Consider the following 144,179-nt stretch of genomic DNA (forward strand, 5'->3'; position numbering starts at 1 on the left):
AAATGACGACCCATCTTAAGATCCTTGATGGAGGAGCGGAGGTTCTTGGCCAAAATCTCCAGGTAGGCCGTGCTATCCATCTTCCCATGGATGAGGACCAGATGGCCAGGCCCCTTGGCTGAGAAACAGCCCCACAGCATGATGCTGCCACCACCATGCTTGACTGTAGGGATGGTATTCTTGGGGCCGGTTTGGCAGTAGGTCAGTAATGGTATGGGGTGGCATTCCTTTGGAGGACTGCACAGCCCTCCATGAGTTTGCCAGAGGTAGCCTGACTGCCATTAGGTACCAAGATGAGATCCTCAGACCCCTTGTGAAACCATATGCTGGTTCAGTTGGCCCTGTGTTCGACCTAATGCAAGACAATGCCAGATTTTATGTGGCTGGAGTGTGTCAGCAGTTCCTGCAAGATGGAGGCATTGAAGCTATGGACTGGCCCGTCTGTTCCCCAGACCTGAATCAGATTGAACACATCTGGGACATCATGTCTCACACCTTCCACCAACGTCAGGTTGCACCACAGACTGTCCAGGAGTTGGCGGATGCTTTAGTCCAGGTCTGGGAGGAGATCCCTGATGAGACCATCTGCCGCCTCATCAGGAGCATGCCCAGGCAACACACACACACACACACAACTGAACATCATTTCCTTGTATTGAGGCATTTCCAGTGAAGTTGTATCAGCCTGTAATTTGATTTTCCACTTTGATTTAGAGTATCATTCCAAATCCAGACCTCCATTAGATAGTCATTTTGATTTAAATTGATAATTTTTATGTTTTATTGTTCTCAGCACATTCTACTATGTAATGTATAAAGATTTACAACTAGAATATTTCATTCAGTGATATCTAGGATGTGGGATTTTAGTGTTCCCTTTATTTTTTTGAGCAGTGTATATATATATGATTAGTCCCTCCCTACTCCCCTGCAGTCACTGCCCGGCGCCCGCTCCATACTCCCCTCCAGTCACTGCAAACACGGGGTCAATACCGGCGGTAACAGACTGCGTTATGGCGCGGGTAATGCACTCCGTTACCGCTGCTATTAACCCTGTGTGTCGAGACCGCGAAGTCTTCTGAGTAATTTCGCAATGCATCCTGGGAACGGAAGATGGCGGCAGCCACGCGCGCATTGCCAGGATTACGCTGGATCCCTGCGGGTGAGTATATAACTATTTTTTTTTATTATTATTTTTTTAACAGGGATATGGTGCCCACACTGCTAAATGCTATGAGGGCTGTGTTATATACCACGTGGCTGCTAGATACTGCATGGGCTGTGCTATATAGTTTGTGGGCAATGTTAGATACTACATGGCTGCTGTATACTGCGTGGGCTGCCATATACTGCGTGGGCTGCTATATACTGCGTGGGCTGCATTATACTGCGTGGGCTGCTATATATAGTTATATGCAAAATGTTTGGGCACCCCTATTAATCTTAACCTTAACGTTTTATAAAAATTGTTTTTTTTTGCAACAGCTATTTTAGTTTCATATATCTAATAACTGTTGCAAAAATAACAGCCTCTAGTCGCTTCCTGTAGCTTTTAATGAGTTCCTGGATCCTTGATGAAGGTATTTTTGACCATTCCTCTTTACAAAACAATTCCAGTTCAGTTAAGTTTGATGGTCGCCGAGCATGGACAGCCCTCTTCAAATGATCTCACAGATGTTCAATGATATTCAGGTCTGGGGACTGGGATGGCCATTCCAGAACAGTGTAATTGTTCCTCTGCATGAATGCCTGAGTAGATTTGGAGCGGTGTTTTGGATTATTGTCTTGCTGAAAGATCCATCCCCTGCGTAACTTCAACTTTGTCACTGAATCATGAATATTATTGTCAAGAATCTGCTGATACTGAGAGGAATCCATGCATCCCTCAACTTTAACAAGATTCCCGGTGCCAGCATTGGCCACACAGCCCCAAAGCATGATGGAACCTCCACCAAATTTTACTGTGGGTAGCAAGTGTTTTTCTTGGAATGCTGTGTTTTTTTGCCGCCATGCATAACGCCTTTTTGTATGACCAAACAACTAAATCTTGGTTTCATCAGTCCACAGGACCTTCTTCCAAAAATAAATTGGCTTCTCCAAATGTGCTTTTGCATACCTCAGCCGACTCTGTTTGTGGTGTGCTTGCAGAAATGGCTTCTTTTGCATCACTCTCCCATACAGCTTCTCCTTGTGCAAAGTACGGGGTATAGTTCACCAATGCACAGTGACACCATCTGCAGCAAGTTGATGCTGCAGCTCTCTGGAGGTGGTCTGAGGATTGTCCTTGATTGATCTCACCATTCTTCTTCTCTGCCTTTCTGATGTTTTTCTTGGCCTGCCACTTCTGGCCTTAACAAGAACTGTACCTGTGTTCTTCCATTTCCTTACTATGTTCCTCAAAGTGGAAATTGACAGGTTAAATCTCTGAGACAGCTTTTTGGATCCTTCCCCTGAACAACTATGTTGAATAATCTTTGTTTTCAGATCATTTGACAGTTGTTTTGAGGAGCTCATGATGCCACTCTTCAGAGGAGATTCAAACAGGAGAACAACTTGCAAGTGGCCACTTTAAGTAGCTTTTCTCATGATTGCATACACCTGGCTATGAGGTTCAAAGATCAATGAGGTGACAAAACCAAAAAAAGTGCTTTAGTAAGTCAGTAAAAAGTAGGTAGGAGTATTTAAAACAAGAAAATGATAAGGGTGCCCATACTTATGCACCTGTCAAATTTTGCTTGAATGCAGAATGCACATTTTCTGTTAGTACAATAAACCTCATTTCAAGGCAGAAACATTACTGTGTCCAACAGTTATTAGATATATGAAACTGAAATAGCTGTTGCAAAAAAAACAATTTTTATAAAACATTAAGGTTAAGATTAATAGGGGTGCCCAAACTATATATATAGCACAGGTCACGTAGTATTTGTCTGCTATATACTACATGGCTCCTATATACTACCTGGCCTGTGCTATATACTGTGTGGCTGCTATATACATACATACATACATACATATTCTAGAATACCCGATGCGTTAGAATCGGGCCACCATCTAGTATATATACAGTATATATATATATATATATATATATATATATATACACTCACCGGCCACTTTATTAGGTACACCATGCTAGTAACGGGTTGGACCCCCTTTTGCCTTCAGAACTGCCTCAATTCTTCGTGGCATAGATTCAACAAGGTGCTGGAAGCATTCCTCAGAGATTTTGGTCCATATTGACATGATGGCATCACACAGTTGCCGCGGATTTGTCGGCTGCACATCCCAAAGATGCTCCATACAAGGCAGGATGGATCCATGCTTTCATGTTGTTTACGCCAAATTCTGACCCTACCATCCGAATGTCGCAGCAGAAATCGAGACTCATCAGACCAAGCAACGTTTTTCCAATCTTCTACTGTCCAATTTCGATGAGCTTGTACAAATTGTAGCCTCAGTTTCCTGTTCTTAGCTGAAAGGAGTGGTACCCGGTGTGGTCTTCAGCTGCTGTAGCCCATCTGCCTCAAAGTTCGACGCACTGTGCATTCAGAGATGCTCTTAGGCCTACCTTGGTTGTAACGGGTGGCGATTTGAGCCACTGTTGCCTTTCTATCAGCTCGAACCAGTCTGCCCATTCTCCTCTGACCTCTGGCATCAACAAGGCATTTCCGTCCACAGAACTGCCGCTCACTGGATTTTTTTTCTTTTTCGGACCATTCTCTGTAAACCCTAGAGATGGTTGTGTGTGAAAATCCCAGTAGATCAGCAGTTTCTGAAATACTCAGACCAGCCCTTCTGGCACCAACAACCATGCCACGTTCAAAGGCACTCAAATCACCTTTCTTCCCCATACTGATGCTCGGTTTGAACTGCAGGAGATTGTCTTGACCATGTCTACATGCCTAAATGCACTGAGTTGCCGCCATGTGATTGGCTGATTAGAAATTAAGTGTTATCAAGAAGTTGGACAGGTGTACCTAATAAAGTGGCCGGTGAGTGTATATATATATATATACTAGGTGTTTCCAGCCAGCTAACGCTCGGCACGCTCATTGCTGTCTAATTAACGCTGCTGGTGATTAAACTAAAGTAAATAATGACAACATTCAATAGCGCTTACGAAGGTGGTAAATTAATGTGTGGTAATGTGTGGGGACGGAGCCTCGTGTAGAATGTGTGAGGACGGAACCTTGTGTGGTAATGTGTGAGGACGGAGCCTCGTGTGGTAATGTGTGAGGACGGAGCCTCGTGTGGTAATGTGTGAGGACGGAGCCTCGTGTGGTAATGTGTGAGGACGGAGCCTTGTGTGGTAATGTGGGGGGATGGAGCCTCTTACGGTAATGTGGTGGGGGGATTATGTGTGGTAATGTGGTGGAGGGCGGGATTATTTGTGGTGACGTGGTGGTGGGGCGGGATTTTGTGTGGTAATGTGGTGGGGGGCGGGATTATGTGTGGTAATGTGGTGGGGGGGCGGGATTATGTGTGGTAATGTGTGGGGACGGAGCCTTGTGTGGTAATGTGAGGGTACGGAGCCTCGTGTGGTAATGTGTGGGGACGGAGCCTTGTGTGGTAATGTGTGGGGATGGAGCCTCATGTGGTAATGTGTGAGGATGGAGCCTCGTGTGGTAATGTGTGAGTACGGAGCCTCGTGTGGTAATGTGTGGGGACGGAGCCTCATGTGGTAATGTGTGAGGATGGAGCCTCGTGTGGTAATGTGTGAGTACGGAGCCTCATGTGGTAATGTGTGGGGACGGAGCCTTGTGTGGTAATGTGTGGGGACGGAGCCTCATGTGGTAATGTGTGAGGATGGAGCCTCGTGTGGTAATGTGTGAGGATGGAGCCTCGTGTGGTAATGTGTGAGTATGGAGCCTCGTGTGGTAATGTGTGGGGACGGAGCCTTGTGTGGTAATGTGTGGGGACGGAGCCTCATGTGGTAATGTGTGAGGATGGAGCCTCATGTGGTAATGTGTGAGGATGGAGCCTCGTGTGGTAATGTGTGAGTATGGAGCCTCGTGTGGTAATGTGTGGGGACGGAGCCTTGTGTGGTAATGTGTGGGGACGGAGCCTCATGTGGTAATGTGTGAGGATGGAGCCTCGTGTGGTAATGTGTGAGTACGGAGCCTCGTGTGGTAATGTGGGGGGACGGAGCCTCGTGTGGTAATGTGGTGGGGATTATGTGTGGTAATGCAGTGGGGGCATGATTATGTGTGGTGGTGGGGGCCGGAATATGTGTGGTAATGTGGTGGGGGGGCGGGATTATGTGTGGCAATGTGGTGGGAGGTGGGATTATCTGTGGTAATGTGGTGGAGGGCAAGATTATGTGTGGTGATGTGGTGGGGGGTGGGATTATTGTGGTAATGTGGTGGGGGGCAGGATTATGTGTAGTGATGTTGTGGGGGGCGGGATTATGTGTGGTGATGTGGTGGGGCGGGATAATATGTGGTGATGTAGTGGGGGGGCAGGATTATGTGTGGTGATGTGGTGAGGGGACGGGATTATGTGTAATGATGTGGTGGGGGGGCGGGATTATGTGTGGTAATCGGGTGGGGGGCGAGATTATGTGTGGAGATGTGTTGGGGGAGCGGGATTATGTGTGGTGATGTGGTGGGGGGTGGGATTATGTGTGGCAATGTGGTGGGGGGGCGAAATTACCAGTGGTAATGTGGTGGGGTGTGGGATTATGTGTAGTAATGTGGTGGAGGGGCGGGATTATGTTTGGTGATGTGGTGGGGGGGCGGGATTATGTGTGGTAATGTGGTGGGGGCGGGATTATTTGTGGTAATGTGGTGGGGGCGAGATTATGTGTGGTAATGTGGTGGGGGGGCGTTATTATCTGAGGTAATGTGGTGGGGGTGGGATTATCTGAGGTAATGTGGTGGATAGGCGGGATTATGTGTTGTGATGTGGTGGGGGGGCAGGATTATGTGTGGTAATGTGTTGGGGGTGGGATTGTGTGGAGATGTGTTGGGGGGCGGGATTATGTGTAGTAATGTGGTGGGGTGTGGGATTATGTTTGGTGATGTGGTGGGGGGGCGGGATTATGTGTAGTAATGTGGTGAGGGGGCGGGATTATGTGTGGTAATGTGGTGGGGGCGGGATTATGTGTGGTAATGTGGTAGGGGGCAGGATTATCTGTGGTAACGTGGTGTGGGATTATGTGTTGTAATGTGGTGGGGGGCGGGATTGTGTATGGTGATGTGGTGGGGGGACGGGATTATCTGTGGTAATGTGATGGGGGGCGGGATTATGTGTGGTGATGTGGTGGGGGGTGGGATTATGTGTGGTAATGTGGTGGGGGGCGGGATTATGTGTGGTAATTTTATGTGTGTTAATGGGGTGGGGGGCGGGATTATGTGTGGTGATGTGTTGGGGGGCAGGATTATGTGTGGTGATGTGTTGGGGGGCAGGATTATGTGTGGTAATGTGGTGGGGGGATTACGTGTGGTAATGTGGTGGGGGCAAGATTATGTGTGGTAATGTGATGGGGGGCATTATTATCTGTGGTAATGTGGTGTGGGGGTGGGATTATGTGTGGTAATGTTGGGGGGGTGGGATTATGCGTGGTGATGTGGTAAGGGGCGGGATTATCTGTGGTAATGTGGTGGGGGGCGGGATTATGTGTGGTAATGTGGTGGGGGCAGGATTATGTGTGGTAATGTGCTGGGGGGCGGGATTATGTGTAGTGATGTGGTGGGGGGCGGGATTATGTGTGGTGATGTGGTGGGGGGTGGGATTATGTGTGGTGATGTAGTGGGGGGGCAAAATTATGTGTGGTGATGTGGTGAGGGCACGGGATTATGTGCGGTGATGTGGTGGGGGGCGGGATTATGTGTGGTAATGGGGTGGGGGGGCGAGATTATGTGTGGTGATGTGTTGGGGATGCGGGATTATGTGTGGTGATGTGGTGGGGGGGCGGGATTATGTGTGGTAATGTGGTGGGGGGTGGTATTGTGTGTGGCAATGTGGTGGGGGGCGAAATTACCTGTGGTAATGTGGTGGGGGGGTGGGATTATGTGTAGTAATGTGGTGGAGGGGCGGGATTATGTGTGATGTGGTGAGGGGGCGGGATTATGTGTGGTAATGTGGTGGGGGGGCGGTATTATTTGTGGTAATGTGGTGGGGGGCGGGATTATGTTTGGTGATGTGTTGGGGGGCAGGATTATGTGTGGTGATGTGTTGGGGGAGCAGGATTATGTGTGGTAATGTGGTGGGGGTGGGGATTATGTGTGGTAATGTGGTGGGGGGCAAGATTATGTGTGGTAATGTGATGGGGGGCGTTATCTGTGGTAATGTGGTGTGGGGGCGGGATTATGTGTGGTAATGCTGGGGGGATGGGATTATGTGTGGTGATGTGGTGGAATTATCTGTGGTAATGTGGTGGGGGGTGGGACTATGTGTGGTAATGTGGTGGGGGCAGGATTGTGTAGTGATGTGGTGGGGGCAGGATTATGTGTGGTGATGTGGTGGGGGTGGGATTATGTGTGGTGATGTAGTGGGGGGGCGGAATTATGTGTGGTGATGTGGTGAGGGGACGGGATTACGTGTGGTGATGTGGTGGGGGTGCGGGATTATGTGTGGTGATGTGGTGGGGGGGCAGGATTATGTGTGGTAATGTGGTGGGGGGCGGGATTATGTGTGGCAATGTGGTGGGGGGGCGAAATTACCTGTGGTAATGTGGTGGGGGGCGGTATTATGTGTGGTAATGTGTTGGGGGGCGGGATTATGTGTGGTGATGTGGTGAGGGGGCGGGATTATGAGTGGTAATGTGGTGGGGGCAGGATTATGTGTGGTAATGTGGTGGGGTGGGATTATCTGTGGTAATGTGGTGGGGGGTGGGATTATGTGTGGTGATGTGGTGGGGGGCGGGATTATGTGTGGTAATGTGGTGGGGGGCGGGATTATGTGTGGTAATTTTGTGTGTTAATGGGGTGTGGGCGGGATTATGTGTGGTGATGTGTGGGGGGCAGGATTATGTGTGGTGATGTGTTGGGGGGCAGGATTATGTGTGGTAATGGGGTGGGGGGATTATGTGTGGTAATGGGGTGGGGGGCGGGATTATGTGTGTTGATGTGTTGGGGGCAGGATTGTTTGTGGTGATGTGTTGGGGGGGCGAGATTATGTGTGGTAATGTGGTGGGGGGCAAGATTATGTGTGGTAATGTGATGGGGAGCGTTATCTGTGGTAATGTGGTTTGGGGGCGGGATTATGTGTGGTAATGTGGTGGGGGGGCGAAATTACCTGTGGTAATGTGGTGGGGGGTGGGATTATGTGTAGTAATGTGGTGGAGGGGCGGGATTATATGTGGTGATGTGTTGGTCTGGATTATGTGTGGTGATGTAGTGGGGGCGGTATTATGTGTGGTAATGTGTTGGGGGGCGGGATTATGTGTGGTGATGTGGTGAGGGGGCGGGATTATGAGTGGTAATGTGGTGGGGGCAGGATTATGTGTGGTAATGTGGTGGGGTGGGATTATCTGTGGTAATGTGGTGGGGGGTGGGATTATGTGTGGTGATGTGGTGGGGGGCGGGATTATGTGTGGTAATGTGGTGGGGGGCGGGATTATGTGTGGTAATTTTGTGTGTTAATGGGGTGTGGGCGGGATTATGTGTGGTGATGTGTGGGGGGCAGGATTATGTGTGGTGATGTGTTGGGGGGCGGGATTATGTGTGGTAATGGGGTGGGGGGATTATGTGTGGTAATGGGGTGGGGGGTGGGATTATGTGTGTTGATGTGTTGGGGGCAGGATTGTTTGTGGTGATGTGTTGGGGGGGCGAGATTATGTGTGGTAATGTGGTGGGGGGCAAGATTATGTGTGGTAATGTGATGGGGAGCGTTATCTGTGGTAATGTGGTTTGGGGGCGGGATTATGTGTGGTAATGTTGGGGGGTGGGATTATCTGTGGTAATGTGGTGGGGGTGGGATTATGTGTGGTAATGTGGTGGGGGTGGGATTATGTGTGGTAATGTAGTGAGGGGCAGGATTATGTGTGGTGACGTGTTGGGGGGGCGAGATTATGTGTGGTGGTGTGTTGGGGGGGCGAGATTATGTGTTGTGATGTGTTGGGGGGGCGATATTATGTGTGGTGATTAGTGTTGAGCGATACCGTCCGATACTTGAAAGTATCGGTATCTGAAAGTATCGGCCGATACCGGCAAAGTATCGGATCTAATCCGATACCGATACCAGATACCAATACAAGTCAATGGGACTCAAGTATCGGACGGTATCCCTCATGGTTCCCAGGGTCTGAAGGAGAGGAAACTCTCCTTCAGGCACTGGGAACCATATTAATGTGTAAAAGAAAGAATTAAAATAAAAAATATTGCTATACTCACCTCTCCGACGCAGCCTGGACCTCACCGAGGGAACCGGCAGCGTTGTTTGCTTAAAATGCGCGCTTTTCCTTCCTCCCGTGACGTCACGGCTTGTGATTGATCGCGTGCCACCCATGTGGCCGCGACGCGACCAATCACAGTAAGCCGTGACGTAATTTTCAGGTCCTGAATGCTGAATTCTAGGCATTCGAGATTTTAAAATTACGTTCCGGCTTGTGATTGGTCGCGTCGCGGTCACATGGGCGACGCGACCAATCACAAGCCGTGACGTCACGGGAGGCAGGAAACGCGCGCATTTTAAAATTACGTCCCGGCTTGTGATAGGTTGCGTGCCGCCCATGTGACCGCGACGCGACCAATCACAAGCCGGAACGTAATTTTAAAATCCTGAATGCCTAGAATTCGGCATTCAGGACCTGAAAATTACGTCACGGCTTGCTGTGATTGGTCGCGTCGCGGCCACATGGGCGGCACGCAACCAATCACAAGCCGGGACGTAATTTTAAAATGCGCGCGTTTCCTGCCTCCCGTGACGTCACGGCTTGTGATTGGTCGCGTCGCCCATGTGACCGCGACGCGACCAATCACAAGCCGGAACGTAATTTTAAAATCCTGAATGCCTAGAATTCGGCATTCAGGACCTGAAAATTACGTCACGGCTTGCTGTGATTGGTCGCGTCGCGGCCACATGGGCGGCACGCGACCAATCACAAGCCGTGACGTCACGGGAGGAAGGAATAGCGCGCATTTTAAGCAAACAACGCTGCCGGTTCCCTCGGTGAGGTCCAGGCTGCGTCGGAGAGGTGAGTATAGCAATATTTTTTATTTTAATTCTTTCTTTTACACATTAATGTTGTTTCAATACCGATACCCGATACCACAAAAGTATCGGATCTCGGTATCGGAATTCCGATACCCGCAAGTATCGGCCGATACCTGATACTTGCGGTATCGGAATGCTCAACACTACTGGTGATGTGTTGGGGGGGCGGGATTATGTGTGGTGATGTGGTGGGGGGCAGGATTATGTGTGTTGATGTGGGGGGGCGGGATTATGTGTGTTGATGTGTTGGGGGCAGGATTATGCATGGTAATGTGGTGGGGGCAGGATTATCTGTGGTAATGTGGTGGGGGGCGGGATTATGTGTGGTAATGTGGTGGGGGGGCGGGATTATGTGTGGCAATGTGGTGGGGGGATGGATTATCTGTGGTAATATGGTGGGGGGCGGGATTATGTGTGGTAATGTGGTGGGGGGGCAGAATTATGTGTGGCAATGTGGTGGGGGGCGGGATTATGTGTAGTAATGGGGTGGGTGGGCGAGATTATGTGTAGTGATGTGTTGGGGGTGGGATTATGTGTGGTGATGTGGTGGGGGCGGGATTATGTGTGGTGATGTGTTGAGGAGAGGGATTATGTGTGGTGATGTGGTGGGGGGGCGGGATTATGTGTGGTAATGTGGTGGGGGGGCGGGATTATGTGTAGTAATGGGGTGGGTGGGCGAGATTATGTGTAGTGATGTGTTGGGGGCGGGATTATGTGTGGTGACGTGGTGGGGGCGGGATTATGTGTGGTGATGTGGTGGGGAGCGGGATTATCTGTGGTAATGTGGTGGGGGTGGGATTATGTGTGGTAATGTGGTGGGGGCGCGGGATTATGTGTGGTAATGTGGTGGGGGCGGGAAAATGTGTGGTGATATGGTGGGGGGGCGGCATTGTGTGGTAATGTCGTGGGGGCGGGATTATCTGTGGTGATGTGGTGGGTGGGCGGGATTATGTGTGATGTGGTGGGCAGGCGGAATTGTATGTGGTGATGTGCGGATTGTGTGTGGTAATGTGGTGGGGGGCGGGATTGTGTGTGGTAATGTGGTTATGCGGAATTGTGTGTGGTAATGTGGTGGCGGGGCAGGATTGTGTGAGGTAATGTGGTGGGGGGGCGGGATTGTGTGGTAATGTGGTGGGGGCGGGATTATCTGTGGTGATGTGGTGGGCGGGCGGGATTATGTGTGATGTGGTGGGCGGGCGGAATTATGTGTGGTGATGTGCGGATTGTGTGTGGTAATGTGGTGGGGGGCGGGATTGTGTGTGGTAATGTGGTGGGGGGCGGGATTGTGTGTATTAATGTGGTGGGGGGCGGGATTGTGTGTGGTAATGTGGTTGGGCGGGATTGTGTGTGTTAATGTGGTGGCAGGGCAGGATTGTGTGTGGTAATGTGGTGGGAGATGGGATTGTGTGTAGTAATGTGGTGGGGGCGGGATTATGTGTGGTAATGTGGTGGGGGGTGGGATTGTGTGTGGTAATGTGGTGGGGGGCGGGATTGTGTGTGGTAATGTGGGGGGGCAGGATTGTGTGTGGTAATGTGGTGGGTGGCGGGATTGTGTGTGGTAATGGCGTGGGGGGCTGGATTGTGTGTGGTAATGGGGTGGGGGGGCAGGATTGTATGTAGTAATGTGGTGGGGGCGGGATTGTGTGTGGTAATGGGGTGGGGGGCGGGATTGTGTGTGGTAATGGGGTGGGGGGGCGGTATTGTGTGTGGTAATGGGGTGGGGACGCGGGATTGTGTGTGGTAATGGGGTGGGGGGCGGGATTGTGTGGTAATGGGGTGGGGGGGCGGGATTGTGTGTGGTAATGTTTGTGTGTGGTAATGGGGTGGGGGGTGGGATTGTGTGTGGTAATGGGGTGGGGGGGGCGGGATTGTGTGTGGTAATGGGGTGGGAGGGTGGGATTGTGTGTGGTAATGGGGTGGGGGGGCGGGAATGTGTGTGGGAATGTGTGTGGTAATGGGGTGGGGGGGCGGGATTGTGTGTGGTAATGGGGTGGGATTGTGTGTGGTAATGGGGTGGGGGGGCGGGATTGTGTGTGGTAATGTGGTGGGGGCGGGATTGTGTGTGGTAATGGGGTGGGGGGATTGTGTGTGGTAATGGGGTGGGGGCGGGATTGTTTGGTGATTAGTGGGGGGCAGGATTGTGTGTGGTAAAGTGGTGGGGGCGGGATTGTGTGTGGTAATGTGGTGGGGGATGGGATTGTGTGTGGTAATGGGGTGGGGGGCAGGATTGTGTGTGGTGATGTCGTGAGGGGGCGGGATTGTGTGTGGTGATGTGGTGAGGGGGCGGGATTATGAGTGGTAATGTGGTGGGGGGGCAGGATTATGTGTGGTAATGTGGTGGGTGGTTGGATTATCTGTGGTAATGTGGTGGGGGTGGGATTATGTGTAGTAATGTGGGGGGGCTGGGATTATGTGTGCTGATGTGGTGGGGGGCGGCATTATCTGTGGTAATGTGGTGGGGGTGCGGGATTATGTGTGGTAATTTGATGTGTGTTAATGGGGTGGGGGGTGGGATTATGTGTGGTGATGTGTTGGGGGGCAGGATTATGTGTGGTGATGTGTTGGGGGGGCGGGATTATGTGTGGTAATGTGCTGGGGGGCGGGATTATGTGTGGTAATGTGGTGGGGGGCGTTATTTTCTGTGGTAATGTGGTGTGGGGGCAGGATTATGTGTGGTAATGTTGGGGGGTGGGATTATGTGTGGTGATGTGGTGGGGGGCGGGATTATCTGTGGTAATGTGGTGGGGGGCGGGATTATGTGTGGTAATGTGGTGGGGGGCAGGATTATGTGTGGTAATGTGGTGGGGGTGGGATTATGTGTGGTAATGTGTTGGGGGGTGGGATTATGTGTAGTGATGTGGTGGGGGGCAAGATTATGTGTGGTGATGTGGTGGGGGGCGAGATTATGTGTGGTGATTAGTGTTGAGCATTCCGATGCTGCAAGTATCGGGTATCGGCCGATACTTGCTGTATCGGAATTTCCGATACCGAGATCCGATATTTTTGTAATATCGGATATCGGTATCGAAACAACATTAATGTAAAAAGGTGTAAAAGAAAGAATTAAAATAAAAAAAATCGCTATACTCACCTCTCCGACGCAGCCGGGACCTCAGCGAAGGAACCGGCAGCGTTGTTTGTTTAAAATTCGCGCTTTTACTTGCTTACGTGAATTCCCGGCTTCTGATTGGTCAGGGCGGCCATGTTGCCGGGACGCGGACCAATCACAGCAAGCCGTGACGAAATTACGTCACGGCTTGCTGTGATTGGTCCGCGTCCCGGCAACATGGCCGCCATTAACCAATCACAAGCCGTGACGTCACGGGAGGCTGGACACGCGCTTATTTTGAAAAGCGCGCGTGTCCAGCCTCCCGTGACGTCACGGCTTGTGATTGGTCACGGCGCCATATTGCCGGGATGCGGACCAATCACAGCAAGCCGTGACGAAATTACGTCACGGCTTGCTGTGATTGGTCCGCGTCCCAGGAACATGGCCGCCATTAACCAATCACAAGCCGTGACGTCACGGGAGGCTGGACACGCGCTTATTTTGAAAAGCGCGCGTGTCCAGCCTCCCGTGACGTCACGGCTTGTGATTGGTCACGGCGCCATATTGCCGGGACGCGGACCAATCACAGCAAGCCGTGACGTAATTTCGTCACGGCTTGCTGTGATTGGTCCGAGTCCCGGCAACATGGCCGCCCTGACCAATCAGAAGCCGGGAATTCACGTAAGCAAGTAAAAGCGCGAATTTTAAAGAAACAACGCTGCCGCTTACAATCGCCGAGGTCCCGGCTGCGTCGGACAGGTGAGTATAGCGATATTTTTTATTTTAATTCTTTATTTTACACATTTATATGGTTCCCAGGGCCTGAAGGAGAGTTTCCTCTCCTTCAGACCCTGGGAACCATCAGGAATACCGTCCGATACCTGAGTCCCATTGACTTGTATTGGTATCGGGTATCGGTATCGGATTGGATCCGATATTTTGCCGGTATCGGCCGATACTTTCCGATACCGATACTTTCAAGAATCGGACGGTATCGCTCAACACTAGTGGTGATGTGTTGGGGGGGCGGGATTATGTGTGGTGATGTGGTGTGGGGCGGGATTATGTGTGGTGATGTGTTGGGGGGGCGGGACTATGTTTGGTGGGAGGCGGAATTATGTGTAGTAATGTGGTGGGGGGCAGGATTATCTGTGGTAATGTGATGGGGAGGCGGGATTATGCATGGTAATGTGGTGGGGGGGCAAGATTATGTGTGACAATGTGGTGGGGGGCAGGATTATCTGTGGTATTGTGGTGGGGGCAGGATTATGTGTGGTAATGTGGTGGGGGAGCGAGATTATGTGTGGTAATGTGGTGGGAGGGCGGGATTATCTGTGGTAATGTGGTGGGGGGCGGGATTATGTGTGGTAATGTGGTGGGGGGGCGGGATTATGTCTGGTGATGTGGTGGGGGGCGGGATTGTGTGGTAATGTGGTGGGGGGCGGGATTATCTGTGGTGATGTGGTGGGCGGGCGGGATTATGTGTGGTGATGTGCGGATTGTGTGTGGTAATGTGGTGGGGGGCGGGATTGTGTGTGGTAATGTGGTGGGGGGCGGGATTGTGTGTAGTAATGTGGTGAGGGCGGGATTGTGTGTGGTAATGTGGTGGTGGGGCGCGATTGTGTGTGGTAATGTGGTGGTGGGGCGGGATTGCGTGTGGTAATGTGGTGGGGGGCGGGATTGTGTGTGGTAATGTGGTGGGAGGTGGGATTGTGTGTAGTGATGTGGTGGGGGCGGGATTATGTGTGGTAATGTGGTGGGGGGGCGGGTGTCAGGACTCTGAACATTTTTTACCTTTTGTGCATTACTGCCCTTTTTCAAGAAAGCGTCTTTGGTCTCATGTGCACTGAGTCTCCTGCTATAAAACTCCACCCCAGCCTTCAGTCTGTGCTAGAGTATTCTGCCTTGCATCCAGCTCCTGACCTCTGATTACTCCCTGGCTATACACCTGCTCCTGTGAACCTGTGTGGTGATCCTGCTACTCTGCTCTGAGTTCCTGCTGCATACACAAGTCTCCAGTAATCCTCCTTCATCTGCTGTTCGTGTTTTCGTCCATCTGCATTTGCTGGTCATGTAAGCTGTTGCTGCTTTGCAATAACCTGAGACTATTAACCAGGCCTCCCTGGTTGAGCTAAGATATGATTTGAACTGCCTAATAAGCATATCTATCTGTGCCTGGACTAAGACAAGGATTTATTCGTGTCAAGTATCCTCAAGAATAACTGTGCTTCATAGACTTTCTGCTTGAATGCATTTTCCTCTGAAGTTTCCTAAAGACTACTAAGCTGCGTTTATTATTTGCACCAAGTGTTGTGGACTTGAGTTGCTCTCTGCACCTGTTTGAATCACTGTGTGATAATATAGACTTTACCACTTATAAAACTGTGTCCTGTAGTTGTCTTGTTCCAGAGTCTCCTGAGTTATCCCCTATAATTATTGCAGGATACTCTAGCCTAAAAAAAAGGAGACTGCTGGAACAATGACTGCAGAAAGCAAATTAGAGCAGGTGATTTCCATAATTAGATCACTGCAGAAAGATGTGGAAGGTCTGCAAAAGAAGTTTGGAAGCTTTGAACACAATCAACAAGTGTTTGGACAAACTTTGCATGACTTGAGCAACCGTATGGCAGCCCAGGAAAACAAACTTGCTGGCATAGAGTCCCAGTATGGACGGGCTTTTCAGGACATAAGCACGCAAATAGCTGCACAAGTGACTTTACCCTCTGGGCAACCGCCACCAGCTGGCCCACCTAAGTTGCCCCCATTCAGATTTAATGGTGATCGCGACAAATTTCGTGGCTTTGTGAATCAATGTATGCTATATTTTGATGTGCATGCTGACCGTTTTCTTACTGATAGTTCCAAAGTATTGTGTGTAATAATGCTACTGACCTCACGGGCGCTCGCCCGGGCGAATCCGATGTTTGAGTCTCGTGACCCACGGTTAAATGACTTGGATGATTTCTTGGCTGCTATGGCATTAATGTTTGATGACCCTAATTGCCGTGTAATCGCTGAATCTGCTTTGTTGTCTTTACGCCAGGCTAAATGTTCTGTTATTGAGTATGCCACTGAATTCAGGAGATTGGCGGCAGATACCAATTGGGACAGTTATGCGCAATTGCCTATTTTTAAAAGGGGTCTAGTATTGTAAAAGATGAACTAGCCCGCTCTGAGTCACCACAAGAGCTAGAGATTTATACAGCATTGTGTGCGCATAGACATTCGCCTTACTGAGCGTAGGCAGGAGAAATTTGCTGCATATAACCGTGTTTCTAACTTTTCCCTTCCTTCCAAAGAGCCTGCAGGTAAAACCTCTCGGGAGGTGGAGGAGGTGCCCATGCAAATTGATTCCGTTCAGAGGCACGAGATCAATGAGCGCCGGGAGCATCGCCTGCGTGAAAGTCTATGTTTCTACTGCGGCCAGTCTGACCACTTCTTGATCAATTGTCCTAAGTGTCCTAGACGGCCTAACAAGGTGCTAGCAGCAGTAGCGGAGTATGACAACTGTGATGATGAATCTGACATCTCTGAATGTAGCCTGCCTTTAAACGCTGTATTACATTCACTTTCTATGACTTCACCCCCCAAGGAGCTGAAGGAAAAGAACTCTCACTGTTCTCTCCCTATTAAGATCCTGTGTTCTGGACAATGGATTTCCAGTTCAGCTATGATTGACTCTAGTGCAGGTGGCAATTTCATGGATATTGCATTTGCCAAGGAACATGGTATTAAAATTCAGCAAAGAGCCTCTCCAATTACCATGGAAACAGTGGATGGGTCACCTTTAATCTCTGGGCCTGTGGATCAGGAGACCGTACCCCTTGAAATTTTGTTGGAGCCTAAGCATCAGGAGCAACTTTCTTTCTTGCTAATTTCTTCTAATTTTCCTGTGATTTTAGGCATTCCTTGGTTGCGTTCTCAGTACCCAATTATCAACTCAGAGACCAAGGAGATTATCTTCCCAACAAGGAGCAACTCAGCGTTAACAAAAGCTGTCCCTGAGTCCACGGCTACGGAACATGTACAGGTATTTTCTTTACCTTCAGCATATAGAGTTCTCTGACATCTGTGACAAGAAGAATGCAGATCAGCTTCCTCCACACAGGCATTATGACTGTCCCATTGAGCTGCTTCCTGGGGCAGCCATTCCTTTTGGTAACATATACCCTTTGGTGGCACCTGAGCTTCAAGCCTTAAAAGAGTATATTGATGAAAATCTGGCCAAAGGCTTAATACGTCCTTCTTCCTCACCAGCAGGGGCACCTATCTTTTTTGTAAAGAAGAAGGATCGGACTCTGAGACCCTGTGTTGACTATCGAGAACTCAATAAGGTAACCGTACGAAACCGTTACCCTTTGCCTGATTCCCGAATTACTGGAAAGAGTCCGCCATGCTAAGGTGTTCTCTAAACTGGATCTTCGTGGGGCTTATAATTTAATGCGTATTCGTCCAGGGGATGAGTGAAGACAGCATTCAGATGCCGGTATGGACACTTTGAATCTCTTGTGATGCCCTTCGGGCTTTGTAACGCCCCTGCAACTTTTTAACACCTTGCTAATGACATTTTCAGAGATTTGTTGGACCAGTCTGTAGTGATCTATTTGGACGATGTACTAATCTTTTCTGACTCTCTACAGGAACACGAAGAACATGTCAAAACTGTTTTAAGACGTCTGAAAGAGAGCCATCTGTATATTAAGCCAGAGAAATGCGAGTTCCATCGTTCTGAGATACAGTTCTTAGGTTATATCATCTCTCCCCAGGTGCTGAGCATGGAATCTGGTAAGATTCAAGCTATTCTTGACTGGCTGGTACCCAAGAACGTTAAGGAGGTCCAACGTTTTATTGGTTTTGCAAATTTCTACAGACGCTTCATTCGAAATTTTTCTGATATTGTCCGTCCCAATACTTCCTTGACAAAGAAGGAAAAGCCCTTTAAGTGGTCATCACAGGCTCAAGAAGCTTTTGATCGGCTTAAAGTCTGTTTCACATCAGCACCGCTGTTGATACACCTAGATCCAACACTTCCTTTCATTGTGGAGGTGGAGGCTTCTGATAATGCTTTTGGGGCTATTCTCTCCCAAAGAACTGGAGAGAAGGGTCTGCTACATCCTTGTGCTTTCTTTCCCCGTAGACTAACCTCAGCAGAGAAGAATTACAACATGGGGGACAAGGAATTGCTGGCTATTATTGCGGCTTTCAAGGAATGGAGGCATAATCTGCAAGGAGCTGCACAAAAGATCATAGTGCTAACTGACCATTGCAATCTAGAGTTCCTTAGATCCGCTAGATGTCTTTCTCGTCAGGCTCGTTGGAACTTATTTTTAAATCAATTTAACTTTGTTATCTCGTACCATCCAGGTTCTCGTAATGGGAAGGCTGATGCTTTATCCCGAATCCATGCTGTGGATTCCGTACCTGGAGCCCCGTCCAAGACCATTCTATCTGATGCCAATTTCATCGGAGTTATCTACGATCAGGACTTGTGGAAGGAGTGCAGGGAGGCCTATGAAGGTGATGTATTTCTGGCCAACCCACCTGTGGATATTAATCTTGTCATCCGTCTGCAGATCCTCAAGTTGGTACATGACTCCAAGTTGGCTGGTCACAGGGGGTACAGAAGACACAAGAGTTCCTGAGCCGATTCTTCTGGTGGCCAACTTGAAGGATACCAAGGACTATGTTCTCTCTTGCGAGGTATGTGCCCATTACAAGACTCCTCATGTGGCACCTACGGGTCTTCTACAACCATTACCTGTTCCGTCCTGCCCTTGGGGGTCTATATCAATGGACTTTATTGTGGAGCTGCCTACATCGGGAGGCATGAATACGATCATGGTGGTAGTTGAACGCCTGACTAAAGCTGCTCTTTTTGTTCCGTGCACCGGCCTCCCCTCAGCTAAAGATACAGTGAACTTGGTTATACAGAATGTCTTTCGGTTGCACGGGGTTGCGGATGAGATCATCTCTGACCGTGAAGTACAGTTCACTTCAAGATTCTGGAAGGGGTTTTGCTCTGCACTCAATATTAATGTCTGTCTCTCTTCTGCTTACCATCCCCAGACAAATGGTCAGACTGAGCGTACCAACCAGACGCTGGAACAATATCTAAGATGTTATGTCAGCCATCTCCAGGATGATTGGTTGGAGTTGTTGCCGTTAGCCGAATTTTCATATAATAATTCTCAGAGTGTCTCCACTAAATTTACACCTTTCTTTGCCCATCTGGGTTATCATCCGTGTATTTTACCTAGGTCTCCAATTAATTCTCCGGTTCTGGCAGTGGAGGAAAGGCTGACTGCGATGATACAGAATCTGGAGGTTCTGAAGGAATCCCTGACCACAGCTCAAGAACGTTATAAGAGATCGGCTGATAGATTCCGTAAACCTGCACCCATGTTCAAGGTAGGAGATTCCGTGTGGTTAGCATCTAAGAATCTGAAGTTAAACGTTCCTTCACAAAAACTTGGACAGAAATTCATTGGCCCTTTTAAGATCAACAGTATTGTGAGCTCTGTGGCCTGCCGGCTGAAGCTGCCTAGGACAATGAAGGTACACCCAGTTTTTCATGTATCTTTACTAAAGCCTGTATCTCCTAATACCTTCCAGGGACGTGTTGTGCCACCTCCGCAGCCTGTGGTGATTGATGGGCAAGAACAATTCATGGTGGAGGAAATTATTGATTCCAGGATTCGCAGGAATCGGCTCCAATATCTGATAAGATGGCAGGGATATCCCCCTGAGGAAGACTCTTGGGAAACTGGAAAACATCAATGCCCAACAGAAGATTTCTCATTTTCATCAGAGATTCCCTGAGAAACTAGGTCCAGGATCGTCCTGAGGTCGCTTCTAAGGAGGGAGTAATGTCAGGACTCTGAACATTTTTTACCTTTTGTGCATTACTGCCCTTTTTCAAGATGGCGTCTTTGGTCTCATGTGCACTGTGTCTCCTGCTATAAAACTCCACCTCAGCCTTCAGTCTGTGCTAGAGTATTCTGCCTAGCATCCAGCTCCTGACCTCTGATTACTCCCTGGCTATACACCTGCTCCTGTGAAGCTGTGTGGTGATCCTGCTACTCTGCTCTGAGTTCCTGCTGCATACACAAGTTTCCAGCAATCCTCCTTCATCTGCTGTTCGTGTTTACGTCCATCTGCATTTGCTGGTCATGTAAGCTGTTGCTGCTTTGCAATAACCTGAGACTATTAACCAGGCCTCCCTGGTTGAGCTAAGATATGATTTGAACTGCCTAATAGGCATATTTATCTGTGCCTGGACTAAGACAAGGATTTATTCGTGTCAAGTATCCTCAAGAATAACTGTGCTTCATAGACTTTCTGCTTGATTGCATATTCCTCTGAAGTTTCCTATAGACTGCTAAGCTGCGTTTATTATTTGCACCAAGTGTTGTGGACTTGAGTTTCTCTCTGCACCTGTTTGAATCACCGTGTTATAATATAGACTTTACCACTTATAAAACTGTGTCCTGTAGTTGTCTTGTGCCACGCAGAGTCTCCTGAGTTATCCGCTATAATTATTACAGCGGGATTGTGTGTGGTAATGTGGTGGGGGGCGGGATTGTGTGTGGTAATGTGGTGGGAGGGCAGGATTGTGTGTGTTAATGGGGTGGGGGGGTAGGATTGTGTGTGGTAATGGGGTGGGGGAGCGGGATTGTGTGTGGTAATGGGGTGGGGGGGCGGGATTGTGTGTGGTAATGGGGTGGGGGGGCGGGATTGTGTGTGGTAATGGGGTGGGGGGGCGGGATTGTGTGGTAATGGAGTGGGGGGGCGGGATTGTGTGTGGTAATGGGGTGGGGGGGCGGGATTGTGTGTGGTAATGGGGTGGGGGGGCGGGATTGTGTGTGATGTGGTGGGGGGCGGGATTGTGTGTGGTGATGTGGTGGGGGCGGGATTGTTTGTGGTAATGGAGTGAATTTTCTTGTGTCTACCGTGCGCAGTGTCATCAAGTAGTTTAAAGCCCATGGCACTGTGGCTAACCTCCCTAGATGTGGACGGAAAAGAAAAATTGACAAGAGATTTCAACGCAAGATTATGCGGATGTTGGATAAAGAACCTCGACTAACATCCAAACAAGTTCAAGCTGCCCTGCAGTCCGAGGGTACAACAGTGTCAACCCGTACTATCCGTCGGCATCTGAACGAAAAGGGACTGTATGGTAGGAGACTCAGGAAGACCCCACTTCTTACCCCGAGACATGAAAAAGCCAGGATGGAGTTTGCCAAAACTTACGTGAAAAAGCCTAAAACGTTTTGGAAGAATGTTCTCTGGTCAGATGAGACAAAAGTAGAGCTTTTTGGGCAAAGGCATCAACATAGAGTTTACAGGAGAAAAAAGAGGCATTCAAAGAAAAGAACAAGGTCCCTAGTCAAACATGGCAGAGGTTCCCTGATGTTGTGGGGTTGCTTTGCGGCCTCTGGCACTGGACTGCTTGACCGTGTGCATGGCATTATGAAGTCTGAAGAATACCAACAAATTTTGCAGCATAATGTAGGGCCCAGTGTGAGAAAGCTGGGTCTCCCTCAGAGGTCATGGGTCTTCCAGCAGGACAATGACCCAAAACACACTTCAAAAAGCACAAGAAAATGGTTTGAGAGAACACACTGGAGACTTCTAAGGTGGCCAGCAATGAGTCCAGACCTGAATCCCATAGAACACCTGTGGAGAGATCTAAAAATGGCAGTTTGGAGAAGGCAGCCCTCAAATATCAGGGACCTGGAGCAGTTTGCCAAAGAAGAATGGTCTAAAATTCCAGCAGAGCATTGTAAGAAACTCATTGATGGTTACCGGAAGCGGTTGGTCACAGTTATTTTGGCTAAAGGTTGTGAAACCAAGAATTAGGCTGAGGGTGCCAATACTTTTGTCTGGCCCATTTTTGGAGTTTTGTGTGAAATGATCAATGTTTTGCTTTTTGCTTCATTCTCATTTGTGTTTTTTCATTTAAGACAAATTAAATGAAGATAATAATACCAAAGAATTTGTGATTGCAATCATTTTCAGGAAGAAACTGAGTTTTATCTGACAGAATTGCAGGGGTGTCAATACTTTTGGCCACAACTGTATATATACACTGTGGCATAAGGCCTTCATACGCCTCTGCTTGCATTCTAGGGAGCACAAGCAGCGCCCCCTAGCTGTAATTGGGTCACTACCTCACAATATACATAGACAAAATAGAACACAGCAGCACATGTGCATGAATCTAGGCCATGTGAAAACACAGAAAAACATTCAATATAGTTAATTTTTTTTACAAAACATACAGTAATAGATGAAAATGAAGGTTCTTAGCCCATACATTGGCCAATTCATGTATGCCCATGAACCACGGCAAGGTGACCTCCCTCTGAAGGGTCCTACTCTACTGTACTTGTCACTTTTAGGCCACCAGCCTACAACTATGGACAAAACATGTCACTCTCGGACTAAGCCTACAATTTATGGGCAGTTAGAGCTGATTACAGCCAACTGCAAGGTCAATGGTAGGAGTGCAAGATCAGTCTGGAGGCACCCAGCAACTAAGTAACATTAAAATTGCGTATGCGCTCCTCCTGTACAAAGATGGCGGTCAGTAAATCATTTGGCTGATCACGGCAGCGGCATGTTCGTGACGGTGTTCTGCTGGTGGTACCGCGCAAGAGGCTGCATACGGCGTATACAGTGTGTGTATGTAGTGCGTGCAGCATATACAGTGTGTGTCTGTGGTGCATACGGCATATACAGCGTGTGTTTGTGTGTGTATGTGATGCGACGGAGTTCCGCTGGTGGTACCGTGCAAGAGGCTGGTAACACCAGCAGTTTCCATATTGAGACACCCACTTGGTGTGTCCCAATATGGAGGACGGTTAACTTCCGCCGCTTGGAAATCTGGGATCTGGATGGAACAGGATGTGAAGACATTACAAGGTAAGTATATATTAAGATACCATTAAGTAAAATATGGTGTGGTATAGTGTGATGGTCTGCGGCTGTTTTGCTGTTTTTGTACCTGGAAAACTTACTGTGCTAAATGGAATGATGAATTCTGCTGTCTACAAAACAATCCTGAAGGAAAATGTCCGGACATCTGTTCGTGACCTCAAGCTGATGTGCACTTGGGTTATACAGCAAGACAATGATCCAAACACACCAACAAGTCCACCTCTGAATGGCTTAAGAAAAACAAAATTAAGACCTTGGAGTGGCCTAGTCAAAGTCCTGACCTTAATCCGATTGAGATGCTGTGGAATGACCTTAAAAAGGGGGTTTGTGCTTGGAAACCTTCCAATGTTGCTGACTTAGAACAATTCTGCAAATATGAGTGGACCAAAATTCATCCAGAGCATTGTAAGAGACTCATTGTCAGTTATCACAAATGCTTGATTGCAGTTGTTGCCGATAAGGGTTAAATTTAGGGGGCAATCACTTTGTCACACAGGGCCCTGTAGGTTTGGATTTCTTTTTCCCTTAATAAAAAAAGACCTTCATTTCAAAATGGATTTTTGTGTTTGTTATCTTTGTCTAGTATTTAAATTTGTCTCTTGAGCTGAAACATTTAACTGTGACATAAATGCAAAGGAATAGGAAACCAGGAGGGGGCAAACAATTTTTCACACAGCTGTGTGTATTATATATATATATATATATATATATATATATATATATATATATATATATATATATATATATATATATATATATATATATATACACATACAGCACAGACCAAAAGTTTGGACACACCTCATTTAAACATTTTTCTGTATTTTCATGACTATGAAAATTGTAAATTCACACTGAAGGCATCAAAACTGTGAATTAACACATGTGGGGTTATATACTTAACAAAAAAGTGTGAATCAGCTGAAAATATGTCTTATATTCTAGGTTCTTCAAAGTAGCCACCTTTTGCGTTGATGACTGCTTTGCACTCTCTTGGCATTCTCTTAATGAGCTTCAAGAGGTAGTCAACGGAAATGGTCTTTCAACAATCTTGAAGGAGTTCCCAGAGATGCTTAGCACTTGTTTGCCTTTTTACCTTCACTCTGCGGTCCAGCTCACCCCAAACCATCTCAATCAGGTTCAGGTCTGGTGACTGTGGAGGTCAGGTCATCTGGCGTAGCACCCCATCACTCTCCTTCTTTGTCAAATAGCCCTTACACAGCCTGGAGGTGTGTTTGGGGTCATTGACCTGTTGAAAAATAAATGATGGTCCAACTAAACGCAAACCGGATGGAATAGTATGCCGCTGCAAGATGCTGTGGTAGCCATGCTGGTTCAGTATGCCTTCAATTTTGAATAAATCCCCAACAGTGTCACCAGCAAAGCACCCCCACACCATCACACCTCCTCCTCTATTCTTCATGGTGGGAACCAGGCATGTAGAGTCCATCCGTTCAACTTTTCTGCGTCGCACAAAGACACGGTGGTTGGAACCAAAGATCTCAAATTTGGACTCATCAGACAAAAACACAGATTTCCACTGGTCTAATGTCCATTCCTTGTGTTCTTTAGCCCAAACAAGTCTCTTCTGCTTGTTGCCGGTCCTTAGCAGTGGTTTCCCAGCAGCTATTTTACCATGAAGGCCTGCTGCACAAAGTCTCCTCTTAACAGTTGTTGTAGAGATGTTGTAGAGATGTGTCTGCTGCTAGAACTCTGTGTGGCATTGACCTGGTCTATAATCTGAGCTGCTGTTAACCTGCGATTTCTGAGGCTGGTGACTCGGATAAACTTATCCTCAGAAACAGAGGGGACTCTTGGTCTTCCTATCCTGGGGCGGTCCTCATGTGAGCCAGTTTCTTTGTTGCTTGATGGTTTTTGCAACTGCACTTGGGGACACTTTCAAAGTTTTCCCAATTTTTCTTAAAGTAATGATTGCCACTCGTTTTTCTTAATTAGCCGCTTTTTTCTTGTCATAATACAAATTCTAACAGTCTATTCAGTAGGACTATCAGCTGTGTATCCACCAGTCTTCTGCTCAACACAACTGATGGTCCCAACCCCATTTTAAGGCAAGAAATCCCACTTATTAAACCTGACGGGGCACACCTGTGAAGTGAAAACCATTTCCGGTGACTACCTTTTGAAGCTCCTCAAGAGAATGCCAAGAGTGTGCAAAAGGGGGCTACTTTGAAGAACCTAGAATATAAGACTTATTTTCAGTTGTTTCACACTTTTTTGTATATATATATATATATATATATATATATATATATATATATATATATATATATATACATACATATATCTATATATATATAATTGTCTAAGGGGTACTTCGGTCTTTCTGTCGGCAACTTCCGTCACGGAAATCCTGCGTCGCTGATTGGTCGCGCCAGCTGCCTGTCATGGCTGCCGCGACCAATCAGCGACAGCCACAGTCCGATTAGTCCCTCCCTACTCCCCTGCAGTCAGTGCCCGGCGCCCGCTCCATACTCCCCGCAGTCACCGCTCACACAGGGTTAATGCCAGCGGTAACGGACCGCGTTATGCCGCGGGTAACTCACTCCGTTACCGCCGCTATTAACCCTGTGTGACCAAGTATTTACTATTGATGCTGCCTATGCGTCAATAGTAAAAACATCTAATGTTAAAAAAAATAAAAATTCATTATATACTCACCTTCTGCCACCTTTCCCGCTCCTTGCAACGTTCCGGTGCCAAGGATGGTATGCCAGAAGGACCTTCCATGACGTCACGGTCATGTAACCGCGACGTCATCACAGGCCCTGCGCGCCTGTGTGAGTAGGACCTGCCGTGACGTCATGGTCATGTGACCGCGACGTCATCGCAGGCCCTACGCGAGAAGGACCTGTCATGTCACGGTCATGTGACCGCGACGTCATCACACCCTGGGACCGGAAGCTGCAGCCTGCACCGAACACAGGCGACAGAACTACAAGTGGCCCCTCGGAAGGTGTTTATTTTTTAACCTGTGACATACATGGCTGGGCAATATACTACGTAGCTAGTCAATATACTCCCTGACTGGGCAATATACTACGTGGCTCTGTGCTGTATACTACGTGGCTGGGCAATATACTACATGGCTGGGCAATATACTATGTGGCTCTGTGCTGTATACTACGCAACTGGGCAATATACTACGTGGCTCTGTGCTGTATACTACGTGGCTGGGCAATATACTACGTGGCTGTTCTGTATATTATGTCGCTGGGCAATATACTACGTCGCTGTCCAACATACTACGTGGCTCTGTGCTGTATACTACGTAACTGGGCAATATACTACGTGGCTGTTCTGTATATTATGTCGCTGGGCAATATACTACGTCGCTGTCCAACATACTACGTGGCTCTGTGCTGTATACTACGTGGCTGGGCAATATACTACATGGCTGGGCAATATACTATGTGGCTCTGTGCTGTATACTACGCAACTGGGCAATATACTACGTGGCTCTGTGCTGTATACTACGTGGCTGGGCAATATACTACGTGGCTGTTCTGTATATTATGTCGCTGGGCAATATACTACGTCGCTGTCCAACATACTACGTGGCTCTGTGCTGTATACTACGTAACTGGGCAATATACTACGTAACTGGGCAATATACTACGTGGCTGGGCAATATACTACGTGGCTGGGCAATATACTATGTCACTGGGCAATATACTACGTGGCTGGGCAATATACTACGTGGCTGGGCAATATACTACGTCACTGGGCAATATACTACGTGGGCTGTGCAATATACTACGTGGACATGCATATTCTAGAATACCCGATGCGTCAGAATTGGGCCACCATCGTGTGTGTGTGTGTGTGTGTGTGTGTGTGTGTGTGTGTGTGTGTGTGTGTGTGTGTGTGTGTGTGTGTATGTATGTATGTATGTATGTATATATATATATATATATATATATATATATATATATATACACTCACCGGCCACTTTATTAGGTACACCATGCTAGTAACGGGTTGGACCCCCTTTTGCCTTCAGAACTGCCTCAATTCTTCGTGGCATAGATTCAACAAGGTGCTGGAAGCATTCCTCAGAGATTTTGGTCCATATTGACATGATGGCATCACACAGTTGCCGCAGATTTGTCGGCTGCACATCCCAAAGATGCTCCATACAAGGCAGGATGGATCCATGCTTTCATGTTGTTTATGCCAAATTCTGACCCTACCATCCGAATGTCGCAGCAGAAATCGAGACTCATCAGACCAAGCAACGTTTTTCCAATCTTCTACTGTCCAATTTCGATGAGCTTGTACAAATTGTAGCCTCAGTTTCCTGTTCTTAGCTGAAAGGAGTGGTACCCGGTGTGGTCTTCTGCTGCTGTAGCCCATCTGCCTCAAAGTTCGACGCACTGTGCGTTCAGAGATGCTCTTAGGCCTACCTTGGTTGTAACGGGTGGCGATTTGAGTCACTGTTGCCTTTCTATCAGCTCGAACCAGTCTGCCCATTCTCCTCTGACCTCTGGCATCAACAAGGCATTTCCGCCCACAGAACTGCCGCTCACTGGATTTTTTTTCTTTTTCGGACCATTCTCTGTAAACCCTAGAGATGGTTGTGCGTGAAAATCCCAGTAGATCAGCAGTTTCTGAAATACTCAGACCAGCCCTTCTGGCACCAACAACCATGCCACGTTCAAAGGCACTCAAATCACCTTTCTTCCCCATACTGATGCTCGGTTTGAACTGCAGGAGATTGTCTTGACCATGTCTACATGCCTAAATGCACTGAGTTGCCGCCATGTGATTGGCTGATTAGAAATTAAGTGTTAACAAGAAGTTGGACAGGTGTACCTAATGAAGTGGCCGGTGAGTGTATATATATACACACACAGTACAGACCAAAAGTTTGGACACACCTCCTTATTTAAAGATTTTTCTGTATATTCATCACTATGAAAATTGTAAATTCACACTGAAGGCATCAAAACTATGAATTAACACATGTGGAATTATATACTTAACAAAAAAGTGTGAAACAACTGAAAATATGTCTTATATGCTAGGTTCTTCAATGTAGATGCCATAGTTTTGATGCCTGTGTCCAAACTTTAGGCCTGTACTGTATATATAGTGTGTATATATACATATATATATATAGATATATGTATGTATATATGTGTGTGTGTGTGTGTGTGTGTGTGTGTGTGTGTGTGTGTGTGTGTGTGTGTGTGTGTGTGTGTGTGTGTGTGTACATACACATATACAACAGGTGAAATAAGTATTGAAGACGTCACCAATTTTCTAAGTAAATATATTTCTAAAAGTGCCCGTGACATGAAATTCTCAGCAGATGTCGGCAATACACTATGCAATCCACAAAGGCAAACTCATGAATCCATAGATCCATAAATTAAGTAATTTGTTGATGACAGCTTCAAGATGCCTCCTGTATGGAGAAATTAGTCTCATGCATTGCTCAGGTGTGATTTTGGCCCATTCTTTCAAACATTCTTCACAACCTGAAAGTTCCGTGGGCTCTTTATATGAATGCTGAGATTTTGATTATTCCATACAGGTCCTTCTCAAAAAATTAGCATATAGTGTTAAATTTCATTATTTACCATAATGTAATGATTACAATTAAACTTTCATATATTAGAGATTCATTATCCACCAACTGAAATTTGTCAGGTCTTTTATTGTTTTAATACTGATGATTTTGGCATACAACTCCTGATAACCCAAAAAACCTGTCTCAATAAATTAGCATATTTCACCCGTCCAATCAAATAAAAGTGTTTTTTAATAACAAACAAAAAAACCATCAAATAATAATGTTCAGTTATGCACTCAATACTTGGTTGGGAATCCTTTGGCAGAAATGACTGCTTCAATGCGGCGTGGCATGGAGGCAATCAGCCTGTGACACTGCTGAGATGTTATGGAGGCCCAGGATGCTTCAATAGCGGCCTTAAGCTCATCCAGAGTGTTGGGTCTTGCGTCTCTCAACTTTCTCTTCACAATATCCCACAGATTCTCTATGGGGTTCAGGTCAGGAGAGTTGGCAGGCCAATTGAGCACAGTAATACCATGGTCAGTAAACCATTTACCAGTGGTTTTGGCACTGTGAGCAGGTGCCAGGTCGTGCTGAAAAATGAAATCTTCATCTCCATAAAGCATTTCAGCCGATGGAAGCATGAAGTGCTCCAAAATCTCCTGATAGCTAGCTGCATTGACCCTGCCCTTGATGAAACACAGTGGACCAACACCAGCAGCTGACATGGCACCCCACACCATCACTGACTGTGGGTACTTGACACTGGACTTCAGGCATTTTGGCATTTCCTTCTCCCCAGTCTTCCTCCAGACTCTGGCACCTTGATTTCCGAATGACATGCAAAATTTGCTTTCATCAGAAAAAAGTACTTGGGACCACTTAGCAACAGTCCAGTGCTGCTTCTCTGTAGCCCAGGTCAGGCGCTTCTGCTGCTGTTTATGGTTCAAAAGTGGCTTTACCTGGGGAATGCGGCACCTGTAGCCCATTTCCTGCACACCAGACTCAGTCCACTGCTTCCTCAGGTTCCCCAAGGTCTGGAATCGGTCCTTCTCCACAATCTTCCTCAGGGTCCGGTCACCTCTTCTCGTTGTACAGCGTTTTCTGCCACATTGTTTCCTTCCAACAGACTTACCATTGAGGTGCCTTGATACAGCACTCTGGGAACAGCCTATTTGTTGAGAAATTTCTTTCTGGGTCTTACCCTCTTGCTTGAGGGTGTCAATGATGGCCTTCTTGACATCTGTCAGGTCGCTAGTCTTACCCATGATGGGGGTTTTGAGTATTGAACCAGGCAGGGAGTTTTTAAAAGCCTCAGGTATCTTTTGCATGTGTTTAGAGTTAATTAGTTGATTCAGAAGATTAGGGTAATAGGTCGTTTAGAGAACCTTTTCTTGATATGCTAATTTATTGAGACAGGTTTTTTGGGTTATCAGGAGTTGTATGCCAAAATCATCAGTATTAAAACAATAAAAGACCTGACAAATTTCAGTTGGTGGATAATGAATCTATAATATATGAAAGTTTAATTGTAATCATTACATTATGGTAAATAATGAAATTTAACACTATATGCTAATTTTTTGAGAAGGACCTGTACATTTTCTATTGGATTCAGGTCAGCTGATTGGCTGGGCCATTCTAGCAGCTTTATTTTCTTTCTCTGAAACCAATTGAGAGTTTTCTTCGCTGTGGGTTTGGGATCATTGTCTTGCTGAAATGTCCACCCTCATTTCATCATCATTCTGGTTGGTGGAAAAAGATTTATATCAAGAATGTCTTATTTGTCTGATTTGTCCATTCATCCTTCCTTCAAGTATGTAAAGTTTGTCCTTACCATATGCTGAAAAACAGCAGCACAACCATGATGTTCCCACCTCCAAATTTGACTGTTGGCATGGTGTTTTAACATGGTGTGTAGTATGCAGTATTTCACAGACTTGTCTAAATGTAAACTATAAACACACTTGAACATGTTTTTTGTTCAGCAATTAAGTCTTGCGTGGTGAGCATGCATACAGATGTGGAGGTTGAGTTCATTACTTCTAGTTTTCTTTGAAACAATTTTACCTGCTGAGTCCAGGTCTTTCTGTAGCTTCCTACTGGTGGTCCTTGACAACTCTTCTTATACTTCTTTTTACTCCTGTGTCTGAAATCTTGCGGGGAGCACCTGTTCATGGTGAAATTATGTTCTTTCGGCTTCTGGATTATCTCCCCAACAGTGCTCACTGGAACCTTCAGTAGTATATAAATTCTTCTTTCAACGCCATCTGTACATTTTCCAGCGATAAAGCTGTTACGGAATTGAGGCAGCTGGATGGTTTTATCCATCAGGAGATGTTTCTTGAGTAATGCGACAACTTTTTATAGGCCATCAGATGAACCAGCTAATATTATTTTTCACTAAGTGGCAGGATTGCTTTCTAATTACTGATCGATGTCAGATGGTGTCATGGCATTCCATGGCTTTTTGCATCTCTCTTGCTTCATGTGTTCAAAACTTTTTCCTTTTCTTGTTATTACATACAACTTATTGACCTGCGGGTTTTCCCTCCCAGTCACTGTAAAGCCATAGCCATCTGGGTAGTGGTATTACTGTGATTGGCTTGCCGCATTAACTCATCAGAGGTTATAAAAAGGAACAGTGCCACCATGATTGGCACTCTGACGCCATTACACAGCTTAGGGACAGTTCTAAATGTAAATAGAGAGTAATTGACCATCTGGTCACCTGGCACCTATGGATATGTTTGACGAAAGCCAGGATTGGGACATGCCGGTCACCTGGCTCCATGGAGATGTTCAGAGAAGCTAGGTTGTGACCCTAAGGTCAACTGGCCTTGTACCTGAATGGACTATTACTTCCTACACTTGTAGTTACCTTCTGTGTGCATGCCACAGACAAGGTAGTCGACCCTCAAGGCTCTGAAAAAACAGCTGCTATTATCCCGGCGAGTCAGCATTAATCAAGGAAACTTGGTTTCCAGAGACTTAGCAATTAAAAAATGTGTAAGGCGTGTAGTAAAGGATGGAGAAGTGGAAGTTCTGATTATGTTGCAAGCAGATGCAGAGGACGTGGGGCAGGTGCGACTATGCCTCTTGCTGGAGAACAAGAAACACACCTATCAATAACACAATGCTTTCTGTCCTTCAATCATGATTGCCAGCACTACCCAGTCTTCCACAAGGTCAAATCTCACCATTCAAGAGTCTGAATCCCTTAATCCTTACGCTGATCTTCCTTCCACCCACCATGTCGAGTTCCAGGAGACCAGTGATCCCAACTCTAGGATATTCCAAGAAGCTCCTTACATCATTTCTTAATTGTGGCCTTTGACCTTCCATATTCCAAGAGGCACTGGAGGACATGCTGTTTAGTCATGCACAAAACTTAAAGCAGCCATGGTCACAAGAAGAGGACAGTGGGAAATGACAAATTTTGCCTAAGGAGGTAGATGATGAGACACAGTTGCCAATTAGAAATGTTAATTCGCCCAGTCAGGAGGACCAGGGTGCAGTGGTGGAAGACGAGGTGGTGGTTCACGAAGTCACGGACCCAACCTGAGAAGCTGCCATGCAAAGGGAGGACAGCAGTGCTGAGTGTGGGATCAGCAGCACCGAAACAGCCAGGGAGAGACAGAGGTGACCAAAGTGAGAAGGTGGGCAACTATTCCACAGAACACTGACACTTGCAAATTTCTACGTCAAAGAGTTAGGTGTTCCCCAGTCTGAGACTTGAGTAAAGAGAGTTCTGAGATAAAAAAAAAAATGGTCATTTGCAACCTGTGCCATGCCAAGATCAGCAGGAGCTTGATCACTAACAGCCTAATCACCACCAGCATGATCAGGCAAATATATATGCACCCAAGTTGGTGGGCCAAAGGCCTGGGTCCACACTTAGTGCCATGTTATGATCCGGTGACCTTGGAGCCGCATGAAAACTTTCTCTGGAGTCGGTGGAACCTGTACTGACCGCAAATCCTGAACTAACACCGCAACCGTAGCCGTGGGGTGTGCCTAACAAACCCTAGACACCTCGACACAGCCAGAGGACTAAATACCCCTATAGATGGAAATAGGAATGCTATCTTGCCTCAGAGCAGACCCCCAAAGGATAGGCAGCCCCCCACGAATAATGACTGAGTAGGAGAAGAATAGACACACGCAGGTAGAAAACAGGTAGCAAAAGAGGCCACTCTAGCTAAATAGGAAAGGATAGGACAGATTACTAGGCGGTCAGTATTAAAACCTTTCCAAAAATATCCACAACAGATAATACAAAAAGTTCCACAATCTAACTAAAGACATGGAATGTATATCTGCCACTCCAGAGAATCCAGCAAGACTGAGAAAATACTGACACAATCTAAGCTGGACAAGAAAACACAAAGAATAGCACTGAATTGTGAAGCACACAGCATGTGTGCCACAGGAAAAAAAAAGACACTTATCTTTGCTGATTTGGCAGAAAGACAGGAGGAACCAGGCAGAGGTCCAACACCTCCCAACAACAATTGACAACTGGCAAGGACTAATGAATCCTGCACACCTAAATACCCCAGTCAGAACTGCAATCAGCAGACACACCTGACCAGGACTGCAACCCAGGGACAACTGCATTACCACCTACTACCACCGGAGGGAACCCAAAAGCAGAATTCACAACAGTGCCAGCAGGTGACACTACTGCCTCTTCCCCTGTGATAGGTGCTTGCCAATCACCTGTCCATGAAACTGGTGCAGATGCCTTCCATCCTGCACCTTTCCTTGTACATTCTGAGGCACCATCATCAGGCACTTCCAAATCACTGCCCCAGCACAGCATTCAGCTGTCCCTACCCCAGGCCTTGGAATAAAAAAGAAAGTTCCCAGTCATCCACCCACAGGCCCAAATGCTAAACAGGCACATTTCCAGACTACTTGCCAATGAAATGTTACAGTTTAGACTTGTGGACACGGAGGATTTCTGTTGACTCATGGCGGCAGCTGTCCCCTGCTGCCACTATTTCTCCCACTGTGGCATCCCAGCCTTGTACCAGCACGTGTCCAGGAACATCACCCGGGCCCTTCCAACGCAGTTACTGGGATGGTCCACTTAACAATTTAACGTGGACAAGCAATTGTGGCCTGGAACAATAGATTTTCCTGATGGCACACTGAGTGAACCTTGTGGAGGATGGGCAGAGTTAGACTCTGGCACGGCACATGTGCTACCGACGCCAAGGATTGATAGCCCTACTTATATCAGGGTTTCCTCCACCTTGTACACCAGATCCTGCTCCCCCCTCATCCTCCATCTCTGATTTGTCATCTCAGAGCACGTCGTCCACATCACCCGGATGCTCAGCAGCACTGCCTCAGTGAAGCGGCAACAGGCTCGGTAGAAGTTAATTAGTGTAATAGACAAACAGTACACTGCGACAGAGTTGTTGAAAGGAATAACAGACCAGACATATTTGTGGCTATCGCCGCTGAACATACAACCATGCATGGTCATGTGTGATAATGCCCATAATCTGGTGGCGGAGGTGAAGCTTGGCAAGCTCACACATGTACCATGCTTGTCCACATGCTCAACTTAGTGGTCCCTAAAAACCTACCCAGATTTACCAGAGCTTCTTGTCAACGTAAAATGCAAAAGCAAGTAAGCTATAGCTGCCACCGCTCGGTAAGTGCCAGTTCACTGACTGGTGTGCAACATCACCACGAGCTGGAACTCCACACTGCACATGCTGGCAAGGCTTTGTGAGCAGCAGAGAGCAGGTGTCAAATACCAGCTCCAACCTGCCTGTCGGCATTCTGGTCAGCCTCTGCCATAATAACAGAAGAGTGGGCAAGGATGCCTGACATTTGTGCTGCTCTCCAAGACTTTGGGGACTCCACAAAGATAGTGAGCGGCGACGACACCATAATCAGAGAAACGACCATGCTTCTGTAACTTAAAATTGTTGCTCACAATTAGAGATGAAGCTTTGCATGCAAACCAGGTAGAGATGGATGAAGACATAAGCAAAGAAATACTACTCAGCCTCATTTGATCTGCTTATCTCAAACTCATCTTATCACCTATTGGAATTAATTTATGTTCTTAGAGACGTTTGGATCTATGCCATTGGAAAAATTGCCTGGAATCCCCTTGCACGTTGTCCACACTTAATTGCCCTTTAATATGCCCATGTTAAATATGGCCGCTGATGCTTTTAAATGCGATAGGGGCTGTCCCTATGGTGCCAATTCTCACCCCGGAAGGTGTCCTAATGGAGCGACAACCCCTGCAAAAATTATGGAATCAGCGGCCTTGAAGGATGTTCATTCAGTTGTTTAATTTTGTAGAAAAAAAAGCAGATCACAGACATGGCACAAAACTAGAGTCATTTTAAATGGCAACGTTCTGGCTTTTCGAAACACTAAAAGAAATCAAGAACAAAAAAGGTGGTAGTCAGTAATGGTTACTTTTTTTTAAACAAGTGCAGCGCCCCCAGACGCAGGGCCGTGGGGTACTCGGTACCGGGCCTCTCTGTCTCAGTTCCGGGGTTGTCACAGTGGCTAGACCCCGTCCATGACCCTGCTAAGGGGCGTCCAATGAAAGTTGTAAGTGGTGGTGCGCGGTGCAGGTTGCGATGAATAACGAGGACACAGGGTTGCAGTCTCTTTACCTCTCTACTGAAGGCTTCAGGATCCTCAATCCAGAGCACTGTTAAGCGGGCTGGCTGAGTCCGGGCGGTCCGAAGGCACATCCAGAGTTCCCTTTGCAGGTGGAAATCGGTGCCTACCAACTAGCACTTGTGTGTTGTAGTCTTTCCCTGCTGAGCACCACGGGACAGTCCTCACAACTGTTGTGTCTGTTTCTGATGTTCCCTCACAACTGATTCTGATGTTCTTCTCCGTCCCCCAGATGATATGGATAGGACACACCCGTATGACGGGAAGGCCTGGAGTTCTTCCGGGACCCTAGCGTCGCCCCTCTCCCACAGTTGCCCCCTATGTCGTCTTAGGTGATTTTGGTGAGACAGCCAACCTAAAATCAACTGTCCTGCCTCTGCTTGAAGTATTGCTTGGAGCCTAATACTTCCTCGGCGTTCCGGCCACCGGCTACGCGCCTCAATAGGATGTTGCCTCGATCTTATAGCACGACTCCTACTGGTGTTATCTCCTTTTTGCCTTGATCTCGTTTCTCACTCTCCACAATAAACCTTGCTTCTTGTCCTTTCTTGAGATACCGCCGCGATGTAGTGCAGGCGCGGTTCCTTAACGTTCTTTCCTGTTTGCTAGGCCTCTGTCAGGATCCCACCCCTGACAGGGACCCCCCTGAATCTTCCCCTGCAACACCCTCTGCCACAGGATGTTGCCTGGTTACAACCCAGTCAGCTTCTCCCTTAACTTCCTATCCAACCCCCAGTTTTACCAGATTGTGAGGAGTGGCCTAATACATAGCGCCCTTAGCTCCCCCTGGAGGCCAGACTATGAAGTGTGTTGGTGTCTGATACCTGGTCAGGTGAACTCCTTCAGTGCCATCAGACGTACCATCACTCCCCTTAGCGGCGGAGCGATGTTACTGCAATGACCAGATCTCTGGGGCACTGCACAAGCATAGGGAAAACATTATGGAGTCACTCAATTCTGAGGAAAAAATTATGGAATCGCCATGTAAATTTTCATACCCCAAAACACCTGCATCAAATTAGATCTGCTCGTTAGTTTTTTTCTATTTTTGTGTTTGAAAAAGAAACACTGTTCATTTTCTGACAGAGCTAAATATTATCGTTGAGGACCAGAATAAATTAATGGTGATGGGGTATTTGGGGACTATCTGCACACTCTCTGCATGGTGCTTCAAAATGTTAGTGCAATATATGAAGTTGCTTGAGGCTGGGCAGAACAGATAGATACAAGGAAGGCAGAGCAGAAAGAAGGGAATTGACTAAGCACTTAGAATCAAGTGAATAATAGCAAAGGTGCAGAATGAAGGATGCTAATAAAATGCTAATTTGATGATGAAATATACAACTGAATAAAGTTCATTCTGCACCTTTGCCATTATCATTCATTTAATTCTAAGTGTTATGATTGAACTTTAGCCTGACATGGGCCTGATTTGAATTTTTTTTTGCTGATAAAAATTCTCCAGTATCTTTTATAAAAGACGGTTTAAAGAGTGGTCTTAATAGTCAGTCAATATATTGAGACAGGCTGTCAGAGAACAGATTCCTGACACTATTGGGTGACTCAGGGAGGGTTGACAGACTTATGAATTTTTGGGATAATGTACCAAGCGTGTTTTTTGGGGAGAAAATTGAGTAATTTTTCTTTTTATTGAAATAATGCCTTTATTAGTATTTAGAGATGGGTGAACCCGAACAATAGAGTTTGGGGTCCATACCGGACACCGGGTGTCCTTTTGCATACCTCAAACACAGACTTGTCCTACAAGTCTGTATTACTCTTCGGGTCTGGCAGCCAAAAAAGCTTGTTGAAAGGCAATCAACAAGCTTTACTGTGTGCGCACATCGGGCTCAAATCAGTCATATCAAATATTGGCATGGCTGTGATTGGCCGGCATAATGTAAAAATAACCCCAAACTGAGAGGTCTATTTTGAATAGCCAGTGTAGGCAAAACCGACAGCTGAGGGCTGCAGCCCCCAGCTTTATCTTTGCTGTTTAGCAAAAATGGAAGGGTTCCAAAACTTTTTTTTCTAATAAATAGAGAAAAAAAAAAAAAAGAAATCCGGCATGAAGTCACCTCCCATTTTTGACAACCAGTTAAGCTAAAGCAGACAGCTGGGGACTAGTATGCTCAGACTGGGAAGAGGACAAGGATATTGGGCCTCCCCAGCCTAAAAATAGCAGCCTGCAGCAGACCCAGAAAAAGCACACCCATTAGGTGCGCCAATTCTGGCACTGTGCCTGGCTCTTCCCACTTGCCCTGGTGTGGGGGTAATAGTTGTGGGGTTGATGTCAGCTGTTATTTTGGCTGCTGCTATAAAGTCCAGGGGTTAGTAATGGAGAGGCTTCTACAAGATACCCCCCATTATTAATCCCATAGTCCAATGTTATAAAGACAAACACAGGAGTAAAGCGGTTTATTTGAACTAAAAACTTCCAGAACCTTTTATCCATTTATTCCACTAAAATAAAAAAAAAAAAAAGCAAAAAGTTATACTCACCAGTAATCCATTAATGCCCATGCCCCACGACGATCTGGATGGTATGGTGTAATCAGTAATATGACCTCTCACAACATCAGCCAGGAGACACTGAGCTGAGCATGAGAACATGGCTGCAGTGAAACTGGCGGTGACGTTAAGGTTACAAACGGTCACACTTTATTTTTGTGGAATAAATGGGTAAAAGATGATCAGGAAGGTTTAATTTCAATTAAAGGACTGTGTTTAATTTAAATAAACAAGGACTCTGTGGTTTTAGTATATTTGATTATGGGGTTAGTAATGGAAGTGTCTTATAGAAGCCTCTCCATTGCTAACACCTGGGCTTGATGTCAGTGGCTAAAAAACAGCTGACATCAAGCCCACAACTATTACCCAAATTGCCACAGCACCAGGGTGAGTGGGAAGAGGGAGGCTAAGCGCCACAATTGGCACACCTTATGGACGTGCCATTTCTGGGGTGGCTGAGAGCTGATGTTTTTCGTCTGGAAGGGGGCCAATATCCATGGCACATTCGTAGGCTATTAACCCCTTCATGACCATAGCTTTTTTCAGTTTTGCGTTTTTGCTTTTCGCTCCCCTTCTGCCCAGTGACAACTTTATTTTTCCATCAATATGGCTTATTTTTTGCAGGACGAGTTGTACTTTTGAGTGACACCATTGGTTTTACCATGTCGTGTACTAGAAAACGAGAAAAATTTCCAAGTGCGGTGAAATTGCAAAAAAGTGCAATCCCACACTTGTTTTTTGCTTGGCTTTTTTGCTAGGTTCACTAAATGCTAAAACGGACCTGCCATTATGACTCTCCAGGTCATTACAAGTTCATAGACACCAAACATGGCTAGGTTCTTTTTAGCTAAGTGGTGAAAAAAAATTCCAAACTAAGCTAAAAAAATAGCGCAATTTTCCGCTATTCTTAGCGTCCCCAATTGTTGTGATCTGGGGTCGGGTGAGGGCTTATTTTTGTGTACTCAGCTGACGGTTTTAATAAAACCATTTTGGTGCGGATACGTTCTTTTTATCACCCATTATTGCATTTTACTGCCATGTCGTGGCCACCAAAAAACCCGTAATTCTGGAGTTTTTAATTTTTTTCCCACTGCGCCGTTTAGCAATCAGGTTAATTTTTTTTTTTTATTGATCGGGCGATTCTGAAAGCAGCAATACCAAATATGTATAGGTTTAATTTTTTTTATTGTTTTATTTTGAATTGAGCGAAAGGGGGGTGATTTAAACTAATATTTTTTTTCATATTTTTTAAAACTTTTTTTTTTTTTTTTTTTTTTACTTTTGCCGTGCTTCAATAGCCTTCATGGGAGGCTAGAAGCTGGCACAACTCAATCGGCTCTGCTACATAGGAGCGATGCATAGTTCCTATGTAGCTGTATTACTGAATTGCTATGGGCGGCGACCACACGTGACAGGGGTCCCTTGCGCGCATTTCCGGCCCGATGGCCGGAAGCGCTTGTTAAATGCCGCTGTCAGAGATTGACAGCGCCATTTAACTAGTTAATAGCGGCGGGTAGATCGCGATTCCTACTGCCGCTATTGTAGGTACATGTCAGCTGTACAAAACTGCCGGAGCCCGCATCAAAGGAAGATATGCTGTAGTACTAGTACGGCAGAGGTCGGGAAGGAGCTAATCTCAGCTTGCAGCGGTCATATTAACCTTTGCTGGTTTGCAACTATAGGGGGGACCCTGAATCATATATAATATAATAAACAGTATAGGCTAATCAAACAGCTGGGAGCTGATATTACTGGGAATCTTTATGGCTATTGGCCCCTTGCCAGATCATCATCATCAGCCCCCAGCCCTTGGATTTCCATTAGAAGGTTATGAAAAAATTAAGGGGGGACACCATGCAGTTTTCATTTTTCTTTTTATTAACAAGTACAGTAAAATACACATCCAAGGTAACCTTAGTTGACAGCCTTCAGGTGTTCCAGCAGCTGCAAACTCCTTTAAGTGCCCCTCAAAGTTTCCCATGAGGTTTTCAGGTGTCGAAGCTGCTGGGAGACTCAGGCTGTGAACTCTGGTAACCTTTAAGGTTACCAGGCACCACTTACTATAGACTCTGCGCACTGTGCAATGAATGCATTGCTCCTGCAGGAAATGCCCTTTGACTGGCCGGCGATAGCGACTTTCCTGACGATAAGATGTGACGTGATTAATGGATGATACGAATGAGCCGGGTGTTACCTCCGATTGAGTGGCGGCTGACATTTTTCCAGTGCTTTTTAACACTGCGCAAGGTGTACATGGCGAAAAAATTAGTCTCAACTTTATAGATTCTCGATCATCTTTTAACCTAGCGTCCATAATATTACATAGCAGTTTCTTAGGGTTTGTTTTTATGAAGTTCATTGTACGGTATAAATGAGACCAAAACGGATTACAGAACGAATCCATCTGCCTTATTATAGTGAAAGCCTGTTGGAGGATCATTGTTATTTCAAGGGGAAAACAAGCATTCTCCAAACAAGCAAAGCCAACATTTATCTTTACCATTTGGTGATGGAAAAACGTATACAACATCTATATAATTGTCTACGGGGTACTTCCGTCTGTTTGACTGTTTGTCGTGGAAATCCCGAGTCACTGATTGGTCGTGGCTGGCTGGCCGCGACAGGCAAAGTCCGGTTGCGAATTGGCCCCTCCCTACTCTCCTCCAGTCAGTGGCCACATAGGAATTTAGCAGTCCGTTAAACGGACTGCGTTACACCGCGGCATAATGCAGTCTGTTAACGCTACTCTGTGTGACCAACTTTTTACTATTGATGAAATTATTGAAATAATATATTTTCACCTTCCACGCCAGCCTTTCCCGCTCCTCGCAACGCTCCGGTCCCAAGAATGCATTGCGGCAATGACCGGAGATGACGTAACAGTCTCGCGAGACCGCTAGATCATCACGTGTTATTGCCGCAAAGCATCACTGGGGACAGAGTGTCGCCAAGAGCATCGCTAAAGGCCTGGGTTGGATCCGGGGGCCGCCGGAAGGAGAGTATATAAATATTTTTTATTTTAATTGTTTTTTTTAACAGGGGTATGGAGCCCACATTGCTATATACTGCATGGGCTGTCTCATACTGCGTGGGCTGTCTCATACTGCGTGGGCTGTGTTATATACTGCGCGGGCTGTGTTATATACTACGTGGCTGTGCAATATACTACGTGGGCTATGCTATATACATGGGCTGTGCTATATCCTATGTGGCTATGCAATATACTACGTGGAATTCTTCATAAATAAACTACATACATATTTTAGAATACCCGATGCGTCAGAATCGGGCTACCATCTAGTCGATAATAAAGAGGCAAAAACAACAAAAATGTATACAGAAAAATTGCATGTTGTACAAAGTTATTTATTTACAATCTTAATACACTGTGCATTATTTTACTATAGTGGACACAATTTACAGTTTATAGTAATTTCTTAAATATAGCTGATAATCAAAATAAAATAAAGATCAGAAAATAAAAAGATTTAGTCACTTTTCAGCAAACCACAAGTCAATAATTAAACCTTTCGTTAAAAATACCAACTTTATACAAAAGAAGCTTTGATAGAAAATGGAGACTTCTCAGCCTAAACATAAAAAGTCCTAAAAATCTGTTTACATCTCACTATAGAAATATTGATACCACTTTACTCAAGTAATTTGCATACAAACATTACCTTTACAATACATTGCAGATTTCAGCAATTGCAATAACATTTTGAATCTAAATTGAAAAATAATATTAAAAAAAGAAATATATATTTTTAACTCTGGAAAGGTGGCCATATAATAACTTTTCACTAACTAGACTCTCCAGGATTAGGAGGAGCAGGGGGTGGAGGCGGGGGTGGTGGTGGTGGAGGCGGCAGATTGTACAAGTGCAAATTTTGCATATAAGAATAATGCAAGTTTTGGCCGGGCCAATTCATATCAGGAGGAGGTGGCGGTGGTTGCAAATATGCTTGCATATTACTGTAATGTCCAAAGAAGTTTGGCATATGGGCATGATAACCATTATTTGGCAGTGCCATAGTATATTCTTGAGTATTTGCATTATGATACGTATATGACGGCTGAATCATATCCTGTCCTGGAAACCCTGAAGGGTAATATGCTTGTTGATAGTGTTGTCCATATGCATTTTCTTGTGAATGTGAACCCCGCCCTTGAGAGAATCGAGGTGCAGAACCATTCCTTGCATAATTTCTTGGAAATGTCTGAGCACCAGAGAACTGATTTGAGACCTGGGCACTTGTTGCTTTAAAGGAAATAAGAAACAAAAGTTAAAAACAAACATTGTATAGCATTGCCTGCCTCATTACATAGGCATTTTATCTCATAGCCTACAGCGCATTTACAAATGCAAGGAAAGTAAATGGAGGCATTCAGACTTCTCTTTTTTCCCACAACAGCGCATCCAAAAGCACTTGAGCATTGCACAAGCCTAAAATAATACAGCAAATTATTTTAATTTATGTGCTAGGAGGAGCCATGAAGACAGCAATAGTAGCTTGACAAATTAAAAACCCAGGGTAACCCAAGAGTCCTCCACACCTGTAAAACACGTATTGTCTCCCTGTACTGCATGTGATGAAATCCATAGCTTTCCTCCTTAGTATTTCTTGTATAGTGTCGATTATGAATGTAACACAGTCAGAAGAAATAATCCACTTACATGGCTTCTTCTGATCACATTTTTGCTTTTTTTTTCCTGAGTTCTGGGCTTTTTTCTTCTGTTTTGCATCCCGTTCCTTCTCATCATCACTGTATTCTACAACCTTTAGATAAAAATTAATACGTTTAATGAAAACAAGAAGTCCTTACAGTTGAAAGGGGGGGATATTTTGTTTTTTGTGTTGAGGATGTATCCTTAGACTAGGTAATTAACACAAAAAGGTAAGGGCCCAACACCAGATATCCCCAGTGTTTTGCTCTGTGCATCATTTACATTCGGCTGCCACCAAATTGGTGGGGGTGACGCATGTTAGACGCCCGCCTACGTATAACAATGACATATCCCATCATGCCTGCTGGACTTGGTTATGGCTACTGAATCCTCAATATTACTTAGTTGGAATTGGATAGATCAGGGCTGTGGAGTCTGTGCCCATTTTGGTGGATGAGTGAAAAAAAAAAAAAACTATACAAACTCACCCCTCAATCTGGGACATTACAGCAGTGTGCAGCTCGATGCTGCAATAATCAGCCAGTCTCCCGAAAATAGCTGTTTCTCTGTAGACAAGAGTGGTGTGGCCACACACCTTTTTTTTTTTCAGATTGGCTGTTACTCACAGGGTGGAGCTGCACACTGCTGTGTGACATTGTCTCAAACCGGTGGGGGAGCAGTGAGGAGCAGCTCCTGTCAAACTGATTTATAAGTTTTATAACAAAAGTGCAATGGGCATCTCCTCTTTATAGATTATGAGGGAAGGGACAGGTAAAAAAAAAACAAAAAAACGTTTTAATCTCCCCGGAGAACCCTTTTAAGTGATTAAGACAGATTATAAATGAATATTTTCTCACAAAACTACATAAAAGCAATCTACTCCGCTTTCCCTACTCTTAAAATGGTGCCTGCAGATTCACTTCATGGTGACTAGTGATGAGCGAGTGTACTCATTGCTCGGGTGTCCTCCAAGAATTTATGACTGCTCGGAGATTTAGTTTTCATTGCGGCAGCTGAATGATTTACAGCTACTGGCCAGGCTAGTAGCTGTAAATAATTCAGCTGCCATGATGAAAACTAAGTCTCTGAGCAGTCAAATACTCGGAGGTCACCCGAGCGTGCTCTGGAAAACCGAGCGTTTATGAAACGAGCAGGACAACCTCTGCAAGGACTTTGTATGTTCTCGTGTTTACATGGGTTTCCGTAGGGTACTCTAGGTTCTTCTCACAATCCAAAGGCATACTAATAGGGGATTTAGATTGTGACCCCTTAATAAAAACAGTGATTACAATGTCTGTAAAGAGCTGTAGACTGTGATAGTGCGCATAAAGAAATAAAATAATAAAATAAAAAAAACTCTGGCAAGTGTCCAGGGTTGCAGAGCGGCATTGGAAGAAAACACATTCGCAAGAGGACCTCACTGCATTCAAAACAGGCAACACTCGCTTTTAAATCTGCTCTCACCTCTGCTAAACAGGCCTACTTCACAACCCTCGTATCTTCCCTGTCCTACAACCCCAAACAGTTATTCAAAACCCCCCACTGCTCCCTCATCTCTGCTGAGGACTTTGCCACACACTATAACCCCTTCACGACATACACCTTACTAGTACGGCGCATGTCGTGTCTCCCCCTTTGATGTGGGCTCCGGCAGTGAGCCCACATCAAAGTCGTGACATGTACGGCTGACATGTGCGCGCAATAGCGGCGGGTGAAATCGTGATTCACCCTCCGCTATTAACCTGTTAAATGCCGCTGTCAAACGCTGACAGGAGCATTTAACTACAGCTTCCGGACGCGGCCGGAAATGAGCGCATTGCCGACCCCCGTCACATGATCGGGGGTCGGCAATGCGTCAGGATGGTAACCATAGAGGTCCTTGAGACCTCTATGGTTACTGATGCCGGCCTGCTGTGAGTGCCCCCCTGTGGTTGGCGCTCATAGCAAGCCTGCATTTCAGCTACATAGCAGCGATCTGATGATCGCTGCTATGTAGCAGAGCTGATCGAGTGGTGCCAGCTTCTAGCCTCCTATGGAGGCTATTGAAGCATGGCAAAAGTTTTTTAAAAAAATGTTTTTAAAAATAAAAAAACATAAAAGTTTAAATCACCCCCCTTTCGCTCCATCCAAAATAAACAATACAAAAAAAAACCCCTACACATATTTGGTATCACCGCGTTCAGAATCGCCCAATCAATAAAAAATAAAAAAAAGCATTAACCTGATCGCTAAACAGCGTAGCGTGAAAAAAAATTCTAAACACCAGAAATACTTTTTTTTTTGGTCGCCGTGACATTGCATTAAAATGCAATAACGGGCGATCAAAAAAATGTATCTGCACAAAAGTGGTATCATTAAAAATGTCAGCTTGGCAACTGACCCCAGATCATGAAAAATGGAGATGCTACAGGTATTGGAAAATGGCGCTTTTTTTTTTTTAGCAAAGTTTTGAATTTTTTTTCACCACTTAAGATAAAAAAATTACCTGGACATGTTAGGTGTCTATGAACTCGTAATGACCTGGAGAATAATAATATCAGGTCAGTTTTAGCATTTCGTGAACCTAGCAAAAAAGCCAAACAAAAAACAACTGTGGGATTGCACTTTTTTTTGCAATTTCACCACACTTGGAATTTTTTTCCTGTTTTCTAGTACAAGACATGGTAAAACCAATGGAGTCATTCAAAAGTACAACTTGTCCTACAAAAAATAAGCCCTCACATGACCATACTGATGGAAAAATAAAAAAAAGTTATGGCTCTGGGAAGGAGGGGAGCGAAAAACTAACGCGCAAAAACGAAAAAGGGCCGCGGCGTGAAGGGGTTAATAAGAAGATCGACCAAACAAGGGAAGTCTTCATTGTTCAACCACCACAACCCCTTTGTATACCAGACCAATGCAGAAACCCCATAACCTCCCTATCCAACATCACTGAAGTGGAGCTTAGTTGTCTCCCCTCCAAATCGCATCTCACCACCTGTGCACTCGACCCCATCCCATCCCTCCTCCTCCCCCCCAACTTCACTACCACACTTATCCCATACCTAACACTTCTTCAACACCTATCACTAACTTCTGGTACCTTCCCTTCTGCTTTCAAACATGCCACAATCACACCTATCCATAAAAAGCCAACCCTCGATCCAACTGCTATGTCCAGCTATCGCCCAATATCGCTGCTCCCATTCGCTTCCAAACTCCTGGAGCAGCACGTCCACGCTGAACTTTCCTCCCACCTCTCATCTAACTTGTTGTTCGACAATCTACAATCTGGTTTCTGCCCCATCACTCAACTGAGACAGCCCTGACCAAAATTACTAATGACCTACTTACAGCCAAAGCTAACAGACAATACTCTGTCGAAAGCAGAGGACAGGTCTAGAAGGAGGAATACACAGTTGACCACTGCTTCCTACTATAGATCCTCTCCTCTTGGCATCAAAGACCTCACCCTATCCTGGAGCTCTTCATACCTTTCCAACCACACATTCAGCGTCTCCCACTCCCACACTACCTCCTCATCACACCCTCTCTCTGTTGGAGTCCCCCAAGGCTGTTCTAGGACCCCTACTCTTCTCAATCTATACACTTGGCCTGGGACAACTCAGTCTCATGGATTCCAGTACAACCTTTATACTGATGACACTCAGATCTACCTTTCTGGCCCAGACGTCATCTCCCTGCTGTCCAGAATCCCGGAGTGTCTATCAGCCATATCCTCCTTCTCCTCTTGCTTCCTCAAACTCAATGTGGACAAATCTGAACTCATCTTTCCTCCATCTCATAGATCTTCCTTACCTGTCCTATCTATCGCAATTAACAACGTCAGACTTTCCCCCGTACCAGAAGTCCGCTGCCTCGGAGTAACCCAGGACTCTGCCCTGTCCTTCAAACCGCACATCCAAGCACTTTCCACCTCCTGTTACCTCCAGCTCAAAAATGTCTCCAGAATCCGTCCATTCCTGTACCGTCAATCTACTAAAATTCTTGCGTGCCCTCATCATCTCCTGCCTTTATTACTGCAACATCCTTTTCTGTGGCCTCCCTGCTAACACCCTTGCACCTCTCCAGTCCATCCTTAACTCTGCTGTCCGACTAATTCATCTCTCTCCTCGCTACTCCTCCATTTCCCCCCTCTGCAAATCTCTTCACTGGCTCCCCCATTCCCTCAGCGTATTCAGTTCAAATTACTAATACTGACCTACAAAGCCATCCATAACCTGTCTCCTCCATATATCTTTGAACTAATCTTCCGATATCTTCTCTCACGTAATCTCTGGTCCTCCCAAGCCCTCCTTCTCTCCTCCACACTTATTCACTGCTCACCCAACCGCCTCCAAGACTTCTCCCGAATATCCCCCATCCTCTGGAATTGTTTGCCCCACCACATCCGACTATCAACCACATTCAGATCCTTCAGATGGAACCTGAAAACCCACAGCTTCACTGACCCTGCTGCCTCCTCACCACTACCGAACCTACCGCCTCACCAACTCCGGAGCTCCTGCAACCCTCAACCTATTGTCTCCATCCCCACCATCCTGTAGAATGTAAGCCCGCAAGGGCAGGGTCCTCGCCCCTCTGTATCAGTCTGTCATTGTTAGTTTGCTTACTGTAAGTGATATCTGTAATTTGTATGTAACCCCTTCTCATGTACAGCACCATGGAGTCAATGGTGCTATATAAATAAATAATTGAAACAGAAACAGTGACACTACATATCATCAGATTTAATCCTAATAAAATGCTTACTTCTGCTGGTGGCTCTTGATCATTTGTCCATGAAGCATCAGAACCTTTTTCTCTATAAACAGAAAATATAGGTTAGAAAACAATGTAAAATAAATATTCTGCAAAAGATAACATCTTTAAATTTTTTCTTCATTTTGGTGTCTGGTATTAAAGGCTACTAGTCAACTTCTCTTGGTCTTATTATAGATTACTATCTTTACTCTATAAAAGTTATGAAACTTTATTGGTATAAACCGATGCCACTTAAACTAGTAAGCAATCCACCAATTGAGGAGTAAATCCTAGCTTGCATGAGAAAGGTATGATATGATTGAATGGTAGATAAAAGATCCCATCTAGGGATCCAGATCACATTTTGATTGCACTATACTGTTTGCTGTACATTTAAATTGCTAGACTGCTGCAAACAGAACAAGGCAGATATTGATATATACATAGCATATTTATAATATAACGCTGGGAGCGTCACTCTGTCCGAAGCCTTTATAGATTGCGCAAGCGCCGGCGCAGTCTGGACCCCACAGAGTGACGCTCCCAGGAGATCGCGGTATGCTTAAGAGCTGAACGCACACCGCGATCTCCAACGGAGAAGCAGGGACGAGCCAGGAGGCGGAGGGTGAGTATATTTACCTGTCCCGTTCCACTGCTGCACGCTGCTCCATCCTCCACCTGCGACGTTCAGTTCAGAGGGCGCGATGACGCGCTTAATACGCGCCGCCCTCTGACTGAACAGTCACAGCCAGAGGACCCCGGAAGCGCGGTGCGGCGCACAGCAGTGGAACGGGGGCAGGTAAATATAGCAAGTGCCGGGGGCCTGAGCTAGCGGCGACTCCGCCACCTGACCCCCACAGCGCGCCGGTGTCCCCGCCTGCTCAGGCACTCAGCACAGCCGCCCGCACTCAGCACAGCCGCCCGCACTCAGCACAGCCGCCCGCACTCAGCACAGCCGCCCGCACTCAGCACAGCCGCCCGCACTCAGCACAGCCGCCCGCACTCAGCACAGCCGCCCGCACTCAGCACAGCCGCCCGCACTCAGCACAGCCGCCCGCACTCAGCACAGCCGCCCGCACTCAGCACAGCCGGAGAGAAAGATGAGAGCAACATATGGCAGAATGGAAACAGGAACAGGCAGAATGGGTGCAGCACATTACAACAGAATGGGGGCGCAGGATGGGAGCAGCACATGACAGAATGGGGGAGCAGGATGGGAGCAGCACATGACAGAATGGGGGCGCACACGCATGAAAGGATGGGGGTGTAGGATGGAGCAGCATATCACAGGATGGGGCGCAGGATGGGAGCACATGACAGGATGGAGACGCAGGATGGAGCAGCACATAATAGGATGGGGGCGCAGGATGGGAGCACATGACAGGATGGGGATGCAGGATGGAGCACCACAAGACAGTATGGGGGCGCAGGATGGAGCAGCACATGACAGAATGGGAGAGCAAGATGGGAGCAGCACATACCAGGATGGAGACCATATACCAATATAAATGCTCGCCACCCGGGCGTAGAAAGGGTTCAATAGCTAATATAGTATATAAGGCTACTTTCACACTAGCGTCGTGTGACGTACGCCGCAATGCGTCGTTTTGGAGAAAAAACGCATCCTGCAAAGTTGCCCGCAGGATGCATTTTTTTCTCCATAGACTTGCATTAGCGAGGCATGGCCACACGTCGCATCCGTCGTGCGACGGCTGCGTCGTGTTTTGGCGGACTGTCGGCACAAAAAAACGTTCCATATAAAGTTTTTTTGTGTGTCGCGTCCGCCATTTTTGACCGCGCATGCGCGGCCGAAACTCCGCCCCCTCCTCCCCAGACATTACAATGGGGCAGTGGATGCGTTGAAAAACTGCATCCACTGCCCCCATTGTGCATTTATTTCACAAAGTGTGACGGCCCCGTACCGACGCTACTGTGAAAGTAGCCTAACACAGACAGCATCTGCCACAAGCTCAGTAGAGTTGGCTGGTAGTGGGGGACTCAATTATTAGGGGAACAGATAGGGCAATCTGTCACAAAGACAGGGATCGTCGGACGGTGTGCTGCCTACCTGGCGCTCGAGTCCGACACATCGCTGATCGGGTGGACAGATTACTGGGAGGGGCTGGTGAGGACCCAGCGGTCATGGTGCACATTGGCACAAATGACAAAGTTAGAGGTAGGTGGAAGGTCCTTAAAGATGATTTCAGGGAATTAGGCTGCAAGCTGAAAGCAAGGACCTCCAACGTGGTATTTTCCGAAATACTGCCTGTACCACGTGCCACGCCAGAGAGGCAACGGGAGATTAGGGAGGTTAATAAGTGGCTCAAGAATTGGTGTAGGAAGGAGGGGTTTGGGTTCCTGCAGAACTGGGCCGACTTCTCAGTTGGCTACAGGCTCTACGCTAGGGACGGGCTGCACCTCAATGGGGAAGGGGCAGCTGTGCTGGGGGAGAAAATGGTTAGAAGGTTGGAGGAGTGTTTAAACTAGGGATTGGGGGGGGAGGGTATTCATTTTATAGGAGGGGAAGATAGTGCAGATAGAGACCTGGGCACAAATGAGGAAGTTGGGGGTGGCGGTGGCATGGGGGGTGGGGTTAGAACAGTTAGTAATTTAAGAAAGAATAGAGGTACAGAGAGTAACATCAAGTGCATGTATACTAATGCCAGAAGCCTCGCCAACAAAATGGATGAATTAGAACTAATGTTGTTGGAGCATAATTATGACATGGTGGGGATATCTGAGACGTGGCTGGATGAGAGCCATGACTGGGCTGTTAACTTGCAGGGCTATAGCCTGTTCAGAAATGACCGTACAGATAAGCGAGGGGGAGGGGTGTGTCTATATGTAAAATCTTCCTTAAAACCCATCCTGCGTGATAATATAGGTGAATTTAATGAAAATGTAGAGTCCCTGTGGGTGGAGATAAGGGGAGGGGGAAAAAATAATAAATTACTGATAGGGGTTTGTTATAAATCTCCAAAACTAATGGAAGCAATGGAGAATATCCTCGTAAAGCAAATAGATGAAGCTGTGACTCAAGGAGAAGTCATTATTATGGGGGACTTCAACTACCCTGAAATAGATTGGGGAACAGAAACCTGCAGTTCCAGCAAAGGTAATCGGTTTTTGACAACTATGAGAGACAATTACCTTTCACAACTGGTTCAGGACCCAACAAGGAGGGGGGCACTGCTAGACCTAATATTAACCAACAGGCCAGACCGCATATCAAATATAAGGGTTGGGGGTCACTTGGGGAATAGTGATCACAAAATAATAAGTTTTCATGTAACCTTTAATAAGATGGGTAGTAGGGGGGTGACAAGGACACTAAACGTCAGGAGGGCAAATTTCCAACGGATGAGAGAGGATCTTGGTGCAATTAACTGGGACGATATCCTGAGACACAAAAATACACAAAGAAAATGGGAGACATTTATTAGCATCCTGGATAGGACCTGTGCACAGTATATACCGTATGGGAATAAACATACTAGAAATAGGAGGAAACCAATATGGCTAAATAGAGCTGTAAGGGGCGCAATAAGGGACAAAAAGAAAGCATTTAGAGAATTAAAGGAAGTAGGTAGTGAGGAGGCATTAAATAAATACAGAAAATTAAATAAATTCTGTAAAAAGCAAATCAAGGCAGCAAAGATTGAGACAGAGAGACTCATTGCCAGAGAGAGTAAAAATAATCCCAAAATATTCTTTAACTATATAAATAGTAAGAAACTAAAAAATGACAGTGTTGGCCCCCTTAAAAATAGTCTGGGTGAAATGGTGGATGAGGATGAGGAAAAAGCCAATATGCTAATTGACTTTTTTTCATCAGTATTTACAAAAGAAAATCCCATGGCAGACAAAATGACTAGTGATAAAAATTCCCCATTAAATGTCACCTGCTTAACCCAGCAGGAAGTACAGCGGCGTCTAAAAATAACTAAAATTGACAAATCTCCGGGCCCGGATGGGATACACCCCCGAGTACTGCAGGAACTAAGTACAGTCATTGATAGACCATTATTTTTAATCTTTAAAGACTCCATAATAACAGGGTCTGTACCACAGGACTGGCGTATAGCAAATGTGGTGCCAATATTCAAAAAAGGGGCAAAAACTGAACTCGGTAATTATAGGCCAGTAAGCTTAACCTCTACTGTGGGTAAAATCCTGGAGGGCATTCTAAGGGATGCTATGCTGGAGTATCTGAAGAGGAATAACCTCATGACCCAGTATCAGCACGGGTTTACTAGGGACCGTTCATGTCAGACTAATTTGATCAGCTTCTATGAAGAGGTAAGTTCCGGACTGGACCAAGGGAACCCAGTGGACGTAGTATATATGGACTTTTCCAAAGCTTTTGATACGGTGCCACACAAAAGGTTGTTACATAAAATGAGAGTAATGGGGATAGGGGAAAATATGTGTAAGTGGGTTGAGAGCTGGCTCAGGGATAGGAAACAAAGGGTGGTTATTAATGGAGCACACTCGGACTGGGTCACGGTTAGCAGTGGGGTACCACAGGGGTCAGTATTGGGCCCTCTTCTTTTTAACATATTTATTAATGACCTTGTAGGGGGCATTCAGAGTAGAATTTCAATATTTGCAGATGACACTAAACTCTGCAGGGTAATCAATACAGGGGATGACAATTTTATATTACAGGATGATTTATGTAAACTAGAAGCTTGGGCTGATAAATGGCAAATGAGCTTTAATGGGGATAAATGTAAGGTCATGCACTTGGGTAGAAGTAATAAGATGTATAACTATGTGCTTAATTCTAAAACTCTGGGCAAAACCGTCAATGAAAAAGACCTGGGTGTATGGGTGGATGACAAACTCATATTCAGTGGCCAGTGTCAGGCAGCTGCTACAAAGGCAAATAAAATAATGGGATGTATTAAAAGAGGCATAGATGCTCATGAGGAGAACATAATTTTACCTCTATACAAGTCACTAGTTCGACCACACTTAGAATACTGTGCACAGTTCTGGTCTCCGGTGTATAAGAAAGACATAGCTGAACTGGAGCGGGTGCAGAGAAGAGCGACCAAGGTTATTAGAGGACTGGGGGGTCTGCAATACCAAGATAGGTTATTACACTTGGGGCTATTTAGTTTGGAAAAACGAAGACTAAGGGGTGATCTTATTTTAATGTATAAATATATGAGGGGACAGTACAAAGACCTTTCTGATGATCTTTTTAATCATAGACCTGAGACAGGGACAAGGGGGCATCCTCTACGTCTGGAGGAAAGAAGGTTTAAAGGGAACCTGTCACCACGTTTTTGGAAGATGGGATAAAAATAGCGTTAAATAGGGGCAGAGGTGGGCGTTACATTAGAGTGTTTGTTATGCGTTTATTACCCACCTAAGTTGCCGAAATACCTTTGCAAAGTCTCAGTTTTCGCCTGTCAATCAGGCTAGTCTGGTCAGATGGGCGTTGTCTTCCCCCAGATCTTGTTTAGTTTTCCGTTGGTGGCGTAGTGGTGTGCGCATGCCCAAGGTCCCGAATCCTCTGCCAGGGGATTTCAAAGAGCGCGGTGTCCGTTATTACATTGGTGATCGGTGGGCGCGGCCATCTTCCTTTGGCCGCGCGTGCGCAGAAGCGGCGCTCTGCTTGCCGCGGCGCTCTGCTGGCCGCGGCTTCAGGAAAATGGCCGCCGCGATATCCATCTGCGCACGCGCGGCATCCCGCGGCCATTTTCCTGATGCCGCGGCCAGCAGAGCGCCGCTTCTGCGCACGCGCGGCCAAAGGAAGATGGCCGCGCCCACCGATCACCAATGCAATAACGGACACCGCGCTCTTTGAAATCCCCTGGCAGAGGATTCGGGACCTTGGGCATGCGCACACCACTACGCCACCAACGGAAAACTACGCAAAATCTGGGGGAAGACAACGCCCATCTGACCAGACTAGCCTGATTGACAGGCGAAAACGGAGACTTTGCAAAGGTATTTCGGCAACTTAAGTGGGTAATAAACGCATAACAAACACACTAATGTAACGCCCACCTCTGCCCCTATTTAACGCTATTTTTATCCCATCTTCCAAAAACATGGTGACAGGTTCCCTTTAAGCATAATAACAGACGCGGATTCTTTACTGTAAGAGCAGTGAGACTATGGAACTCTCTGCCGTATGATGTTGTAATGAGTGATTCATTAATTAAATTTAAGAGGGGACTGGATACCTTTCTGGAAAAGTATAATGTTACAGGGTATATACACTAGATTCCTTGATAAGGCGTTGATCCAGGGAACTAGTCTGATTGCCGTATGTGGAGTCGGGAAGGAATTTTTTTCCCCAATGTGGATCTTACTGTTTGCCACATGGGGTTTTTTTGCCTTCCCCTGGATCAACATGTTAGGGCATGTTAGGTTAGGCTATGGGTTGAACTAGATGGACTTACAGTCTTCCTTCAACCTTAATAACTATGTAACTATGTAACTATGTAATACTTTTCTTTGCGACTTTTGAAACTGTGCGTCATTTAGGCTATAAAGGCGTTAAAAATACTCTCCATTTTCGAGAATGTGGGGGATCTTAAATTTTATGGTATACCGCTTGTTGCATATTTTACTGGCCACTGAAGTATATCAGAGGTGGCTGATTTTCTAGAAAAGCAGCATGGACTTGAAAGTGCTGCTCTGAATCTGATTGGATCTCTGGACCAGACCAGTTTGAATGACCCTGCTTCTCTGAAGTGCTGGTGCCAAAGCTGCCTTGGATTGCAGAATAAAAACGCACAGCTGAAGCCACTAGATCATCCATACAGCTGGTACCAACTGTCAGTTTTCACGAGTGCACCAGCAAGCACAAAGTTTGGAGGCAGGGGTGAAGTACGCGGCTAAACAAAGAACATGAGATACCCCTTTAACATCATCTGGCTTATATGTGGTTATTTTACTTGTTATATTGCATATAGTAAATGAGCGGAAGCTACATCAGCTAATAAGCTTTATTTTTAAGTGGACTTAGAACATGGTAACAACAGGACATCACCACTAGTAGGTTTTCTCCCCAACTACATGAAGATAAACATTATCAAACAAGCACATAAAATAGAAATGAAAGTGTTAAGTTGTGCATATGAAATATGACCATGAAAATATGGCCCTTGAGCTTCTTCAAAAGGTTACTATAGACTTACATAATGTGGAGAGACAAATGACTTAGCGGTGAGGTACGCCAATAGCAAAAATGAAGAACCAACCTGTACACATACAAGTCAGGTTTCTGGTAAGTGGGAGGATGAGCAACAATGGAAGATATCAGCTTGCCGCCAGGTCACTACCAAACAATGAGCAACATCTTTTATGTGAAAAGGTACCGTTACACTTAACGATTTACCAACGATACGACCTGGCCGTGATCGTTGGTAAGTCGTTGTGTGGTCGCTGGAGAGCTGTCACACAGACAGCTCTCTCCAGCGACCAACGATCAGGGGAACGACTTCGGCATCGTTGAAACTGTCTTCAACGATGCTGAAGTCCCCCTGCAGCACCCGGGTAACATCGGGTTACTAAGTGCAGGGCTGCGCTTAGTAACCCGATATTTACCCTGGTTACCATTGTAAATGTAAAAAAAAAAAAAAACACTACATACTTACATTCCGGTGTCTGTCACGTCCCTCGCCGTCAGCTTCCCCCACTGACTGTCAGCGCCGGCCGTAAAGCACAGCACAGCGGTGACGTCACCACTGTGCTTTGCGGCCGGCGCTCACAGTCAGTGCGGGAAGCTGACGGCGAGGGACGTGACAGACACCGGAATGTAAGTATGTAGTGTTTTTTTTTTTTTTCACATTTACAATGGTAACCAGGGTAAACATCGGGTTACTAAGCGCGGCCCTGTGCTAAGTAACCCGATATTTACCCTGGTTACCAGTGAATACATCGCTGGATCGGCGTCACACACGCCGATGCAGCGATGACAGGGGGTGATCAGCAACCAAAAAAAGGTCCTGATCATTCGCAGCGACCAACGATCTCCCAGCAGGGGCCTGATCGTTGGTCGCTGTCACGCATAACGATTTCTTTAACGATATCGTTGCTACGTCACAAAAAGCAACGATATCCTTAACGAAATCGTTATGTGTGACGGTACCTAAAGACTACAGTTATCTGCTAATATATTTCACACAAATAACTATCTGCATTACATATCACAATGGATTTCACAATGCTCAGTGGTTTATGATTTCATAGCAAAAATCATTCAATTGTGCACTGAAGCTACCTGCTACAGATAAGCTTGCAGCTAGGGACGCAATGGCTAAATGTACTGCTGATCTAGCAGAATATTAATCTTTAAGATGGCTCTGGAATATTAATAAGTGCAAACAAAAGCACCATAGCAGATTAACATTTTCTCATACACAGAGCATGAACTTTATCTTTCATTTTGTTGCAGGGAAATTGGCAAACAATGAAGAAGTCTTTGGGTTGGTGAAGGTCACATTAATGTCAGTTCTTAAATTAAGTATGGTACGTCAGTTCCCCTTCCCTCAGGACAACTGTTTAATATGTGCAGCTAAATTACAATGTATTTTTGTTATCTAAACTATACAGAATTTTTACATTTGGCAGCATTACTTCTTGTTAAAATGTTTTAGCAACTGAGAGCTGTACAAAGAGGTTGGATGATATACCAGTTCCCACCTTTAGCTGTCAATTACCCAAGTGGCTACAGAAAATCTCCAAGCCCAGACTTCATCAGAAGGTCACAGACCAGCACAATATTATATAATATATGTAAAAAAAAAATAAAAATTATATATATATATTTTTTTTTTTACATATGCATTTTACAAACAAGGGAAGCCGCAGATGGAGAAAACTTGTGGAAAACTGGACCAGATGACAAATAATGTGAAGGAAAATGACAGAAATGGTACTTTTAAATAACAGTAAAATAGGTAGATAGGCAAAACAGCACAGTGCAAAATGTATACAAAAAATAAAATCTAATAGGAGATAGATAAAAAAACATTGGGTATGGGTGAGGAATACAGTTGTTAGGCATAGTGTTTGAACTGCTCACACATATCCAAAAATAAATAGAGGTAGTAGTAGACAGTGATTACATAGTTTAATAGCTGCCAAGTGAGGTAATTTAAGTAGACAAGAAATCACATGTGCCAGTAAAGTGCACAGTGCCGTATCAAATACCTATAAAATTCACATATAAGTAGAACAATTATTACCCAAGTAGGTGCCACTAGTCTGAGCGTCCATCACACCTGATATACTAATAACTGTATTCCTCACCCATACCCAGAGTTCTTTTATCTGAGATTACATTTTGTTTTATAATATATTGTGCACTGTGCTGTCTTCTCTACCTATTTTACTGTTATTTATACATACCATTTTTTTAATTTTCCTTCACATTGTGTAATTGTCATCTGGTCAGGGTTTCCACCAATTTTTCCATCTGTGGCTTCCCTTGAGATAGATAGATAGATAGATAGATAGATAGATAGATAGATAGATAGATAGATAGATAGATAGATAGATAGAGTTTGGACACCTTCCAGGGTGGATAAAAATCAATGTTTTTTAAAAAAAATCAAAAAAATCGGATTTTTTTGATTTAAATCGGATTTTTTTGATTTAAATCGGATTTTTTTCAATAAACTGCTTTTTGAGGAAAATATTTTACCATCCAAAGGTTCTTCCATCATGAGATAAAGCTGAGTTGTTTAACTCAGTAGAATAAAGGCTGTATATGTGTAACATTCACAATGCCATGCTCTTCCAGAGGTTTCTGTAGGATGCTGACTATCCAACAAGTTTGGGCATGTCAACTGAATGGAAAAAGAAACTAAACCAAAAGTGAAACCAAGCTAGAAGTGTGGAATTAAAGGGGCAGTATGAACAAAATGTGGAGGCTATTAATAGTTTATACAATTAAGACATGCTGCTTTTAAACACCTACCTATTGCCATATAGTAAAACAAAAAAGATTTTTACTTACTTTGGGGTCCCCCCCTCACCCTGGCGTTAGATCGTTGCCCCTAGTTTCGTCCGTGTAACTATGGGCGCACATGCGCACTGCTCTCACTTCTCATTTTAATCGTGATTTATATTAAAAAAACCTTTTGATTTAAATCAGTGATTTAAATCATGATTAAAATCATGATTTAAATCGATCCGATTTAAATAGAAAAAAAATCTTTTGATTTAAATCGTGATTTAAATCATGATTTAAATCGGCGTGATTTAAATCAATCCACCCTGACACCTTCTCATTTAAAGATTTTTCTATACTTTCATGACTATGAAAAATTCACACTGAAGGCATCAAAACTATGAATTAACACATGTGGAATTATATACTTAACAAAAAAGTGTGAAACAACTGAAATTATGTCTTATATTCTAGGTTCTTCAAAGTAGCCACCTTTTGTTTTGATGACTGCTTTGCACACTCTTAGCATTCTCTTGATGAGCTTCAAGAGGCAGTCACTGGAAATGGGTTTCTCTTCACAGGTGTGCCCTGTCAGGTTTAATAAGTGGGATTTCTTGCCTTAGGCCGGTTTCACACGTCAGTGGCTCCGGTACATGTGGTGACAGTTTTCTCACGTACCAGAGACACTGACTCACGTAGACACATTAAAATCAATGTGTCTCTGCACATGTCGGCGTGTTTTCACGGACCGTGTGTTTGTTTAAAAAACACAGAGACATGTCAGTGTTCGTGGGAGCGCACGGACCCATTAAAGTCAATGGGTCCGTGTAAAACACATACCGCACACGGATGCTGTCCGTGTGCCATGCAGGAGACAGCACTACAGTAAGCGCTGTCCCCCCAGCTTGTGGTGCTGAAGCCGCCATTCATTTCTTCTCTCCAGCAGCGTTCGCTGGAGAGAAGGAATGAAAAATCAAATTTTTTTTTTGTGTGTGTTTAAAATAAAGATCCTTGTCACCCATAGGGGTGGAGCCACATATTCATCACTGTAATGAGCGGCACCACGTGACCGCTCATACAGGAAGAAGCTGCGGCGCTGAGAGGAAGCATCGAGGGAGCCGGGTGAGTATTTTATTTCCAGTGGGCAGGCGCACAGGGGGTGGGAGGGGGGTGGTGACAAGGATCTTTATTTTAAACACACACAAAAAAAATTGATTTTTCATTCCTTCTCTCCAGCAAACGCTGCTGGGAAGAAGGAATGAATTCCAGCTTCAGCACCAGATGCAGGGGACAGCGCTTAGCTCTAGCGCTGTCTCCTGCACGGTCCATGTGGTACCCAGTCGGCACACGGCTGCCGCACGTGTGCCACACTGATGTGCCACGTGAGCCCACAGACACGGAAAACTCCGGTACGGTTTTTTCCGGTACCGGAATTATCTGGACTTGTGGGACAGGCCTTATAAATGGGGTTGGGACCATCAGTTGTGTTGTGCAGAAGTCTGGTGGATACACAGCTGATAGTCCTACTGAATAGACTGTTAGAATTTGTATTATAAACATACGGATGAATGACCTCGGGGAGATCAAAACATCCAACACCGCGGAGACACCATCACGTGTTTCTCAACGCAGTGATCCAGAACACTGCCCCCATCCCTTAAGGGAAATATGCAAATGCATGTAGAAAAGCCGCGGAGACACCATCATGTGTTTCTCTTGCGTTGAGAAACACATGATGGTGTCTCCGCGGCTTTTCTACAAGAATTTATATTATGGCAAGAAAAAAGCAGCTAAGTAAAGAAAAATGAGTGGCCATCATTACTTTAAGAAATGAAGGTCAGTCAGTCTGAAAAATTGGGAAAACTTTGAAAGTGTTCCCAAGTGCAGTTGCAAAAACCATCAAGCGCTACAAAGAAACTGTCTCACATGAGGACCGCCCCAGGAAAGGAAGACCAAGACTCACCTCTGCTTCTGAGGATAAGTTTATCTGAGTCACCAGACTCAGAAATCGCAGGTTAACAGAAGCTCAGATTAGAGACCAGGTCAATGCCACACAGAGTTCTAGCAGCAGACACATCTCAACAACAACTGTTAAGAGGAGACTTTGTGCAGCAGGCCTTCATGGTAAAATAGCTGCTAGGAAACCACTGCTAAGGACAGACAACAAGCAGAAGAGACTTGTTTGGGCTAAAGAACACAAGGAATGGACATTAGACCAGTGGAAATCTGTGCTTTGGTCTGATAAATCCAAATTTGAGATCTTTGGTTCCAACCACCGTGTCTTTGTCAGACGCAGAAAAGGTGAGCGGATGGACTCTACATGCCTGGTTCCCACTGTGAAGCATGGAGGAGGTGTGATGGTGTGGGGGTGCTTTGCTGGTGACACTGTTGGGGATTTATTCAAAAATAAAGGCATACTGAACCAGTATGGCTACCACAGCATCTTGCAGCGGCATGCTATTCCATCCGGTTTGCGTTTAGTTGGACCATGATTTATTTTTCAACAGGACAATGACCCCAAACACACCTCCAGACTATGTAAGGGCTATTTGACCAAGAAGTGATGGGGTGCTACGCCAGATGACCTGGCCTCCACAATCACCAGAGATAAACCCAATCGAGATGGTTTGGGGTGAGCTGGACCGCAGAGTGAAGGCAAAAGGGCCAACAAGTACTAAGCATCTCAGGGAACTACTTCAAGATTGTTGGAAGACCACTCCCGGTGACTACCTCTTGAAGCTCATCAAGAGAATACCAAGAGTGTGCAAAGCAGTCATCAAAGCATAAGGTGGCTACTTTAAAGAACCTAGAATATAAGACATAACAAAAAAGTGTGAAACAACTGAAAAGTATATAATTCCACATGCGTCAATTCATAGTTTTGATGCCTTCAGTGTGAAATGAACAATTTTCACAGTCATGAAAACACAGAAAAATCTTTAAATGAGAAGGCGTGTCCAAACGTTTGGTCTGTACTGTATATACATACATACATACTATATACATATATACACATATATGCTGTCCAGAATCCCAGGGTATCTATCAGCCATAGCCTCCTTCTCCTTTTCCGCTTCCTCAAACTCAATGTGGACAAATCTGGACTCATCATCTTTCCTCCATCCCATAGATCTTCCTTACCTGACATATCTATCGCAATTAATGACATCATGCTTTCCCCGTACCTGAAGTCCACTGCCTCAGAGTAACCTTTGACTCTGCCCTGTCCTTCAAACCGCACATCCAAGGTCTGTCCACCTCCTGTCACCTCCAGCTCAAATATTTCTCCAGAATCCGTCCTTTCCTCAACCATCAATCTACTAAAATGCTTGAATGCTTGTGCATGCCCTCATCATCTCCCGCCTTGACTACTGCAACATCCTCCTCTGTGGCCTCCCTGCTAACTCCCTTGCACCTCTCCAGTCCATCCTTAACTCTGCTGTCCGACTAATTCATCTCTCTCCTCGCTACTCCTCCATTTCCCCCCTCTGCAAGTCTCTTCACTGGCTCCCATTCCCTCAGCGTATCCAGTTCAAATTACTAATACTGACCTACAAAGCCATCCATAACCTGTCTCCTCCATATATCTTTGAACTAACCTTCCGATATCTTCCCTCACGTAATCTCTGGTCCTCCCAAGACCTCCTTCTCTCCTCCACACTTATTCACTCCTCATCCAACCACCTCCAAGACTTCTCCAGAATATCCCCCATCCTCTGGAATTCTTTGCCCCAACACATCCGACTATCAACCACATTCGGATCCTTCAGACGGAACCTGAAAACCCATCTCTTCAGGAAAACCTACATTCGGCACTGACCCCGCTGCCTCCTCATCACTACCAGAGATACTGCCTCACCAACACCGGAGCTCATGCAACCCTCAACCTATTGTCCCCTTCCCCATAATCCTGTAGAATGTAAGCCCGCAAGGGCAGGGTCCTCGCCCCTCTGTATCAGTCTGTCATTGTTAGTTTGTTTACTGTAAGTGATATCTGTAACTTGTATGTAAGGCTACTTTCACACTTGCGTCGTGCACTGCACGTCGCAATGCGTCGTTGTGGCAAAAAAATGCATCCTGCAAAATTCCTTGCAGGATGCGTTTTTTTTCTCCATAGACTAACATTAGCGATGAATTGCCACACGTCGCAACCGTCGTGCGACGGATGCGTCGGACCGTCGGCACCAAAAAAGTTACATGTAACGTTTTTTGGTGCGTCGTGTCCGCCATTTCCGACCGCGCATGCGTGGCCGGAACTCCGCCCCCTCCTCCCCGCACCTCACAATGGGGCAGCGCATGCGTTGAAAACCAGCATCCGCTGCCCCCGTTGTGCGACACTTTCACCGCTTGCGTCAGTACGTCGCAACGACGCAATTCGTCGTGCGTCGTACGACGCTAGTGTGAAAGTAGCCTAACCCTCTCATGTACAGCACCATGGAATCAGTGGTGCTATATAAATAAATAATATTATACACACGTTAATATTTTTAGATTGTATTCAATAAAATGTCATTTTATGCGTACTATGGTCCAATTATGAAGTATTTTTTATTTGTGCTCTTTATATCTATACTTTAACCCCTTTACCCCCAAGGGTGGTTTGCACGTTATGGACCCGGCCAATTTTTACAATTCTGACCACTGTCCCTTTATGAGGTTATAACTATGGAACTCTTCAACGGATCCCGGTGATTCTGACATTGTTTTCTCGTGACTTATTGTACTTCATGATAGTGGTAAAATTTCTTTGATATTACCTGCGTTTATTTGTGAAAAAAACAGAAATTTGGCGAAAATTTTGAAAATTTCGCAATTTTCCAACTTTGAATTTTTATGCAATTAAATCACAGAGATATGTCACACAAAATACTTAATAAGTAACATTTCCAACATGTCTACTTTACATCAGCACAATTTTGGAACCAACATTTTTTTTTGGTTAGGGAGTTATAAGGGTTAAAAGTTGACCAGCAATTTCTCATTTTTACAACACCATTTTTTTTTTAGGGACCACATCATTTGAAGTCATTTTGAAGGGTGTATATGATAGAAAATACCCAAGCATGACACCATTCTAAAAACTGCACCCCTCAAGGTGCTCAAAACCACATTCAAGAAGTTTATTAACCCTTCAGGTGTTTCACAGGAATTTTTGGAATGTTTAAATAAAAATGAACATTTAACTTTTTTTTCCACAAAAAATTTACTTCAGCTCCAATTTGTTTTATTTTACCAAGGGTAACAGGAGAAAATGGACCCCAAACGTTGTTGTACAATTTGTCCTGAGTACGCCGATACCCCATATGTGGGGGTAAACCACTGTTTGGGCGCTTGGCAGAGCTCGAAGGGAAGGAGTGCCGTTTGACTTTTCAATGCAAAATTGACAGGAATTGAGATGGGACGCCATGTTGCGTTTGGAGAGCCACTGATGTGCCTAAACATTGAAACCCCCCACAAGTGACACCATTTTGGAAAGTAGACCCCCTAAGGAACTTATCTAGAGGTGTGGTGAGCACTTTGACCCACCAAGTGCTTCACAGAAGTTTATAATGCAGAACCGTAAAAATAAAAATAAATTTTCCCACAAAAATTATTTTTTAGCCCCCAGTTTTGTATTTTTCCGAGGGTAACAGGAGAAATTGGACCCCCAAAGTTGTTGTCCAATTTGTCCTGAGTGCGCTGATACCCCATATGTGGGGGGGAACCACCGTTTGGGCGCATGCCATTTGGAATGCAGACTTAGATGGAATGGTCTGCAGGCATCACATTGCGTTTGCAGAGCCCCTAATGTACCTAAACAGTAGAACCCCCCAAGTGACCCCATATTGGAAACTAGACCCCCCCAGGGAACTTATCTAGATGTGTTGAGAACTTTGAGCCCCCAAGTGTTTCACTACAGTTTATAACGCAGAGCCGTGAAAATAAAAAAATCTTTTTTTTCCCACAAAAATTATTTTTTAGCCCCCAGTTTTGTATTTTCCCAAGGGTAACAGGAGAAATTGGACCCCAAAAGTTGTTGTCCTATTTGTCCTGAGTACGCTGATACCCCATATGTTGGGGTAAACCCCTGTGTGGGCACACGGGAGAGCTCGGAAGGGAAGGAGCACTGTTTTACTTTTTCAACGCAGAATTGGCTGGAATTGAGATCGGACGCCATGTCGCGTTTGGAGAGCCCCTGATGTGCCTAAACAGTGGAAACCCCCCCAATTATAACTGAAACCCTAATGCAAACACACCCCTAACCCTAATCCCAACGGTAACCCTAACCACACCTCTAACCCAGACACACCCCTAACCCTAATCCCAACCCAATTCCCACCGTAAATGTAATCCAAACCCTAAGCCTAAATTTAGCCCCAACCCTAACTTTAGCCCCAACTCTAACCCTAGCCCTAACCCTAGCCCTAATCCTAACCCTAGCCCTAATGGGAAAATGGAAATAAATACGTTTTAATTTTTTTATTTTTCCCTAACTAAGGGGGTGATGAAGGGGGGGTTGATTTACTTTTATAGTGGGTTTTTTAGCGGATTTTTATGATTGGCAGCCGTCACACACTGAAAGACGCTTTTTATTGCAAAAAATATTTTTTGCGTTACCACATTCTGATAGCTATAATTTTTCCATATTTGAGACCACAGAGTCATGTGAGGTCTTGTTTTTTGCGGGATGAGTTGACGTTTTTATTGGTAACATTTTCAGGCACGTGACATTTTTTGATCGCTTTTTATTCCGATTTTTGTGAGGCAGAATGACCAAAAACCAGCTATTCATGAATTTCTTTTGGGGGAGGCGTTTATACCGTTCCGCGTTTGGTAAAATTGATAAAGCAGTTTTATTCTTCGGGTCAGTACGATTTCAGCGATCTCATTTATATCATTTTTTTATGTTTGGCGCTTTTATACGATAAAAACTATTTTATAGAAAAAAAATAGAATTATTCTTACCGTTAATTCGGTTTCTAGGAACCTTCCACGACGGCATATGGAGGTTGTCTCTTTGCCCTAATGGGGAACAGGAAACACAGAGGTTAAAAGGACCTCCCACCTCCCACTTGCCAGTGACTTACAACTGAGACCATAGCACTGGTTTACCTTTAGAATCCCAGAACTAATCCAGGAATATATATCGGGTGGGAAATTAGTGCCGTCGTGGAAGGTTCCTAGAAACCGAATTAACGGTAAGAATAATTCTATTTTCTCTAGTCACCTTCCACGACGGCATATGGAGGAATACTAAATAATTTGGCACTAGGGAGGGACAACGGCCTGGAGTACTTTACGGCCGAAGGCTAAGTCCTTATTGGACAATACATCTAGTCTGTAATGTTTAGAGAAGGTATGGAGTGAAGACCACGTTGCTGCCCTGCAAATCTGCTCCGGAGATGCGCCTGCTCTTTCTGCCCAGGAAACCGATGTAGATCTAGTTGAATGGGCTTTGATTCCTACTGGAGGCAATTTGTTTTGAGCTAGGTAGGCTTCCGTTATAGCTTTCTTGATCCATGTAGCGATGGTACTTTTGGCTACTTTTTTCCCTTTGTTTTGTCCTGAGAGATGGATAAATAGGTTATGATCAATTCTGAATGTACTGGTGTGGTCCAAGTATTGTAAAAGAATACGCCGAACATCCAAGGTGTTGAATCTGCTTTCTTCCAAGTTTGCTGGATTGTGGCAAAAGGTTGGTAGGAAAATCTCTTGAGAACGATGGAAGTCAGAGATAACCTTCGGAAGAAAGGACGGATCAAGACGAAGCACAATTGAATCATCTCTTACCAGGAGATAAGGTTCTCGTGTAGACAAGGCCTGTAATTCACCAATCCTTCTGGCTGAAGTAATGGCTACCAAGAACACAGCTTTATAGGCTAGGTTTTGTGGAGAACAAGAAGATAGTGGTTCAAAGGGTGGACCTGTCAGACCTTGGAGAACTACATTGAGGTCCCACGGGGGAACTATGACCTGTTTTCTAGGATTCATTCTAGTAGCTGATGTCATGAATCTTTTAATCCAGCGATGACTCGCTAAATCTTGATCAAAGACCGAGCTAAGTGCAGAGACCTGGACCTTGAGGGTACTGGGCCTGAGACCTATTTCCAAGCCTTTTTGTAAAAAATCCAATATGATGGGAATATTAGGCTTGAGGGGGTCTGGAAGGTTAGGCAGACAGAATGAAGAAAACTTTTTCCAGATCTTATTGTAGATGGCGTTGGTCACCGGTTTTCTCGATTTTTGTAGGGTAGCTATGACCGGAATTGATAGTCCTTTAGCCCTTAAAACCTGGGTTTCAGCAACCACGCCACCAAGCTCCACTTCTGAGGGTCTGGGTGGAGAATGGGACCCTGAGAAAGAAGATTGTGCTTTATCGGCAACATTACTGGACCATCCACTTGTAGTTGAATAATTAGGTTGAACCAACTCCTTTTGGGCCACAATGGAGCTATCAGGATAGTTGGAGTCCTTTCTAGGCGTATCTTTCGTAGAACCTTGGCAAGGATTGGAATTGGTGGAAAAGCATAAGCTAGATGAAACGGCCAATCTTGGGTTAAAGCATCCAACCCCCTGGGATTGTCTCTTGGGTTCAAGGAAAAGAATGTTTCGACCTTTGCGTTCTGGTGAGAGGCAAAGAGGTCGACGTCTGGATGACCCCATCTGTGTACCAACATGTTGAATGTTTGAGGATCCAGGCTCCACTCGCCAGGATGGATTTCCTGGCGGCTTAGGTAGTCTGCCTGAACATTTGTAGTTCCCTTGAGGTGGATTGCCGACAGGGATAGTAGGTGCTTTTCGGCCCAAGAAAAGATTCGAGCGGAGATCTTTATTAGACTGAGGGTTCTTGTACTGCACTGGTGCCTGATATGGGCCACCGTGGTCATGTTGTCCGAGTATATCTGTACATGTTGACCCGAAATCTGATGACTTGCCGCTAGTAGGGTCTCTTCCACAGCTTTGAGCTCCCTGAAATTTGATGATTTCTCGGAAATCGATTGGCTCCACTGGCCCTGATAGGGGACATGGTCTACTATGGCTCCCCAGTCCCTCTTGCTGGCATCTGTCTTGATGGTAGTTAGAGGGGACTGAATCCAGCATACTCCTTTCAGAAGGTTCCTGGGCTTCATCCACCATGTTAAAGAGGCTTTCACTCTGCCCGGAGTGTGGATCCTCTTGGTAAGAGTGCCAGGTCGACCATCCCAATTGTCTAGGATGTGGGCTTGGAGAGTCCTTGAGTGAGCTTGAGCCCAAGCCACCGACTGTATGCAGGCTGTCATGGAGCCCAACAGCGACATTCCCTCTCGCAGAGTAGGGGACCTCATCTCTTTGAACTTCCTGATTTTTGTTAGTAGGAGAAGTCTGTGATCGTCCGGGAGGAAGGACATTTGTCTTGCTGAGTCCAGCATTACTCCCAGAAATCTCCTGGTTTTTGCAGGTTGAAGCTGATATTTTTGTAGGTTCGGAATCCAACCTAGGGATCTCAGAATGTCTAGGGTGGTAGACACATGGGATATCAGGGTTATCTCGGTGGAAGCTACTATCAGAAGATCGTCCAGATAGGGCACTATACAGACACCTTGTTTTCGGATGAATGACACTACTTCTGCCATCACCTTGGAGAACACCCTCGGTGCTGATGAAATGCCGAAGGGAAGGACTCCAAACTGATAGTGCTCCACCCGATGATTCCCCTGTATCGCAAACCTGAGATATTTTTTGTGTCTCGGGTGAATAGGGATGTGGAAATACGCATCCTTGAGATCGATGGTAGCCATAAAAGAGAGGAATCGCAGATCTTACGGACTCCATCTTGAACTTGCGATATTTTACGTGCTGGTTCAGACCCTTTAAGTTTATAATAATCCGGACGACTCCCGAAGGTTTGGGGACCAGGAAGAGTCGGGAGTAGTGTCCTTTTCCCCACTCTGATTGTGGGACTGGGGAAATTACATTTGATCTGATAAGGTTTTTGAGACCTAAGGACAGTAGGCTGCGATCCCTTGATGATGGAAGGGAAGTGACTTTTAGACCCTGAGGTGGGGGAGAAATTAACTCTATTAACAGGCCCTCCTTGATGACATTGAGAACCCAGTGGGAGCTGGTGATATCCTCCCACTGATCCACATATTTCGAGAGTCTTCCCCCCACTGGGTCGGAGTCATTGTTTGTCCTGCTGGGACTGTTGCTGCTGCTGCTGTTGCGGGACGAAAATATTTTTTCCCCTACCCTTTGCATAGCTCCACCTGTCGGTTTTTCCTTTGCCTCTTGCTTGAGAGGGCTGAGGTTGTGGGCCACGAAAAAAACGTTTCCTAGGCTGCTTTTGCTCAGGGAGCGCCTTCTTTTTGTCGGTGGCTTTATCGAGAATATCGTCTAGGGCAGGACCAAAGACGTAGTCTCCTTTAAAGGGTATGGTGCAGAGTTTAGATTTAGAGGTGATATCCCCACTCCATAGCTTAAGCCAGAGGGCTCTTCTGGCAGAGTTGGAAAGTACCAGGGATCTGGCGGCGACTCTTACAGATTCCAGAGAAGCGTCCGCCAAATACCCTGTAGCTTTATGCAGAATGGGTAGGGAATCCAATATCTCGCCTCTTGAGGTACCTTGAGATATGTGATTCTCTAATTTCTCGAGCCAGCAGGAGAGGGCTCTTGCCACACAGGTGGAGGCGACGTTAGCCTTAAGGATAGCTGCAGAAGTTTCCCATGATTTTCTGAGGAGACTTTCGGTTTTCCTATCCATGGGATCCTTCAATTGAGAAGAATCCTCAAAGGGGAGTGTAGTTCTTTTGGCGACTCTAGCCACCTGCACATCGACCTTGGGGATATCTAATTTAAGGTCATCCTCAAGCGGAAATCTATGCTTCATTTCTGAAGGAGTACTGAGACGCCTCTCAGGTAGTTCCCATTCCTGATTAATCATATTGATAATGTTGGCATGAACTGGGAAGCCCACTCTCTTCTCCGATGAAAGACCACCGAACATCTGATCCTGTATGGACTGCGGTACAGGTTCCTCTTCTAGTCCCATGGTATTACGGACGGCAGAGACTAGATCCTCAATATAGTCTGAGGAAAAAAGGTACTTCCTGACCTCAGCTTTGGGTGATACTGGATCCTCCCAGCCAACAGATGAGGCATGAGAGAGATCCGAATCAGAGTCAGATTCCACAACCTGAATCTTCCTCTTCTTAGCCGGGGAATGAGGTTGTGGCCGCGGAGATGGAGGTGGGGGTGGAGGTGTAAAGGCTGCCAGAGAAGATTGTACCTCCTGTTTTACTAGTGAGCGAATCTCATCCAATAGTGATGGCTGCTCAGCTCTTATTATTCTGTTAGTACATGACTGACAGAGTTTCTTGTCCCAGTTAGGAGGACATTTAGTGGAACAGATAGGGCACTTTTTCCTATAGGCACCTTTAGGGGCAGGTTTTTCTCCCTGAAATATATAAAGGGAGAGAGGGGTGAGGACTTCTAACCCCTGCTACACTCCTCCCGGATCCCATCCCTGCAACACTCACAGAGGCAGGGGTGGCGCTGGGCTCCGCAGATACGGGGCATGAAGAACCATCCATACTGAAGGAGATAGCCTTACCTCAGTGGTGGTTCAGCAGGCTTTTATGGACGCCGTCCTAGCACCTGCTCCAGCGATTAATCCCCCTCCCCCTTCAGGATCCAGGTGAGGGAGCTGAGCGGTCCGACACGCCGGCCGGCGAAACCCGGAAGTACCGGCTTCAGGGTGTATGAAGAAACCGGAAGTGACGCGCGCGAGCCTGCCGACGTCACTTCCGGAACGCCGAGCCGACAGCATGGAGGAGGAGGACGCCGGGCAGCTCCAGGAGGAGCCCGGTTAGGGAACCCAGGCCTGCTTTGCCCTCGTGGGGGCGCGGGAAGGCCGGGAGGGGGTCCCGAGGACCTGCGAGCAGGACGACGGGAGCAGCACGAGGAGGAGGCCAGAGGCGACCATCTGCTGCCCGGTTAGACAGGCAGCGCCTGCAAAAGGTACCGTAGTCACCGGCCACTACAGCACATGAAGAAACCTCTCCCTGTCCCATGGGGAACAGGAAAGACACTGGCAAGTGGGAGGTGGGAGGTCCTTTTAACCTCTGTGTTTCCTGTTCCCCATTAGGGCAAAGAGACAACCTCCATATGCCGTCGTGGAAGGTGACTAGAGAAATAATTATTTTGGCATCGCTTTATTCTGAGGACTAACTTTTTTATTTTTTTGCTGATGATGCTGTATGGTGGCTCTTTTTTTTGCGGGACAAAATGACGCGGTACCATGGTTATTTATATCTGTCTTTTTGATCGCGTTTTATTCCACTTTTTATTCGGAGGTATGATAAAGCGTTGTTTTTTGCCTTTTTTTTTTCCTTACGGTGTTTAGTGAAGGGGTTAACTAGTGGGACAGTTTTATAGGTTGGGTGGTTACGGACGCGGCGATACTAAATATGTGTACTTTTATTGTTTGTTTTTTTATTTAGATAAAGAAATGTATTTATGGGAATAATATATACATTTTTTTCTTTATTTAGGATTTTTTTTTTTTTTTTGAGCGCGGCCGATCGCGCTGCACGTACTATTCCGTCCTTGGGAAGTAGGGCCCACCCCACATGGACGGAATAGTACGTCCAATGACAAAGGGGTTAAGACCTTAATTTATAGAAATCTTTTATAGGTGTATTCAGTATAAAGTGAAGCCAACATGTGCAGTGATGTATTGAAGGGAAGTGAGGGAAAATACTGCTCCGAGTGCAGAGAGACCTAGAGAGGACATCAATTCAAGATGAGCAATTGCCAAGTTAGAATGCAAAGTTAGAAGTGTTAAATGTTTATCAACAAATTCTAATTTTTCCAACATAATTACCAAAACCATTTTTTTTTTCAGCGACCACATCCCTTTTGAAGGCCCTTTGTGCCAAAAAAATTCCAAAATTGACACCATTTTAAAAATTAAATCTCAGTGCTCAAACCCACATTCAAAAAGTCTGACTCTTTAGGGGCTTCACCAGAAAAAAAGCAATGTGGTAGGAAATAATGAAAATTTAACTTTTTCCCACAAAAATATTGATTTAGTGACAGGACAAAATGGTAACAAGACAAAAGGGATCATATAATTTGTTGTGCAGTTTATTTTGCATACACAGATGTGCTGGAAAACTGTATGATTCATTTGTTTCTATCTACAAGTATACCCTATACATGGTCGAAAACTACGTGGGCATACGGTAGGGCTCGGAAGGACCACCAATTGAATTTCTGGAGTGGAATTTTGGCTGGAATACATTGCGGATGCCAGGTCACATTTGATCAGCCCCTGACATGCTAAAACAGCATACATGTAACCCTATTTTGGAAACTACACCTCTCGTGGAACTAATGTAGGGGTGTAGAGAGCATTTTTAACCCTCAGGCGATTTACAACTGTATAACATTGGGCTGAGTTAATGGAAACATCCCTTTTTTTCTTTTTCAACAAAATTTTGCTCTAGACAAGTTTTTAATTTTCAAAAGGGATAATAGGAGAAAATTAACTGTACAGTTTGTTACACAATTACTTGTGAGTAGACCAATACTCCATATGTCATCAAAAGCTACTTTTGAGGCCCAGTAGAAAGCTCAGAAGGGAAGGAGTACCATATTATAGTGCAGATTTTGCTGTTATGGTTGCGGGTGCCATGACCCACTGGAAGAGCCCCTGAGGTGTCAGAACAGCAGAAACCACCAATTAACGTCCCCATTTTACAAACTACACCTCTCAATTCATCAAGGGTGCAAGGATCATATTGACACCATGGGTGCGTCACAGAATTTTAAACCATTGGGCAGTGAAGAAAATAATTGCATGTTTACCACATTTCCTTTTAGCCCCAAATTTTACATTTTCACATGGGAAAATGAGTAAAACTGGCAACAAAATATGTCAATTTCTGCTAAACGTGGCAATACCCCATATGTGGATGTACTGCTTATCCAAACGTCGAAATTCTGAAGTGAAAGAGCGCTCCTTGCCTCTTTCAGAACAAATGATCATAGAATAGTTTGCGGACTCCATATACAGAGCCAGTGCTGGAAGAGCAGAATCCTCCTCAAGTGACCCAATTTTGGAAATTACACTCCTCTGGGAATTTATCTACAGGTGTAGCAATAATTTTGACTCCACGGGTGTTTTCCAGAAAGAAGCAGCAGTGGATGTCACTTAGTGAAAATTGCAAATCTGCCATTGTCGTGCCCAGTATATTGTTGTGCTCATACATTATGCCAAGCTTGTACTTATGGAAAAATGCACCCGTAAGTTAAGCGGGCTCTCATCTCTACAGAAATGCAAAACTTGTACGACACTAAATTTGGTTTAGGCACATTCGGCCTCAAAAGGGAGGGGGGCATCAGGACTTGAGAGTGCAGGATTTTTTTTTTTATTTTTTAGGGCAACGAGAAGCAATAGCACCTTCTCAGAGTCTTTGTGCTACCAGTAATGTGAAAGCCCCCTCTCATTTCCGCCAACAAATGACGGACCCGAGTGGGGACTTGCATTTTTGTGAATTGAGTTGAAGCTTTTATTGGGAACATTTTACACAATGTTTAGAATCACACTGATCAATTCATTATAATGAGGCAGCAGAGTTACAATGGACTCCATATGGCCTTTGAAAAGGCCATCGCTGAACAGAGGTGAAGAAAATCGTGGCCAACCATGCTTTTATGCGCGCCTAAAAAGACGGACATCGCTGAATCATAGGAAGACCGCATCCGCAGTGTATCCATCTACCTCATTATAGGGAGTCTTCCGTCGTTGATTCCGTTTAAATCACGTATTTCAGGGACTTACAAGAAAACCCGATATAAGCGTTCAGACCAGGATAAATGTGAGCAGAGCCTTACTGTGATCTTTGGGAGACAGAATGAACAAATCAACAGCAGGTGAATTTGTTTTTATTCTTTCCACCGGTCCTAGTGTGGTATAAGTGATTAGATGACTTTATTCTTCAGGTTGGTGCGATTACAGAGATACCAGATTTATACTGGTTTTTTTTTTTTTTTTAAATGTTTGGCTGCTGTCGCACACTTAAAGTTGCTTATTTTTGCAAAACAGTTTTTTGCATCACCATATTTTGAGAGCTATCATTTTTCTATATTTCTGCTGACAGTCACATGTGGGCTTGTTTTTTGCGAAACTAGATGATGTTTTTATTGGTACCGTTTTCGGTCACGACGTTTGATAGCTTTCTATTGAAATTTTCGGAAGGCAGAATGAACAAAAAAATTGCAATTTTTTAGGAGTTTTTTGTTCGGGTCCATACAATTGAAGAGATACCACATTTAGATCTTAATTTTTATGTTTTGCCACTTTTACACAAAACCTATAGAAAAAAATTGTTTGCATTTCTATATTCTGAGAGCTAGAACTTCTTTCTCAGCTGACAGCTTGTTTTTTTTGTGGGACAAAATGGTGTTTTGAGCGATACCATGTTTATTTACACTGAACTTTTTGATCACATTTTATTCCACTTTTTGTTCAGTGGCATGGTGAAAGCTTTTTTGGGGCATTTTTTCTTTTTTAAATGGTGTTCATGTAAGAGGTTAACTAGCATAACCATTTTATAGCTCGGGTTGTTCTGGTCACTGCGATATTAAATGTGTACTTTTTTTTGGTTTATTTTATTTTTACATAAAATGTGTGTATTCATTGGTATAATTTTTCTTTATTTTTTTGTTCTTTATTTAGTGATTTTTTTTTCTGAACCTTTACGTAGTCCCTTTATGAGACTAACTTTTTTTACTCTGATAGCTGGTATAATGCATTGCAATGCACCAGCATGTATTATTCCTGTCAGTGCTGCACTGACAAAAGTCTCCCAGACCATGCTCCTCACATGGTCTAAGGCTTCTTTCACACTAGCGTCGGGCTGAGGTCCCCGACGCTAGCGTTGTCTCCGCCGCACAACGGGGGCAGCGGATGCATTTTTCCAGCGCATCCGCTGCCCCATTGTGAGGTGCGGGAAAGTGCGTGGAGGTGGGGGCGGAGCTCCGGCCGCGCATGCGCGGTCGGAAAAAGCGGACCGTCGGGAGCAAAAAACGTTACATGTAACGTTTTTTGCTCCCGACGGTCCGCCACAGCACGGCGCAACCGTCGCACGACGGTTGCGACGTGTGTCATTGCGTCGCTAATGTTAGTCAATGCAGAAAAACCGCATCCTGCAAGCACTTTTGCAGGATGCGTTTTTTCGGCAAAACGACGCATTTGCAACGTAATGCAGTTAACGCTAGTGTGAAAGTACCCTAACAGGCTTGCCGTGGTTGGCCGACACATGGCAACAATCTGGTCCTATCCGATTATGACATGAGTACATTGAAAGTGGTGAGGGGGTTAAAATTGCAAAGGGCAGAAGCTTTGCAAGTTATTTGTTCATATGTAAAAAGAAAAAAAAAACAAAAAAAGAAAAAACACTTAACATGTTTTTGCGCATGTGAAAAAAACACCAGCGTCTATTATAAGGGCTTAGAAAAACCTGCCCAGTGATGCGTTGGACCTCCTTTGGTTTTCAGTATTGCAAGCAATTTACCATGACAATATCAGAACTTTTCCTACATTTCATGTCACCCACAATTCAATTGCAAAAAAAAAAATTATATATATATATATATATATATATATATATATATATATATATATCTCTCTATCTCTTTTTAGGAGGAGAAAGACAAATGCAAAATTTTTGCTAATTCCGATCACAAACAAATCCCCATTTCTCACACTTTTGCAATCACAATTATAGCTTTCCTATTTTTATTTCCCCCTCAAATTGATTTCAGCTTCTTTAAGGACTAGTATATATTATCGGCGACATTAAAAGTTGGAAAAATTCAGGAATTATTTTTCTAAGTATGACTTTTACTTGAGAAACCTGAAATGCGCTAAAAGAAGCGATTGTTCACTCTTCCTTCAGATCGCACAGAACTGATCCACAAATTAGATGTTTGGGATAAAACTCTACAGATATTCAATTCTGAACAATATGGGTGTCTTATATGTAAGAAACGTTACACAAGCTGAAACCTTCAGCAACTAAGTGAACAGCGCAAAGAAAATTGCTTTAGGCCAAGAAAACCTTTTAGAGGCAGATTATACAGCGAAGACTATCGTCAACTGCGTGCTAATTGAAGAGAGTCTAATAGACTGGAGTGTTCTTTTACCTGGCGTCGGCTGTATGAACATTACCATGATTCAAGGCTCTTACATGGCACAGATGAAGAGCAAGTATAAGATAGAAATACGAAAAGGCAATTTAGTGTTCCACCAAGCAGTGGCACTTGATTTACTAGAGCGCTGCTTTTCGCTTCTTCTACATTCACACTCAGAAAAAGAGAAGTGTTCTGCACATTATTATGTGAAATGGTTTTAACCCCTTCTCACCACAGCTGGTTTTACCCTTCCCGACAGAGTCCATTTGTCAAATATGATATGTGTCACTTGGACATGTAGAAGCATTCCAAAATTGTCAAAGTGACTGAGATTTTTAGCCCCTTAAAAACAGCCATGCTGCACAAAACTGTTCATATGTCAACCTTCGAAGAATAGCTGCAAATACAAAGTCCTTACCTATTTAGGAAATGTGTTAACCCTTTAAGTTTTGGCAAAAATTAGCAAAGTTTTCAAACTTTAAGGGTATGTGCACACGTTGCGGAATGTAGTGCAGACTTTTCCGCACTGATTTAGGTAAACCCACAGGAAATCCGCACTGCGGATTTACTGCGGAATTACCACGGATTTAGTGCGGATTCCACCTGTGCTTTTACACCTGCGGATTCCTATTGAGGAGCAGGTGTAAACTGCTGCGGAACCCGCACAAAGAATTGACATGCTGCGGAAAAAACAACGCAACGTTTCCACACTTTTTTTTCCGCAGCATGTGTACTGCGGATTTTGTTTTCCATAGGTTTGCATAGTACTGTAAACTTATGGAAAACTGCTGAGAATCCGCTGCGGATCCGCAGCAAAATCCACAACGTGTGCACATACCCTTAAGGGGAAAAAAAAGGTAGTCAAATCACACAAAATAGTTAAAAAGCAGCATTTTCAATGTTTATTTTAAGTTGTCTACATTTTTCAACTTTAATCTTTTTAAATGCTATAAATTTAGTAGCAATCTTATTTATCTCTTTTCAAAAAAAAGTTGCAAACTCTTCAGTTTTAAAGTGACTGAGGGGTCTGTGCATTAGGAAACTCCTAAAAAGATACCATTTTAAAAACCGCACCCCCCCAACCTATTTATTTATAGGAATAAATCAAGTGGAAAGAAAAGAAATACATTCAACTATTACTCACAATTAAAATGTTGCTCTAGCCTCAAATTTCCCATTTTCACAAGGTGTATTGAGAGCAAATGAACAACAAAATGGTGGTTGGAAGCTACTGTTGGGACACATGCGTGGGGCACAGAAGTGAAAGAGCGCCATTTGACTTATGAAATGCAAATTTGGCCGAGACTGGACGCCGTGTCATGTATGAAGATCCTTTCACGTAACAAAACAGCAAACCCTCTTCACCAGCAAAATGACCTCATTTTGGAAAATTCACTCAAGGAATTCAGTTAGGAGTGCACACCTTTCATGCACAACATGGCATGACTGGATTGTGGAGGTCATGCCACATTTGCAGAATCCTTGAAATGCCAAAGCAGCAGGAAACCTCACAAGTGACCATAATTTGGAAACTACAACTCTCAAGGAACTAATCTGGGAGATGATAATTTTCAACATGTTGATGAATCACAAATTTTAAAATGATAGGACTTGGAATTTAAAAAAAAAAAAAAAAAAAAAGTTTCATTTTCACAAGGCTTAACAGGAGAAAATGGACATAAAAATTTGGAAAGCAATTTCTCTCAAAAGGTGGCAATACCCAATATGTGGTTGAAAACTACTGTTTGGGCACAAATCAGAGAAGAGAAGTAGCGTTATTTGTGTGGTCAATGCATCAGACAGCTAGCACATTAACTGATGGGATGCACTTCATCACCAAGCCAAGTTAGGTTTCTATCTGTCTGCAAAGAAGTAAAAGCTATGGAACCATATACAACAAGTTATAAACAAGGGCTCTTTTGACAGTCATGATCACATACCTTTTCAGTACATCAGGAATTATATACTGTGTGAAGTCCTCAACGGATGGCGCAAAACACATGGTATCTTTTATCTTGATTCCGCAGGACTCAATGTGATCTTTCGAATTAAAACGTACCACATAAAATGGATGTGGAACGGGTCCAAATATCTCAAATATCTGCAAAACATGAAAAATATGATTCAGTAGCTGATTGTAAAACAAGTTCCCAAATAAAATGTAATAAATCCATAATACAGGTGTCACTAGACTCAGACAATTTTACAGGTGAGAGTTCATTTATTCTACAGTAAACTCCCCAAATGCTCATAAAAATGCCAGCCAGTGTTAAATCCCTTTTTTTCATAAGGAAAAACGTAATACCCCCTCCGCAAAATATAGGCAAATGGAATAAATATACATCCCAAACACATTGATACCTTCCACCAGTGGGTGGCCTAAATAATCCAGGAGTAAAAAAGGATTCACACACAGAGAACAAGTGTGGCAATTCCAGACCAAACACTTCTAAAGACACTCAGAAGTCCAAAACATCTCCAAAAACCATCACCACTCCGCTACCAACCCAGGAGAAATTGTGCGATAAGATACCAGCTGACGTAAGCCCCATTAAGCTAATAATCTAGGGGAATGGTTAAACTGTATATACAAACACTACATGGTCCACAAAGTTGTGTTCAAAAGTTTTGAGACTGAAACTTTGGTTTTCACAAACTTAGCTGCTTCGTTGTTTAGATTTTTTTGTCAGATGTTTCTACGGTTAAGTACAATTATAAACATTTCCTAAATTTTTATACACTTAGGCTAAGTGCACACGTTGCAGAATTGCCGCGGAAAATTCCGCGGCAATTCTGCAGCTCCTGCCGCGGGTATATCGCATGCGGAATTGGCATGCATACTCCCGCAGAAAACTAGCGTTTTGCAAGCATAATTAGCTTGCAGAATGCTAGCGTTTTCCAAGCAATCTGTAGAATCGCTTGGAAAACTGATTGACAAGTGTGACCAACTTTTTACTAGTGATGCTGCCTATGCAGCATCAATAGTAAAAGATAGAATGTTAAAAATAATTTAAAAAAAATAAAAAAATGGTTATACTCACCTTCCGCAAACAGCCGATCTCCTCAGCGGCGTCCGTTCCTATAGATGGTGTGGTGCAGGACCTTCGATGACGTCGCGGTCACATGACCGCGACGTCATCGCAGGTCCTTCACACACACACCATCTATAGGAACGGAAGCGGCCACGTGCACCGCTGAGAGGCGGGAAGGCTCCAGGGCCATCAGAAGGTGAGTATATCACTATTTTTTATTTTAATTCTTTTTTTTTTTTTTTTTTTTTTTTTACAATTATACGGTGCCCAGTCCGTGGAGGAGAGTCTCCTCTCCTCCACCCTGGGTACCAACCGCACATGATCTGCTTACTTCCCGCATGGTGGGCATAGCCCCATGCGGGAAGTAAGCAGATCAATGCATTCCTATGTGTGCGGAATCCCCGCGATTCCGCAAATTTAATGAACATGCTGCATTTTTTTCTGGAATGCGATTCCGCTCAGGAAAAAAATGCAGCATGTGCACAAAAAACGCGGATTGCATTCTATTAAATAGGATGCTTAATGTGAGCGTTTTTTTCACGGTTTTATAGCGAAAAACAAGCGAAAAATCTGCTACGTGTGCACATAGCCTTATAGTGATATACATCAAATTTATGTACAGACATAATATTTCCAGCATTGACCCTTATTTTTTTTTAAAACTTCTGCCCTTGGTCCTGGCAGCTGGTTATCAGTCTGGGCCAAATCCTGACTGATGACAACTAATTATTGCCTTCGAAGTGCTTGGAGTTTATCACAATGTCGGATTTTTGTTTGTCCACCTGCTTTTTGAGGATTGACCTACATCTCTCAATGGGACTGAAATATGGGGGATACATGGCCATATAGCCAAAATATCAATGTTTTGTTTGTTAAGCCACTTCATTATCCGTTTTGCCTTGTGATATGATGATTCACGATGCTGGGAAAATTACATCAAATTTCTCTTTGATCATTGGGAGAAATTGCTTTTGGGGGAGGTTTAAATACCATTCTTTATTCATTGCAGAGTTAGGCAAAATAGGGAGTGAGATCCAAATACTGTTTTCTAATGAGGGTGAAATAGCGAGTTTTTGCGCATGCATGTGAATCAACACGAGTAAAAGTAGTGCAGATCAGATATATGTGTATATATTCACGACTCAGACATGCAAAAATACTTCATCAGTAGAGGTATGTGAACACAGACCTCCACCAAATGCTAAAAATACATTCTCGCGCAAAAGTATGCACGTCTCCAGAAACCGCAGTAGATTGCAATTTATATCTGTGTCACTTCTATAGTCTGTCTCTCTTCACTAGAGCAACGCCGCTAAATTAGCCACAACTAAGCGCAGGTATAAAAAGATCCAACACTGCTTTATTACCTTGTCTGCTCTCAAACAAACGTGCATATTTTTTAATGTCAGGACACTTTGTACGATCGATGTCCTGCCTTGTTCGGGGCAAACATTTTCCATGTATGGTGTTATTTCAACTCCGAGAATTGCAGCTCAAATTCATCTGAAGATAACACTTGCTGTAGAGATATTTTTTTCTAGTACACACAAAAGGATTGCTCTTCAGTAAGACACGTCTCAAAGAAACTCTCCGGAATAACAAACATTTCACATAATCAAGGGCATGACCATAAAATACATTTGGTGCCTTTCTTTTCTTTTATTGTGGTGCTGGAGCTGTGGACTCCTCTTGGCCCCAACATGGCAGGAGGGCTTGTCATACCACCTAACAACATACAAGTACCATGGAGTCAATGGAGGGTTCAAGGAACTGTATGGATCACAGACAGAACATTAATCCATAAATGAGGTGTGATCAGAGCCTGTGATAGCCTCCAACTCTGAACACTTCTTTGAGGATTCAAAATCCTTACCTTACCAACGGTGCTTCGATCCTCCTTAAAGACAATAGTGTCTTCATTCAATGGCAAAATGTCCCGTAAAGATTCAATAATTACTGAAAAAGAAAAAGGTAAATCATTTGTTATGCAAACCCTTAAAAAAGTGGTCACTGTGAGAAATACATGCTCTGAGCAAGGCTTCTGGAAGCCAGCTAGTTGTAAAGAGTCCTACCGCCAGAAGCCCCAGTAATCTGCGGGTTACACTGCCATCTACTTTCTTCCCACACTACTAGGGTGAAATGACAAGTGTACAGTGGACTGATCTTTTCAATAAAATTGGGAAACTACTGCTCAAACAATACAAACTATTAAAGGGAGCTTGCCAGCGCAGAATGACTGTTCAACCAAGTACAGGCGCTCGGCACATCATGGCAGCGCCAAACATTTTAGGGCACCTTCCCAACTACTAATTTTACAACTGTATCCATCTTTCTTTGGCTCGATGAATCCCAAGCTGCCAAAGAGGGGGGTGGAGGTAGATGGAAAACAAGCAGCAGTGAAGGTGTACATATATAAATGATTGGCCATGACATGATGCATAGGCGGTGGGACTTCATTTGAACAGGCATTCTGTACTGACAGAGTCCTTTTAAAGAAAGATCTTTGCAGAAGGCTTTTTAGACTGTCCTCATGTTTAACCCTGACATGGCTTTGTTTTCTAGCTGAAGATTAAGTACCAAGACCTAGATCTGATCCAGTCATAAATAATCAGGGATGTTATTCCAAAATAAAATAAACAAAACTCCAATCCGGTTCTTGACATTAAATACATGATTACTACAAAGAGCCGTATTACAGCTGTCTGAGTGCAACCTATTAACCGTAGCACCTTGGCACAAATGTGGGCCGCTGGCTCGCATCAGAACACAATTAGGCAGCTCTGAAGACTTTATTTTGTGCTTAAGTCAACACGCAGGACTTCGACTGGCCTGTTCCAAGTCATTATTGCCACCTATAATTAATACTTGAAGCTCTGAAGTACGAGAAAAATTTAGAAGGCTTTTATGTAAATGATTCTGAATATTTTCAGCTTGAAGAGCCTGGCTAAAGGAATAATTATGGGATGATATATATATATATATATATATATATATATATATATATATATATATATATATATATATACCGTATTTTCCGGCATATAAGACGACTGGGCGTATAAGACGACCCCCCAACTTTTCCAGTTAAAATATAAAATCTTCTTAAAAGTCGGGGGTCTTCTTATACGCCGTATGTCGTCTTATAGGGCCGGTGACTAATGTGCCTTTTGGGGGGGGAGTGGTCCTGATGACGAAGAGGGGGCATATCACAGGAAAGTGTGAGTGGAGTATCCCCCATTACCTCATTGTAGCTGCAGTGTGGGGTGCTGGGGAGCGGCGGCGGCGGCCACCGCCCCACAGCACAGCACCTATGCGGCACAAAGAGGAGCAGCAGCTGCCGCCTCTCCCCAGCACAGAGACCCCATGCTGCATCTACAATGAGGTAATGGGGGATACTCCACTCACACTTTCCTGTGAGACGCCCCCTCTTCGTCATCGGGACCACTCCCCCCACCCACCATATACACATTGGTGTCTGCACTCAGCGTACAAGACGGCACCCGGCGTATAAGACGACCCCCGACTTTTAAGAAGATTTTCAGGGGTTAAAAAGTAGTCTTATACGCCAGAAAATACAGTATATATATATATATATATATATATATATATATATATATATATATATATATATATATATATATATATATATATATATATATATATATATATATATATATATATATATATATATATATATATTATAACAAAAAGGCAGGGACATGGTGGGGTCCTGATCAAATGGTGTTTACAGGCTGCATCAAACGTATGTTAAAAACAAACCAAATCAGGTATGTGGACAGAGGTGGGGAAAGTTCAATGGGAAAGCTGCATAGTTCCGAGCATTGTTGCTAAGTAACAGCTGCGAGGGTTAAACCGATGTAATCTGACAAAAAAAAAACAGACCTTTAACAAATTACCTTCCCTCCTCTCAGTACAAAGTCATCCATGCAGGTATACACAGGCCACTTCACAGATCTCAAAAGGGGCCGTTTTCAGAAAATGTACCCCAGGAGTAGCATTTTTTTTCCTTTTTATAACAAAAAACAAAACTGCCTTGCTTACCCTCCTCAATTTCTCCAGTCTCTGCTGTTACTCCGTGTCTGTAATTGTCTGAGCCACTCAATTCATTTATTATCTGCAGTACTGCAGACAAACCGGCAAAAAGGAGCAGCAGAGAAGACTAAGGAAAAATAGTGAGCTTGGGGAAAAAGGGTTTGTACAAACAGAGGGGCATTCAGGTTAGATCAAAATGTGGAGTTCAAATTTGGGTCTCATCTCACCAGACTACATTCTCCCAGTATCTCACAGGATTGTCTAAATGTTATTGGAACAAGCTTGGTAATGAGACATTTTTGATTTGGTTTTATTTTTGATTATGCGGCAGGATTGCTTTCTAATTAATGAGATTTCAGCTGGTGTCATGGACTTTCCAAGGCTTTTTGCACTTCCTTCATGTGTTCAACACGTTTTACCTTTGTAATTTCTCATTACTACACTGAATTTACAGATATCTAGGGCTTGGCCAGGATCAAAAACTAAGACACAAAAACAAAATACCCTCCCTCCACCCGAAAAAAAAAAAAAGCTATATTATTTTAACAACCATATAAAATAGACCTTATGAGTTTGGCCTGAATGAACGCAGTAAAAATAAATAAAAATGTAAACTACACCCCAAAATAACATTTCCCGCTGCAAGAATTTTCTTCTTTTTGAGGTATTTTTTTCCTGCACTTTTGCTAGAGTAGTGCTTTACATACTCATATGAGGGCTTGCCTACGGCACGCAAGTTGTAGTTTTAAAAGACATCATTTGTTTTTACGGTGTTTAACGTGCATGGAAAATATGCAATTACAATAAAGTACAATATTGTTTTGATGCCATCAGCAGGTGCTCAGGCAGGAGACATGAAGGTAGCACACATTTGACCATAAAGAAATACTGTCTATATCTTCTCACATAGTCTTCATCAAACACTGGTCACAGACATTCAGCCTTAGTTACCGGACAATCCCTAAATCATACCCAATTGCTCAATGATGCTGGAAACTGTTCCAAATGGCTTTAATTCAACATGGTCTGGAAGATTAATGGACAGCTCTTCAACTTCGGGTAACTCCTACAGAAGGAGGAAAACAAAAGTGTAACTGGCATAAAATGCAAACATCTCTCAAATCTAAAACTTGTGGTCAACCATAAACTGAAAATAATCCCAGCTACTGGATGATTACCATATATTTATCAGGATAATCTTCCAGATTAGAGGCTATGGGTAAAGCGATTGCATAAGCAGCTTCACATTATCGTTTTCTATTCTAGTGGATTTAATGAACATCGAGAACTCAGGGGTCTAAAACTCTTCTGGCAGAAAATGGAAAGGTCAGATTCTTATTTGTAGCAAGTGCGAGAATGCAAGACCGGAGGATTTAGCAGGCTCACGATTGTGCTAATGTTAGAAAATGTCAGCTAATTTCTATTGGCACTATAGACAAATTCATGCAAGCCAACTGCTTTCCGTAAAACCATTAGAAGCACGTTCTAACAAGTCGGCAGGCCTAGCAATACTGGATCAAGCGAGAAGCCATTAGAAACACAGCATGAAATTTCCTGCCAGACACAAAGCTGCAGTATGGAGTGAAGCAAATCACGAGAAATCAGTGAAGTAAAAGAATTTGAAACTGTACAACATTAAATAGGTTCTATGGGAATATTAAAAAAAAAAAAAAAAAAAAAAAAAAAATACAAATAAAATTTCAAAAGACCTTTAATTAGCAAATCACAGCCATTTTATTTAGAGAAATAGTGAATGTAATACCTCAAAAGAATCACCAACTTGTTACATTACCAGAAACCTGTGCAGCAGTAAGAAGCTCTGCTGAGGTAACATACAGATACTTATAACCACCTAATGTCAAGCTGCTGCTCAATATTCAGAAAGGCATAGAGGATAGCAGCGTAAGGGCTTTCACACTTCCGTCTTTTGTCTCACGTTGAAATCCGTTGATTTTTGAAAATGCAGGATCCTGCATTTGCTCATAGACTTAGCGACGGATTGTGATGGATGGCCATCCGTTTCATCCGTCGTGCACTGGATCCGTCGAAAAATAGCGGTCTGTCGGGAACAAAAAAACGTTCAGAAGAACGTTTTTTGTTCACGTCGGAAAATCGGTCAGCGACAGGTCCTGTCGCTGACCGTCACACACAGGAATCCAGCGACGGATCCCGTTTTTTCATTCTGAGCATGCCCAGATGGATTTTTTAGTCAGGAAAAATAAACTCTAGGCAGCGCATCTGTCATAACACTGGATGAGTTGCCTACGTTTTAACGCTATTTCTCAAACGTCCGTCGGTACGTCGCGCCGGCGCTTTGTGACGGAGGACTACCGACGGAAATGTAAAAGAAGCCTAAGCAGCCTCATCTTTCCTCAGAACTCCTGGTATCTCCAGTAATAGAGGTGATAGGCATGGTGGGCAACAATGTGAGCAGCCTCGTCTTACCTCAGCAACCCTGAAATCTCCAGTTTTAGATCAGAAAGACTGAGAAGACCGTAGTCTGAGTGGCCTCTTACCTCAGAACTCCTGGTACAAGTGCATCTCACAAAATTAGAATATCAAAAAGCGCCATGTTGGACCATGTTAAATAGCATGGACTACGTCAACCAGTGCCAACAGCTTTGTCGGCGTGTTCCCACCATGCTGCAGCTCCAGAGAAAAAGTGTCGCTCTGAGCACACGTCATCCAGACACATCCGGTCATCTGTGACCAGACCTGTAACCAAGCCAACTCATCGCCCGTGTAGAACGCCTCCCCTACACCAAGCAACAGCGCATGGGCTGTACCCGCTCAAGCTTCCATCTCAGGTTAGGAGTTACACGTAATGATTAATATAACTCATGAAATTAGAATTCTAAAATTTATGGTTACCGCTCAATGAATGATATAAAAATAGGTAAAACCTATTAAACAACTGATAATATAGAGAGTGAATGCAAACTACGGGAAGCTGAACAGTGGTACACCAAAATATCTTACCATTACATATACTGTAACAGACTGAAAATAGATTAATATTGACATAAAAAACAGTGAAAAATACAGATTTATAAAACCTATTTGAGCCAAAAAATAAATTGCATCAATTGCTGAAAAGCATAACAGACAAAAAAACAACTGTGAATGCAGTTTATATTTAAATGTAGAATTTCCATTATCTAATTATTAAATATATGTACTATGCATTATGTGCAAATGTGTGCCCCAAATAAGTATATTAATATCTATAATATCTATAATAAACAATATACAGCAGATGATGTAACAGTAAACAGTATACAAGAGGTGTGAAAATTTACATAGAGGACAATATAGTATTCTTAAATGGTTATACACGGTGTTCCAAGTTATTATGCAAATTGAATTTAAGTGTCAAAGATTAAATTGTTTTGTTTTTCAAAAACTCATGGATGGTATTGTGTCTCAGGGCTCAATGGATCACTGAAATCAATCTTAAGGCCCCGTCACACATAGCGAGGTCGCTAGCGAGATCGCTGCTGAGTCACAAGTTTTGTGACGCAACAGCGACCTCAGTAGCGATCTCGCTATGTGTGACACGTACCAGCGATCAGGCCCCTGCTGCGAGATCGCTGGTCGTGTCGGAACGGCCTGGGCCGTTTTTTGGTCGTTGAGGTCCCGCTGACATCGCTGAATCGGTGTGTGTGACACCGATCCAGCGATGTCTTCACTGGTAACCAGGGTAAACATCGGGTTACTAAGCGCAGGGCCGTGCTTAGTAACCCGATGTTTACCCTGGTTACCAGCGTAAATGTAAAAAAAAAAAACAAACAGTACATACTCACCATCTGATGTCCGTCAGGTCCCTTGCCGTCTGCTTCCCACACTGACTGAGCGCCGCAAAGTGAAAGTGAACGTACAGCACAGCGGTGACTTCACCGCTGCGCTCTGCTCTCACTGTACGGCGGCACTCAGTCAGAGCGGGAAGCAGACAGCAAGGGACCTGACGGACATCAGATGGTGAGTATGTACGGTTTGTTTTTTTTGGTAACCAGGGTAAACATCGGGTTACTAAGCGCGGCCCTGCGCTTAGTAACCCGATGTTTACCCTGGTTACCCGGGTGCTGCAGGGGGACTTCGGCATCGTTGAAGACCGTTTCAACGATGCCGAAGTCGTTCCCCTGATCGTTGGTCGCTGGAGAGAGCTGTCTGTGTGACAGCTCCCCAGCGACCACACAGCGACAAAACAGCGACGCTGCAGCGATCAGCATCGTTGTCTGTATCGCTGCAGCGTCGCTGTGTGTGACGGGGCCTTTAAACACATGTGATAATTGGTTTTCCCGGTGATCCTAATTAAAGATAAACTACTTAAAAATTATTAAGCAGGTCAGTTTTCATGTAACATGGTAAAGAAAAAGGATCTCTCTGCTGCCGAAAAGCATCAAATAGTGCAATGCATTGGTCGAGGGACGAACACATTAGATATTTCCCGAAAACTTAAGCGTGATCATAGTACTGTTAAGAGATTTGTGGCTGAATCTGAGCACATTCGTGTTCGTGCTGATAAAGGCATGAGGAAGGTTTCTGCCAGGCAAGTTCATCGGATAAAGAGAGCAGCTGCTAAAAAGCCATTACAAACCAGCAAACAGATATTTGAAGCTGCTGGTGCCTCTGGAGTCCCTCGAACCCCAAGGTGTAGGCTCCTTCAAAGGCTTGCTTTGGTTCATAAACCTACTATTTGGCCACCCCTAAACAGTGTTCACAAGCAGAAACGGTTGCAGTGGCCCCAGACATACTGTACATGAAGACTAATTTTCAAACAGTCTTGTTTACTGATGAGTGTCGAGCAACCCTGGATGGTCCAGATGAATGGGGTAGTGGATGGTTGGTGGATGGCCACCATGTCCCAACAAGGCTTCGACGTCAGCAAGGAGGTGGATGAGTCATGTTTTGGGCCAGAATCATGAGGAAACAGCTGGTAGGACTCTCTAAGGTTCCTGAAGGTGTGAAAATGACCTCTGCAAAGTATATAGAGTTTCTGACTGACAACTTTCTTCCATGGTATAAAAATCAGAAACGTGCCTTCAGGAGCAAAATAATCTTCATGCATGACAATGAACCATCTCATGCTGCAAATAATACCTCTGAGTCATTGGCTGCTATGGGCTTAAACGGAGATAAACTCATGGTGTGGCCACCATCTTCCCCTGACCTCAACCCTATAGAGAACCTTTGGAGTATCATCAAGCAAAAGATCTATGAGGGTGGGAGGCAGTTCACATCAAAACAGCAGCTCTGAGAGGCTATTCTGACTTCATGCAAAGAAATACAAGCAGAAACTCTCCAAAAACTCACAAGTTCAATGGATGCAAGAATTGTGAAGGTGATATCAAAGAAGGGTCCTATGTTAACATGTAACTTGGCCTGGTAGGATGTTTTGGAGTTAAATAGCTTTTTTGTTCACTGAATGTGACCTCCTAATGCTGCAAATTCCACAAATGAGCATCTTCAGTTCTTTAAAACATATCAAATGTTTAGAAATTCTACTGTGCCTAATAATTTGTAACAGTGCATTCTGAATTTTTATTCATTTTGGAGATTATACTGTTATCATTGGGAGGTTTCTTCAATAAAATTCGATGAATACTCCAACGCTGAGGTGTCAAACTGCATTCCTCGAGGGCCGCCAACAGGTCATGTTTTCAGGATTTCCTTAGCATTCTACAAGGTGCTGGAATCATTCTGTGCAGGTGATTAAATTATCACCTGTGCAATACAAGGAAATCCTGAAAACATGACCTGTTGGCGGCCCTCGAGGAATACAGTTTGACACCTCTGCTCTAACGGGTGATGACTTATTAGACTGACTGTCATTTGCACCGTCCATTTAGGAAAATCGGAGAAAAATATCATTTGCATAATTAATTGGAACATTGTGTACTAGTGATCCCATTAATCTGTCTTTACCTATTGCCTTGCTATTGGGGGTCCTTTATTATACAATATGTATTGTGTTATAATATCCTCACAAAACCTTTGGTGGCTTTACCACATTTATGCCTCATGTACTCAAAGCCCCATAAGAACCTTATAACTAGATAATATTTATGTCACCAATCCATTTCCTAGCATACATATCAAATATACGGTGTTGCTTTATCCATTTTATCTACATCCTTATCTCAGAATCCTCATGAGTAAGAATTACCGTATGTCCAGCCCCCGTTTATGCGTTTCAGCAATGAGACAATTGTGCTACAGAGAACGTGTCATGTTCAGTAATGATGCGTCCCAGCCCTGCGTGCACGGAAATTCTCCAGGAAACGCAAAAGGGAACTTTGACATTCACGGTGCATCCCAGAATGGAACGCACTCTTCCAGTCATGTGTACAAACTATGTGTGTGGGTTATGGACGGTGTCCCGGAATGAAAAGCACCTTCCTCCGATCATGCGTTTCGGAGTGGAAAGCACCCGCCTTCTGATCACGCGCAGTTGTCTTGGCGCCAACAATGCAAACACTGGAGACCTCTAGAAAGTGTTGGATCTGACAGATCTGCACTTAGCATCACTCTGGGTTGGTTAGGATGTCTCAGGGGGTGTGCTTTATTTGTACAGGCGGACTATTTAAACCTGGACACTATCTTTAGCCAGACATATTACTTTGGGCATTCTGCTACCATGACTATTGGCCTCGTGATGAACTTTTCGAGGAAAAGCATCGAGGCAGTCTCTAAGGATATGCTCTGATAAGCATCTGTTTTTTTATGCCTTAGTCTGCCCTGGCATTAACATCAGTTGATTGCACTATATTTCTGGATATCCTCGTAGGTGAAATAAATATCTTTTCATATTTAGGAAGCGTAGGTTACACGGTGTTATCTTAATATACTTGTCTTCCTCTATGCATGATATTAGGGTTACACAGGGCACACTAGGGACAGAACCAGCTGACACCCGGCGGTGATCGCCCATGCACCCTCCCAGTGTGCGTGGGCGATCGTGATGACGTAATGATCCATCCCTGGTCAAACAGGCCCAGGGCATATGGACGGATCATTACGTCCATTGTCAGAAAAGAGAAATTAGCTTATTCTTCTAGTTTACGCATGAAAAAATGTGCATTCCATAAATCAGGAAATATATGGACACAAACATGAACCATAAATGCACATTAAATTAATAACCTAAAAATGCAGCACTCACTGTAATTGCGGCAGAATGATAGCCCTTCTCCACTAAGCAGAAGAGGCAAATGTTCTCCGCTTTAGTTATTAGTTTCTGTGCTATAACTATGGACTCTGCAATTACTCAAACAACTGTTGTAAACAGTTTAATTAGATAATTAAGTGATAATGGCAGAATAATGGCTTCGTTATTTTCATACAAATACTACAATTTAGTAGATTTATGATAAACACAGATGTTTTGGGTTTTTAATCCTGATCTTATGTTCACTTAAATACATCATCAAAGAGGACATAATAGCAACATGTTTGGAATCTACTCATACAATGAGTAGTTTGTATACTACTCATACTTTACTGAAGTGGAATCGGCAGCAATAAAGCAAAATATTGCAGATAAACTTAAAGGGAATCTGTCCCCAGGTAAACGCTTCCCACTCCAAGCAGCATAAAATAGGGACAGATATCAGTCGACGCATTTACCGGGCTATGCTCATTTGTTCCATCTGCGGAGCTCGGCTAGTCCAGTCAACCATGAGATTGAGTAATCCTAATCAATGTCACTGATTAAAAATCCTATGCCTACACTGAGAATAGGTAAAAAGCTATGTTCACACGTTGCGTTTTTTTTCCTGCAGGCAAAACCTGGTCTAATTTCAGTAAGAAACTTGCTATTTAAAAAAAAAAAAAAAAAAAAAAAAAAAAGAAAGAAAACGTTTTATTGCATTTTTGTTACATTTTTCCCTGAACTTGTGTCAGGGTACATTTGTCTCTTGTGCATGCTGATGAAGTTTAGCGATTCTACTTTTTCAGGTTTTGGCACCAAAAACTGATACTTGCAATTTTTCAGCATTGTTTTTGCACCACCCATGGCTTTCAATGGGTGAAAATCGGTGAAAAAACGCTGAAAGAAGGGACATGCTGTATTTTGCAAAAAACAAAGGTATTGCACAAAATATGGAGGACAAAAAAAAAAAACCAAGCTGCGTGCATGAGACTTCTGAGATCTCAGACTTCGCTGGCACTGTAAAACGCAGCTGAAAATGTGAATAAAAAATAAAAAGCATAAAAAAAAACACAACTTGTGAACATAGCCTAACCAGAGCTCTACAAAATCTAGTACTTCATGGCAAAAGCTGACAAAGAGGACCGGCAGATAAACCGATTTAGCAAAGCAACAAGCCCTGTGACAAAGCGATGGAATCAGGGTCTCGGTCTCATGTTTCTCTCAGAAAGGTTAAACGGAAAAAAATGAACTGAAGTATAAGTTGGTATGCATGCAGAGTAGGAGCATGTTCACACTGTATATAAGACAGTAACTCAGCCAATATTCACACAGGACGTCACTATGTGCAGAGGTTCTCAAACAGCGGCTTGAGAGCCACATGCTGCTTGTGGTCTTCTAAACTGTGGCCAGAGACTGTCTGCTCAAGTTAGTGTCCCTCTCTGTATCAGGGTCTACAGAGGAATCATTATTTGTTAGGCTACATTCACACTTGCATATTGGGGCTTTGCGGACGGCTGCGTACTTCCGCCCTGAAACTCCGCCCTTCCGTTTAGGTCCCTCTACTTCTGCATGCGTCCTGTGTACCTATCTTTAACATTGGGTATGCAGGACATGCGGATGCGTTGTTTTGACGCGTCCGCCGACCGCACGGGAACGCAACTTGTTGTGTCCCATTCCTTTTGAGTCCACTACTTACTATGGCTCAAAAAATGTTACAGAAACAATAAAATGATGTTGGTTTTAATCTTTTTTAAATAAATGTGTGAAACTAACAGAAAACTGTCAAGACTGTAAAATATTGTGAAAGTATTTACTCACAGCCACCAGTAGCTCATCTTTAGTTTTCAAAGGCACGTCATTGTTTCCTTGTGGTTCATCAAGTTGGAGTATTGAAGACAGAGAAGATGAAGATGAGGATGTAGAAGAGGAGGAGGAGGATGAATCTGAATCAGTGTCACTGAAAACAAAAACTGACTATTAGGATAGAATACAATCATGTTTGCAATCAGACAAAAAAAAAAAATAGCAAAAAAAAAAAAAGTTTTACATTTTGTAGTATTTGGTAATACATGAACATTACAGCTTCTTTAGGACTTCTCAGAAATGCGTGCTGAAAGGCTGCAGTACAGGCCAAGTTTCTACATTTTGTAATTTTGACTGCCTTCGTGGAGCCCTCATGAATACAGAGATCACTCTGCAATATGCTGCTCTTTCAGGACAGAGTCAGGGCTCCCTCCTCAAGAATAACTTGATTTAGACTTCCCCTGATAAAGCGTTACATTATTGTATCTGGCCAAAAAAAACAGACACTACCAGGAAGGAGATGAAGCGAAGTGTAAAGTTTCATATTTTGCACTGGAGACACAGAGTAGGGGTCCCTATAGAAGAACTGGTATTTGGCCCACTACTTAAAGGGAATCTAATAGAATAAACCTCACAATCAACTGGACCATGGCAGGGAGAAGCCATCTGGGAGCCGCGATAGTCAGGTCTCATCCGATTGTCTTCTTTTCAACTTAATATTTGCTCTGAAACGCAGCAGATTTTCAGGGTTTTCCATACTTTGCTTCAATTGTACACCCAGTCTCATTCATACTGCCAGTGATAAAAGGTAGCATGAATCTAGTGACAGGTTCGCTTAGTAACATACATCACCACTACCCTATTGTAGACATCACAGATCACACATTCAACATCACGCAAACAAGACAGCGCACGTGACACAAACACTGCACACATCAGACAAGCCCAGGATAGGAACTTTTTACATACATAAAACACTAGTTGCATGAGCACTGTTATCGATGCACAAGTCACACGATAAACATATAGTAACAAGTCAATCACACTGATAAACACTTCCCAGATACAGTGCTCACCTTCAACAAGATCAACCCTACGAATGCAAGGCTCCATCTCCCATGATTAAGCGCCTCCCATCAATGTCACTAAACACACTTGAATGGCCCGAAACGCCCCAGGTCTATAGGATGTGTAACGCCTTGGACAGAGCCCAGGTATTCCTTATGGAAGTGTAGTTTGGACGGCTCCCCATCCTATCTGTGCGCTATCGACTGAAAATACACACCTGTTTTGAACGATGTTAGTCTTGCTAAACTTTATGAAGCCGTCCCATTAACTTTTTTCCCCCTAAATCTGTGTATACAATGTAGTGTCAGTGTATTAATATCACCCATTTTAATATTTTTACCCACTTAATATATTGCAGTCATCATATTATATATACTTACAATTGCTCATTTTGCCCTTCTACCCAGCTAATTCTTCTCTTTTCCATTAGGTCTGTGACATCACATGATAAATAACTGACTGAATCCTTCTAACCTCTATGTAGAAAAAGGAGAACAATTTTCCCTGTGTGAGTCATAAGTCGCTGTAAAAGTTCATGGCAGGGGGGAAGCAGCTGGGTCAGGAGTTGAAAAGAGGGATGACATAAAAAGCTAGATCCACTACCGCACTAAAAAAGAAGAAAAAAAAATGCACTAATGGAGGCCATTAGAACTATTATAACATTCTATGGTCAAGGACTAGCTGATCATGCAAAGAATGAATATAAACACATGTGAAACCGGTAAAAAAAAAAAAAAAAACTGTAGCAAGGAACCCGATTTGCCTTCCAGCATCAATCAACGAATCATACATGTAATTACTCAATATCATAACAACCCCGGTGTCTTCAAAAAGATCATCTGCAGGTATTGGCAGATTCTGCAACAAAACTATTGGCAAATTCTTACCGGACCGACCCAGATTTGTATATAGGAAAGAGCAGAATTTAGGTAATCTAGTAGCACCAACCACCAAGCAAAAACACACAACATAATCCAAACAATATCATACATCCGGCCTTCACACACAGGTTTTCCTCTGAGGCACGTGTTCATGTTGCAAAAAAATCCCCAATGGAAAGGGTTACCCATAACACATTTACCAACTAAGGGGGGAAAGACTAATTTAAAATTAATGAAGCCATCTCCTATTAGACATCAGGGATTATAAACATAATCCAGTGTCCATACAACAAAATTACATGGGATGTACAAAAACAGGGCATGTTTTAACCCCTTAGTGACACAGCCAATTTTTGCAATTCTGACCACTGTCACTTTATGAAGTTATAGCTCTGGAACGCTTCAATGGATCCCCCTGATTCTGTGACTGTTTTTTCATGACATTGTACTTCATGTTAGTGGTAACATTTTTGATATGACTTGTGTTTATTTATGAAAAAAACTGAAACTAGGCAAATTTTGAAAATGTTGCCATTTTCAAACTTTTAATTTTTGTACCCTTAAAAGCAGAGTGGAGTCACACAAAATAGTTAATAAATAACATTTCCTACATGACAACTTTATATCAGCACAATTTTGGAAACAATTTTTTTTGTTAGGATGTTACGAAGGGTTAAAAGTTGACAAGCGATTTCTAATTTTTCCAACAAAATTTACAAAACCATTTTTTGGGGGACCATCTCACATTTGAAGTGAGTTTAGGTCAATATAACAGAAAATACCCCAAAGTGACACCACTCTAAAAACTGCACCCACCCCTAAAGGTGCGCAAAACTACATTCATGAAGTTTAGTAACCCTTCAGGTGTTTCACGAGAACTAAAGCAATGTGGAAGGAAAAAAAAAAAAAAAAAAAAAAAAACAACATTTTACTTATTTCACAAAAAAAAAAAAAATGACTTAGGAGCCAATTTTTTTTTTCCCCCAAGGGTATCAGAAGAAAATGAACCACAAAATTTGTTGTGCAATTTCTCCTGTGTAAGCAGATAGCCCATATGTGGGGGAAAGCCACTGTTTGGGTGGATGGTAGGACTTAGAAGGGAGGGAGCAGTTTGACTTTTTGAAAGCAAAATTGGCTGGAATCAAAGGTGGGCGCCTTGTTGCGTTTGGAGACCACATGATGTACCTAAAAAGTGGAAATCCCCAATTCTAACTCCAACCCTAACACACCCCTAACACTAATCCCAACCCTAACTATAACCGTAACCACAACCCTAACCCAAATCTCAACCCTAACTGTAACCATAACCCCAACCCGCTAACCCTAATGCCAACCATAACCCTAAACACAACCTTAGCCCCAACCCCTAACCCTAGCTCTAAAGCCCAACCCCTATCCTTAGCATAAAAAAAAGGAAGTAAATACTTTATTTATTTTACCTAACTAAGAGGGTGATAAAGGGGGTTTTGATTTACTATTTTTTTTTATTTTGATCACTGTGATAGGGTCTATCGCAGTGATCAAAATTAATCAATAGGTAAAAATTTATTTGCGGACGCATTTTCTTCCCAGAAGAAGACACCGCCGGCCAGGAGACATCACAGGGGGATGCAGGAGGGTCTAGTGACAACGGAGGTACTGGGGGAAGGGGAGATCGGGGGACCCCATTTCTCTCTCCTTTGATGTGAGAAATTAAATGGGAAATCGGACTTTTTTTTTTTTCCTTCGGTCGCTGTTATTCCGTGATTAACTGATCGCAAAACTGGGGTCGGTAAAATAAACAACCCGAATCATGTTCTCTGGGGTCTCTGCTAACCCCAGTAGCTGAGACCCCAGAGAATTTCCGACGCTGGGGGGCACTATCCACTTATTTCTCAGCGCCGTTAAAAAGCGGCACTGAGGCATAAGTACCCTTTAACTGCCGCTGTTAAAAGGTGTATCAGCGGTCATTAAGGGGTTATGGGACCCGTTTCTTTGGTATCCTAACAGTCCCAAAAAAATGGAGGGGTGGAAATGATGTTAAAAAGATATCCAAGATTGAAACCAAGTGGATTTTCACTCTTAATAGCCTAGCCCCAGATGACTCAACCACACAATTGAACATTATGCCTTATAGCCATTGTTCCACTACTGTCAATATACCTTTTTAAATAAAAAAAAAAATAAAAATGTCAAACTGTATAGGCATACGTGGCTAGAGACGGTATTTCACTGTGGTCATATGTATTACGCTCTTGCATTGGTATTAACACAAGGCACTGACAGTTCATACTAATACAGGACTACAAAGAAAAAGCTTAAGGCTATGTGCACACGTTGCGGAACGGTGCACAAAATCCGCATCTCCTGGCAGAAACCGCAGGTGCAGATTTGTTGTGGATTTTGTGCGTTTTTTTATGCGGATTTTACCACTGCGGATTTCTATAATGGAGGGGTGCAGAAACGCTGCAGATCCGAACAAAAGAAGTGACATGCACTTTTAAATCTGCAGCGTTTCCGCGCGGATTTTTCCGCACCATCTGCACAGCTTTTTTTTCCCCCCACATTGATTTACAATGTATTGCACTGTAAATCACAGTGCAAATCTGCGTTTCTGGCGGAAAAATCCGCTGCGGATCCGCACCAAATCTGCATCGTGTGCACATAGCCTTATTGTTTTTTTTTTTAACCGATGTCACAAGTGTGTTTATCTTTTAATCCTTTGCAAGATCAACTAGTGCTTGACCATATGTTTTAAATAGTGGCCTCCTTTAGCGTGGTAGTGTATCTACGCACAGAACATCTCCATGCAATGTATTCAGAGAACTGGTATACAAATGGAGCCACGCTAGCTTTATTCACCTTGATTAAATGACTAAAAGCCAGTCCTTAAAAGATATCAAGTCTGTGACGCATGAAAGAAACCATAATTACACTTTTGTTACCAAAAACAGAGGTTACTCTTTACGTCTAAAATGTTTCTGACTTGCTTTTATTACAGTGAAATAGAGATATAAAGGAAATAGAGCATAACTGAAAGGCGACTTGTGCTCCACACTCCGCTAGTTAGGAGTTTATGGGAAATGATTGTCTGCAGAGACTTTCAGCTTCAATTGTACACCGCTAGTTTCTACATGGAAAATTCAGAACTGCATGTAGGGGGGGGGGGGGGGGGGAGAGATCTTTCAGATTGATGGCAGACAAGGGTGAGGATAATTAGTGAGTTTGAGACCTTAAAAAAAAAGTTTTATTTTATGTATTACACTGAGCAGTATGTTTTTTGATTTACTTCTGGAAAAATCTCAGGATATGAGCGAGATTGTCCCGATTATGCTGCACCGTGAGCTCTGGGAATGCCCGCAGCCTAAGAGGATCGGGCACCAACCAGATTTAACAATATAAACTGCTTACAACTTAGAGCCAATGAGGATGATGTAATAGATGACACAGGACATCCATGTCAAAGTGGCTGCCTATGGATTTAGCTTTCTCTGGAGTTATGTTGGTGTAAAAACAAGTTTTTGATCACTTTTCTTAAATGCTTTGGTAGAAGGAATGGTTTATATTATATACAGTACAGACCAAAAGTTTGGACATAACATCTCATTTAAAGATTTTTCTGTATTTTCATGACAATGAAAATTGTACATTCACACTGAAGGCATCAAAACTATGAATTAACACGTAGAATTATATACTTAAAAAAGTGTGAAACAACTGAAATTATGTCTTATATTCTAGGTTCTTCAAAGTAGCCACCTTTTGCTTTGATGACTGCTTTGCACACTCTTGGCACTCTTGATGAGCTTCAAGAGGTAGTCAACGGAAATGATTTTCACTTCACAGGTGTGCCCTGTAAGGTTTAATAAGAGGGATTTCTTGCCTTATAAATGGGGTTGGGACCATCAGTTGTGATGTGTGGAAGTCTGGTGGATACACAGCTGATAGTCCTACTGAATAGACTGTTAGAATTTGTATTATAGCAAGAAAAAAGCAGCTAAGTAAAGAAAAACGAGTTGCCATCATTACTTTAAGAAATGAAGGTCAGTTAGTCCGAAAAATTGGGAAAACTTTGAAAGTGTTCCCAAGTGCAGTGGCAAAAACCATCAAGCGCTACAAAGAAACTGGCTCACATGAGGACCACCATAGGAAAGGAAGACCAAGAGTCACCTCTGCTTCTGAGGATAAGTTTATCTGAGTCACCAGCCTCAGAAATCGCAGGTTAACACCAGCTCAGATTAGAGACCAGGTCAATGCCACACAGTTCTAGCAGCAGACACATCTCTACAACAACTGTTAAGAGGAGACTTTGTGCAGCAGGCCTTCATGGTACAATAGCTGCTAGGAAACCACTGCTAAGGACAGGCAACAAGCAGAAGAGACTTGTTTGGGCTAAAGAACATAAGGAATGGACATTAGACCAGTGGAAATCTCTATTTTGGTCTGATGAGTCCAAATTTGAGATCTTTGGTTCTAACCACCGTGTCTTTGGGCGACGAAGAAAAGGTGAACGGATGGACTCTACATGCCTGGTTCCCACCATGAAGCATGGAGGAGGAGGTGTGATGGTGTGTGGGTGCGTTGCTGGTGACACTGTTGGCGATTTATTCAAAATTGAAGGCATACTGAACCAGCATGGCTACCACAGCATCTTGCAGCAGCATGCTATTCCATCCGGTTTGCGTTTAGTTGGACTAGCATTTATTTTTCAACAAGACAATGACCCCAAACACAACTCCAGGCTGTGTAAGGGCTATTTGACCAAGGAGAGTGATGGGGTGCTACGCCAGATGACCTGGCCTCCAGAGTCACCAGACCTGAACCCAATCGAGATGGTTGGGGGTGAGCTGGACTGCAGAGTGAAGGCAAAAGGGCGAACAAGTGCTAAGCATCTCTGGGAACTCCTTCAAGATTGTTGGAAGACGATTCCCGGTGACTACCTCTTGAAGCTCATCAAGTGAATGCAAAGCAGTCAAAGCAAAAGGTGGCTACTTTGAAGAACCTAGAATATGACATAACAAAAAAGTGTGAAACAACTGAAATTAAGTATATAAAATTCCACATGTGTTAATTCATAGTTTTGATGCCTTCAGTGTGAATGTACAATTTTCATAGTCATGAAAATACAGAAAAATCTTTAAATGAGAAGGCGTGTACAAACTTTTGGTCTGTACTGTATGTTGCCGATGTTACTGGCTTCCTATTTTTTCTTTTTATAGTTATGACAGAATCAGAAAGGCCTTTGGATCTCAGGATCAGCTGCTCAGCATTCAGGCAGACAATTGTAAGAGTTCCGCATTGGGATGGTGTATTGGCCCTTGAAACCATAGATCGTGTCTTTCTGGAAAAATGATGGGATCTTCTATGGACATTGTTCTCAGCAAGGGGAACCAGCTTCTCCTGGGCCAAAATAGTAATATTATGATTACCTTGGCTTGATCCTCCTGTATCTTCCTTAGCACTGCTGGAATTAGAGGCAATGAAGGAAACACATACACCAGGCCCATATCCTATTTCTGAGATTAAGCGTCTACCTTTATCAGCCTGTCTTCCGATTGAGGGAAAAAATTTGTTGCTGTTTTTGCATTTTTTCATGGTGACGAGAAGGTCCACCTAGGGGCACCCCAACGGAGTATTATGTGATGAAATTCCTCTCAGTTCAGCTACCACTCGGCCTGTTGAACTGTTTTCCGACTAAGAAAGTCTGCTACAAAATTCTGAGACCCCTTTAGATGTATTGCTGTCACAGATAGCACAGTCTCCTCAGCCCATAGGAAGATCTTCCGTGCTACCGCATCAAGATGGTGGTGTCTTGGTCCCCATTGATGTCTGAGGGAGGCTACTGCCGTGATATTCTCCGTCAGGATTCTGATACTTTGGTTCCTTAGACTTGACCCACATCTCTTTAGCATTTCCCAGACTGCCTGAAGCTCAATGAAGTTGGATGGTCTGGGGAGGATCTGATTTTTGTCAGGTACCCTGTATGTATTAATCTTCTACAGGAGCCCCCAGCCACTGCTGCTTGCGTCTGTGGTGACAGTTATAAAAGGTAACAGCTTCCACATAATCCCTTTCCTCAGGTTGGTCATGAAAGTCCACTAGGCTAATGACTTCTTTGTTATTGCTGACAATATTTTCTTGTCTAGTCCATCTCTCCTTCTGTTCCATGCTGTCAGTACCAGATGTTGTATTTAGGGTTGAGCAAATATGTTCGGAATCAGTCAACGAATCTGAATGTGCCATATTTGTGCCGAATTTATGTTTCATGATCTGAAAATATTCAGTCATTTCTACTCCCATTGATTCCAATGACATTCGGCTTTGTTTGGCGAATATTGCAAAAACAATATTCGCTGCCAATCATAATCGGAAACGAATTTCGAAAAATTTGCTCAACTCTAAGAGGTCATTGCCTCGAGTAGAATTGACTTCACTGAACCCCTTGCATAGGCCATCAGTAAGTCTCAGAATCCTCATAGCTTCTCTGATGGAAACTTGTGATTTCCCTCTGTTTCAGAGTTTTGTCTCTTTTCTGGCAAGAAGGATATCTGCTGTCAAGAGTCCAAGAGTATTCCTAGGAAGATCTTCTGCCTTCCAGGAACAAGATCTGATTTTCCCCAGTTGTTCCATCATAAGCTCTTTAAAACTAAGACGGTTGATGTTAAACTGGCATTTAGTTTCCAGGGGGACACTACAATCAACAGGAAATTGTGCAGATATTGGACAATCAATATTCCTTGTTCCCTCATGAAATATTTCCTCCTTCTTTGAGCGAGAATCTTAGATACTGGTATGATAGTATTTCTGAAGGCCGATACAAGTGTGTCAGTGTTTTCTCAAGAGAAAAGGTACTTATTTTTCTTTTCTAGGAGAATTGTAATAAACTCTTTCTTTTACTCCTGTTCAGTCAGTGTAACCTGATAATTCTTCATCCTCTGAACTAGATTCTATCTCCCACTGGGGTCTTTTATGCCTGGGAGCTATCTGGGAGGACTAAAGGTACCGTCACATTAAGCGACGCTGCAGCGATAGCGACAGCGATGCCGATCGCTGCAGCGTCGCTGTTTGGTCGCTGGAGAGCTGTCACACAGACCGCTCTCCAGCGACCAACGATGCCGAGGTCCCCGGGTAACCAGGGTAAGCATCGGGTTGCTAAGCGCAGGGCCGCGCTTAGTAACCCGATGTTTACCCTGGTTACCAGCGTAAAAGTTAAAAAAACAAACAGCACATACTCACCAGCGCGTCCCCCAGCCTCTGCTTCCTGACACTGACTGAGCTCCGGCCCTAACAGCACAGCGGTGACGTCACCGCTGTGCTTTCACTTTCAGTTTAGGGCCGGCGCTCAGTCAGTGTCAGGAAGCAGACGCTGGGGGACGCGCTGGTGAGTATGTGCTGTTTGTTTTTTTAACTTTTACGCTGGTAACCAGGGTAAACATCGGGTTACTAAGCGCGGCCCTGCGCTTAGTAACCCGATGTTTACCCTGGTTACCAGTGTAAAATATCGCTGGTATCCTTGCTTTTGCTGTCAAACACGGCGATACACGGCGACCTAGCGACCAAATAAAGTGCAGACCTTCTAGCAGCGACCAGCAATTTCACAGCGGGATCCAGATCGCTGCTGCGTGTCAAATACAGCGATATCGCTATCCAGGTCGCTGCAACGTCACGGATCGCTGGCGATATCGCCTAGTGTGACGGTACCTTTACTCTGTAATGAAATTTTGAACCTCCTCTCTTATTATGGTCCTTATGTAGGTCATAAAGGAGTGATGTTCCCCTTAAAACACCTTGGCAATACACTCCAGGCATACCATATTTTCCGGACTATAAGACGCACCCAGGTTTTAGAGGTGAAAAAGAAAATAGGGGAACAAAATATTTGAAGCAAAAAAAAAAAAAAGGTGGTAAAATTTAATAACATACTATTATATATAATAACACCACATAATAGTATGTTATGTTGGAAACTGCGGGTAGAAGATGGTGCTGCGGGACCAGTGTGGTGTTTGTAAAAGTACTATATGAAGACGCTGGAGGGTGAGTATAAGATTGGGGGAACAGGGCTTATATTTAAAGCCAGGGCTGTGGAGTCGGAGTCGTGGAGTCGGAGTTAGTTTTGGTTGGAGTCGGTAGAAATGTACCGACTCCAGCTTTATAAAAAAAAAAAAATAAATTAAAAAAAAGGATTAATATTTCATAATTGAACTTTCATATGAATTTTATAAATGTTACTCAAATATATATGTTCTATCAAACTATGAACAACAGTGATAAGCAGTTCTGCTGGAGATCGAGACATTTCTTACTTCTTGTGTGTCACTGTTCTCCACTGCCCTTATCTAATCTTATACTTGGTTAACCTCATGGTGCCCCAACCCCACTACTTACAATGTATGGAACTGAAAATGTGTTGCAAATTCTTAGTAGTAATGCTCCTCCTCTAGACTAGATGTTTACTAGGTGTGCGTCTTCCAAGCATCTCACAGCTGCTACTCAGAAGAGGAAGACTGTAAGAAGTATTATCCTTTCAACAAACTTTGCATCAGTTAACCCTAGAACGCATACCCATAGAAATCTACACATTCACGCACCTGGGGCCTTTTAGGCCTGTTTACAATTATCATGGAATAACTCAAATAAACATACTTTTCAAAGTTTATTGCAAAGTAAGGCTGCATTCCCAATAGCGCAGGGGTCCGCCAGGACGGGATTCCGTAATGGACCTGACCTCCTGGTGACCCCAGCTAAGGCTGGCGGATGCATACCTGGGGCCTCGCAGGCCTGCCAGGTTACTTGTTTTCTATTTTCTGTAAAATTACATTAGTTAGAATTTTGAAACTCTAGGTATTCCTCAGGTATATAGTTGTTAGTAATTTCCAGTTGTTCATATATTTTTATGTTATAGGCATTTCGGTATAACAACCTTTTTTTGGGACTACCCCATATTCACGCACCTGGGGCCTTTTAGGAATAACTCAAATAAAAATACTTTTCAAAATTTATTTTACAATTGCAAGGTAAGGATGCATTCCAACTAGCGCTGGGGTCCACCAGGAGGGGATCCGTAATGGATCTGACCTCCTGGTGACCCCAGCTAAGGCTGGCGGAATCCTGGAGTTACCAGGAGGTCAGATCCATTATGGATCCCCTTCTGGCGAACCCCAGCGCTACTGGGAACACAGCCTAAGATGTGTATATTTCAAAACATAATTATGTGCATAAAACAACAAAAAAGTAAGTAAACAGGCACGCCAAATATAGGCATTCTATATGCAATTTTTTTATGAAAACATTTTTTGGTTGTAGCAAACTTGGTGCAGGAATATTTATTTGTAACTTTACATATTCCCCCGACAATTCTCGCATATTATTTTTTCGGCTGAATGTTCCTTGCATACATTTTGTCCGCAAGTAGAACAGAAACGCTCCAATTTTCTTTCCTTCTTTGCTGGACAAATATAGCAGCGCTTTTTTTTTTTTCTCTTTGCTCTGGATGTTCCAGAAAGCGTATTCCACATCGGATCATTGCCTCCGTAATTTGCCTTGATAAGCATATCATGCTGCTTCTCTCCATCATAGTAGGCATCAAAAGTTCATAACAAAGTTTTGTCAAAAATAGACGTCTCTTATCTTTCCTGTTGGCATGGAATTCTGGATTAGTTTGACAATAAACAATGTAGCTATTGAGGGCTGACACATCAAGGATATTGGAAAAAAGGGCAACAAGCCAACGTTTAGTCTGCCTTTTGCACGAATACTCTCCAATCATTTCGTCCATCTTGTCGACACCTCCTTTTGTCTTATTATAATGCAGTATGATTTCAGGGTTTTTTTTCCTGTCATTGGTGTCAATACTTCCAACATAATGCATTGTACTCAGTAATATCACGGATTTTTCTCTTTCTTGGCTTTATAAGACACCATTGTTGCTTGATTGCAGAAACCAAATACACTCTCGTAGATTGTTCGCTGTGGATTGTGCTTCATGATTGGAGGAATTTTGCGGCGGTTTGGCCTCATGGTACCAACAAGTGTAAGTTGCTTTTGAAGCAAAAAGTTGGCCATTTCAAAATTGGTAAAGTAATAATCCATTGTAATATTTTTTCCTGAATTGAAAGTTGGTAGAGCAAGTGTTATTACTATGTCGGAACATAGGTCTTTCTGGACTGGAGCATCAGCTTCTTTGCCACAGTAAATCAGACCATTCATCCCATAATAGCTTGCTGAATCGCACATCCAGAACATTTTTATGCCATACTTAGCTGGCTTACTGGGCATATATTGAATGAATTTGCAATGAAATTGCAACGTCCCCTAAAGGCAAGAAGTTGCTCGTCCACTGTCACATTATCACTGGAATGGTAAAGCTTTGTACAGTTCTTGATAAAAAGATTCCAGATATAGCTATTAGGGGCTAATTTATCGGTTGCCAACCTCACAGGGCGAGTTCTCTTTTCATCAAAACGAAGGCATCTCCGAATACCCTCAAATCTATTGATGGACATAGTAGCTTTGTAGTGTGGATCTGCAAATAGGTTCTGAAATAACTCTCTGATTGGAACATCATATGATTTTGTTGACCCTGCCAGAAGAGTAAGGCCAATATAAGCATATAGTTCCTCTTTAGTTATATTTTTCCATGTTTTTTTCTTCTTGACGCAACAATACAGACAAAAAGACCGAGTATCACATGTAAACCTAGTACAGGCCTAAGAGGCCCCAGGTGCGTGAATATGGGGTAGTCCCAAAAAAAGGTTGTTATACCGAAATGTCTAACATAAAAATATATGAATAACTGGAAATTACTAACAACTATATACCTGAGGATTACCTAGATTTTCAAAATTCTAACTAAAGTACTTTTACAGAAAATAGAAAACAAGTAACCTGCCAGGCCTGCGAGGCCCCAGGTATGCGTTCTAGGGTTAACTGTGAGTACATGAGGAATAACAGTATTACTGACCACTAGGGTTGAGCGACCTTGACCTTTTTAGGGTCGAGTCATGTTTTGCGCAACCCGACTTTTTGAAAAGTCGAGGATCGGCCGGAACACGAATGAATGAATCTCTCTCATAGCCGTGCACGCCCCTAACCCCTATGTCATCACTCTGCCCACACTCCTTCATTGGCTGAAAAAATGGCGCTAAACGCATCATACGAAACGCGACTTTGGCGCCAAGATCGCATACCGCATGGCCGACCCCACACAGGGATCGGGTCGGGTTTCATGAGACGCCGACTTTGCCAAAAGTCGGCGACTTATGAAAATGAACGTTCCGTTTCGCTCAACCCTACTGACCACTACTATATCAGTTGTACGACCTGGCAATAATTTTGTACAATTGTTTTTAGGAAAAACAATTGTCATTTGGATTGTGAATGCAGAATTAAAAACCTGAGAATGTCAAAGCAGTGTCACATTAAATCAGCTGTATTTGAACATTTCACCATCACTCAAGATAGAAAACATTATGTCTGTCAGTGTATGACAAATGATCCAGACAAAAACAAATGCTGTGAAGCCAAGATCAGTGCATATTCAGGCAAAGATAAAAATGCTCCTACCAGAGCTTCTAATCTAAAGAGACATTTAGGCTATGTGCACACGTCAGGATTTTGTCAGGATTTTTCATCAGGATTTGTAGCCAAAACCAGGAGTGGAACAATTAGAGGAAAAGTATAATAGAAACATATGCACCACTTCTGCATTTATCACCCACTCCTGGTTTTGGCTACAAAACCTGAGGAAAAAGCCTAAGAAAATCCTGAGAAAACCCTGAGAAAATCCTGACGTGTGCACATACCCTGACAGCGCTTTCATCCAGAAGTACTGAAAGCAGTGGATGAGAAAGACTGCATCCAAACCAATGAACCCGTGCCCAGCTCTTTCAGCCAAACAAAGGAGCAGAGAACTTTGCAGCCATCAGTTGCAAGATATTTTGTCAGTGACAAAGTTACTGTGCAATGACAGTAGATACATTTAAAAAAACAGATCATAGAGCTTGTTGTAAAGGATAGTGTGCCTATTTTATTATTTTCACGACCAGCTTTTATGTGTCTGAATGGGGAAATGGCCCGCAAGCTTGGTGTTTCGATCGAGAGAGAGAGAGAGAGAGAGAGAGAGAGAGAGAGAGAGAGAGAGAGAGAGAGAGAGAGAGAGAGAGAGAGAGAGAGAGAGAGAGAGAGAGAGAGAGAGAGAGAGAGAGAATTAGAAAATTAGTAATCGAAGAAGCTTTTAAACAAAAGGAAGAACTTAAAAAAAACTCTCAAAGGACGCTTTCTGTTTCTTAAAATGGATGCCTGCACACGTCACAGAGTGAACTATTTTGCCATCAATGTCCGATTTGTTTGTGACAAAAATGAAATGGTTACCAAGTCATTGGCAGTAAAAGACACCAAAGCTCATCACACCAGTGAGTTTCTCCAGGTCTTGGTGGAAAAGGTTCTGCAAGACTATGAACTTAAAGAGCAAGTTCTTTCTGTCATAACTGACAATGCTTCAAATATGATAAGTACTATTAAGCTAATGAATGAGTGTAATGACGGTGACCAGCAGCTAGAAGAACATTCTGAGTCCACAGACACAGAAATGTTTGAAATAGAGGAACACAGTATTGTAACTGAGGAGCAAACTGAAGTTGCTTCAGATGAACAGCACCATGATCGTTTAGATGATCTTGTTCAAACTGTGTCAATACGTTCTTTCATTCATCACATGCACTATGTTTTGCATACGCTACAGCTGGCTATAAGAGACAGTCTGCAAGAAGGACATGCTCCTGCACTGATTGGCAAGGTGAGAAAATTGGCTACTGTTGCCAGAACCCCTAAAGTTGACTCAATTTTGAAGAGACGTGCTGGAAAAGGGGCAATTATTGATCAAGCCACACGATGGGGCAGTACTTACTCAAAGATTCAGCGCTTGGTTGAACTGAAAACCTTTCTTGTAGACATGGCTAACCCTCAACTGACGCTACATGAAAGTCAGTGGAATCAGGTGACTGAGCTGGAAAAATTGCTAGAGCACCCATTTACAGTGACTAAAAAATTACAAGCAGAGGACTTAACTCCAGGTATTTTCTTAAAGGAGTGGAAGAACCTGATGTTTCGCCTGTCCCAAAGAGGAGGGTTAATTGCAAGTGGCATTGCTACATCAATGAAACGGAGAGAGGAGCTACTATTACAAAATAACATTCTTTTGGCAGCTGTTTACGTAGACCCAATGCATCGGATTCTTCTAGATGATCAACAGCTAACTAAAGAAAAAGAAGCTCTGTTTGAAATAGCAGTAAGGATGAAAGGGTTGCAGAACAGTCAGGAGGAACAAGATGAATTTGGTCGTCCTGACACATCTTCACCCTCATCAACTGATGAAGAATTTAATTTCGAAAAATATTTGGATCACAAGGACCGTGCAAAGCGTTCCCGCATAGAAGAGTCATCCCCATAAAAGAACACAGCCAGTACATTTTAAGTCCATTTATAAAGAGAATTTGAATCAGCAAGTGCCACAATACTGCAGCACAGAGCTAAAATCTGTCTCCTATGAAGCCTTTACTTTGGCAGGGTTTCACAGGATTCTTCTCCGATGCCAGGTCATGTGACCACAAGTATGGAATTTGACTAGAAGTATGCAAATCTCAACTAGACACGTCTGACCACGCTTAACATGCTTACATTGAGCGAGGTCATGCTCAGCTAGTCAGAACATATGCAAATAACATGCTTACAGTCATGCACCTTCAGCCCCCTGTGCTGGCACCGGAGAATCTTCACATCGCGCAATGTGAGGAGTCACAAGTCTGCAGACTTGTCCCCCAAGACCGGACAATGCCTTTAAAAGATGCAGTCATAGAATGACAGTGGCATTTAAGCCGCTGGTTACTGTTACAAGCAAATGCCAGCTTAATAACACAACCACCATCTGAACAGCAGGCTCACCTCCAGAGCCTGCTCCATAGTGCATCCTGTACATGGGCATCACATGCTGAGAAGAGGTTAAAGGGTCCATGTCACACGATACTAAAAGGCAGACGTTGACGAATATGCTGCCTGTAATCAGGAACATTGACACTGAACATAAGAGGCAGTACAGCAGGTAGAGCAAACTATACATGGTACAACAAGAATGAGAGGGTTCAAATAAGAAAATTACAAACTTGATACTCTAAAAATGAAAAAAAAAAAAGTTACAAAAAAAAAAAAAAAGGACAATTCCTACCTGTCTGATGAGGAGTCCTCTGAAGAACTCGCTCCATCCTCTATTTTAACATAATCCAGAGGACAATCATTTACAACACCGGCATTGTGGTCACTTATTGTCTGATTTCTGAAATGTAAGCCTTCCAGCTGTTCGGCTACCTCCATATCTTCCTGTGGCTCCACGATACAAGGCAAAGATTGAATCGGTATATTCTCTTCAGTGACTGCAACTGCTGTGGGCGAAACCTGTACTCCACCATCATGAGAAGAGGCTTCTTCTATGGGTACAGCTTGGAGTTGTTCATCTACGATATCATTACACTCGGGCAGTGGCGCGTTGTCAGACGTACATGTCTCGGTTACAGAAGGCAATAAATTTTCTCCTCCGGGAAGGTGATTGTTCGGCAATTCATTTGTAGGTTCTGCAGGTACAGACATTTTCTCCAGTGTTTCCATGTTAAGCTGGAATCCACAATGAAGAGCAGTTAATACACAAATTACAACGAGGGAACAAGTAATAAACCTTTGAAATGTCGACCTATCGGAGCTGTTTGAAGCATATAACAATTTAAGATTTGTTGTTTATTTTTCTTATAAAATGTAAAATAAATGATTTCAATACTTGATATTTTAAGCAATAAAGGGGAGCAGCTGCTGACATTTTCCATGATCATCAGGGGTGGTACTAGCTCGTATTACGACTGCAGTAAATGTGGGCGTGGCCTGCCATCATTCCATTGAAGCCGTAGTCTCCCTTAATAAAACAAAAAAACACCATATCCCTCACCTGTTTGACGTTCTGTCCCACACCGTAATCCATTTCTGGGGATAAACAGTTTTCAACCTGGTTGGTGCCAAGATGCGACCGCCCAGGCTGAGAACCACTGAGGAATGAGCTGATGCGAGCGCAGCGTCAGTGACATCATCAAGGTAACTAGGTCACTGAGGTTGCGCTCCCAGCCGGGCTGAACTGCGGTGAAATCAGCACCACGAGAAAAAGTCAATGAGTTTACCATGAGAAATTTCTCACGGTGAATTGCTGTGAACTCACTGACTTTCTCATGGTGCTGAGGTCACTACAGTTCAGCCTGGCTGGGAAGGCAGCATAAGTGACCCACGGTAACCTTGATGAAGTCACCGCCATTCATTGATGCTGCGCTCGCAGCAGCTCATTCCTCAGTGGTTCTGAGCCTGGACGGTCACATCTTGGCACCGTCCAGGTTGAAAACTGTTTATCCTGAGACAAGGATTACGACGTGGAACAGACCAACGGACAGGTGAGGGATATGGTGTTTTTTATTTTTGTTTTATTACAGGAGGCCATGGCTTCAATGGAATGGGCATTAGGTGAGTATAACGGTTTGCTATTTTTAAATAAAAAAGGATAAGTGTGTTTTGTTTTTATTTCAAATAAAGGACTTTGTTCTGTGTGTTTATTTACAATATAACTACAGGATTAGTAATGGATAGGTGTTTTATTAATGCCTCTCCATTACTAGCCTGTGGGCTTGATGTCACCGGACAATACAAAGGTAACATCAACCCCACAAATATTACCCCACTTGCCACTGGGCAAGTGATAAGAGTCGAGCAAAGCACCAGAACTGGCACATCTAATAGATGTGCCATTTTCTAGGGCGGCTATATCCATAGCCCCTTACCATTTGGAAGAATACCAGCACCTAGCTGTCTGCTTTAGCTTGGCTGTTGTAAAAAAATAAATAAATAAAAAGTACAGCATGGGGACCCATCTATTCTTGATAACTAGCCTTGCTGTCAGTTTTGCCTGGCTGGTTATCAACAATACAGGGGACCCCACGTCATTTATTTATAGTGCAGGCAACAGCTGATGAATACTCTCATAAGCCACCTGCTCTTGCTGTTATCAGCGGTATACAACTCTCAACATCCTCTCCTACTAGCACTGATCGCAGCACAAGCAGGGGAGAATGACGAGTTGTCTTCAGCACACGGGAACAACGCTGAGAGTACCTCCGATTCCCAGGTGCAGGTACGTGTTACTCTGATGTCATCCGTGTGTCATCAGTGTGTACGTGTGTGGGACATTTTGTGGCCTGTGCCGCTTACACACTGGGTCAACAAGTTTAAGTGTCTCCGGTACATGTGAAAACCATCATCACCACACATACCGGACACACCGATGTCTGAAAGTGCACTTAAATAGGTGTCTATCAGCCCAAAAACTCTAAATAAACCTCTTACTCCTTCATAGTGGGGACTTGGCAGTTACAAAAATCAAACCTGTAGTACAGACTTCACTCTTTACTTAAAGGGAACCTGTCACCCCCAAAATGGATGTTGAGCTAAGCCCACCAGCATCAGGGGCTTATCTACAGCATTCTGTAATGCTGTAGATAAGCCCCTGATGTATCCTGAAAGATGAGAAAAAGAGGTTAGATTATACTCACCCAGGGGCGGTCCCGCTGCGGTGGGCGTCGCGGTTCGGGGCCTCCCATCTTCTTACGATGACGTCCTCTTCTTGTCTTCAGGTTGCGGCGTACTTTGTCTGCCCTGTTGAGGGCAGAGCAAAGTACTGCAGTGCGCAGGTGCCGGGAAAAGTCAGAGAGGCCCGGCGCCTGCGCACTGCAGTACTTTGCTCTGCCCTCAACAGGACAGACAAAGTACACCTGCGCCGGAGCCGCAGCGTGAAGACAAGAAGAGGACGTCATCCTATGAAGATGGGAGGCTTGGACCGGACCGCAACTCCCATCGGACCCGGACTGCAGCGGGACCGCTCCTGGGTGAGTATGATATCACCTGTTTTTCTCATCAGAATGCTGTAGATAAGCTCCTGATGCCGGTGGGCTTAGCTCATTTTTGATTTTGGGGGTGACAGGTTCCCTTTAATAAACATTTTTACTAGCTAACTAAGTGCATCATTCTGTCCCCATCAATTACAATCCTCGGCACCTCCTTTTATATTGTTTGATCGCATTCGCTTTGGAGAACATATTCACAATGCAGAAGACGAGCGAGAGGACGGTGTCAGAGCGTTTGTGCTCATCCCCCTCCCCCATCTGTACAGGCCCACACAGACAGCCTGCCCCTGCAGACAGGAGAGATGGATGACAGCGAGCCCACACTAACCTTCACACGGAACGACTTTGTAACGATATCACTAGCGATCCTTGATGTTGCAGCGTCCTGGCTAGCGATATCGTTTAGTTTGACACGCAGCAGCGATCAGGATCCTGCTGTGATATCGCTGGTCGCTGAATAAAGTTCAGAACTTTATTTGGTCGTGCGATCGCCGTGTATCGTTGTGTTTGACAGCAAAAGCAAGGATACCAGCGATGTTTTACAATGGTAACCAGGGTAAACATCGGGTTACTAAGCGCAGGGCCGCGCTTAGTAACCCGATGTTTACCCTGGTTACCAGTGTAAAATGTAAAAAAAAACAAACAGTACATACTTACATTCGCATCCCCCGCCGTCTGCTTCCCACACTGACTGAGCGCGGCAAAGTGAAAGTGAAAGCACAGCACAGCGGTGACATCACCGCTGTGCCCTGCTACTGCCGGCGCTCAGTCAGTCAGTCAGTCAGTGCAGGAAGCGGACGCCGGGGGACGCGAATGTAAGTATGTACTGTTTGTTTTTTTTACATTTTACGCTGGTAACCAGGGTAAACATCGGGTTACTAAGCGCGGCCCTGCGCTTAGCAACCCGATGTTTACCCTGGTTACCCGGGGACCTCGGCATCGTTGGTCGCTGGAGAGCGGTCTGTGTGACAGCGATCGGCATCGTCGTCGCTATCGCTGCAGCGTCGTTTCGTGTGAAGGTACCTTAACACAAGTGCTCTGCGCTCCTGCATGGCTAGGGATTCAATTCAAACAGCGCTCCAAAGCCAGCGCTGCCAAACATCATAGAGGAAGGTGCAGAGGATGTTAACTAAGGAGGGGGGCACAATGGAGCGCTGAGCCCAGGGGACAACCAAGTCCCCTCATTTACTAATCCAATAAAACTTTCTTGTGGACCATAAAGATGGTGAAATATGAATTACAGGTATGATTTTTAGAGAGGCCACGTCCCCTATATGAAAGTATAAGGGGTTTATTTCGGGTTTGGGCCATTACCAACATTTCCGACGTCATAAAGGTACGAGCAGGACCCACACCGAGGACCTATTCTCAAAAGAGGGCCCATCATGTATCTGCAGGAAGACAACAGCGGCCAATGCCATCATATATGCGCATCTCTCAGATCAAAAACAGGAGCAAGTGGATAAGCTGGCACCCGACGTCAGACAGTTATAGTGCAGAGTGTCTCCTGTGGGGCTTCTGTAGTGGTGGGTGCACGTCATATTAGAGCGTTGGGGTCTCCCCTATAGAAGGCGCGGCGGAGTGACATCACCGTGTGCACAGCCCCAGCAGGGCTCTAGAGCCGCTTCTCATACCGCACAGCTATAAGGAGCATGCACTTCTATCACAGCAGGTGACAATAACGGGACTATGTCCCATCACTGGGGAGTCGTGAGGCGCAGGAAGTCATCGCGACAACATGCTCAATTGCTTCTGTGCACGACCGTGTGTGACGTCAGCAAGCATGGAATACACCGCTGCGGCCACTTGGTCATGGCCATCAGAACTATTACAGTGAAACTGGACTTCAGGCGCAGACACACAGCCCGAGAATGGAGGCCACTATCGGCGCAGTATTCCGGGCGTGTGCAGCAGTCAGCCGCTCACTTACCGCCTCCCGTCCGGCGGCAGCGCTCACTGCTCCAGCATAGCTCTAGTCACTGCACGCGTGAACCCCACGCTGTCTAGCTTTGAGTTCCAAGCCTCGATATGAGCCGCATTCGTTGCTGCTCAGTGATTGGTTGTAGAATTCACCGCCCGCCAAACTTCTTTCTGATTGGGGCGCCTTCCTGTAGAGGCGTGGTTAGGGCTGGACTGCAAACTTCGAGTGTCGTCACTTGAAAGTGGCGCTCCCGCTCCGGGCTTCACCCTCGGCATTTACGTTTCTCTGTTTGACTGTGTGTGGACTTCTGTCAGAGCTTAGGAAAGCTAAGGTTGTGGTACGGCCAATCACCAGTCTGGGCCGCCATTATTATCTAGTCAGAGTTTGGAGCCTCTGACTGGTGAGTTGTCTAAATATGTCAGTCACATAGAATGAGCAGAAACTTCAATAATTTCCCCCAAAAGGGCCTGACTTTCTAGTAAAAGCCTAGGATCCCAGCATGCACAGCGAGATCACACCATACTCCGCTACTGTTCTGTTCCGTGAGATCTCGCTTTCCACAGTAACTCGGTGCTGCCGCACGTTACACGGCTGTGAACGCCCCAGTACTGTTGCCGTCACCGCTAAGGCTACTTTCACATTAGCGTCATGCACTGCACGTCGCTATGCGACTTTGCAGCGCACCGACACATACTGTGCAAGTGCCGCACAACGGGGGCAGCGGATGCTGTTTTTCAACGCATCCGCTGCCCCATTGTGAGGTGCGGGGAGGTGGGGCGGAGTTCCGGCCGCGCATGCGCGGTCGGAAAAGACGGGCACGACGCACCAAAAAAACGTTACAAGCAAAGTTTTTTGGTGGCGACGGTATGACGCAACCGTCGCACGACGGTTGCGACGTGTGGCAATGCGTCCCTAAAGCAAGTCAATGGAGAAAAAACGCATCCTGCAAGCACTTTTGAAGGATGCGTTTTTTCTCCAAAATGACGCATAGCGACGCAGTGCACGATGCTAGTGTGAAAGTAGCCTTAGCACACGATGCGGCAGCAGTGCAGGGGCGAGACCTCCTGATAAGGTTGTGAGATGCCGCTCTACGTGCCGGGATCATCCAGTACTAGTGCCAGCAGTCACAGGAAACCCTTGTGTTCCTCTAGATAACATTAGCGTACCTGTGCGCAGCGCATCATCTCCATGCGTTTTGGCATGCGTTTGCGTTGTTTATGCGCATGCGTTCGATATTTCCCGGGGAAAATGTTTACACTCACCGGCCACTTTATTAGGTACACCATGCTAGTAACGGGTTGGACCCCCTTTTGCCTTCAGAACTGCCTCAATTCTTCGTGGCATAGATTCAACAAGGTGCTGGAAGCATTCCTCAGAGATTTTGGTCCATATTGACATGATGGCATCACACAATTGCCGCAGATTTGTCGGCTGCACATCCCAAAGATGCTCCATACAAGGCAGGATGGATCCATGCTTTCATGTTGTTTACGCCAAATTCTGACCCTACCATCCGAATGTCGCAGCAGAAATCGAGACTCATCAGACCAAGCAACGTTTTTCCAATCTTCTACTGTCCAATTTCGATGAGCTTGTACAAATTGTAGCCTCAGTTTCCTGTTCTTAGCTAAAAGGAGTGGTACCCGGTGTGGTCTTCTGCTGCTGTAGCCCATCTGCCTCAAAGTTCGACGCACTGTGCGTTCAGAGATGCTCTTAGGCCTACCTTGGTTGTAACGGGTGGCGATTTGAGTCACTGTTGCCTTTCTATCAGCTCGAACCAGTCTGCCCATTCTCCTCTGACCTCTGGCATCAACAAGGCATTTCCGCCCACAGAACTGCCGCTCACTGGTTTTTTTTTCTTTTTCGGACCATTCTCTGTAAACCCTAGAGATGGTTGTGCGTGAAAATCCCAGTAGATCAGCAGTTTCTGAAATACTCAGACCAGCCCATCTGGCACCAAAAACCATGCCACGTTCAAAGGCACTCAAATCACCTTTCTTCCCCATACTGATGCTCGGTTTGAACTGCAGGAGATTGTCTTGACCATGTCTACATGCCTAAATGCACTGAGTTGCCGCCATGTGATTGGCTGATTAGAAATTAAGTGTTAACAAGAAGTTGGACAGGTGTACCTAATAAAGTGGCTGGTGAGTGTATGTGGACAATGCTTTTCCCATAGAATTTCCTTCACACAAGACACAATAGGTGTGTCTCATGGGATTTCTGTATATAGACCCTGCACAGATGAAATCCTCGTCTTTTTCTGCTGTATCCAGCTGCAAGATGGATCTTAGCGTGGAGAGCTTCAATCTTAATCTGGATTTGTCATTGAAATTGACTTTTGCATTTGCTGTGGTTTGTGAAGAAGAAAGAAGAGAAAGACTGAGAAGATGTCGTCGCTATTGGCAACACCCCATCGTTGAATTATGAGAGAGTCGTGGAGCCTACCACTCATGTTCGTGAAAACCCGCTAAAGTTTTCGACTACACAAGGATGTCGGAACAGAGCTTCAATGACTTGCTATGTGTCCAAGGATCCCTCTCCAGGCAGGACACACAACTACGTCGAGTAATTCCTGCTGAGGAACGTCTGTTGGTAACCCTGAGGTACATAATTTTGAAAAAGAAACACATGTCATTAGTATTATTGTTATAAAAGCCATGTACTAAATTTTTTTCCATTTTATGATTGGCAGATTCCTGGCTACCAGAGAGATCTTAAGAGTGTCCACCCTTTGTGGGATAGTTGCAGACACCTGCCATGCTTTATGTGACGTTCTGCTTGAAGAATTCCTCCCCCAACCCACAACTGAACTCTGGCTGGAAAATGCTGCAAAATTCCAGGACATTTGTAATTTTCCAAACTGGTGGCTGTGGACGGCAAACATATTCAAATTATGAAACCTGCTGGAAGTGGATCCAAGTATTTCAATTGCAAAAAATATTTTTGGATTGTTCTCATGGTGATTGCAGATGCTGACTGTCGATTTGTTACTGTGGACGTTGGCTCATTTGGATGAGGAAATGACTCTCAGACTTTCAAAGACTCTGACATGGGCCAACGTTTGTATGGGAATAATTGCAATTTTCCAACACCACGACCTCTTCCGAACAGTGAAGAACTGCCATTGTCGTTTGTTGTGGTTTGGGATGAGGCATTTCAAGTGTTGAGGAGAGCCATAAGATCATATACTTAATTAACCTCAAGACATAAGAGATTGAGAGAAGCAACCCATAACATGTATTGTTTAACCTTACATAAGTTTTCTCAGATCAAAGTGAGACACTAAAGATGGCTGCCATTTCCTGTATCAGCACACCATGTGCTGATATCCAAGATGACGCCCACCCTGATGACCTCATGGATCCTCCCACAGTGATGCTCACCTTGATGACCTCATGGACCAACCCATCATGATGACCTCATGGATCCACCCACAGACTTGCTCATTGCCCAACCCACTAACCAATGGAATACATCCGATCACTCCCATTTTAGAGCTAACCGAGCCCCCCTTACAGGGGTTATATAAACCTGTGTTCTGACTAAATAAAGCCCCTTGGAGCTGGGCCATAGATTGATCAAGGAGAGTTTACATCTGACTGTGTGTTGTCATATGTTTATTTCTTTAGTGCGCACCTGATCAATATCCATTAGGCGAGGAGTAGGCAACTAGAGAGTGAACATTTATTAATTGTTCAACCTAACACAAGTGTGTGCCAACCTCATAAAACCGCATATAAATTCAAGGAGGTGGGAGGCACCACTAAGTATAAGAAATTGGGGCTCACCATGGACAGTAAAGCACTAAGAGATAACCAAACAGAAGAGAAAAGGTCATGTCCATATAAGTGGGAGCTCCACAACCATATATCAAAAAATTAAAGAAAATCAAAAAAGGTAAGGCTTTTATTGATAAACAACACAGCAAATGACAATGCACACAGACAACACAATTAAAAACATTTAAAAGTGCAAAATGCAACACAGAAAAACACTGCAGTCATCTCCTAGTATAGGGAGGATGACAAACCACATCCCTACCCTCTCCAAAACTAATAAATATAAGGTGCAATAACTTGGACTGGAATGATAAAGCCAAGAGCACTTGATGATTAAGAATATAAACAATCAATCAATGTTAAACTCTGAAAACATCACATGAGAAAAACAGAGGCACATGTGTACAGGGCCCCTTTGTATCACAGTACCACATTACCCACTGAGTGTGCCAAAGCAAAGAAGGTATCAGCAGACATCTAATGGACAAAGATAAGCACAATGGTGGTCCGTGCCTGGGTAAAGGTCCGTACCTAGGTAAAGGTGTGCATACGCCCCATGAACACCAAAAAAGGCATAGCAGATGTTGGTCATGCAAGAGCTACAATGAAAAACAGAGCAACGGAGGAGAGGGAAAAGGATGTGGGGTGCAGACCCACGCGTATCGCCGCAGCTGTGGCGGCTTCCTCAGGGACAAAAATAGCATACTGTGAAAATAACTATACAAGTTTATATACAAATTTACAAGGAAGTAAATGATGTTCACCTGGTTGAGGAGGCGACGGAGAAGCACGAGGAGTGAGCTGGCGGCGGCCATCTTGTTAAATGCCCTATCCGGTATGTGACAAATAAAGTTTGCCTTGATGTGTTGTTAGCCGCGTCTGCGCATGCGCGCTGTACAAGCGAGTTGCTGCATGGATGAAACTATGGTCTGTTCTAAACAGACCGAAGTCATGCGCTAATGCGCCTGCGCGCTGAATCCAGTGCGGCTACAACTATCCGAGCCAATAACAACTGTTTGTAAGTTAAACATAATATGTCAGTGACAGACAGCGCATGCGCAATAAACACAGGTATGTGTTGCAACTGCAACTATCAGAGCCAATAACAGCTGTTTGTAGATAGGACACATTGTACCGGAGACGAACATAGCGCGTGCGCAGTAAACACAGGTATGTTACGAAGGAAAAATCTGTCATAGGCCAGAGAACTAGACCAAGATGCTAAATGAATACTTTACCGCCTTAAAATCAAAGAAGGGGGAGCCAAAAGTATAAACCATGAAACTGTAGGCATTGATGTTAAGCCTACATAAATGAGTTATAAATAGATTGGATAATGTGAAGAACGACAAATATTGCGCATGCGCGATATGCACAAGTATACTGTCAAGGCGTGCCTATATGGGATTAAGATTAGACCGAGAAAATGAATAAGCAAGTGCACTCACGTACCAAGACCACAAACCGCAGCAAAGGTACATCCTGCAGATGACCAAAAATAATAATGATGAATTCATTGCTTAGGTCCACATCGATCAAGGCGGTGCAGTATAGATGACCCAAAAATAAAATAAAATAAATGCCCCAGCCTTAGAGAGGGATATGCGCACTAACCAGCTGGAAGCGCGTATATTAACCAAAGATAGTGATACTAAGCACTATTTAAGATATTGAACACATATGATATATTACAAAGTTATTTTTCGTTCATGTGTTTATTTTCTAACAAGATACAGGATATATATGAATAGTATTATGTGAAAAACCAATGTGACCCTACAACAGATAAAGGTACACAGGAAATGAATAAACTAATTATAATACTACACAGGTCCTAAATACATATTGTATCTGATTGTGCCCGATTAACAAAGTCTGAGCATGTAAAATACTGCTTAGTGCATAGACGTTTACCTGCCTAACCTGAGTGAAACTATAGTGGCATAAGAAACGATCTACGATATGCAACAGCCCTGAAGATAACAAGGGAAGAGCACATATATATAGGGCTCCCCTGCAGGGTAGTCGCTTAAGGGCAACATTATAGGCTAGAGATAAGTGCCTAGGTGGAGTGGCACTACAACCGTCCCCGATATGGCATGTGTCAGAAGTCACAGAAGGGTATATGGTAACAATATCTTAGAAAAATGAAATATAGAAAATAAAATAATAAACAAACAAACCGGAAGAAAATGTCATATGGTACTGTGATACATGCCCAGCCAGAGATATGCAGGAAAACCCCAAGATGTTAACAAAAGGAAAATATTAGAAGAATGTTGTTTACATGGACACACAACAGGAGGTATATTACATGGACTGAATGGGTGGGCCCTGTAAAACAGGGAGCACCAGGTCAAGAAATAATCAAATCTGACCCAAAATGGCTAAGGAGCATCTGGTCAGGCATAAAAACCATTAAACAAGAGCTCTTCATTCAGTCCATTCGGTGACATACTATTTAGAGCAAAGATCCAGCGTGACTCCCGTCGCAGGAGTTCCTTCGTGAGGTCCCCTCCGCGGATGCTACTCAAGACCTGGTCAACAATCATAATCCGCATCTTCTGAAACTTGCTGTTGTGGTTTGTCAAAAAATGAGACGCAACAGATGAGATACTCTTTCCTTTTTCCATGTCCATCTTGGCATTCACAATATTCGACATATGCTGTTGAGTCCTCCGTCTTACTTTTTGGGACGTTTGTCCGACGTAAAGTTTAGGACATGGACAAATCAGGACGTAGATCACATTTCTTGACCTACAGTTGTAGTAATTCCTCGCCTTCAGTTCTCCTGGAAAAATGTTCAAAGTTAAGGAGTCAGTGGCAGTCATGTACGGGCAAACATTACAATTTCCACAAGGGAAAGAACCCTTCAGCCTCTGTCCTGACCCCAGACCTACAGCCGGCCTTTTGAAATGACTGGTGGTGAGAACATCCTTGAGGTTTTTGGCCCTCCTGGCAGTAATTCTGGGTCTATCCGATAAAAAAGGCCGTAGCCTAGGCTCATTCAACAATATCCCCCAGTGCCTCCCCAAGATGTTGTACACGTCCCTCCATTGGTTGTTATATGCCGTGATTAGATTTATTGTGGGCATGTTTTTATGTGCCTGGGGTTCCAAAAGACTCCGTCTATCCCTTTGTCGGGAATGCTCAAAAGCACGTGCTATAGTCTTTTTTGGGTAACCACGTTTCGACAGCCTAGTGGTGAGATCATGTGCCCCCTCTCGAAAATCCGTGTCCAAACTACAGTTACGTCTTACCCTCAAAAATTGGCCTTTCGGAAGATTGTTCCGTAAGTGTTGAGGGTGAAAACTGGAGAAATGGAGGAAGTTATTCGTAGCTGTAGTCTTGCGGAAGATCTTGGTTTGAATACGGTTGCCAACCTTCATCACTTTTAAATCCAAGAAATCCACCGACGTTGTAGATAGGGAAGCTGTGAGAGAGATATTGAATGCATTACCATTCAGTGTGGAAATAACATTTCTACAATCATGCTCAGAGCCCGTCCACAAAACCAACAGATCATCAATATAGCGAAACCAACGGAATACATTGGCTTCGAAATCCCGCAGGGGGCGCACCTGTGTCTCCTCCCACCAACCCATAAAAAGGTTGGCGTAGGAGGGTGCACAGCGGGCGCCCATTGCTGTCCCAGCAACTTGCTTGTAAAAAACTCTATCAAAAATAAAATAACTGTTGGACAAGACAAAAGACAAAAGGTCCAGAATGAAAGAATGATGTCTGCGGTCACCTGTGATCTGTTGGTTCAAGAAAAATGCGACCGCCTCAATGCCCAGTGCATGCCCAATACAGGTATACAAGTATGTGACATCCATCGTCACTAGAATGGTACTGTTGTGGATTCTGTTTTTGGGCTCCCTCTGGTGGTTACAACTGGTACTGGGTGACTTTGGTGGGTTGCGGTCTCTGGTTTCCACCTGTCCATCTGAGGCTGGGTGTTTCCTATTTAACCTGGCTTTCCTGTCATTCCCTTGCCGGCTATCAATGTACTCAGATGTGCTCAGTTTGGTTCTGACTACCTGCTTCCAGATCTCTCAGGATAAGCTAAGTTATGCTTTTCAGTTGTTTTGTTTTTTGTCCAGCTTGCTAAATATTACTCTATGCTAGTTGGAAGCTCTAGTGGGCTGAGGTGCTCCCCATGTGCCATGAGTTGGCACATGGGTGCTTGTAATCTCAGGATGGTTTTTGATTAGGGTTTTTTGCTGACCGCTCAGACCCCTTTTGTATCCTTCTGCTTTCTAGTTATAGCGGGCCTCGTTTTGCTAACTCTATTTTCATATCTATGTGCGTGCCTTCCTCTCATTTTCACCGTCAATACATGTGGGGGGCAACTATACCTTTGGGGTTTATTTCTCTGGAGGCAAGTTAGGTCTTTATTTTCTCTGCAGTGCTAGTTAGCTCTTAGGCTGGCGCGAGGCGTCTAGAATCAACGTAGGCACGCTCCCTGGCTATTTCTAGTTGTGTTTGTCAGGAGTAGGGCAGCGGTCAGCCCAGGTTCCATCACCCTAGAGCTCGTCCGTTATTTGAGTTATTTTTTGCTTGTCCAGTGCGATCCCCTAGCCATTGGGATCCATAACAGTATAGCCGGAAACAAAGTGTTAATTGTTTGGGCTGAAGCAGGAGAAAAAGAAGTGTTGAAGGGAATTTTTTTTTTTTTTTTTTCCCTCAGAGTTTTGCTGCCTAGCCTTTAATTGCTGTCTAGCTGCTTCTTACCTCCTCTTAACCCTTGAATGGCTCTGACCTTAGCTGTTTAATATGGATGTCCAGAGTTTGGCTTCCAGCCTGAATAATCTCGCTGCAAAAGTTCAAAACATACAGGATTTTGTTGTTCACACTCCTATGTCTGAACCTAGAATTCCTATTCCAGAGTTTTTTTCTGGAGATAGATCTACCTTCCTGAATTTCAGGAACAATTGCAAATTGTTTCTTTCTTTGAAATCTCGCTCCTCTGGAGACCCTGCTCAGCAGGTCAAGATTGTAATATCTTTCCTGCGGGGCGACCCTCAGAATTGGGCATTTGCATTGGCACCAGGGGATCCTGTATTGCTCAGTGTGGATGCGTTTTTTCTGGCACTGGGATTGCTCTATGAGGAACCTAACCTGGAGATTCAGGCTGAAAAGGCTTTATTAGCCCTCTCTCAGGGGCATGATGAAGCGGAAGTATATTGTCAAAAATTTAGGAAATGGTCGGTACTTACTCAGTGGAATGAGTGCGCCCTGGCTGCAAACTTCAGAGATGGTCTTTCTGAGGCCATTAAGGATATTATGGTGGGGTTCCCTGCGCCTACAGGTCTGAATGAGTCTATGACTATGGCCATTCAGATTGATCGGCGTTTGCGGGAGCGCAAACCTGTGCACCAGTTGGCGGTGTCTTCTGAACAGGCACCTGAGACTATGCAATGTGATAGAATTCAGTCCAGAAGTGAACGGCAAAATTATAGGCGGAAAAACGGATTGTGTTTTTATTGTGGTGATTCAGCTCATGTTATATCAGCATGCTCTAAACGCACAAAAAAGGTTGATAAATCTTTTGCCATTAGTACTCTGCAGTCTAAGTTCATTTTGTCTGTAACTCTGATTTGTTCACTGTCATCCATTTCCGTCGATGCTTATGTGGATTCGGGCGCTGCCCTGAGTCTTATGGATTGGTCATTTGCCAAACGCTGCGGTTTTAGTCTGGAGCCTCTGGAAGTTCCTATTCCTTTGAAGGGAATTGACTCTACACCACTGGCTATGAATAAACCGCAGTACTGGACACAAGTGACCATGCGCATGACTCCCATTCATCAGGAGGTGATTCGCTTTCTTGTACTGTATAATTTACATAATGTACTAGTGCTTGGTCTGCCATGGTTACAAACTCATAATCCAGTCCTGGATTGGAAAACAATGTCTGTGTTAAGCTGGGGATGTCAGGGGGTTCATGATTATGCACCTCTCATTTCAATCGCTTCATCTACCCCTTCTGAGGTCCCTGCGTTTTTGTCTGACTATCGGGATGTTTTTGAGGAGCCTAAGCTCAATTCGCTCCCTCCTCATAGGGATTGTGACTGTGCTATAGAATTAATTTCTGGCAGTAAGTTCCCTAAGGGTCGTTTATTTAATCTGTCAGTGCCAGAGCATACTGCTATGCAGAATTATATTAAGGAGTCCTTGGAAAAGGGACATATTCGTCCATCTTTGTCCCCTCTGGGAGCAGGTTTTTTTTTCGTGGCTAAAAAAGATGGTTCCCTGAGGCCTTGTATAGATTATCGCCTTCTGAATAAGATTACAGTCAAATATCAGTATCCATTGCCATTATTGACTGATTTGTTTGCTCGCATTAAGGGGGCTAGGTGGTTCACTAAGATAGATCTTCGCGGTGCGTATAATCTTGTGCGGATAAAGCAGGGTGATGAGTGGAAAACCGCATTTAATATGCCTGAGGGCCATTTTGAGTATTTGGTAATGCCTTTTGGACTTTCTAATGCTCCTTCAGTCTTTCAGTCCTTTATGCACAATATTTTCCGTGAATATCTGGATAAGTTTATGATTGTGTATTTGGATGATATTTTGGTGTTTTCTGATGACTGGGAGTCTCATGTTCTACAGGTCAGGAAGGTGTTTCAAGTCCTGCGGGCCAATTCTCTGTTTGTGAAGGGCTCGAAATGTCTCTTCGGAGTCCAGAAGATTTCTTTTTTGGGGTACATTTTTTCTCCTTCTACTATTGAGATGGATCCCGTCAAGGTTCAGGCGATTTGTGACTGGACACAACCTACATCTGTTAAGAGTCTTCAGAGGTTCTTGGGTTTTGCTAATTTTTATCGTCGGTTCATTGCTAATTTTTCCAGTGTTGTTAAACCTTTGACTGATTTGACTAAAAAGGGTGCTGATGTTGCTAATTGGTCTCCTACGGCTGTGGAGGCCTTTCAGGAACTTAAGTGCCGGTTTTCTTCTGCTCCTGTGTTATGTCAACCAGATGCTTCACTTCCTTTTCAGGTTGAGGTTGATGCTTCCGAGATTGGAGCGGGGGCGGTTTTGTCACAGAGAAGTTCCGATGGCTCGGTGATGAAGCCATGTGCGTTCTTTTCTAGAAAATTCTCGCCCGCCGAGCGCAATTATGATGTGGGTAATCGGGAGCTTTTGGCCATGAAGTGGGCATTTGAGGAGTGGCGTAATTGGCTTGAGGGTGCTAGACATCGTGTGGTGGTCTTGACTGATCACAAAAATCTGATTTACCTTGAGTCTGCCAGGCGTCTGAATCCTAGACAGGCTCGTTGGTCGTTGTTTTTTTCTTGTTTCAATTTTGTGGTTTCATACCTGCCAGGTTCAAAGAATGTGAAGGCAGATGCTCTTTCCAGGAGTTTTGTGCCTGACTCTCCTGGAGACTCTGGGCCTACTGGTATCCTTAGGGATGGGGTAATATTGTCCGCCGTCTCCCCAGACTTGCGTCGTGCATTGCAGGAGTTTCAGGCGGATAAACCTGATCGTTGTCCACCAGAAAGACTGTTTGTTCCGGATGATTGGACCAGTAGAGTCATCTCCGAGGTCCATTCTTCTGTGTTGGCTGGTCATCCGGGAATATTTGGTACTAGAGACTTGGTGGCCTTCCTTGTCAAGGGATGTGCGCACCTTTGTGCAGTCTTGTGGAGTGTGTGCTCGGGCTAAGCCTTGCTGTTCTCGGGCCAGTGGGTTGTTGTTATCCTTGCCTATCCCGAAGAGGCCTTGGATGCACATTTCCATGGATTTTATTTCAGATCTCCCTGTCTCACAGAAAATGTCCGTTATCTGGGTTGTGTGTGACTGCTTTTCTAAGATGGTTCATTTGGTACCCTTGCCTAAGTTGCCTTCCTCCTCTGAGTTGGTCCCTTTATTTTTTCAGAACGTGGTTCGTTTGCATGGGATTCCGGAGAATATCGTTTCTGACAGGGGATCCCAGTTTGTGTCTAGATTTTGGCGGACGTTTTGTGCTAAGATGGGCATTAATTTGTCTTTCTCGTCTGCATTCCATCCTCAGACGAATGGCCAGACGGAGCGAACTAATCAGACCTTGGAAACTTATTTAAGGTGTTTTGTTTCTGCTGATCAAGATGACTGGGTTGCCTTTTTGCCACTGGCCGAATTTGCCCTTAATAATCGGGCTAGTTCTGCTACTTTGGTTTCTCCTTTCTTTTGTAATTCGGGGTTTCATCCTCGTTTTTCCTCTGGTCAGGTGGAGCCTTCGGATTGTCCTGGAGTGGACGTTGTGGTGGACAGGCTACATCAGATTTGGAATCAGGTGGTGGACAATTTGAAGTTGTCTCAGGAGAAGGCTCAGCAGTTTGCTAATCGCCGTCGCCGCGTGGGTCCCCGACTTCGTGTTGGGGACTTGGTGTGGTTGTCTTCTCGTTTTGTCCCTATGAAGGTCTCTTCTCCCAAGTTCAAGCCTCGGTTCATCGGTCCTTATAAGATCTTGGAGATTCTTAACCCTGTATCTTTTCGTTTGGATCTCCCAGCATCGTTTGCTATTCATAACGTGTTCCATCGGTCGTTATTGCGGAGGTATGAGGTGCCCGTTGTTCCTTCGGTTAAGCCTCCTGCTCCGGTGCTGGTGGAGAGAGAATTGGAGTATGTTGTTGAGAAGATCTTGGATTCTCGTGTTTCCAGACGTAAACTCCAGTATTTGGTTAAGTGGAAGGGTTATGGTCAGGAGGATAATTCCTGTGTGGTCGCCTCTGATGTTCATGCGACTGGTTTGGTCCGCGACTTCCATAGAGCTCATCCTGATCGCCCTGGGGGTTCTCGTGAGGGTTCGGTGACCCCTCCTCAAGGGGGGGGTACTGTTGTGGATTCTGTTTTTGGGCTCCCTCTGGTGGTTACAACTGGTACTGGGTGACTTTGGTGGGTTGCGGTCTCTGGTTTCCACCTGTCCATCTGAGGCTGGGTGTTTCCTATTTAACCTGGCTTTCCTGTCATTCCCTTGCCGGCTATCAATGTACTCAGATGTGCTCAGTTTGGTTCTGACTACCTGCTTCCAGATCTCTCAGGATAAGCTAAGTTATGCTTTTCAGTTGTTTTGTTTTTTGTCCAGCTTGCTAAATATTACTCTATGCTAGTTGGAAGCTCTAGTGGGCTGAGGTGCTCCCCATGTGCCATGAGTTGGCACATGGGTGCTTGTAATCTCAGGATGGTTTTTGATTAGGGTTTTTTGCTGACCGCTCAGACCCCTTTTGTATCCTTCTGCTTTCTAGTTATAGTGGGCCTCGTTTTGCTAACTCTATTTTCATATCTATGTGCGTGCCTTCCTCTCATTTTCACCGTCAATACATGTGGGGGGCAACTATACCTTTGGGGTTTATTTCTCTGGAGGCAAGTTAGGTCTTTATTTTCTCTGCAGTGCTAGTTAGCTCTTAGGCTGGCGCGAGGCGTCTAGAATCAACGTAGGCACGCTCCCTGGCTATTTCTAGTTGTGTTTGTCAGGAGTAGGGCAGCGGTCAGCCCAGGTTCCATCACCCTAGAGCTCGTCCGTTATTTGAGTTATTTTTTGCTTGTCCAGTGCGATCCCCTAGCCATTGGGATCCATAACAGGTTCTCTCCGGGACAGTCAGATCTTGTAGCTGTCGTATCAAATGGGAAGTATCCTGGATGTAAGAATCTAAACGGATGACAAATGGTTGCAAAAAATGGTCTAAATAAATACAGGGCCTCTCATACAAACCGCCAATCCCAGCCACGATCGGCCTACCAGGTGGTTCTTGAATTGATTTGTGAATCTTCGGAAGAAGATATAGGGTAGGCCCGATCGGAGACGCTGTGGTGAGAAATTTAAATTCTCTGTTGTCCAAGATGTTATTGAGTCTGGCGGAAGTTAGAAGGCGATCCAGCTTCTTTTTAAAGGTACCTGTGGGATCAGAGGGCAGAACTTGATAGCATTGAGTGTCACTGAGCTGACGCCGGGCTTCCCTCAAATACATGTCAATAGGCCAGAGAACAATGTTCCCGCCCTTGTCCGCCTCTTTTATAATAAAGGACGGATTTTCCTTAAGTTTGGTCAGAAGTTGTCTCTCTCTTATCCCCAGATTTTCGCCTTGATGTTTATTAAGCTGAAGTCTAGCCACATCTTGACTTACCATGTCATAGAAGATTTGGATGGTTGGAGAAACAGAAAACGATGGAGTAGCTTGTGAGGGCAAATGCCAAAGCCTCTGATGATTCCCCGGGCATTCATTTTCTTCCAAAAGTTGTACAAGGTCACTAAAGACTTGCCTTTCGTCCTGAGGCAGTGAATCCATGATGGAGGGCTGATGATGTATGAGATTAAAAACCAGTTTCCTGCAAAATAGATAGACGTCCTTTATAAGGGTAAATTTGTCCAACCTATTCATGGGGGAGAAGGATAGACCCAGTGCCAAGACATGCCTTTCTTCATCTGTAAGCACATAATCAGATAGATTTACAATTTGTAGATTACCTGCATCGTTGCTGTCCGTTCCTAGGGTTGCCTCCTCCTGCTCTGCCTCACTGGTCTCCTGTAGGTTGGGGACCATGTTTGATACCTCCGTCCCTTCTTCCTCGTGTTGGGTAGGTTTTCGGCGACCTCTTCTAATGCGCTTCCTTGATCACTTGCACTTGAAGATAAAAAATCGCCAGTAGAAGATTCACCGATCCCTGCAGGAATAGAGGACTTTCTCTGATAATAATCTGGGCCATTAAATTTTCTGAACCGACCATTGCCTTGATGTGTCCATCTAAAAATCTGCTGGTTATCAAAGTCATTCTTATCTCGGAGGAACTTCCTCTTTTTCTTTTGTATAATGTCTTTCTCCAAAGTCTCAATTGTTTCTTTGAGTTTAAGCTGAAATGGCAAAAAACACTATGTGCATCTAAAGTTCTCAGCTGTGTCTCCTTTTCCTTGATACTTTCTTTAAGTTTTCCCATAAGCTTACGATCATGGTCAATCAACAGATTGATCAGAATGGAGGAACACTTTAGAAGGCCAGCCTCCCAGGTGCTCTTAAAGTCTTTATCAGCCTCCCATGCTGGAAACATTTTTACTCTCAAGCCCCTTGGGACAATGCCTTGTTTGTTGTACTCTTCTAGGCTCTTGATATTTAACCACGTTTTAGTTAGTGATTTGTGAAGATCAGTCATTTCAGAGCATAAGCTATTGACAGTAACATCTGTAGTAGAAACCACATTAGGGGGGCCAAAAATGTCATCAGTCTGACCCCTCCATGCCAACTCCCTCGTCTCCAAATTCATAGCGAACACCAAGACAACCACAGGATAATATAAAAAAACCAAAAACACAATATCCAATACTGATAATACTGACTAATAACACATATTTAGAACCACAGTAATTGTGTGCCAACACTCCACTGGAAAAGCCTGGGAAAAGCTCCACATGCTGAAAACCACATATAAATTCAAGGAGGCGGAGGGCACCACTAAGTATAAGAAATTGGGGCTCACCATGGACAGTAAAGCACTAAGAGATAACCAAACAGAAGAGAAAAGGTCATGTCCATATAAGTGGGAGCTCCACAACCATATATCAAAAAATTAAAGAAAATCAAAAAAGGTAAGGCTTTTATTGATAAACAACACAGCAAATGACAATGCACACAGACAACACAATTAAAAACATTTAAAAGTGCAAAATGCAACACAGAAAAACACTGCAGTCATCTCCTAGTATAGGGAGGATGACAAACCACATCCCTACCCTCTCCAAAACTAATAAATATAAGGTGCAATAACTTGGACTGGAATGATAAAGCCAAGAGCACTTGATGATTAAGAATATAAACAATCAATCAATGTTAAACTCTGAAAACATCACATGAGAAAAACAGAGGCACATGTGTACAGGGCCCCTTTGTATCACAGTACCACATTACCCACTGAGTGTGCCAAAGCAAAGAAGGTATCAGCAGACATCTAATGGACAAAGATAAGCACAATGGTGGTCCGTGCCTGGGTAAAGGTCCGTACCTAGGTAAAGGTGTGCATACGCCCCATGAATCCCAAAAAAGGCATAGCAGATGTTGGTCATGCAAGAGCTACAATGAAAAACAGAGCAACGGAGGAGAGGGAAAAGGATGTGGGGTGCAGACCCACGCGTATCGCCGCAGCTGTGGCGGCTTCCTCAGGGACAAAAATAGCATACTGTGAAAATAACTATACAAGTTTATATACAAATTTACAAGGAAGTAAATGATGTTCACCTGGTTGAGGAGGCAACGGAGAAGCACGAGGAGTGAGCTGGCGGCGGCCATCTTGTTAAATGCCCTATCCGTTATGTGACAAATAAAGTTTGCCTTGTTGAGTTGTTAGCCGCGTCTGCGCATGCGCGCTGTACAAGCGAGTTGCTGCATGGATGAAACTATGGTCTGTTCTAAACAGACCGAAGTCATGCGCTAATGCGCCTGCGCGCTGAATCCAGTGCGGCTACAACTATCCGAGCCAATAACAACTGTTTGTAAGTTAAACATAATATGTCAGTGACAGACAGCGCATGCGCAATAAACACAGGTATGTGTTGCAACTGCAACTATCAGAGCCAATAACAGCTGTTTGTAGATAGGACACATTGTACCGGAGACGAACATAGCGCGTGCGCAGTAAACACAGGTATGTTACGAAGGAAAAATCTGTCATAGGCCAGAGAACTAGACCAAGATGCTAAATGAATACTTTACCGCCTTAAAATCAAAGAAGGGGGAGCCAAAAGTATAAACCATGAAACTGTAGGCATTGATGTTAAGCCTACATAAATGAGTTATAAATAGATTGGATAATGTGAAGAACGACGAATATTGCGCATGCGCGATATGCACAAGTATACTGTCAAGGCGTGCCTATATTGGATTAAGATTAGACCGAGAAAATGAATAAGCAAGTGCACTCACGTACCAAGACCACAAACCGCAGCAAAGGTACTTCCTGCAGATGACCAAAAATAATAATGATGAATTCATTGCTTAGGTCCACATCGATCAAGGCGGTGCAGTATAGATGACCCAAAAATAAAATAAAATAAACGCCCCAGCCTTAGAGAGGGATATGCGCACTAACCAGCTGGAAGCGCGTATATTAACCAAAGATAGTGATACTAAGCACTATTTAAGATATTGAACACATATGATATATTTCTAAGTTATTTTTCGTTCATGTGTTTATTTTCTAACAAGATACAGGATATATATGAATAGTATTATGTGAAAAACCAATGTGACCCTACAACAGATAAAGGTACACAGGAAATGAATAAACTAATTATAATACTACACAGGTCCTAAATACATATTGTATCTGATTGTGCCCGATTAACAAAGTCTGAGCATGTAAAATACTGCTTAGTGCATAGACGTTTACCTGCCTAACCTGAGTGAAACTATAGTGGCATAAGAAACGATCTACGATATGCAACAGCCCTGAAGATAACAAGGGAAGAGCACTTATATATATAGGGCTCCCCTGCAGGGTAGTCGCTTAAGGGCAACATTATAGGCTAGAGATAAGTGCCTAGGTGGAGTGGCACTACAACCGTCCATGATATGGCATGTGTCAGAAGTCACAGAAGGGTATATGGTAACAATATCTTAGAAAAATGAAATATAGAAAATAAAATAATAAACAAACAAACCGGAAGAAAATGTCATATGGTACTGTGATACATGCCCAGCCAGAGATATGCAGGAAAACCCCAAGATGTTAACAAAAGGAAAATATTAGAAGAATGTTGTTTACATGGACACACAACAGGAGGTATATTACATGGACTGAATGGGTGGGCCCTGTAAAACAGGGAGCACCAGGTCAAGAAACAATCAAATCTGACCCAAAATGGCTAAGGAGCATCTGGTCAGGCATAAAAACCATTAAACAAGAGCTCTTCATTCAGTCCATTCGGTGACATACTATTTAGAGCAAAGATCCAGCGTGACTCCCGTCGCAGGAGTTCCTTCGTGAGGTCCCCTCCGCGGATGCTACTCAAGACCTGGTCAACAATCATAAACCGCATCTTCTGAAACTTGCTGTTGTGGTTTGTCAAAAAATGAGACGCAACAGATGAGATACTCTTTCCTTTTTCCATGTCCATCTTGGCATTCACAATATTCGACATATGCTGTTGAGTCCTCCGTCTTACTTCTTGGGACGTTTGTCCGACGTAAAGTTTAGGACATGGACAAATCAGGACGTAGATCACATTTCTTGACCTACAGTTGTAGTAATTCCTCGCCTTCAGTTCTCCTGGAAAAATGTTCAAAGTTAAGGAGTCAGTGGCAGTCATGTACGGGCAAACATTACAATTTCCACAAGGGAAAGAACCCTTCAGCCTCTGTCCTGACCCCAGACCTACAGCCGGCCTTTTGAAATGACTGGTGGTGAGAACTGTTGTGAATTCTGTTTGTGGGCTCCCCCGGTGGTGTTTTATGGTAGTGCCACTTATTTGCCTTCTTCTATCCTTGATCACCTGTTGACACCCATTAGGGGAGTTTCCTATTTAAGGCTGCTTGGCTGCTGGTCTGATGCCGGCCAACAATGTATCAGTAGCATTCTGTTGCATTCTCCTGCCTCAAGATCCTGTTCAGCTAAGTTGAATTTTGTTTCTAGTTTATGCTATTTTTGTCCAGCTATTTGCAATGTGACTCTCTGTAGCTGGAAGCTCTCGTGGACTGAAATTGCCACTCCAGTGGCATGAGTTGTCACTGGAGTTTTAAAGTAATTTCAGGATGGTGTTTTTGAGTAGTGTTTTGAAGTTGACCGTGAAGTGACTCTTTCCTGTACTTCTGCTATCTAGTAAGCGGACCTCACTGTGCTAAATCTGCTGTTCATCCTACGTATGTCTTTTCCTCTTGACTCACCGTCAATATCTGTGGGGGGCTGCTATCTCCTTTTGGGGTTCATCTCTGGAGGTAAGGCAGGCCTGTATATTCCTCTGATAGGGGTAGTTAGATCTCCGGCTGGCGCGTGGTGTCTAGGGCATCGTAGGAAACACTCCCCGGCTACTTCCAGTGTCGTGTCAGGTTCAGGTCACGGTCACTTTAGTTCCCATCACCCGAGAGCTAGTCCGTTGTTATTTTGATTTCCCTGCCATTGGGAAAATCATAACAGTTTGGCCGGCCCACATGTGTTAAAACTATGCACTAAAGCAGGAAAGGATATGAAAAGGTTTTTTTTTCCTTCTGTGTTTGGAAAGTGCACCTTAGTGCTTATTTGTACTCCTTGCTTAAACTGCAGTCTTCAGCCTTTTTTTTTTTTTTTTCCTCTCCTCTTAATCTCTGAATGGCTTTGGTTACACCTGTTTGAATCATGGATCCACAGAGTTTGGTTGCAGGTCTGAATAACCTGGCTACAAAGGTCCAGAACTTACAAGATTTTGTTATACGTGCTCCAATGTCTGAACCTAAGATCCCTATGCCTGAATTTTTTACCGGAGACAGATCCCGTTTTTTGAATTTCAGAGAGAATTGTAAATTGTTTTTGTCTCTGAAATCTCACTCTGCTGGTGATCCTGCGCAACAGGTTAAAATTGTTATTTCTCTATTGCGGGGTGACCCACAAAGTTAGGCATTTGCATTGTCGCCAGGGGATCCTGTGTTATTAAATGTAGATGCGTTTTTTCTGGCTTTGGGGTTGCTTTATGAAGAACCTAATTTAGAGATTTTGGCTGAGAAAGCCTTGATAGCTCTTTCCCAAGGGCAAGATGAAGCTGAGATATACTGCCAAAAATTTCGTAAATGGTCGGTGCTTACTAAATGGAATGAGTGCGCTCTAGCAGCTAATTTCAGAGAAGGTCTCTCTGATGCCGTGAAGGATGTCATGGTGGGGTTCCCTGTGCCTACAGGTCTGAATGATGCCATGAAATTGGCTATCCAGATTGATCGGCGTTTACAGGAGCGCAAATCTGTGCACCATATGGCGGTATCTTCTGAGCAAAAATCTGTGCACCATATGGCGGTATCTTTTGAGCAAAAACCTGTGCACCATATGGCGGTATCTTCTGAGCAAAAACCTGTGCACCATATGGCGGTATCTTCTGAGCAAAAACCTGTGCATCATTTGGCGGTGACCTCTGAAAAGGCACCAGAGCATATGCAATGCGATAGTGTATTGTCTAGAGGCGAACGACAGAATTACAGGCGCAAAAATGGGTTGTGCTTCTATTGTGGAGATCCAGCTCATGTTATATCAGCATGCTCTAAACGCATAAAGAAGGTTGATAAAAAGGTTGATAAATCTTTTTCTATGGGTACCTTGCAGTCTAAATTTCTTTTGTCCGTGACATTGATTTGTACTTTATCATCTGTTACTGTGGATGCTTATGTGGATTCTGGCGCCGCTCTGAGTCTCATGGATTGGTGCTTTTCCAAGCGTTGTGGGTTTGATTTAGAGCCTCTGGAGGTTTCTATTCCCTTAAAGGGTATTGATTCTACACCTTTGGCTAGCAATAAACCACAATATTGGACACAAGTGACTATGCATCTTTCCCCAGACCATCAGGAGATTATTCGTTTCCTTGTGTTATATAATCTACATGACGTATTAGTACTTGGATTACCATGGTTACAAATTCATAATCCAGTCTTGGACTGGAGATCAATGTCTGTGCTGAGCTGGGGATGTCAGGGGATTCATGGGGATGCACCTTTGGTTCCCATTTCTTCATCTACTCCCTCTGAGATCCCAGCATTTCTGTCAGATTTTTATGATGTCTTTCAGGAGCCTAAAACTGATTCTCTCCCCCCTCACAGAGAGTGTGACTGCGCTATTGAGTTGATTCCCGGTAGTAAATTTCCTAAGGGTCGCTTGTTTAATTTGTCTGTACCTGAACATACTGCTATGCGGGAGTATATCAGAGAATCTTTGGAAAAGGGTCATATTCGCCCCTCTTTGTCTCCACTGGGGGCAGGGTTTTTCTTTGTGGGTAAAAAGGATGGTTCATTGAGACCTTGTATCGACTATCGACTTCTGAATAAGATTACAGTTAAATATCAGTACCCGTTACCTTTACTGACTGATCTTTTTGCTCGCATAAAGGGGGCGAAGTGGTTCACTAAGATCGATCTACGTGGTGCGTATAATTTGGTGCGGATTAAGCAGGGGGATGAGTGGAAGACCGCATTTAATACGCCTGAAGGCCATTTTGAGTATTTGGTAATGCCTTTCGGTCTCGCGAATGCCCCTTCCGTTTTTCAGTCCTTTATGCACGATATTTTCCGTGAATATCTGGATAAATTTATGATTGTGTATTTGGATGATATTTTGATTTTTTCGGAGGACTGGGAATCTCATGTTCAACAGGTCAGGAGAGTTTTTCAGGTTTTACGAGCTAATTCTCTATTTGTGAAGGGCTCAAAGTGTATTTTTGGGGTTCAGAGAATTTCCTTTTTGGGATATATTTTTTCCCCTTCATCTATGGAGATGGACCCTGTTAAGGTTCAGGCTATTTGTGATTGGGTACAACCTACTTCTCTAAAGAGTCTTCAGAAATTCTTGGGATTTGCTAATTTCTATCGCCGATTCATAGCGGGTTTTTCTGCCATTGCTAAACCTTTGACTGATTTGACCAAGAAGGGTGCTGATGTTGCTAATTGGTCCTCTGCGGCTGTGGAGGCCTTTCGGGAGCTTAAGCGCCGCTTTTCTTCTGCTCCGGTGTTGCGCCAGCCTGATGTTTTGCTCCCGTTCCAGGTTGAAGTAGATGCTTCCGAGATCGGAGCAGGTGCAGTTTTGTTGCAGAAAGGTCCTGACTGCTCAGTGATGAGACCATGTGCGTTTTTCTCTCGAAAGTTTTCGCCCGCTGAGCGAAATTATGATGTTGGAAATCGGGAGCTCTTGGCCATGAAGTGGGCATTTGAGGAGTGGCGTCATTGGCTTGAGGGTGCTAGACACCAGGTGGTGGTCTTGACTGACCACAAAAATCTAATTTATCTTGAGTCAGCCAGGCGTCTGAATCCTAGACAGGCGCGCTGGTCGTTGTTTTTCTCTCGATTTAACTTTGTGGTTTCATATCTGCCTGGGTCTAAGAATGTGAGGGCGGATGCCCTCTCTAGGAGTTTTGAGCCTGACTCGCCTGGTGATTCCGAACCTACTGGCATCCTGAAGGATGGGGTGATATTGTCAGCTGTCTCCCCAGACCTGTGGCGCTCTTTGCAGGAGTTTCAGGTGGATAGGCCTGATCGCTGTCCGCCTGGTAGACTGTTTGTCCCTGATGACTGGACCAGTAGAGTTATTTCGGAGGTTCACTCTTCCGCGTTGGCAGGTCATCCTGGAATTTTTGGCACCAGGGATCTGGTGTCTAGGTCCTTCTGGTGGCCTTCCTTGTCTCGAGATGTACGTATTTTTGTGCAGTCTTGTGATGTTTGTGCTCGGGCTAAGCTCTGCTGTTCCCGGGCCAGCGGGTTGTTGTTGCCCTTGCCTATTCCTAAGAGGCCTTGGACGCACATCTCTATGGACTTTATTTCTGACCTTCCTGTTTCTCGTAGGATGTCCGTCATCTGGGTGGTGTGTGACCGTTTTTCCAAGATGGTTCACTTGGTACCTTTGCCCAAATTGCCCTCCTCCTCTGAGCTGGTCCCTCTATTTTTTCAGAATGTTGTGCGTTTGCATGGTATTCCTGAGAATATAGTGTCTGACAGGGGTACTCAGTTTGTGTCTAGATTTTGGCGGGCGTTCTGTGCCAGGATGGGCATCGACTTGTCTTTTTCGTCTGCATTCCATCCTCAGACTAATGGCCAGACTGAGCGTACTAATCAGACCTTGGAGACTTACTTGAGGTGTTTTGTGTCCGCTGATCAGGACGATTGGCTTGATTTTTTGCCATTGGCAGAGTTTGCCCTTAACAATCGGGCCAGTTCTGCCACTTTGGTTTCTCCATTTTTTTGTAATTCAGGGTTTCACCCTCGCTTTTCGTCCGGTCAATTGGAGTCTTCGGATTGTCCTGGAGTAGATGCTGTGGTTGATAGAATGCATCAGATTTGGGGACAGGTTGTGGACAATCTGAAGTTGTCCCAGGAGAAGACTCAACAGTTCACTAATCGTCATCGGCGTGTCGGTCCTCGTCTTTGTGTTGGGGACCTGGTTTGGTTGTCTTCTCGATTTGTTCCTATGAAGGTCTCGTCTCCTAAGTTTAAGCCTCGGTTTATCGGCCCTTATAGGATTCTGGAGGTTCTCAATCCTGTGTCCTTTCGTTTGGACCTCCCAGCATCTTTTACTATTCATAATGTTTTTCATCGGTCATTGTTGCGGAGGTATGAGGTGCCGGTTGTTCCGTCTGCTGATCCTCCTGCTCCTGTGCTGGTTGAGGGTGAGTTGGAGTATGTGGTGGAAAAGATCTTGGACTCCCGTGTTTCCAGACGGAAACTTCAGTATCTGGTTAAGTGGAAAGGCTATGGTCAGGAGGATAATTCTTGGGTGACAGCATCTGATGTTCATGCTCCTGATTTGGTTCGTGCATTTCATAGTGCTCATCCAGATCGCCCTGGTGGTTCTGGTGAGGGTTCGGTGCCCCCTCCTTAAGGGGGGGGTACTGTTGTGAATTCTGTTTGTGGGCTCCCCCGGTGGTGTTTTATGGTAGTGCCACTTATTTGCCTTCTTCTATCCTTGATCACCTGTTGACACCCATTAGGGGAGTTTCCTATTTAAGGCTGCTTGGCTGCTGGTCTGATGCCGGCCAACAATGTATCAGTAGCATTCTGTTGCATTCTCCTGCCTCAAGATCCTGTTCAGCTAAGTTGAATTTTGTTTCTAGTTTATGCTATTTTTGTCCAGCTATTTGCAATGTGACTCTCTGTAGCTGGAAGCTCTCGTGGACTGAAATTGCCACTCCAGTGGCATGAGTTGTCACTGGAGTTTTAAAGTAATTTCAGGATGGTGTTTTTGAGTAGTGTTTTGAAGTTGACCGTGAAGTGACTCTTTCCTGTACTTCTGCTATCTAGTAAGCGGACCTCACTGTGCTAAATCTGCTGTTCATCCTACGTATGTCTTTTCCTCTTGACTCACCGTCAATATCTGTGGGGGGCTGCTATCTCCTTTTGGGGTTCATCTCTGGAGGTAAGGCAGGCCTGTATATTCCTCTGATAGGGGTAGTTAGATCTCCGGCTGGCGCGTGGTGTCTAGGGCATCGTAGGAAACACTCCCCGGCTACTTCCAGTGTCGTGTCAGGTTCAGGTCACGATCACTTTAGTTCCCATCACCCGAGACCTAGTCCGTTGTTATTTTGATTTCCCTGCCATTGGGAAAATCATAACAGAGAACATCCTTGAGGTTTTTGGCCCTCCTGGCAGTAATTCTGGGTCTATCCGATAAAAAAGGCCGTAGCCTAGGCTCATTCAACAATATCCCCCAGTGCCTCCCCAAGATGTTGTACACGTCCCTCCATTGGTTGTTATATGCCGTGATTAGATTTATTGTGGGCATGTTTTTATGTGCCTGGGGTTCCAAAAGACTCCGTCTATCCCTTTGTCGGGAATGCTCAAAAGCACGTGCTATAGTCTTTTTTGGGTAACCACGTTTCGACAGCCTAGTGGTGAGATCATGTGCCCCCTCTCAAAAATCCGTGTCCAAACTACAGTTACGTCTTACCCTCAAAAATTGGCCTTTCGGAAGATTGTTCCGTAAGTGTTGAGGGTGAAAACTGGAGAAATGGAGGAAGTTATTCGTAGCTGTAGTCTTGCGGAAGATCTTGGTTTGAATACGGTTGCCAACCTTCATCACTTTTAAATCCAAGAAATCCACCGACGTTGTAGATAGGGAAGCTGTGAGAGAGATATTGAATGCATTACCATTCAGTGTGGAAATAAAATTTCTACAATCATGCTCAGAGTCCGTCCACAAAACCAACAGATCATCAATATAGCGAAACCAACGGAATACATTGGCTTCGAAATCCCGCAGGGGGCGCACCTGTGTCTCCTCCCACCAACCCATAAAAAGGTTGGCGTAGGAGGGTGCACAGCGGGCGCCCATTGCTGTCCCAGCAACTTGCTTGTAAAAAACTCTATCAAAAATAAAATAACTGTTGGACAAGACAAAAGACAAAAGGTCCAGAATGAAAGAATGATGTCTGCGGTCACCTGTGATCTGTTGGTTCAAGAAAAATGCGACCGCCTCAATGCCCAGTGCATGCCCAATACAGGTATACAAGGATGTGACATCCATCGTCACTAGAATGGTACTCTCCGGGACAGTCAGATCTTGTAGCTGTCGTATCAAATGGGAAGTATCCTGGATGTAAGAATCTAAACGGATGACAAATGGTTGCAAAAAATGGTCTAAATAAATACAGGGCCTCTCATACAAACCGCCAATCCCAGCCACGATCGGCCTACCAGGTGGTTCTTGAATTGATTTGTGAATCTTCGGAAGAAGATATAGGGTAGGCACGATCGGAGACGCTGTGGTGAGAAATTTAAATTCTCTGTTGTCCAAGATGTTATTGAGTCTGGCGGAAGTTAGAAGGCGATCCAGCTTCTTTTTAAAGGTACCTGTGGGATCAGAGGGCAGAACTTGATAGCATTGAGTGTCACTGAGCTGACGCCGGGCTTCCCTCAAATACATGTCAATAGGCCAGAGAACAATGTTCCCGCCCTTGTCCGCCTCTTTTATAATAAAGGACGGATTTTCCTTAAGTTTGGTCAGAAGTTGTCTCTCTCTTATCCCCAGATTTTCGCCTTGATGTTTATTAAGCTGAAGTCTAGCCACATCTTGACTTACCATGTCATAGAAGATTTGGATGGTTGGAGAAACAGAAAACGATGGAGTAGCTTGTGAGGGCAAATGCCAAAGCCTCTGATGATTCCCCGGGCATTCATTTTCTTCCAAAAGTTGTACAAGGTCACTAAAGACTTGCCTTTCGTCCTGAGGCAGTGAATCCATGATGGAGGGCTGATGATGTATGAGTTTAAAAACCAGTTTCCTGCAAAATAGATAGACGTACTTTATAAGGGTAAATGTGTCCAACCTATTCATGGGGGAGAAGGATAGACCCAGTGCCAAGACATGCCTTTCTTCATCTGTAAGCACATAATCAGATAGATTTACAATTTGTAGATTACCTGCATCGTTGCTGTCCGTTCCTAGGGTTGCTTCCTCCTGCTCTGCCTCACTGGTCTCCTGTAGGTTGGGGACCATGTTTGATACCTCTGTCCCTTCTTCCTCGTGTTGGGTAGGTTTTCGGCGACCTCTTCTAATGCGCTTCCTTGATCGCTTGCGCTTGAAGATAAAAAATCGCTAGTAGAAGATTCACCGATCCCTGCAGGAATAGAGGACTTTCTCTGATAATAATCTGGGCCATTAAATTTTCTGAACCGACCATTGCCTTGATGTGTCCATCTAAAAATCTGCTGGTTATCAAAGTCATTCTTATCTCGGAGGAACTTCCTCTTTTTCTTTTGTATAATGTCTTTCTCCAAAGTCTCAATTGTTTCTTTGAGTTTAAGCTGAAATGCAAAACAACACTATGTGCATCTAAAGTTCTCAGCTGTGTCTCCTTTTCCTTGATACTTTCTTTAAGTTTTCCCATAAGCTTACGATCATGGTCAATCAACAGATTGATCAGAATGGAGGAACACTTTAGAAGGCCAGCCTCCCAGGTGCTCTTAAAGTCTTTATCAGCCTCCCATGCTGGAAAAATTTTTACTCTCAAGCCCCTTGGGACAATGCCTAGTTTGTTGTACTCTTCTAGGCTCTTGATATTTAACCACGTTTTAGTTAGTGATTTGTGAAGATCAGTCATTTCAGAGCATAAGCTATTGACAGTAACATCTGTAGTAGAAACCACATTGGGGGGCCAAAAATGTCATCAGTCTGACCCCTCCATGCCAACTCCCTCATCTCCAAATTCATAGCGAACACCAAGACAACCACAGGATAATATAAAAAAAACCAAAAACACAATATCCAATACTGATAATACTGACTAATAACACATATTTAGAACCACAGTAATTGTGTGCCAACACTCCACTGGAAAAGCCTGGGAAAAGCTCCACATGCTGAAAACCACATATAAATTCAAGGAGGCGGAGGGCACCACTAAGTATAAGAAATTGGGGCTCACCATGGACAGTAAAGCACTAAGAGATAACCAAACAGAAGAGAAAAGGTCATGTCCATATAAGTGGGAGCTCCACAACCATATATCAAAAAATTAAAGAAAATCAAAAAAGGTAAGGCTTTTATTGATAAACAACACAGCAAATGACAATGCACACAGACAACACAATTAAAAACATTTAAAAGTGCAAAATGCAACACAGAAAAACACTGCAGTCATCTCCTAGTATAGGGAGGATGACAAACCACATCCCTACCCTCTCCAAAACTAATAAATATAAGGTGCAATAACTTGGACTGGAATGATAAAGCCAAGAGCACTTGATGATTAAGAATATAAACAATCAATCAATGTTAAACTCTGAAAACATCACATGAGAAAAACAGAGGCACATGTGTACAGGGCCCCTTTGTATCACAGTACCACATTACCCACTGAGTGTGCCAAAGCAAAGAAGGTATCAGCAGACATCTAATGGACCAAGATAAGCACAATGGTGGTCCGTGCCTGGGTAAAGGTCCGTACCTAGGTAAAGGTGTGCATACGCCCCATGAATCCCAAAAAAGGCATAGCAGATGTTGGTCATGCAAGAGCTACAATGCAAAACAGAGCAACGGAGGAGAGGGAAAAGGATGTGGGGTGCAGACCCACGCGTATCGCCGCAGCTGTGGCGGCTTCCTCAGGGACAAAAATAGCATACTGTGAAAATAACTATACAAGTTTATATACAAATTTACAAGGAAGTAAATGATGTTCACCTGGTTGAGGAGGCGACGGAGAAGCACGAGGAGTGAGCTGGCGGCGGCCATCCTGTTAAATGCCCTATCCGGTATGTGACAAATAAAGTTTGCCTTGTTGTGTTGTTAGCCGCGTCTGCGCATGCGCGCTGTACAAGCGAGTTGCTGCATGGATGAAACTATGGTCTGTTCTAAACAGACCGAAGTCATGCGCTAATGCGCCTGCGCGCTGAATCCAGTGCGGCTACAACTATCCGAGCCAATAACAACTGTTTGTAAGTTAAACATAATATGTCAGTGACAGACAGCGCATGCGCAATAAACACAGGTATGTGTTGCAACTGCAACTATCAGAGCCAATAACAGCTGTTTGTAGATAGGACACATTGTACCGGAGACGAACATAGCGCGTGCGCAGTAAACACAGGTATGTTACGAAGGAAAAATCTGTCATAGGCCAGAGAACTAGACCAAGATGCTAAATGAATACTTTACCGCCTTAAAATCAAAGAAGGGGGAGCCAAAAGTATAAACCAGGAAACTGTAGGCATTGATGTTAAGCCTACATAAATGAGTTATAAATAGATTGGATAATGTGAAGAACGACAAATATTGCGCATGCGCGATATGCACAAGTATACTGTCAAGGCGTGCCTATATGGGATTAAGATTAGACCGAGAAAATGAATAAGCAAGTGCACTCACGTACCAAGACCACAAACCGCAGCAAAGGTACTTCCTGCAGATGACCAAAAATAATGATGAATTCATTGCTTAGGTCCACATCGATCAAGGCGGTGCAGTATAGATGACCCAAAAATAAAATAAAATAAACGCCCCAGCCTTAGAGAGGGATATGCGCACTAACCAGCTGGAAGCGCGTATATTAACCAAAGATAGTGATACTAAGCACTATTTAAGATATTGAACACATATGATATATTACAAAGTTATTTTTCGTTCATGTGTTTATTTTCTAACAAGATACAGGATATATATGAATAGTATTATGTGAAAAACCAATGTGACCCTACAACAGATAAAGGTACACAGGAAATGAATAAACTAATTATAATACTACACAGGTCCTAAATACATATTGTATCTGATTGTGCCCGATTAACAAAGTCTGAGCATGTAAAATACTGCTTAGTGCATAGACGTTTACCTGCCTAACCTGAGTGAAACTATAGTGGCATAAGAAACGATCTACGATATGCAACAGCCCTGAAGATAACAAGGGAAGAGCACTTATATATATAGGGCTCCCCTGCAGGGTAGTCGCTTAAGGGCAACATTATAGGCTAGAGATAAGTGCCTAGGTGGAGTGACACTACAACCGTCCCCGATATGGCATGTGTCAGAAGTCACAGAAGGGTATATGGTAACAATATCTTAGAAAAATGAATCATAGAAAATAAAATAATAAACAAACAAACCGGAAGAAAATGTCATATGGTACTGTGATACATGCCCAGCCAGAGATATGCAGGAAAACCCCAAGATGTTAACAAAAGGAAAATATTAGAAGAATGTTGTTTACATGGACACACAACAGGAGGTATATTACATGGACTGAATGGGTGGGCCCTGTAAAACAGGGAGCACCAGGTCAAGAAACAATCAAATCTGACCCAAAATGGCTAAGGAGCATCTGGTCAGGCATAAAAACCATTAAACAAGAGCTCTTCATTCAGTCCATTCGGTGACATACTATTTAGAGCAAAGATCCAGCGTGACTCCCGTCGCAGGAGTTCCTTCGTGAGGTCCCCTCCGCGGATGCTACTCAAGACCTGGTCAACAATCATAATCCGCATCTTCTGAAACTTGCTGTTGTGGTTTGTCAAAAAATGAGACGCAACAGATGAGATACTCTTTCCTTTTTCCATGTCCATCTTGGCATTCACAATATTCGACATATGCTGTTGAGTCCTCCGTCTTACTTCTTGGGACGTTTGTCCGACGTAAAGTTTAGGACATGGACAAATCAGGACGTAGATCACATTTCTTGACCTACAGTTGTAGTAATTCCTCGCCTTCAGTTCTCCTGGAAAAATGTTCAAAGTTAAGGAGTCAGTGGCAGTCATGTACGGGCAAACATTACAATTTCCACAAGGGAAAGAACCCTTCAGCCTCTGTCCTGACCCCAGACCTACAGCCGGCCTTTTGAAATGACTGGTGGTGAGAACATCCTTGAGGTTTTTGGCCCTCCTGGCAGTAATTCTGGGTCTATCCGATAAAAAAGGCCGTAGTCTAGGCTCATTCAACAATATCCCCCAGTGCCTCCCCAAGATGTTGTACACGTCCCTCCAATGGTTGTTATATGCCGTGATTAGATTTATTGTGGGCATGTTTTTATGTGCCTGGGGTTCCAAAAGACTCCGTCTATCCCTTTGTCGGGAATGCTCAAAAGCACGTGCTATAGTCTTTTTTGGGTAACCACGTTTCGACAGCCTAGTGGTGAGATCATGTGCCCCCTCTCGAAAATCCGTGTCCAAACTACAGTTACGTCTTACCCTCAAAAATTGGCCTTTCGGAAGATTGTTCCGTAAGTGTTGAGGGTGAAAACTGGAGAAATGGAGGAAGTTATTCGTAGCTGTAGTCTTGCGGAAGATGTTGGTTTGAATACGGTTGCCAACCTTCATCACTTTTAAATCTAAGAAATCCACCGACGTTGTAGATAGGGAAGCTGTGAGAGAGATATTGAATGCATTACCATTCAGTGTGGAAATAAAATTTCTACAATCATGCTCAGAGCCCGTCCACAAAACCAACAGATCATCAATATAGCGAAACCAACGGAATACATTGGCTTCGAAATCCCGCAGGGGGCGCACCTGTGTCTCCTCCCACCAACCCATAAAAAGGTTGGCGTAGGAGGGTGCACAGCGGGCGCCCATTGCTGTCCCAGCAACTTGCTTGTAAAAAACTCTATCAAAAATAAAATAACTGTTGGACAAGACAAAAGACAAAAGGTCCAGAATGAAAGAATGATGTCTGCGGTCACCTGTGATCTGTTGGTTCAAGAAAAATGCGACCGCCTCAATGCCCAGTGCATGCCCAATACAGGTATACAAGGATGTGACATCCATCGTCACTAGAATGGTACTCTCCGGGACAGTCAGATCTTGTAGCTGTCGTATCAAATGGGAAGTATCCTGGATGTAAGAATCTAAACGGATGACAAATGGTTGCAAAAAATGGTCTAAATAAATACAGGGCCTCTCATACAAACCGCCAATCCCAGCCACGATCGGCCTACCAGGTGGTTCTTGAATTGATTTGTGAATCTTCGGAAGAAGATATAGGGTAGGCACGATCGGAGACGCTGTGGTGAGAAATTTATATTCTCTGTTGTCCAAGATGTTATTGAGTCTGGCGGAAGTTAGAAGGCGATCCAGCTTCTTTTTAAAGGTACCTGTGGGATCAGAGGGCAGAACTTGATAGCATTGAGTGTCACTGAGCTGACGCCGGGCTTCCCTCAAATACATGTCAATAGGCCAGAGAACAATGTTCCCGCCCTTGTCCGCCTCTTTTATAATAAAGGACGGATTTTCCTTAAGTTTGGTCAGAAGTTGTCTCTCTCTTATCCCCAGATTTTCGCCTTGATGTTTATTAAGCTGAAGTCTAGCCACATCTTGACTTACCATGTCATAGAAGATTTGGATGGTTGGAGAAACAGAAAACGATGGAGTAGCTTGTGAGGGCAAATGCCAAAGCCTCTGATGATTCCCCGGGCATTCATTTTCTTCCAAAAATGGTACAAGGTCACTAAAGACTTGCCTTTCGTCCTGAGTCAGTGAATCCTTGATGGAGGGCTGATGATGTATGAGTTTAAAAACCAGTTTCCTGCAAAATAGATAGACGTCCTTTATAAGGGTAAATTTGTCCAACCTATTCATGGGGGAGAAGGGGTAGACCCAGTGCCAAGACAGTATCACAGTACCATATGACATTTTCTTCCGGTTTGTTTGTTTATTATTTTATTTTCTATGATTCATTTTTCTAAGATATTGTTACCATATACCCTTCTGTGACTTCTGACACATGCCATATCGTGGACGGTTGTAGTGCCACTCCACCTAGGCACTTATCTCTAGCCTATAATGTTGCCCTTAAGCGACTACCCTGCAGGGGAGCCCTATATATATAAGTGCTCTTCCCTTGTTATCTTCAGGGCTGTTGCATATCGTAGATCGTTTCTTATGCCACTATAGTTTCACTCAGGTTAGGCAGGTAAACGTCTATGCACTAAGCAGTATTTTACATGCTCAGACTTTGTTAATCGGGCACAATCAGATACAATATGTATTTAGGACCTGTGTAGTATTATAATTAGTTTATTCATTTCCTGTGTACCTTTATCTGTTGTAGGGTCACATTGGTTTTTCACATAATACTATTCATATATATCCTGTATCTTGTTAGAAAATAAACACATGAACGAAAAATAACTTTGTAATATATCATATGTGTTCAATATCTTAAATAGTGCTTAGTATCAATATCTTTGGTTAATATACGCGCTTCCAGCTGGTCAGTGCGCATATCCCTCTCTAAGGCTGGGGCGTTTATTTTATTTTATTTTATTTTATTTTTGGGTCATCTACACTGCACCGCCTTGATCGATGTGGACCTAAGCAATGAATTCATCATTATTATTTTTGGTCATCTGCAGGAAGTACCTTTGCTGCGGTTTGTGGTCTTGGTACGTGAGTGCACTTGCTTATTCATTTTCTCGGTCTAATCTTAATCCAATATAGGTACGCCTTGACAGTATACTTGTGCATATCGCGCATGCGCAATATTCGTCGTTCTTCACATTATCCAATCTATTTATAACTCATTTATGTAGGCTTAACATCAATGCCTACAGTTTCATGGTTTATACTTTTGGCTCCCCCTTCTTTGATTTTAGGGCGGTAAAGTATTCATTTAGCATCTTGGTCTAGTTCTCTGGCCTATGACAGATTTTTCCTTCGTAACATACCTGTGTTTACTGCGCACGCGCTATGTTCGTCTCCGGTACAATGTGTCCTATCTACAAACAGCTGTTATTGGCTCTGATAGTTGCAGTTGCAACACATACCTGTGTTTATTGCGCATGCGCTGTCTGTCACTGACATATTATGTTTAACTTACAAACAGTTGTTATTGGCTCGGATAGTTGTAGCCGCACTGGATTCAGCGCGCAGGCGCATTAGCGCATGACTTCGGTCTGTTTAGAACAGACCATAGTTTCATCCATGCAGCAACTCGCTTGTACAGCGCGCATGCGCAGACGCGGCTAACAACACAACAAGGCAAACTTTATTTGTCACATACCGGATAGGGCATTTAACAAGATGGCCGCCGCCAGCTCACTCCTCGTGCTTCTCCGTTGCCTCCTCAACCAGGTGA

General features: G+C 44.2%; 1 protein-coding gene across 1 annotated transcript; it reads right to left on the reverse strand.

Annotated features, from left to right (window-relative positions):
• Positions 1–41,209: 41,209 nt before the first annotated feature.
• Positions 41,210–111,510, reverse strand: NAF1 (nuclear assembly factor 1 ribonucleoprotein). Its single transcript, XM_077279445.1, has 9 exons — positions 111,226–111,510; positions 106,535–106,977; positions 90,401–90,539; positions 82,405–82,498; positions 79,253–79,335; positions 76,288–76,448; positions 47,281–47,332; positions 42,538–42,640; positions 41,210–42,120 (listed from the first exon to the last, which is right to left on the reverse strand). Exons 2-9 carry the CDS (start codon positions 106,969–106,971, stop codon positions 41,663–41,665), a joined length of 1,527 nt encoding a protein of 508 aa, XP_077135560.1. The 5' UTR covers positions 106,972–106,977; positions 111,226–111,510; the 3' UTR covers positions 41,210–41,662.
• Positions 111,511–144,179: the final 32,669 nt, after the last annotated feature.

The sequence above is a fragment of the Ranitomeya variabilis genome, chromosome 1 (genome assembly GCF_051348905.1).
Source record: "Ranitomeya variabilis isolate aRanVar5 chromosome 1, aRanVar5.hap1, whole genome shotgun sequence".
NCBI lineage: Eukaryota > Metazoa > Chordata > Amphibia > Anura > Dendrobatidae > Ranitomeya > Ranitomeya variabilis.

What these genes read in the sequence shown, in the direction of transcription:
- NAF1 (XM_077279445.1), bottom strand. Translation starts at nt 106,971, where the DNA reads ATGGAAACACTGGAGAAAATGTCTGTACCTGCAGAACCTACAAATGAA. An exon ending in AAGATGAGCTACTGGTGGCT is followed by an intron (nt 82,499 to 90,400) that starts GTGAGTAAATAC and finishes CTCCTTCTGTAG; the next exon opens with GAGTTACCCGAAGTTGAAGA. An exon ending in ATCGAAGCACCGTTGGTAAG is followed by an intron (nt 76,449 to 79,252) that starts GTAAGGATTTTG and finishes CATGTTTTGCAG; the next exon opens with ATATTTGAGATATTTGGACC.